At 38.3% G+C, this 144,179-nt stretch overlaps 2 protein-coding genes across 3 annotated transcripts; one reads left to right on the top strand and one right to left on the bottom strand.

The window, feature by feature from the left end:
- Positions 1–32,742: 32,742 nt before the first annotated feature.
- Positions 32,743–50,901, bottom strand: C3H3orf38 (chromosome 3 C3orf38 homolog). The gene is made up of 3 exons (XM_053706036.1): positions 50,682–50,901; positions 47,667–47,872; positions 32,743–34,019 (listed from the first exon to the last, which is right to left on the bottom strand). The coding sequence occupies exons 1-3, from the start codon at positions 50,806–50,808 to the stop codon at positions 33,480–33,482; spliced, it is 873 nt and encodes a 290-aa protein (XP_053562011.1). The 5' UTR covers positions 50,809–50,901; the 3' UTR covers positions 32,743–33,479.
- A 29-nt stretch (positions 50,902–50,930) lies between these two features.
- On the top strand, positions 50,931–136,243 carry NSUN3 (NOP2/Sun RNA methyltransferase 3). Of its 2 annotated transcripts, none has more exons than XM_053706034.1 (6): positions 50,931–50,993; positions 60,169–60,273; positions 63,243–63,586; positions 113,496–113,650; positions 120,840–120,961; positions 135,934–136,243. In XM_053706034.1, exons 1-6 carry the CDS (start codon positions 50,947–50,949, stop codon positions 136,190–136,192), a joined length of 1,032 nt encoding a protein of 343 aa, XP_053562009.1. In that variant the 5' UTR covers positions 50,931–50,946; the 3' UTR covers positions 136,193–136,243. The 2 variants fall into 2 exon arrangements, with proteins under 2 accessions (XP_053562009.1, XP_053562010.1); XM_053706035.1 differs by having other exon boundaries at positions 120,840–120,969.
- Positions 136,244–144,179: the final 7,936 nt, after the last annotated feature.

Genomic DNA, 144,179 nt, shown 5'->3' with positions numbered 1-144,179 from the left:
TTATTGTATATTGAGTGTTCATTTTATGCTTTTAAATATTCTGTATGAACAGGCTATAATATAAATTAACTAATGGTGGTATTGTTATACCAAATTTTGACCACATGATGGCAGTATAGCATAGTCTGCAGGGGTCAAGTCCTACAAAAAAGTGTGGGAACTCACCAAGACTTGCACCCTCCATCACAATTTATATTGTTGTATTTATATATATATATATATATATATATATATATATATATATATATATATATATATATATATATATATATATATATATATATACATACACACACACTGTTATTTATATGTAAATAATCTATACACTTTGGTTAATGAAAGCAAATAATCCAATGAAGGGTTGAATATTTGCCTTTGGGCCTGAGACTCCTCCTCTGTCACAGAATCTCATCCATTTAAGATGCAATAGTCCTATTTCTGCTGAGGGGAGATAACCCCAGAGCAAGCCACACAGAAATGAAAGCACCATGTGTTACACACATTGCGGAGTGATAACACAGCAGGACCGCTATCAGTCTTATATTTAGTACATTGTAGAAAGTGTTACTGCCCATTACTAAAGGATCTCACTATTCCTCTAACCAGACTGTGCTCTAGCTCCTCCTAGCAGCAACAGTGTTTACTGAAGTGTTAATGTTCTCTGTCCAGGGGTGCTTAGTTCCCTCTGCAAAAATAGTGCAGGAACTTCGTTCCCATGCGTTCCTGCTCGACTTGACCCCTGATAGTCTGTGAGTTGTTAGTGTAACAAGTACAGGTATAAAAGAGACAAACCTGTGTGTGAGTAATTATACATGACTAAGGGCCTAATGCAGACCTGAAATGTTGTATTTGTACCTATGCACCCAGTTTACAAGAAATAAAGGTCTTTTTAATATTTTGGAGGCTGGTATTGCATGAATATTGTATTTCTATTGAGACCTAGAAAGTCTTTTTTCTGTGCCCTAAACCTTAAAGTGTGCTGTTTTCCAAATTTGGATTTAAAGATTCTCTATCTTTGGAGGCAGGAGTGAAAAAAGATTTCCCCTTTCGCTTAGATGACACCAATTCCCATGTTTTTTTATTTTTTCATTTGGAGGTCATTGCTCCATCAGGATCTATTATGGAATGTGAAATAAATATATCTGATGGGTCGATACCTAGCAGGTAGCAAAATTGGGAGACTTCAGAGGGCCTTGAGCAGGTTATTATGTATAACTAAGTTGTAGCTGGAATCTCCATCGGTATGGTATCATTTTGTTTTTCAACAATACCATAAGAGGGGATAATGTTTTCCTCCTTTGCATTGTTCTTGTAGAGAGGTCAACATAAAATTGTAGCACCATGCCCTAAATCTCACAGGTTGTTTCTTTCTAGATATGGACATTAGTCCCTTGTTCTCCTGAAACATTTTAAATATAATTACAGGTATGATGTCCCTGGGAGGAGCTGTATCAGGGAGGCCTTGGTCTAAGGGCCCTGTATGCTAAACCTATTGAATATGTGGCTAAACCTAGGAGAGAGGGTGATAGAAAGAACATGTTGAAAATTAGAAAAATGTTTTGGATACAGAAATTAAATTCCTTGACACCAAAGGTTTGGAATAGAGATGTTGATTGGTCTTTGTTTAACTATCTGGTATCCAGTTGTATTGTGCAGTATTTTCATCTTTTAAATTATGCACATATGGGTTTTATTGTATATTGAGTGTTCATTTTATGCTTTTAAATATTCTGTATGAATAGGCTATAATATAAATTAACTAATGGTGGTATAGTTATACCAAATTTTGACCACACAATGGCAGTATAGCATAGTCTGTTAGAGTAACAAGTACAGGTATAAAAGAGACAAACCTGTGTGTGAGTAATTATACATGACTAAGGGCCTAATGCAGACCTGAAACGTATTTGTACCTATGGACCCAGTTTACAAGAAATAAAGGTCTTTTTAATCTTTTGGAGGCTGGAAATTTCATGAATATTGTATTTCTAGAGATAGAGAAAACCAAAAGAGTTAATCCTTCATCACTTCTTCTTCTTCTAAAGAGGACTCTGCATCAGAACCAGGAAGACCTTGACCATCCTTTTGGTTTAATATACATGATTACAAGTGGCGCAGTATTTTGTGTTTCCTTTTGCTATTGCGATAACTTCACTAGAATTAAGCTTTTTGCGTGCACTTTCACATATTCTCTCAAATAAGTCAATGGATGAAAAAAACCTAACTCCCCAGTCTTGCACACCATCACTTATTCTCATAAGCGCTAAACCGACATGAAAATATGAATATTTAATATTCCAATGTTGTTCAATTAAATATTTCTATATATATTTGATTTTTTTAAACAAACAAATATATATATATATATATATATATATATATATATATATATATATGTATCAAAGGGTAAACAGCGCTTATAGATATTCTTAAAAACTGTGCATATTGGAGTCTCAGCAGTATTAGTTGGCAAAGAAAAGAGGAGAAAAGTATATGAATATACACATGTATATAAAAGTCTTTGATAAGATATTGAGATCCTAGTGTAGTGAAGGAGTATTAGATACCCTTACCAAAAGTTACCTCAATCCTATGAGGTAAGTTTGCCGCATTGGAGGATGTATCTGGTGGTTTGATGAATCCTAGATAGTCTGATCTGTATAGTTTAGCTGCCTCTTGGAGTAAAATGGGATGTAGATCCCCTTTGTGCTGGTCTCTTTAGGGAACTTCCTGTATTTCTTGCCTCTTGGAGCTTGGTTTTCTTGTCTTGGTATGAAATTTGGATAAGCACCCCTCTTAGCGCTAATAACGCAAGCTGGAATCAAACAGTCATCCAGCAGACTGTGCTCCGGTGCAGCTCCTACAGCAGTGGAATGTATCAGGATACTGTGTCCCAAAATGGTGGAGGTAACAAATGGTATACTGACAGCAAGTGGTAAGTTAAAATAAACTTACATTAATAAATCAAATAAAAACATTATTCCTTAGTAAATAATTTGTTTCCCAGTAATACATTATGTCAGCGTAAAAATCTAGTCTATCAAAAGAATAGTAGAAATATCTTTCTAGTTTCAGGATGGTGTGCTATTGTGTAATCCACATGGTTAGTGTTGGAGGTGTCTCTGACTTCCACAATCTTGGAATTATTTGTTTGGCGCTGCAAATAGCTAATTGCAGAAGAGCTGCTTGTTGTTTGGAGGGTAACTTAGAAATAACATTGAATAGATATATTAACGGGTCTAGACTAATCTCCCTTTCTAGGATTTTAGATTTGTAGAGTTTATGTCATGCCAGAAGTTTTTTATTTTTGGACATGTCCACTATAAATGGTATGGTGTCCCTTTTTCTGTTCACTTATGCCAGCAACTATCTGAAGCTTGAGGGAAAATGTATTTTAATTGTTGCAGTGTGAGGAACTTGTAGTTTGTTTCTAAGAGTGTGGCTGAGTGGGCCACTTTGCTTATCTTGAGAAATATTGTAGCCCACTCATCTTCGTTAAATGTGTGTGGCAACTCTTTATGCCAGGAGGTTATAGTGTTTGTTTGCATGATCGTGGGTGGATTATTCAAAAGTGAGTAAAGAGTAGATATTGCATGAGGGGGTGGTATCTCAGCACAGCATAATTTCTCAAATGTTGTGGGTTCCCTAACTATTAAGTTTTTGTGCCTGTGGGTATCAAAGAAGTGTCTTAACTGTAGGTATCTAAACCAGTGTGAAAATTGTGGAATATTCCAGGGCGAGCAAAAATTTTTTCAAATTAGTTTATCAGACTCTATCAGGTCGTAAAACGGCAGTAGGCTGTGTAAATTGGTTGGTTGTGTTGGTGATAAGGGGAATCCTACCAGGAATTCTGGGTTGGATAGAATAGTGGTCAATGGAGAGGGAACAGAGGATAAGTAGGGATGTTTGCGGAGCAGACTTATCCATACTTCTAGTGTTTCTCTAATAATTGGGTAATTTTAAATGGAATTTGGGTGGTTAAGTGACTGTTGCCAACAGAAAGCGCCTAATTGGGGTGTTGCTGTGATTGAATGTTCTAATTGTATCCATGATTTATTACTGTCAGTCGTGTTTGTACATCAATCGAGGATTCTATGAGCGAACACTGATGCACAGTATTTTGACATGTCTGGGACGCCTAAGCTTCCTTTCTGCTTAGTAAGTAGTTTTAGCTATTCGTGGTGGGCTTTTTTTTCCAGATGTACGAATTTATCATGTTTTGTAGTCTGGGTACATATGCTTCTGGAAGCGGGATTGGAAGGGTCTGAAATACATAGAGAAACTTGGGGAGTAGTGTCATCTTAACAACATTAATTCTTCCTATCCAGGAAATATTTTTATTTAACCAATCAGAGGTCTCTTTGGTCAGTATAGTTAGAAGTGATTCATAATTAAGTTCTACTAATTGATGAGGGCAGGTGGTTAATTGTATCCCAGGTATTTAAGGGATGTACGTTGGCTCGAATATTGAGTCTGTTGTTTTAGACTTAGGATCTCCCTATCAATAAAGTTAGCTGGGATGATTTCTGATTTGGTTAGATGGTTAGAATAGTTAGACACCCTTCTATAATCTTCAAGAATGGTCTGTGCCGCAGAGAGAGAGATGATCTAAGTGAAGTTAAAGTCAGTAATAAGTTGTCTGCATATAGTGCTAATTTATAATGGGTATTGTCTAATGTAATTCTTTGAACGTCAGGGCTCCCTCGCAAGGCAGTTGCTAACACTTCCATAGTCAAAACAAATAATAATGGTGATAGGGGGCAGCCCTGTCGGGTTCCATTCCTAATTTGGAAAGGGGCAGATAGAATTCCGTTAACTCTTATTCTAGCTGTGGGAGAAGAGTATAGCCCAAAGATTCTATGAGGCCTACTTATCAAGCCGTCAACTTTGTTGCATTTGACGGCACCAATACGCTCTCCTGACATCGCCTAACATTGTGGCCGCGGACCTGAATACGCTCTCCATATTTATTAAAAAAGCAGTCAAAAAGCCACGCACCAAGTACGGGGCGATGAGCAGCGGACTGTTGTTAACTATCAGTCATCGATCTCGCTGCTATTCGGCTTTTTCCCAGCTTTATTTATACCCTGTCACTAAACACTGCCACTATAATAAAATGTTTAACCCCTATCCCGCCGCTCCCGGTCCCTGCCACAACTAAATAAAGTTATCAACCCCTATCCTGCTGCTCCCGGAGCCCACCGCAACTCTAATAAACTTATTAACCCCTATTCCGCCGCTCCCCGACACCACCGCAACTAACTAAATGTATTAACCCCTATAACTCCGCTCCCGGAGCCCACCACAAATAAATAAATGTATTAACCCCTAAACCCCTGGCCTCCCACATCACTACTACTTACAAAACCTATTAACCCCTAAACCGCCAGCCCCTTACATCGCCAAAAACTAAATTAAGCTATTAACCCCTAAACCTAACAACCCGCTAACTTTACATTAAATATTAACTCATCCCTATCTTATAATAAATTTAAACTTACCTTTAGAATTTAAATAAACTATATTAAACTATAAATTAATCTACCCTTACTATTATACTATTTAGCAAAGAGGGATAAGAAGCGCCAACTTAACAACTCTGTGAGCCGTTTAGAGGAATAATCTCACAATTATTCTAAACTTATGTACAGAAAAGGAAAATTTAAACAGCGCTTGACCTGTATCTAAATACTGGTTAGCTAGGGGTATACACCAACAGAGATTTGTTATACAAAAAAATAAATAAAAAGGATCAGGATCGAAGTATAAACAAGCACAATTTAATTTCTTAAAACCATATAACAATTACACATTTAAAAAACCAATAGCGTATTGCAAGAAATAAATAGCGTATTGCAAAAAATAAAAATCGTAGGTTAATGTAAATATAGGAGGACGTCTCCTCCAACCTCTATTTAAAATCTCTGTGTTTCTACCACTTCTGCAAATATTTAGAAACCACCTTTGGACGATTCACTCAAAAATATACAATGCGTATGTCAGATAAAGTTCATCTGTGAAAAGAAGAAAAGTATTTTTATAATGAAAAGTGCGCTTGTATCAATCCACCTTAAATGAAATAGTGTACTTGTATCATTCACCTTAAAATTGTTGCAAATTTAATTTGATACACTTTTGCGAATCTCAATTATACTTGCAGATAGCTTTGCATATAATGTTCCATTAAAGCTTGCATCAATAGTCTAAAAAATAGCTTATAAAATCAGTATCCAAGTTGGTATACAGACTTTCACATTTGCAAGATGTATGGCGGGTTTGACTCTGACAGCCGATATGCAATAACAATTCAATGCGGTACTGGTACAAACAGTGGGTATACTTTACTCACAAAAAAGAATGAATCAAATTCTTTCAGAGATGTGGTATTCTCTTTAAACCCTTGAATAAACGTCAATGTGTTTCACCTGTGTTTTAGGCTTTATCAAGACTTTATCAAGAGCAGTCTTGATATTGAATTGTTATTGCATATCGGCTGTCAGAGTTAAACCCGCCATACATCTTGCAAATGTGAAAGTCTGTATACCAACTTGGATACTGATTTTATAAGCTATTTTTTTAGACTATTGATGCAAGCTTTAATGGAACATTATATGCAAAGCTATCTGAGAGTATAACTGAGATTCGCAAAAGTGTATCAAATGAAATTTGCAACAATTTTAAGGTGAATGATCTTCTTTTCACAGATGAACTTTATCTGACATACGCATTGTATATTTTTGAGTGAATTGTCCAAAGGTGGTTTCTAAATATTTGCAGAAGTGGTAGAAACACAGAGATTTTAAATAGAGGTTGGAGGAGACGTCCTCCTATATTTACATTAACCTACGATTTTTATTTTTTGCAATACGCTATTTACGCTATTTATTTTTTGCAATATGCTATTGGTCTTATAAATGTGTAATTGTTATATGGTCTTAAGAAATTAAATTGTGCTTGTTTATACTTCAATCCTGATCCTTTTTATTTATTTTTTTGTATAACAAATCTCTGTTGGTGTATACCCCGAGTTAACCAGTATTTAGATACAGGTCAAGCGCTGTTTAAATTTTCCTTTCCTAACTATTATACTAAAATTACAATAAACTACATTAAACTAATAATTAACCTACCCTATTATACTACAATTACATTAAAATACAAATTAAATTAACTATATGATATAGTTAAAAACCTAACCCTACTCAAATAATTTAAATCTACATTTAAAAATTTCAAAGTTAAAAAAAACTAAGTTACAAAAAATATAAACACTAAGTTACACAAAATAAAAAATAAATGATTAAATATTTAAACTAATTACACCTAATCTAATAGCCCTATCAAAATAAAAAAGCCCCCCAAAATAAAAAAAAACCCTAGCCTACAATAAACTACCAATGGCTCTTTTACCTGTAAATAAAAATACAAATACCCCCAACAGTAAAACCCACCACCCACACAACCAAATCCCCAAATAAAATTCTATCTAAAAAACCTAAGCTCCCCATTGCCCTGAAAAGGGCATTTGGTTGGGCATTGCCTTTAAAAGGGCATTTAGCTCTTTTTCCTTGCCCAAAGTCCCTAATCTAAAATTAAAACCCACCCAATAAACCCTTAAAAAACCTAACACTAACCCCCGAAGATCCACTTACAGTTTTTGAAGACCCGACATCCATACTCAATGAAGCGGCAGAAGTCCTCATTGAAGCCGAGAGAAGTCTTCATCCAAGCGGGCCGAAGTCTTCATCTAAGCTGACAGAAGTCCTCATCCAGACGGCATCTTCTATCTTCTTCCTTTGGCTATTCCAATCAGCCAATAGAATGTGAGCTCAATCCTTTTGACTGATTGGATCAGCCAATAGGATGAAAGCTCAATCCTATTGGCTGATTGCAACAGCCAATAGGATTTTTTCAACCTTAATTTCGATTGGCTGAATTCTATCAGCCAATCAGAATCTAAGGGATGCCATCCTGGATGACGTCATTTAAAGGAAACGTAATTGCTCAAGAAGACGTCTATTGAAGAGGATGCTCCGCACCGGATGTCTTGAAGATGTCTTGTTTTGTTCATAACTCTGGACAGCACTTTTTTATTGGTGGATGAATTTATCCACCAATCAGCAAGAACAACCCAGGTTGTTCACCAAATATGGGCCGGCATCTAAACTTACATTCTTGCATTTCAAATAAAGATACCAAGAGAATGAAGAAAATAGGAGTAAATTAGAAAGTTGCTTAAAATTTCATGCTCTATCTGAATCACAAAAGAAAAAATTTGGGTTCAGTGTCCCTTTAAATATTTGATAATTTATTTTTTATTTTGTGTAACTTAGTGTTTATTTTTTTTTGTAACTTAGTGTTTGTTATTTTGTGTAACTTAGTTTTTTGTAACTTTGTCATTTTTAATAGTAGATTTAAATTATTTGAGTAGGGTTAGGTGTTTAAATATATAATATAGTTAATTTAATTTGTAGTTTAATGTAATTTTAGTATAATATTTATGGTAGATTAATTATTAAGTTAATATAGTTTAATTGTAATTTTAGTATGATAGTTAGGGTAGGTTAATTAATAGTTTAATATAGTTTAATTTAATAGGGGTTAATAACATTATATAGGTGGCGGTGGTCGGGGTATATGTTAGGGTGTTAGGTGTAAACATAACTTTTATTCTCCCATAAAAATCAAAGGGATATCGGGCAGCAGCGAGCATGAGCTTTCGCTGCTTTCAGATACCCATTGATTCCTATGGCATCTGCGGCCTCCAGGGCAGCGGATTGAAAAGCTGGTATGCTGGGCCGGAATAGTGGCGAGCGTACCTGTTAGATATTTGATAAATGGCAAAAGTAGTCAGATAGTGCCGAATTTGTATTCGGAACATCTGTGACGTAAGCATCGATCTGTGTCGGACTGAGACCGGCGGATCGTATGTTACGTCACAGATTTCAAATTTTGCCGGTCTGTAGGCTTTGATAAATGAGGCGAATCAAGCCACAATTATGCTGCAGAATTCTAGCATATTTGCGGTTGACGGCTTGATAAATAGGCCTCTAAGTGTAAAGCTTTCCGGGAAACCAAATTTTTCCAGCGTCAATTTGAGGAATGTCCAGTCTAATCTCTCAAAAGCTTTTTCAGCGTCTGTTGACAGTAAAATAAAAGGGAGTTTTTGTATTTTAGAATATTGTAACAGATGTAGGACTTTAACTGTGTTGTCTTTTGCTTCTCTCCGCGACACAAAACCCACCTAATCTGGATGTATTAGCAATGGTAAAACATTATTTAATCTGTTAGTTAATACTTTCGAGTAGATCTTTATATCCACATTTAGTAGTGAAATGGGTGTGTAACTGGATGGTAGTGTTGGGTCTTTATTTGGCTTAGGTATCTTAGTAACAATTGCTTCAAGCATAGATGACGGCAAAGTATTGCCTTGATCTATATGGTTAAAGATAGATAAAAGATAGGGGATCAGTGTGTGCTTAAATTTCTTATAGTAGCCACTAGTGAACCCGTCTGGTCTGGGACTCTTGCCCTGCTTCAATGAGTTTATAGCTACTTCAATTTCTTTAGCTGTAAATGGTTGTTGTAATTGGTCAATTTGGTCTTGTAGTAATTTAGGGAGATCTATATGTCATAGATACGGCTTACATTTATGTACATGTTGATCATCATCTCTATCGGGAAATAGGTTGTATAGCTTGGCATAAAAGTTGCAGAATCTGGCTGCAATCCCTATAGAGTCTGCTACTTTATAATTTAAAGGGTCTTCTATCTGTGAGATGTAATTAGCTGTTTGTTTGGTCTATGAAATATTTTTGTGTATGAGCAGCATGCTGAAGAAATTATCTAAGTTTATTTGTGGCAAGGTCTAGGTTTGCTTTAGCTACTTCTTCATTTGGGTGTAGTTTGTGTGTTCTGTCCCAGTGAAGTAGTTAGGTACTCAGATCATTGTAGACTACTCTTTTTTTCTTTGGTTTGCATTGATTTTATTTTAATTAACTCTCCCCTTATGAAACAGTTATATGTCTCCCATAGTACATATGGATCTATTCCTAGTGTGTTATTAATCTGAAATAATTCTTGGAGGAGGAGATCTGTCTGTTTAAATAGAAATTTGTCCTTTAAGAGGGTGTCATCTAACCGTCATTCAAAGGGTCTCAGTGGAGTCAGCGACCAGTCCAATTTACAAAAAACTGCAGAGTGATCCAACCAAACTATAGACAGGATAGTGTGATATGATCTACCAAAATATAGTCTATATGGGTGTACGTCTGAATCGGTGCTGAGAAATAGGTGTAGTTTTTCACATTTGGGTATAGATGTCTCCAAGAATCATGAACACCTAATAGCAACATATCCTCTTGAATAGATTTAAGTGCTCGTTTGGAGATATGCGAGTGACAGGTTGAGTTGTCTAGGGTGGGATTCAATGGAATGTTTAGATCTCCCCTTATAATTAATGGGCCTTTGGAGAAAGATAGGATGGAGTTGGTAATTTTACAAAAAAAGGAGGCCTGTTATATGTTAGGTGCATGCATATTAACTAAAGTTACTAGTCTACCGAACAGAAGTCCGGTAATCACTAAATATCTCTCCTCTCCATCCCTATCTATCTGTTGTATTTGAAATGGTGTAGCTCTGTGTATCAGGATACTAACTCAACAAATCTTTTTAGCGTTATGGCTGCTGTGGTGGTATATAGGGTATGTTGAGGCAAAGAACGAGGGTTCCTTCCCGGATATATTATAGTGTGTCTCTTGTATAAATAGGATATCAATGGATTTATGATAGATATCTTTAAAAGCTAAGCATCTTTTGTGGGGATTGTTAAACCCTTTGACATTTAATGTGAGAAACTGAAGAGGTTTTCCTATTACACCACTATAAGTTTTTATAGGTATTATCACGTGGGTATGGAGTCATAGTGTAATGGTGCTATGCATGGTATTGTGATGTAATACAACCGTACTTATCATGAGATACCTGTCAAAAGGACTGCATAGTGATTGGTGGTGTTCCATAAAGCAATTTCTGTCAACAATATTTAAACAACAAACAACAAGAAAAAAACAAAAACAACAAATTTGAAATATGTCGCAGAAAAAATATGGGGAGAATGGTATAACGCTTCTCTAACTTTGTATTGCATAAACATTAGATAAGGGTTACATACATTTAACCATAATTGCATATCGAGAATGCAAACAGCTTGAATCAACAGATAAATATAAAGAGGTTACCTCTAGGACATCAGAACTGGGTATAATTAGGAAAGACTAGCCAGTCTTTATAGATCTAGTACCTTGCAATAGTATAAAGTGTCCTACGTTTCAGGTAGGTTCCACCGAAGGCACTGCAGGATATTTCCTCAATTTTTTAGCAAGGGTCGTTTGCCACTGCATTCGTTGTGGTCATGGTAGTGCAGACTATCCTGATGGTTGGTCCTCTGGTAAAGGAAGTTCCTTAGGTGGGGGTATGAGGTGCAGTTACAACTCTCTAAGGGCAAGTGTGCAGGGAGTCCACGTCTGGTCGTTTGGGGTTGTTGCTTCCCTTGTTCAGAGAAGAATTGCCTGGTATTTCGGCGCTGGACTGTCATTGGGCAGGGACAGACTGAAATGCTTTAGGATATTTTTTCTCTGTGAAGGGGCATAGTGTGCTAAAGGAACGCGCACCTTGAGTTGCATTAAAAATGAGCAGACATGGAAATCTGTTCTATCTCAGGAGTGCTGTTCTTCCTCAGAATTCTCACATATATATATATACACACAAATATATATATATATATATATATATATATAGTGAACAGGGTTTGTTCTAATAGCGCTTGCAGAAGACGTTCCTCATATGCATTTGATGGGAAGGGTACAAAAAGATACAAATATCCCAAATGAGTAATAGATCAAGGTGACGTCACATCCGGAATTCCGACTTCTCTGTCAGGCGTGTTCGCCAGCTTATCCATGCAGCAAGACTTTTCAGCTGTTCATTCAGCCTTTTCACAGGACAATACATCACCATCCCTCTACAGCCATATTGCGCCTCATATATTAATATAGGTTACACAATGCTGATAACTGGACCCACCCTGTGATTCAACAGGTGAGCGTTTATAAGCATTTATTTGATCAACTTGATCTATTACTCATTTGGGATATTTGTATCTTTTGTACCCTTCCCATCAAATGCATATGAGGAACGTCTTCTGCAAGCACTATTAGAACAAACCCTGTTCACCACTTTCCCTTTTAGTCTCACCAAGGAGGGTTGAGACACCATTAATAGCAGCATACATTAGATGTTTCCATAAAGCATCCGACTTTAAAACAACTTTTCTCCAATTGTGGCGCAACTACCTACGAGAGAGAAAGAGAGAGGAAGAGAGAGGAAGAGAGACCAATAGAGTATACAATTTGCAGCCTAGGAGAGGTAATAGACAAAGGAGACAGGGACGCCAACAATATGGCAACAAAACTGACGAAAAGAAGAACCATCAGAAGAAAGTTACATTTCCGGATACAGAACCAGAATCTAATGAGGAAGATGAACTTTCTGACTTTGTGTCTTTCATGTCAGGAGAACAATCATCAGAGGATTACACAAGTACTGATACATTGATAGTTGCTGCTAAACCTCAGTCTATACCTTCAGCTAGCACTAGCGATAATAGCATAGCACAAATGCCAGTGGTAGAGTATACAGAGCCAGTAGTTAGACAGAAAGTTGTAACGCAGACAAAAGTAAAGATGGGCAATAAGTATAAACAGAGCCAGTTAGAATCACATAACATAAATGTTCAGGGCAATCAGGATTTTCACTTGGTACAACACCAAAAAAGAGGAGGAGGCAGAGGAAGAAACTCAGAAAGAGGAGGGATAATGATTCAACCACCCACAACACATCAGGGCTTTCAGAGAGATCAGTATTCCCGAGTAGGGGATGGAACAAATACAGGGAACAAATGTCATAAATCTATCAAAAATACCATTAACGGCTGCAGAAATATCAGTGTTAAGCTTAGACCTAAATTTTGTGCCAACAACACGGTTTGATATTTTTGAAACCATAATGAATCTAAATAGATTCATCAGAGGGTTAACTATTAAAAAGTTTTACAAACATAATCCCACACCCCTACATGAAATGGTTATTCCAAAAGATACAAGTCCCCAATATGACTATTTTAGCTTCACAGAGGCCAAAGAGTTTTTGTCTCTGCACTCACTGAGATGGAAACATTCACATAATGGATATAAGTCAAAGTCTATATTTTATCCTACACAGGTCAGGGGTCATGTGTAGGATAGAATGCTTTAGAATCCTTTCATAAGAGGGTAGAGGAGTTCTGAGTTCATAAAATATCAAACAAACAAATAATCTGTCACAGGAATAAAAACAGGCTTTAAGCAAGCTACAAAAAAGAGAGGATATAACAATCAAGCAGTCTGATAAAGGTAGCGCCATTGTAGTATTGGATAGCGCCCATTATACATCAGAAGCTGAGAGACAGCTGAATGATTATTTGGTGTACATTAAACTCTCTGGTGATCCAATGACTACATATGGACCCCAATTATATGATCTGCTAGATGATGGCAGATATATGGGTATCTTTGAAGATAACACATTTAATTACCTTTATGTGGAGAAACTAGTAGTACCTAATACCTGCCAAAGGTACACAAAACATTGACACAAGTAAAAGGTCATCCTATAGTTAGTTTCAGGGATTGGATCCCTATTTGAGAATTTGTCAAATTGGTTCGAGTCTTAACTACAACCAATAGTATACAAATTTACCTTCATTTTAAGGGACACCAAACACCTGTTAAGAAAACTGGAAGATATAAGTTGGGACGATAATATGGGATGGTTAACTGTGGATATGGTAGGACTCTATTCTTCTATCCCCCATGACACGGGTATAGCAGCGGTAGAATTTATGTTATGTAGATTGACTAATTATTCTACTGAATTGACTGAATAGATTTTGAGGGCCCTGGAATTTTTGTTGATCAACAATTACTTCGAGTTTGGGGGTACATTTTATTTATAACAATGAGGAACAGCCATGGGAGCGAAATTTGCCCCAGCATAGGCAAATATTTTCATGAGCTGGTAGGAGCTTACCGATGTGTACACAGATTTTGATCCATTCTCAAAGTTTATTTTGGGTTACAAAAGATTTATTGATGATCTTTTATTTATTTGGCAAGGGTCAGAGTAGAACAGTATAACTTTTGTTGACTTTCTAAATGGCAATTCAGTGGGTTTCGAATTTACTTCATCCTTCAATAGGATAAAAATACCATACCTAGATGTAACACTGATAGGTAACCCTGTTACTAGGAAAATAGAAACTACACTATATAGGAAGCCAATTTCAACTAATGCACTCTTACTTGCAGGAAGCTGCCATCCCAAACATACGAGCTATGGCATAGCCAAGAGCCAGTTCCTACTCTTGAGAAGTAATTGTTCTAGTGATGACTGCTTCCTGCATGAGAGTGCGATGCTAAGGTTAATATTTCTTGACAGAGGATACAACCCAGGAACCATCCAAAAAGCACTCAATGAAGTAAAAATACAATTGAGACATACCCAAAAGGGAGGAACGTAAAGATAAACCTACCTTTGTTACCACTTACAGTTCTCAATATTATTCGATCTGTAACGTAAGGAAAAATCTTCCAATTTTGTTGGCAGATGATGACTTTAAAGATGAAGTCAAGAATGGCTGCCATTGTGTGCCACGTAGAAATGTTACCATAGGTAATATGGTCTCACCCTCAATGTTAAAGAATCTGGCTAACTACAAAGGGTCATTTTAAGTGTGGCAGAAGCACCTGTAAGGCATGAGGTTATGTGACGGTTGGAAAAATATTCCAGCCACAAGTAACACAGAAGGTATTTTATCATTATCAGTGTACAAACTGCAAATCAAATTATGTGATTTATGTGAACACGTGCACACTATGTAAAAAACAAAACGTTGGTTGTACCTCTAGGGAGGTCAGAGAGCGGGTACATGCACAGATAAATGACATAGAGCATGGTAGCCATGCCACAGGTGCTTCTAAACACTTTGTTGACATACATAGCCAAGATATGAGTACATTCTCATGGATTGTTATTGATCAGATACGCAAACGTCCCAGGAGTGGTGACAGGTTGTGTCAACTTCGAAAAAAGGAGGCCTACTGGATCTATGTCCTGGAAACTAGACAATCCTTAGGCATGAACATAGAGACAGATATAATCAACTTCTGGTAAAATGTATTCAACAATATAATGGCAAGCCTTTTGTATATTAGAAACATTACATGTATTGTCAGTTGGATCTTAATGTTAATTCTGCAACATAATATTAGTTTCTGTTAATAATCTTTTATTGTAACAAAGTCAATGACATTACTATTATGTATCAATATATGAGTCAAAGAGATAGACAAATCTTTGCATTGATTATGTTTAGGGACACTAATCCAAGCATTATAGCAGTGACATTTTCTATATATACCAGTATAGTAGTATTTCCAATCTAGCATAAGGATATGCATATATATGCACAAATAATATTTATTTTATTTCTATATTGGTCAAATGAAGAAAAGGGGGGGGGTTGTTTTGTATACATATGTGTATACATATATATATATATATATATATATATATATCTTTGGCGTATTAGATGCTAAGTGAACAGAAACATTATTTTATATACATGTGTATGTGTAATAGAGACAGTCTTTTTCTTTAAAAGTAGAAATAGGTAAATGGGGATTTTTTCAATAGCATCATAGATGTATATATACATATAAATATAAATATATATTTTTTCCTTACTATATTTCCTTATAGCTTGTTAGGAAAGGGATCATGTAGAAATTAGTGTCAAGATACAATGCATTACCTGTCACCTGTCCGTTGCATATCGGATTGGCTTTTTTGTGAGTCTGCAGGACCAATAGAATGTAATTAATAGGTATTTAAAGGGACAGTCTACACCAGAATTTTTATTGTTTGAAAAGATAGATAATCCCTTTATTACCCATTCCCTAGTTTTGCATTACCAACACAGTTATATAAATACACTTTTTACCTATGTGATTACCTTGTATCTAAGCCTCTGCAAACTGCCCCCTTATTTCAATTCTTTTGACAGACATCCATTTTAGCCAATCAGAACTTGCTCACTGGACCTCTACGTGCGTGAGCACAGTGTTATCTATATAACAAACGTGAACTAACACACTCTAGTGGTGAAAAACTGTCAAAATGCCCTGAGAAAAGAGGCGGCCTTCAAGGGCTTAGAAATTAGCATATGAACCTCCTAGGTTTAGCTTTCAACTAAGAATACCAAGAGAACAAAGCAAAATTGGTGATAAAAGTAAATTGGAAAATTGTTTAAAATTACATTCTCTATTTGAATCATGAAAGTTTATTTTGGACTAGACTGTCCCTTTAAAGTTTGGGTAGTAACGGATCAATATGGTCTATGATTAAGGCAGGAAGCTGAAACGCGTAAGACTCATGATCCGGCTGTAGTCTTAATTTTCTTTTGCTGTTAGCCTATAAGATGTTGCAATGATGTTTTTATACTGCCACTGATTTTCATTAAATACACTTGGATTTTGAGCCTCTTTGGATTATATAGATATACACACACACACATACATACATACATTCGCCACAATATCCAGGCACTCATGTAACATAAATTTGCTTTATTTCCGGTACAATCCGGTATACCAATCTCCCAACCTTTTAGTCTTTACATTAGACCTTTGTCAAGGGTATAATCTGTCAAAAAATATATACATAAAACAAGAATAAAGGTTACTTACATATTCCAAATGAAACACAGCATGAATACAGAACATCGCGTCACCGGAAGTGACATCATACCTGATCCAGGTCCAGCACTCACATATTACCTACTCACATCCACTGAAATTTAAGTTCCATAACCGGAACATTAACCAATCAACAGGCTTCAAGGACACAAACAAAAAATGTCATCTGTGAAAAACCGCAGATAGCGGAATATCAATGTAAAAACTGAATCTATACGCCGGATCAGTATGGGACAGTCACTAACGATGTAACAAAATAACAATCGTACATCAACTTAAATATACTAACATTATATATCGTAAGAAATGGCACTTAGTTAATATCACTAACCTGATTGCATAGGATCAGGAATGCTTCAATATGTACACTATAAACATTATAGTAACAGGCATAGGATTCACATGTATATCACATAAAGCAGCAGGTACTCATCTTTCAGAGAGATAACAGCACTTGCTTATTTAAACCCCACGGGGCCACAGTTTGCAGCTTATAAATCCACTCCCCTTCTCTATAGAGTAACTGTCTCCTAATGTCATCCCCTCTTGGATGACGTTTAACCTGATCAATAAGCATACATCTCAGGTCTGCTACACCATGGTTTGCCTCCATAAAATGTAATACAACTGGGTGATCACTTTTTCTATTTTTTATTACCCGTCTTATTGTGGATTTATGATTGGCAATCATATCCTTTAGGGGGCACTGTTTTCCCAACATACATCAGCCCACACGGGCACTTAAAGGGTCAGTAGATTCAGACTTTATAACTACTTACTCTATGCTCCACACACACATTAGATTCGGACTGCATTGTCTAATTTAAAAAAATTATCTATTTGAAAATTTTTAATTTCATCTTACTTTTTGCCTTGTGACCGTTAGTGTGCGTCCATTCGCCAACCCCTCCTCATCTCAAACATGGGTGGTATAGACAGAATCTGTACCTCCCACATGCAAATGATGTTACGCCCATTTTACCTCCCATTGAAGCTCGCTCACGCTTTAGTGACAACAAAGCGGCTTTTTTTTTTTCTCATAGCAACAGTGCATGCGTAAATGAAGTATCTATACCTTGATCTGATATAATTTCTAACTCTGCGTTTGCTACAGTAATTACATACCGATTTTAGAGACATTAATTTTGGCTGCATTTTCTTTATTGAAAACAAACCATTTATATTTTATTATTATTATTATTATTATACTTTATTTATTAAGCGCCAACATATTCCGCAGCGCTGTCCATGGATACAATTCATTTAGATAAAACAATACAAGACTTGTAAGATACAGGACAAAATTTACAAACACATACAGGAGGGATTGAGGGCCCTATTCCCGTGGGAACTTACAATCTAGAAAATTAATCTTTTATAAACTCATGATTAAAATCATCTATTATCCTTATATAAATTGTTTGTTGCGCTAATGAAATCTGTGTTTATACGATATATATACAATGATTTAAAATTGTATGTATAATTCAGTGTAAAGATAGACAGCATTATCTATTTCTTTATACCGAATAATGATGAGGATGCAGAGCTTGACTAATTTCTTTCGATCGATGTGTCTTATGAAGAATGAAATGCACAATGGCAAAATTTGGCTCCTCCTCTAATGTATACAGTGTTGAAAGCATCGATAGTTTCTCGTTAATGTAGGATTTTGGGCATGCACATAAATGAGAAAAGAGGAAACCGGAAGTAGATGATGTTATCGTGCGCACGTTCACTAAGCTGGTACATAGCCCAACAGATATCATCACTATAAGTTGATCTCTAATGCTTTAAAAAAAAAAAAAAAAAAAAAAAGTGGCGGTTCCGTAGGCAGACAGTGAACACACAAGGGGTAAAGGTTTGCAGATCAAATATATAGTCTAAAAATACAGTTTAACAATTGATGAAAGAGACTTAGGTTGAAAACATGTTGCACATGTAATTTTGAGCTTAAAATGTCAGAGTATACTGTCCCTTTAATTATATACACCACCATCGCAGACCAACAGGTCAAATGGTGGTTTAAGCGCATCATCTTACCCGTACGTGGGTGTCCACAAGTGTCCCTAATAATCAAGCTTTTACAAGTGACACACCCATCAGATCTATAACAGCCAACTTTGGCTTCCCAGCTTATCTGTATATAGCTTCCAACTGGGTCAGTTTTTACCAGCAGATCCTTGAGGTTCTTGCCCCTTTTAAAGCCTACTAGTGGACGTTCACCTAACACTTTGTTTAGTGTAGGATCAACTGTAGCAGATGCCAGTTCTTATAAATGGCTTTCTTCACTTTTAAAGACTGCAAATTATAATTGGGTTTTTAGCTACATGATCACTGGATATTGCATTATCCAAATAAAATTTTACGCATAATTCCATCAGATTGCGTTTTACATATATCATCTAGCCTTTTGCTTAGGCTTTTCTCTTCCACAGAGTTAGTATTTTAATCAGAAAAATAAATATAGCTTTAAAACATATTCAAACCTATGAAGACAAAGAAGAGCGATTTATAGGTATTTTTGGTAGTTACAAAAAATCTTAGACTTTTCTAAAGGTATTATAATATTGGGAGGAGACTTAGAGAGAACATAATCTTTGATACGTGGCGATATATCCATAGGGAAAAACAAGATTATACCTTTTTCTCCTCCCCCGCCAAAACAGATATGTGGCGACGGGCGCTAAACCCAGTGTCGCCAATTTTTAGTCTAATCGAGCGATCACATATACGGTGCAGCTGACAAGTTACGTGCATATATTTTACCTGTCACCTGCAGTTTTTACTCCCATAAACTAACATAGAACCGGGGTCGCCAGTCGGTATCACAAATTTAGCGCAAGTACTTACGCGCGCAGAATGGAGAAATTTTACTCCGTTTTCACCTCGCCACACATAGGCAGGCGCAACAAGCCTTGCGCTGAGTATAAAAGTATTGTACTCTCCCTGGAAGCACCTAACGCATGCACAATATCAACCTCTAAACCGCCATCCCCCATATCGCAATAACTAAAAGTATTAACCCCCTAATCCGCCAAAACCCCCACATCGCAAGCTACCTAACATATTAACCCCTAAACCGCCATCCCCACATAGCAAACTACCTACTTAGCATATTAACTCCTAAAACCCCATCCCCCACATCACAAACTACCTAATAAATATTTTTTTTTTTTTTTTTTAAATATTTTTATTGAGGTGAAAGATAAAGTAGTACATAGTAACCACATACATAGGCCTCCAGCCAGTGGGGGCGGTTTAGAAAAGTAGACATCACTGTTTATACATAGAGCGTTACAACAATAATAGAAGGCATGCAAACATTTCAGACAATAAGAAACTAATAACCATTAGCAATTCCAAGAAATGTAATGTAATCTAAGTGGTTAATGAACCTGTGAATCAACCTCAGATTTTAAAATTTTTGGTATATAGGACCCTTTTTTAGGTCCTCACATCTGTATCTTCTTATTAAATTCAATAACATATAGGGTCAAATATAAGCCCTTGTTGCTAGAATAATACAAAGATGAGTGAATAGAGTATGGGGGGAGGGATTATTATATAGGGCCCTTTTTGGGTCCTCCAGACTATAAACATATACTTATATCACAGAAAGGTTTATCAACCATAACTATGATGGACTCTTATGTATTTTTTTAGGGGGTCTTCGATGGGATCTGTGTCCCTTAGCTTAATGAATAAGCTCCAAAAAGGGGGGGGCGGAGCCAAGTAATATAGAATATGAGCAAAATAAAATGAACTGATGTCATCAGCCGTATCCGGGCATGACCTAAAATCTGGTATGCAATTCTTGCAACATAGAATTTGCAATTGAAACTGCAGCTGCAGCTCAAGCATCTATTTGGGAGATTGCGCAATATTGCAATCTCTAACATAACTCAGGGGACAGGAGAGTAGCGTTAAACAATTAATTTGTTTTTAAACCGATAATATACTATATCTATAAACTCAGATGAAGGGGGCAATAAAAATAAAAAAAATAAAAAGAACAGTAACATTTTATGGATTCAGAAAGTGTTATGCATACATATTAAACAGTTATATCAAAGGTAAGCAATATTATAGCCAAACTACAGTTAATAAAATTATTTTACATTGATAAGTTGACAAGCCTGTCCTAACTCCATTGGTGATAAATCTAATATGATGAAGCGCAAGTATCTGTCTATTTCTGGACAATGGCACATCCAGCAAGGTACTCATAGCCAATGTCAGCTATGTAGGAGCATGATGTCAACGCTAGGGCAATCAGCTTTGATAAAAAATATATCTCTGCAGTAGTACGTCTGGGATTATGTAGGCCTATGGCCAAGCGTTATACTCCTGTCTCCACAAATATAGGCACGTGTCTATGTACAAAGCTATAGTATACACGCCTAATTTAATAAACTGAACCTAAGGGGAAAACCCCTAGGGGGGGTGGGAAGCGGAGCCAGAGAAAATATAAATAAAAATCAAACAGACAGTACCTTCCCTTAATATGGGGATGTTGTGTTCCCAGCTTCATGCAAGTTTAAGTTTGGATTGGTAAGGGAACATATCACCGTTGAATTACTATGGTAAGGAGACCTATGTAGCATTTATGCAGTATCTCCCCTCAGGGATATTGTCCCCACTGGACCCCGACGGAAAAAGGGTAGTGGATATGACCCGCTCACAACTGTAGAGCGGGAAAGGGTGAGGGGAAATACAGTCGGCATGGACATATTATGGGAGCAGAGGACTCTCTAAACCAGATACCAGGGGATATTATAGTAAAATAAAACCTATAAATCGGCATAAGTATAGTAAACTAATAGGAACAATATTTTTCCCATAAAGGAAAGGCTATGGGTTAGAATGTGCCTGAAACACTCACATTTGAGTATAGTTTAAATAAACACATGTATAAAACAAATCAGGTAGACTATCTTAACTATCTTAGTGCTATCTGTAGTTTACAGACACAGTATGTCCGTGACATAACCTAGTACCAGTAGTATCCCTTTTGAAAATGCTAATTTTATGTGAAATGGATCACCCTAATAAATATTTTAACCCCTAAACTGACAACCCCCACAATGCAAACTACCTAACATTATGACCCCTAAACCACTAAACCCCCCACAATGCAAACTACCTAATACAACTATTAACCACTAAACCACCAACCCCCCACAATGCAAAGTATTTAACTTAATACTAAGCCCCCTAACCTAACACACCCTAAATAAACCCCAATTAAAATACACTTACATAAAATAAAAAAATACTAACTACATTAAAAATGTATTAAAATTTACAAAAAATAAAACAAACTAACATTACATAGAAAAACCCTAACATTACATTAAAAAACAACATTACATTAAAAAACAAATAACATTACAAAAAAAGCTAAGATTACAAAAATAAAAAATCTAACATTACAGAATATAACAAACAAAATGATCCAAAATAAAAAAAGCTAAAAAAAATCTATTCCTAATCTAATACCCCCTTTAAAAAACACCCCAAAATAAAAAAAACTTAATCTAAATATAAAATTACCAATAGCCCTTAAAAGGGCCTTTTGTAGGGCATTGCCCAGAAAAAAACTAAACAAAGTACCCCAAAAAATCAAACCCCTCACCCAACCCCCCCAAAAAAATCCTAACCAAAAAAACACAACTAAATCTACCCATTGCCCCTAAAAGGGCTTTGTATGGGCATTGCCCTTAAAGGGGCATTCAGCTCTTTTACAGCCCACAAAAAAAGCTGAAATCTAAAAAAAAAAACAGCAACACCCCCACATATAAAAAAAAAAGAAATAACACTTACCATTGATGAAGTCAAAGTAATCCATCTTCTTCCCTGATCAAATCAGCCAATAGGATGTAAGCAGCTCTCATCCTATTGGCTGATTTGAATTTTTCAGCCAATATGAATGCAAGGATACACCAATATAAAAGGGGTTCCTTGCATTTAAACTTCAGTGTGCGGCGGACGATCGCATGAAGAGGACCTCCACGTTGCTGATGACTGCCACCGCCCGCTCCGGATCCGAGCCTCCGACGATCGCTCTGCACCTCCGCCAAGAAGATAGAAGATGGACCTGGGATGAAGATGGAGCAGCCTAGATGAATATCTTTCGCCGCCAGGAAGAAGATGGATCGACATTCTTCATTAATGGTGAGTACCTATTTTGGGGTTAGTGTTAGTTTTTTTTTGGGGGGGGTTGTTTTTTTTGTTTGTTTTTTAAGATTAGATTTTTTATTTTTTATGGACTGTAAAAGAGCTGAATGCCCCTTTAAGGGCAATGCCCATAAAAATGCCCTTTTAGGGGCAATGGGTAGATTAGTTTTTTTTTTGTTAGTTTTTTTTATTTTGGGGGGGTTGGGTGGGTGGGTTGTAATGTTAGGGGTGCTTTGTTTTTTTTTCTGGGAAAAATATCTGTTGAACTTAGGGCAATGCCCTACAAAAGGCCCTTTTAAAAGCTACTGGTAATTTATTTTTAGATTAGGGTTTTTTTTTTATTTTGGGGTGTTTTTTTTAAGGGAGTATTAGATTAGGAATAACTTTTTTTATTTTGGATAATTTAGTTTGTTATTTTTTGTAATGTTAGCTTTTTTGTAATTTTAGTTTTTTTTATTTTGTGTACGGTTAGGTTTTTTTATTTTGAGTAAGGGTAGGTAATTTTTTTTGGAGTAGTTATTTTTTTTTAGTATTTTTTTGTAATTGTTGATTATTTTTTAATGTAGTTAGTATCTTTTTCTATTTTATGTAAGTGTATTTTATTTGCGGTTAAGTTAGGGGGTGTTATGTGGCTTAGTTAAGGTTAATACTTAGAATTGTGGTGGTAGGTGGTTTAGGGGTTAATAGTTTAATTAGGTAGTTTGCGTTCTGGGGGGTTGGCGGTTTAGAGTTAAATCGGTTTATATAATAGTTTGTGTTGTTGGATGTTGGCGGTTTAGGAGTTAATATGTTTATTAGGTAGTTTGAGATGTGGGGGGATGGCGGTTTAGGGGTCAATAGGTTTGTATAGTGGTTTGCGTTGTGGGGGATGGCGGATTAGGGTTTAATAACTTTTATTAGTAGTTGCGATGTGGAGGGATGGTGGATTAGGGGTTTTGAATGGCGTTTTGACATGCCAGTTTAATTTTTTTAGCTGGATTAGATTTTTACGTGTAATTTCAATTTTTTTATTTCCAGCCTCAAGATGATATAGTGGCGTAAGTCACTTGTGACGCCAGAAATGTATATTTGCGTACATTTCGAAACCTTGCAAGTTTATCCGACTTACAGCAGTATAGCATCTGCCAGTGCCGTTTATGTGATTCACCCGATGTCCGAGGTGAATTTACGGGCGACGTGGGTTTCAGCAGTTGCGCTGAAACTTACACCGCATATGTAATCTTGCCCACAGTCGGTTGGATTATATCTTTACAAATCAGAAAGGGCTTACTTATATTTCAAACAATTCAATGAAACCAACGACATGGATGGACCACTCAGCTATGCTGTTAAAACTAAATTGGCCTAACACCAGATCCACTGAGTTTCTCTGAAAATTTAATGATTCCCTATTAAATAATGCTGAGCTAAATATTTTTTTAATATTAACTCTACCCCAGATATCAATAACTTCACCCTCTGGGAAACACATAATTTGCTTCTTTTATTCGATTTGTTTCGCTCTCTTGATATTTCTTAAAAAGGCTAACCTAGGTAAACTCAGATGCGGTATTGCACTACTGGTAGCTAGCGGCTGATTGGTTGCACATTTATTCCTCATCATTGGCTCACCTGGTGATAAGCTAGCAGTGGTGCATTTTTGCTCACTTAACAAAGGATACCAGGAGACTGAGGCAGGTTTGGTGATGGAGGTAAATTGGAAAGGTGCTTGTGTGCTTGCGCTATCTGGATCATGAAATAACATTTTTGGGTTTGATGCCCCTTTAATTTTGTAAATATCAGGAAATTGTTAGTACACAATTGATACCCAAGAATCAATTGTTAACTGTTAATGATGTATTTGGAAAAGGGCACAATCTTCTGGAACTATGAAAGTTACAGTGGTATCAGTTAAAAAAAAAAAAAAAAAAAGTAGTATATTTTAAATATTCCTTTTTATACACAAAGAAAACATTCTCTAATCCTATTAAGCTTTAAAGGGACAGTCGACTTTACAATTGTTATTGTTTAAAAAAGATAGATAATGCCTTTACTACCAATTCCTCAGCTTTGCACAACCAACACAGTTATATTAATTTACTTTATAATATTAAACCTCAAAATTTCTGCCTGTTTCTAAGCCACTACAGACAGCCTCTTATTACAAGCTTTTTGATTTGCTTTTCACAACAGGAGACTGCTAGTTCATTTGGGCCATATAGATAACATTGTACCCATGCCCGTGGAGTTGTTTAAGAGTCAGCACAACACAGCACTAATTGTCTAAAATGCAAGTCAATAAATAATAAAGCCATGTGATCAAGGGGTTGTCAGAAGATGATTAGATACAAGGTAATCACAGAGGTAAAAAACATAATTTATGTAAGAACTTACCTGATAAATTAATTTCTTTCATATTGGGAAGAGTCCATGAGCTAGTGACGTATGTGATATACAATCCTACCAGGAGGGGCAAAGTTTCCCAAACTTCAAAATGCCTATAAATACACCCCTCACCACACCCACAATTCAGTTTAACGAATAGCCAAGTAGTGGGGTGATAAAGAAAGGAGTAAAAAGCATCAACAAAGGAATCTGGAAATAATTGTGCTTTATACAAAAAAATCATAACCACCATAAAAAAGGGTGGGCCTCATGGACTCTTGCCAATATGAAAGAAATGAATTTATCAGGTAAGTTCTTACATAAATTATGTTTTCTTTCATGTAATTGGCAAGAGTCCATGAGCTAGTGACGTATGGGATATCAAATACCCAAGATGTGGAACTCCACGCAAGAGTCACTAGAGAGGGAGGGATAAAAATAAAAACAGCCATTTTCCGCTGAAAAAAATTAATCCACAACCCAAAATATAAGTTATTCTCATGAAGAAAAGAAAAACTTAAAACATCAGCAGAAGAATCAAACTGAAACAGCTGCCTGAAGAACTTTTCTACCAAAAACTGCTTCTGAAGAAGCAAATACATCAAAACGGTAGAATTTAGTAAATGTATGCAAAGAAGACCAAGTTGCCGCTTTGCAAATCTGATCAACTGAAGCTTCATTCTTAAAAGCCCATGAAGTGGAGACTGATCTAGTAAAATGAGCTGTATTTCTCTGAGGCGGGGCCTGACCCGACTCTAAATAAGCTTGAAGAATCAAAAGCTTTAACTAAGAAGCCAAGGAAATAGCAGAAGCCTTCTGACCTTTCCTAGAACCAGAGAATATAACAAATAGACTAGAAGTCTTTCTGAAATCTTTAGTAGCTTCAACATAATATTTCAAAGCTCTCACCACATACAAAGAATGTAAGAAGGAAAACCTGTAAAGACAGACGAGAAAGGCGCCTCATGGGACAAGTATCTTCTAAACACCACAATGATGTACAAAGCAGAACGGCACACAGCCGAGGGTACTCACAAAGGCAGCGGTACAGACGTGTACCAGATCAAGCGAGACGGAACATAAAGTCGCCCGTCAGACAAGCGTGGAATCGGATGACCAATCAGCGAAACTCCAGAGGCAGCGTCAGAGCACGAACCGGCAAAAAAGAAGACCAATCAACAAAGGAGAATCTCGGCAATCGGATCACCAAGGCAACCGCCCAGGCAGCAAGCCAAAAAGTTCGTCAGCAGCAAACAAAAGAACAGTCAACCAGGTGTGGAATACTCAGCGGATTTATTGAGTATATAACAGGTAAAAACAAGTGTACAGCAACGAGTTTCTCGATAACAAAGTCGTTTCATCAGGCTGATACTAAACATGGCATACCTGCTCTATTTAAAACACACCTGGGCGAATCACAATGCTCCGGCCCTTCACACACCTCCACCAATGATGAACAGTGTGAAGAATGACGTGAGCTTTAAACAGGTGTCAATTAATGTAATTAATAGGTCTCTATCATGATTGGATGTAGGAAAACAGGGAGTTGCTTCACAGGTGTATTTAGCTCTAGCTTATTAGCCATTAGTTAGCAGGTAGTCATTGAAAAAGTTAAGTCAGTATTTCTATACGAAACATGTCTGACTAAGCCTGTATACACTTATATTTGGATGTCAAATAAAGACATTATTGCTTTTACCGGATTGTGTAGCTGTTCCTTTCTGTCATCAAGTTTGCTGCTCCCTTTGGTTGAAGTCTTCTGGGAGAGTTGGAGAGCGGGTGCCTTCCTGTGCTTGTTGGTCTGTATTCTGGTATTGAGCGTTGGATGGAGCGCTCGTGAGTGGCACCGGTGGATGACATCATCAGCGGAGGACAAGCTAGCAGAGAGCAGAGGGATACAGACGTGCAGCTGAACATACAGCGTGAAGACGGCTGATCAGACTGGTGCGGTCATACTGTGGGTGAGACTGGTGTCCTGAGCACTGCCTGTTTTTGCGGTTTGGTTTTGCATCCACTGCCTCTGCCTGAGAATCCCTGGACCTGGACAGGTATCTGGAAAGTTTCTTGTTTAGATGAGAAGCCATCAGATCTATATCTGGAAGACCCCACATCTGAATAATTTGAGAAAACACATCCGGATGGAGAGACCACTCTCCTGGATGTAAAGTCTGACGGCTGAGATAATCCGCCTCCCAATTGTCTACACCTGGGATATGAACCGCAGAAATTAGACAGGAGCTGGATTTCGCCCAAACAAGTATCCGAGATACTTTTTTCATAGCTTAGGGACTGTGAGTCCCACCCTGATGATTGACATATGCCACCGTTGTAATATTGTCTGTCTGAAAACAAATGAACGGTTCTCTCTTCAACAGAGGCCAAAACTGAAGAGCTCTGAGAATTGCACGGAGTTCTAAAATATTGATTGGTAATATCGCCTCTTGAGATTTCCAAACCCCTTGTGCTGTCAGAGATCCCCAGACAGCTCCCCAACCCGAAAGACTCGCATCTGTTGTGATCACAGTCCAGGTTGGTCGAACAAAAGAGGCCCCTTGAACTAAACGCTGGTGATTTAATCACCACATCAGAGAGTGTCAAACATTGGGATTTAAGGATATTAATTGTGATATCTTTGTATAATCCTGGCACCATTGATTCAGCATACAAAGCTTGAGGGGTCTCATGTGAAAACGAGCAAAAGTAATCGCGTCCGATGCTGCAGTCATGAGGCCTAAAACTTCCATGCCCATAGCCACTGAAGGGAATGACTGAGACTGAAGGTGTCGACATGCTGCAACCAATTTCAAACGTCTTTTGTCTGTTAGAGACAGAGTCATGGACACTGAATCTATCAGGAAACCTAAAAAGGTGACCCTTGTTTTAGGAATCAATAAACTTTTTGGTAAATTGATCCTCCAACCATGTTTTCGAAGAAACAACACTAGTTGATTTGTGTGAGATTCTGCAGAACATAAAGACTGAGCTAGTACCAAGATATCATCCAAATAAGGAAACACCGCAATACCCTGTTCTCTGATTACAGAGAGTAGGGCACCCAGAACCTTTGAAAAGATTCTTGGAGCTGTTGCTAGGCCAAATGGAAGAGCAAGAAATTGGTAATGCTTGTCTAGAAACGAGAATCTCAGGAACTGATAATGTTCTGGATGAATCGGAATGTGAAGGTAAGCATCCTGCAAGTCTATTGTAGACATATGTCCTTGCTGAACAAAAGGCAGAATAGTCCTTATAGTCACCATCTTGAAAGTTGGTACTCTTACATAACGATTCAAAATTTTCAGATCCAGAACTGCTCTGAATGAATTTTCTTTCTTTGGAACAATGAATAGATTTGAATAAAACCCCAGACCTTGTTCCTGAAAAGGAACCAGCATGATTACCCCTGAAACCTCCAGGTCTGAAACACACTTCAGGAAAGCCTGAGCTTTTACTGGATTTACTGGGATGCGTGAGAGAAAAAAAAAATCTTCTCACAGGAGGTCTTACTCTGAATCCTATTCGGTACCCCTGAGAGACAATGCTCTGAATCCATTGATTTTGAGCAGAATTTGCCCAAACATCCTTGAAAAACCTTAATCTGCCCCCTACCAGCTGAGCTGGAATGAGGACCGCACCTTCATGCAGACTTAGGGGCTGACTTTGGTTTCTTAAAAGGCTTGGATTTATTCCAATTTGAGGAAGGCTTCCAATTGGAAACAGTTTCCTTGGGGGAAGGATTAGGTTTTTGTTCCTTATTTTGACGAAAGGAACAAAAACGATTAGAAGCCTTAGATTTACCCTTAGGTTTTTTATCCTGAGGCAAAAAAATTCCCTTCCCACCAGTAACAGTTGAAATAATAGAATCCAACTGAGAACCAAATAAATTATTACCTTGGAAAGAAAGAGATAGTAATCTAGATTTAGATGTCATATCAGCATTCCAAGATTTAAGCCACAAAGCTCTTCTAGCTAAAATAGCTAAAGACATGGATCTAACATCAATTTTGATATATTAAAAATTGCATCACAAATAAAATGATAAGCATGTTGTAATAAACGAACAATGCTATATAAGTCAGAATCCAATTCTTGCTGCGCTAAATTCTCCAACCAAAAAGTTGATGCAGCTGCAACATCAGCCAAAGAAATTGCAGGCCTAAGAAGATGACCTGAATATAAACAGGCTTTCCTTAGATAAGATTCAAGCTTCCTATCTAAAGGATCTTTAAAGTAAGTACTATCTTTCATAGGAATAATGGTTCATTTAGCAAGAGTAGAAATAGCCCCATCAACCTTGGGGATCTTTTCCCAAAACTCTATAGAAATTGCTGGTAAAGGATACAATTTTTTAAACCTTGCAGAAGGATTAAAAGGAGTACCCGGCTTATTCCATTCCTTAGAAATCATATCAGAAACAGCATCAGGAATAGGAAAAACCTCTGGAGTAACCACAGGAGGTTTAAAAACAGAATTTAAATGTTTACTGGTTTTAATATCAAGAGGACTAGCTTCCTCAATATATAAAGTAATTAGCACTTCTTTCAACAAAGAACGCATATACTCCATTTTAAATAAATAAGTACATTTGTCAGTGTCAATATCTGAGGAAGGATCTTCTGAATCAGATAGATCCTCATCAGAGGTGGATAATTCATTATGTTATCGGTCATTTGAAATTTCATCAACTTTATGAGAAGTTTTAAAAGATCTCTTACGCTATTAGAAGGTGGAAATGCAGACAAAGCCTTCTAAATAAAATCAGTAACAAATTCTTTAAAATTCATAGGTATATCATGTACATTAGAAGTTGAAGGAACTGCAACCGGCAATGTACTATTACTAATGGACACACTATCTGCATGTAAAAGTTTATCATGACAACTAATACAAATGACATTAGGAGAAATAATCTCCACAATTTTACAACAAATGCACTTAGCTTTGGTAGAACCGATGTCAGGCAGCAAAGTTCCAACAGATACTTCTGAGGCAGGATCAGATTGAGACATCTTGCAGAATGTAAAAGAAAAAACAACATATAAAGCAAAATTATCAATTTCCTTATATGACAGTTTCAGGAAATGGGAAAAAAATTCAAATAGCATAGCCCTATGACATAAAAAAAGGCAAGAGGCAAACAGCAATGGGGTAAATAAATAATGAAAAGAATTTGGTGGCAAGTATGACGCACAACGTAACTTAAAATTTTTTTTGGCGCCAACCATGTCCGGAAATGACACACTGGCATCACTAACGACGCAACCCTTTGTGAAACCTCTGCCGGAAATGACGAACTTGCGTCAACGGACGTGCCTTTCGCGCCAAAAATTTCTTGCGCCAAGAATGACGCAATAAAGTGTAGCATTTGGCACACCCGCGAGCCTAAGTCAGCCCGCAATTTGAAACAAAGTAGTCAATTGAAAAAAAGACTAAACCCCAGGTAAGAAAAATATTTCTTAATATTAACTTTCCCCAAATATGAAACTGACAATCTGCAAAAGGAAATACATGAACCTGACTCATGGCAAATATAAGTACAATACATATATTTAGAACTTTATATAAATGCATAAAGTGCCAAAACCATAGCGGAGGTGTCTTAAGTAATAAAAACATACTCACCCAAAGACACCCATCCACATATAGCAAATAGCCAAACCAGTACTGAAACAGTTATCAGTAGAGGTAATGGTATATGAGAGTATATTGTCGATCTGAAAAGGGAGGTAGGAGATGAATCTCTACGACCGATAACAGAGAACCTATGAAAAAGACCCCCGTTAGGAAAATCATTGCATTCAATATGTGATACTCTCCACGTCCCTCTGACATTCGCTGTACTCTGAGAGGAATCGGGCTTCAAAATGCTGAGAAGTGCATGTCAACGTAGAAATCTTGGCACAAACTTACTTCACCACCTCCATAGGAGGCACAGTTTGTAAAACTGAATTGTGGGTGTGGTGAAAGGTGTATTTATAGGCATTTTGAGGTTTGGGAAACTTTGCCCCTCCTGGTAGGATTATATATCCCATACGTCACTAGCTCATGGACTCTTGCCAATTACATGAAAGAAAGTATATTAATGTAACAGTGTTGGCTATACAAAACTGGGGAATGGGTAATAAAGAGAATATATATCCTTTAAAACAATACAAATTCTGGTGTAGACTGTCCCTTTAAGGAAGATAAAAGCCCTGACTACTTTTGATCTGATTCTGTGTTTTTAAAACTTTGTTGAATTATACTATATGTATTTATACGCACAATAATTAATATTGTTCCATTCATTAAATTCCAATACACTGGTGATTTATAGTTAAATATATTGGGCTAAATATGAAAAAACAAAACAAAAAAAAACCCACTTATTTAGAAGCTCACAGTTTAGAACTGTTGATGATGTTAGGCTTTGACACCCACTGAAAAGGTGTTGAGAAAGCAAGAAGAGCATACATGCCCCCTTCTCCCGTATGAAAAGACCCATTACACGAACAGGAGCAAGCAAGAATCCGTTGACTTCAGTCTACATTTGATACTTTGGAGCTTGGTTAGGAATCTGAAAATGAGCACAATGTTAATAAAAAATAAGCAAAACTATACATTGTTACAAAAACACTCCCAGATGGGCTATATAAATGGATCATCTACAAAACATTTATACAATGGACAATCTAGTGTACAATGTCCCTTCAAGGCTGACATCCGATGGCATAAAATTACTGATCCCCTGACTCTAATTGCAATGCACAAAGATTAGAATGTACTTTTAATAGAGTAGAGCAGTGGTCTCAAAGTACAGGCCCTATGGCCAAATGTGGCCCTCAAGATAGTTTCATCTGGCCCTCCCTTAATAGGTAAACCATTACTTTTTTTAGGGTTCTGAGATATAACTATTGATATTCTATATAGGCACTCACAAGACAAATATAAAGACAAAGCATCCAGTGTAGACTCCTACCACACACTGCGTTGGGTAAATGCAACTTTTTATGTTGCTATACAGTTCCAAGATGATCATTTCACTTGGTACTTACAAGATAAATATACAACTGTGTATGTCTATTGTGGGCTACAACTCCTACTATTCACTACTTGGATAAATGTCACTTCCATTTCCTAGTATATCTCTTTTCGGAGCACTTACTCAGTTCAAGCGGTCCCCATAGGAGAAGGAACATTTGGCCAGTGGCCCCCAGCTACTTTGAGTTTGATACCCCTGGAGTAGAGGGTCATGATCATGTGACATCTTTCTGGGATTATTGGAATTTTTTTTCTCTAAGTTACATTCTTTAAAGTAACTCTAAAAGAAGGTAGTAAAACCATATACAGTATGATAAAAAAAAATATATATATATAAATAAAACTTTTATTTACTTAAAATATATTCATATGTTTTTAAATCAACATGCTTTCATTTCTAGTTGGGTACAGTAATTTCCTGTGCAGATTGTAGGCACTGCTAACATACATTTAAAATCTTATGATTATATCAGCCAAAGACAAAATATTTCTCATTACGTATAGCCCTCTGACTGACAAAAAATAAGAAAAACTGTTCTTCATTCTGAAAAGTTATTTAAAAACAATATTTCCTTATGGAAAATGCATAACAATTTGTTTTTCTTTTACATTAATATTAAAAAAAAAAGTCAACTGCGCCACTAAAGCACCCATTTATGTGTAAAACACTGTTGGACTCCATTACTTTAAACGTAATATTAACACAAATACCAAAATGTTATCTTATGATATTAATAATAAATAATCTAAAAAGAAAGCTAAACTTTTATCTCCAAATTAACTATATGGCCAATTAACCTACAACTTTAAATTTGACCTCTTCTCTTTACATGGGCAACAAACAGAATTTTTTTTAATGATAAAACATAATGCTTACAACAAAGTTATCATAATTAATCAAGCAACATGTTAACATTCCCAAAATGAGAAAACACAAATCAAGGAGAGCACAAAAGAATAAAATGTGTTTGCCACGCTAATGTTGAAGAGCCGTTACGCATGCAGGCAGAATGTGACACATTACAGTGCAGCATAATAATAGTTCAAAGTGCTGCACGTCATCTCTCAGCAATAAAAGGTTTCCAGTTCACTTGTCTGGTATTGAATTGAAGGCAGCGGAAGTAATTGTGTAGAGTCTATAGCTTTCTGTCCGATAACTTTTAGGTTAACAAATTTGATCTTCCAGTTATCATCAACTGGGTTGCGGATTAGTCCAAAGACCTGTTCAAATATACCCAGGCACAATGAGTCCCTGTGAACTGTTCCAGCAACGGCCACAACCACTAGTCCATGTGGGGAAGTTACACATTTTAACCCTTGGGAATCAAGATTAGGGTTAAACAACAATCTTTCCTCTCGTACAAGAGCCAATAAACGCAGACTAGTCATCTGGGAACCACTGTATTCCTCCATGTTCTGCTCTGATGTACTATAAGCAAATTTAAGTACAGAATTCTCCCAGAAATGCTGAGGTCCCCAATCACCCTTTACGTGTCCCACTGATGGATTCTGTGAGTTTAGAAGCTGATAAAACCACTGGGCAAACTGTTCCCCAAGCAACTTGCAGTTAAGTGTTCCATTGTATGATACATCCTCTTTGTGTACCTGCAAATAATAATAAACCATGATTACAAAAATAAAAATTGTTATGTATAACCTGTTTACACAATATAAGGGAATATAAATGTACCCATGCAAGGCCCAAACTGATGAGCAACATTAAACCTAAAATAGTTATAAAGACAAATCTTTCTAATCATAAACACATTTGATAAATGTTAACCTAAAGTTAACCAAAATTCTGATTTCACAGAGGGATGATATGTTATTGTGACAATAAATGCACACTCCTATCCCTTTGACAAACACATGACAGCTTGAGAGATGCAGGACCGGACATTGGAAAAGGAAATAATTCTACTTTCAAATAACTATGTCTCATATGCCTCTATGTAGTGTGTGTATGGGGGGGGGGGGGACAATACAGGGGCTAGCCACCACCCTGATTTTATTCCTTTGGTTCTTTCAGGTAATCACTGTTGTGAATGGTGATCATCAGAAAGCCACAGAGGAATGTAACCCAGCAATTAAATAAGAGCCTCTCCTCTTTCAAAATGTTAGCTCCCCAGCAAAAGCACTATCATCTTTTTTAAAGCCCAGATAATTCATAAAGTCACCTAATAAACAAGTCATTGCAATTCCTATGTGGCCATCTTCCCCTTTAAAATGAGGGATTTCATGTCCCTCTAAGTTGTGTGGTGAATGAAGTCTAAGCAACTTAAGAGCACCCCACGGAAAATGAGAAATGAGCAAGGGAGCTCCTTGTTGCAAGTTTTGCATAACCAACACAGTTATAATAATACACTTTTTATCGCTGTGATTACCTTGTACCTAAAGCCTCTGCAAACTGCCCCTTTATTTCAGTTCTTTTCACAAAATTGCATTTTAGCCAATCAGTGCTGACTCCTAGGTAACTCCACGTGCATGAGCTCAATTTTATCTATAATATGGCACACATGAACTAACGTCCTCTAGTGGTGAAAAATGTAAAAATGCATTCAGAAAAGAGGCGGCCTTCAAGGTCTAAGAAATTAGCATATGAGCCTCCCCCCAAGGCAGAACATGCTGTGATCGGAGATGGCATCGCAGAAAATGCAGCATGTCTATGATTAAGCGCAAGTGTGCGTGAAACATGTAAGACTGCTGTCTCCTTCCCTGTTTGTTGTGACTTAGGTCACTTCCATGTGTATTTTTTATATTTTGGAAATAAATAAACCGTTTTACTGATGCTCAGTAGCCTTCCATTTCTTCTTTTTAGAAAATGCAGCATGTATGCAAAAAGAACAGGACACATGCAGCAACTGTTAGCGCTTTATCTTTGCAGCGCTGCTCAACATTAGACAGTTCTCTTCAAACAGAGCTGTGCTGTGGCAGCACTTTGTAAGTTTTCCTTAACACAGTGCATCCAGAGCAAAGTGCTGTTTGAAGTGAACAGTCAAATATTCAGTATAGCACTGCAAAGCAGCAATGCATTGATTGTCCACTGGCTCTGAGAGATTTTTTCAAACCCTCCCCTAGCCTTTCCCAGTCTGCAAAGCTGTTTGTTCTGAATGTAAGAAGTTTGTATGAGCACTGCAACTTTTTTTTTTTACTACATTTCTATGTTAGACCAAGAGAAAAGGGAAAAAAAAATGTATTCAAGACATTTTACAATTTCTTTTTTTGTCTGCAGCAAATTTGCAATGCAATTTTCAACTACTGCACTATTTTATAAAACGTTAAAAATGGCCTTATTCTCCAGTTTACCAACACATTACAATTGAACTAGAGTTTTAGTGTAACTGCCTTATTTAATATTGCAGAAACATTTTCACTAAAAAAATCTCATTGCAGAAAGTGAAAAAAAGTTCTGCCACTGGGGAGCCTCCTAGGTTTAGCTTTCAACTAAGAATACCAAGAGAACAAAGCAAAATTGGTGATAAACGTAAATTGGAAAGTTGTTTAAAATCAAATACCCTATCTGAATCATGAAAGTTTATTTTGGATCAGACTGTCCCTTTAAACAGAATATGACAACATTCTATTCCCACATTTAAAAGGCCAAAATAGCTTTAAAAAACAAAATTCTTTATGAAAAGTAACCAACTCTCTATCCTCTTCAAATACCCTACGCCTAGATTTCGAGTTTTGCGGTAAGGTGAAAAAGAAGCGTTAACAGGTCCTAACGCTGCTTTTTTACGCCCGCTGCTATTACGAGTCTTGCAGGTATAGGTGTACCGCACACTTTTTTGGCCTTACTGCAAACAAACTTACGTAAATTTTGTAAAGGCTTTTTTTTATGGGACTTCCTTCGCGCCGGTATTACGAGTTTTGCTGGGAGGCAAAAAGTGAGCGGTACACCCTCTACCACCAAGATTCCTAACGCATTTTAAAGTTAGTAGTTATGAGTTTTACGCTACAAAGCTGTAGCATAAAACTCATAATTAAAGTGCTAAAAAGTACACTAACACTCATAAACTACCTATTAACCCCTAAACCGAGGCCCTCCGCATCGCAAACACTAAAATAAAATTTTTAACCCCTAATCTGCCGCTCCGGACATCGCCGCCATTAGAATAAACATATTGACCCCTAAACCGCTGCACTCCTGCCTCGCAAACACTAGTCAAATATTATTAACCCCTAATCTGCCGCCCCTAACATCGCCACCACCTACATTATACTTATTAACCCCTAATCTGCCGTCCCCAACGTCGCCGCCACTATTATAAATTTATTAACACTTTAAACCGAAGTCTAACCCTAACCTAAATATAATTAAAATAAATCTAAATAAAATTCCTATCATTAAAAGGGACAGTAAAGTCAAAATTAAACTTTTATGATTCGAATAGAGCATGCTATATTAAACAACTTTCCAATTTACTTCTGATATCAAATTTGCTTTGTTTTTTTTATATCTTTTATTGAAGAGTAAAACTAGGTAGGTTCATAAGAGCTCAGGAGTGTGCACGTGTCTTTAGTACTCTAAGGCAGCAGCGTTTTGCAACATTGTATAATAAAGCTACAAAAAAATGTTGCAAAACACTGCTGCCATAGAGTATTAAAGACACATGGACACTCCTGAGCTTTTATGAGCCTACCTATTTTTACTCTTCAATAAAAGATAACAAGAAAACAAAGCAAATTTGATATCAGAAGTAAATTGGAAAGATGTTTAAAATTGCATTCTCTATATTAATCATGAAAGATTAATTTTGACTTTACTGTCCCTTTAACTAAATAATTCATATGTAAATACTTACCTGTAAAATAAACCCTAAGCTAGCTACAATATAACTAATAGTTACGGGACTGTAAGCCAACAGTCTACCCACTTGGTGGACTTCCGGCTGGGGGCGGAGCGAACAGGTAGCGTGCAGGTAGCTACCATCGGCTCTGTTTTCCTATGTAAAGGATTGAAGTCACTCGCCAGCCTACCGTAGTGTGCCTTAGCCCTGGATAACTTTCTGGGCTCGGCATCTGATCGTAAGATCACGGAGTGGAAGTCCCAAGAAGGCAAAAAAGTGCCCTTTTGCTAAGAGCTCCGTGAAAACGAGCTATCTGAGAGTGAACACGCTCTGGCTTTATACTCTGAGCCTGGGTAAAGACGGCTGCTCCATGAGCCAGTTTGTCGTCGAGGATCCCAAAAGAAAAGTTAAAAGGACTGTTAATGGAAACTAATGGTAACTGCTGATGAAGTGGCATTTTGCTGGAGTACAGCGAGAAATAGCCTGGCTGAGAACACAGGTGTTTTGGGAGGATATACTGTGGTGCCAGTAAAGAAAGGGGATGGGGGAAACCCACAGCCCTCCAAAAAATCTTTTTCTTTCTCCGCTGTAGATAACCCCCTACCTGGACGGTAAAAACCTGTGCAGATAAAGGAGTTTGGCTTGGAGCTAAGGAATAAGAAGCGAGTTATTACCTGCATTGAACCGGCTGAGTAAGCGCCTTTTGAGGGGCACTGAATGAAAACCAGCACTTTGTGATCCCCGGTGGAGCCCTTAGTAACGCTGGTGAATGAGTCGTTAAGTGGAGAAAGCGGAGTAAAAGCAGTGGTCTGTCAAAGGTAAAATACTCTGCTGCGGCCCTAAACATAGACAAGTTCGTTGTAAATCAGGAGATACGATAATAGGTATCCGGTCTGGACAGCTGGGAGGAGGGAAACGGCAAGCTCCGGTGGGTCCAAGCATTTCTATACAGTGACCCGATTCAGTAGTTACAGTCCTTGTCCTGACTGGTGGTCTTAGACTATTAATCTGCTACACCGGTGATCCATGAACACAGGCGGTTGGAGTTTGTAAGTACGGAATATGGACTATCTTTCTGATACAAGCAGAGCAGTAGCGTGAGTGGTTCATAAAAAGACAATAAGCAAAAGTTTACAATTTGATTATGGTTTATTTGTTATGTGTTTGTTTGTATCTGACCTGGATATCTATAAAATAACTCCTGGGAAGATAAACTTGATAGCAGATTCTCGTAGGTTGGACTGAATCTGAATATCCAGGCTGTTGTTCTATACAGACAATATATGATGTATCTGTTTTTTTTTCTTTTTTCTAATAGGTGGGGGCTATAAATTCTTTTGCTGGATTATTGTTCGTAAACTTTGGCATTGTGGAAGTTGGGTCAAGGTAAAAGATTTATCGCTTAGAAGTAGAAAATTTGGAGTCAATAATGTGATCAATGCCTTTCAATTAATTTAGCGAGACTTAAGCCCCTACTGCTTAGAGACAGGATATCTCTGAGAATCGTTGTGGTCTATAACAATTTAAAGAAATAACTTAAAGGGACAGTCTACACCAGAATTTTTATTGTTTTAAAAGATAGATAATCCCTTTATTACCCATTCCCCAGTTTTGCATAACTAACACAGTTATAATAATACACTTTTAACCTCTGTGATGATCTTGTATCTAAGCCTCTGCAAACTGCCCCTTTTTTCAGTTCTTTTGACAGACTTGCAGTCTAGCCAATCAGTGCCTGCTCCCAGATAACTTCACGTGCACGAGCACAGTGTTATCTATATGAAATTCGTGAACTAACACCCTCTAGTGGTGAAAAACTGTTAAAATGCAACCTGAAAAGAGGTGGGCTTCAAGGTCTAAGAAATTAGCATATGAACCTCCTAGGTTAAGCTTTCAACTAAGAATACCAAGAGAACAAAGCAAAATTGGTGATAAAAGTAAATTGGAAAATTGTTTAAAATTACATTCTCTATCTGAATCATGAAAGATTATTTTGGCCTAGACTGTCCCTTTAAGAAGATAGAAGGGGAGGTAAATCCCCAGGAAACTAACTTGATTTGTTAGGACCATTACGATATCAGGGGACTCTATTAACAAACCCTGGTAATTTAGAGCTCTAAATAATCGCTCTTTCTAGTTGTTAAAATCTTGGTTAGGAGTGTATAGTGGCCAAATCTTTGAGAGAGGGGATAGATAAGAGGAGTGAAGGTCTTTAAAGATCAAAAAGGGAAAGGAAGTGTCTAAATAACCAAAATCCTACTCATATTAAACAGATAAACACCCTATATGACATTAAGATTTAGGTATATTGGGATTCCTTAAAGTTAAGTTTAATCTCATTATACAATCAAGGAATACGCGACATAAGGGGGGGGTAGAGATATATTTAGGGTTCTCTTAATAGAAATTGGTCAAAGGTGAGACTTAGGGAAGTTCTAGGTAAGAACCACAGTCTTAGGTTTTCTCTCACATAAAATACACAAGGTCTAACTAATAGACCCTTCTCTTTTTGCAAGCTCACGTAAAATACTCACTCAGGGGTGTGTGTTTTTTTTCTCTCCACTTAGATTCTAGTGGCCCGCGGGCTACCTAGTCGTACAATAGTTTATACACTAGTATACACATAATATCAAAGTTCTTCACCTAAAATGGCTCCTAAACAAAAAGACAAGAGGCAATACCAAAAATTTAGATATGACACTTGACACGTCACAAGAACTTGGTGCTACTAATTTCCCTGTTAATGATATGACAGAATTCACTGCGGAAGTGGCAAAAATGATGGCACCTCATCTAGATTTAGTTAAATTTGAAATTAAAGCTGAGATCTCTAATTTAAAGGAAGAAATTAGACAGTTTACAGGCAGATTGGTGGAGGTGGAGACTAGGGTGTCTGACGTAGAGGACAGAGTAAATAGTCATGGTTTAGATATATCTGCTCAGGGTAAGGCCATTTCCCAGTTGCAAGCGCGAATAGAAGACCTCGAAGATAAGTCAAGGCGCAACAATTTACGGGTTATTGGCCTCCCTGAAACAGTGGAATTCCAAGACTTGTTACATTTTGTCTCTGTCACTCTACCTCAGGCCCTTTTGATTCCCCCTCCTCCCTCACCCTTCCTGACTGAGAGAGCACACAGATTAGGTCCGCTAAAAGAGAACAACACTATGTCTAAACCTAGAGCTATTATTTTCAAATTTTTTAACTATCAGGAAAAGATTTTGTATTTGAATCACTATAGGAAAATGAAGTCTGTACATATTGATAACCATAAAATTTTGATCTTCCAAGATTTTGATGCGAAGACGGTGGCCAAAAGGAAAATAATGTCTCCTTTTTTCTCAAAATTTCTGGAAGCAGAATGTAGTGTTAGACTTGTGTACCCAGCCAAACTTTTGGTTGCTAAAGAAGGCGTCTCCTATACATTAAATAACAGCAATGAAGCGAGAGCGTTGTGTAAGGAGATGGGAATCTCATGATTACATATTATAGAGTAGGTGGGTACACTGGGTTTTAATTATTGTTTGGTTCAAGAAGAAAGAACTATGATGGTCATGTCAAGGGTTTTGGTTAAGACTGTATACTTACAGATTTATAAAAAAAAAGTGTTCTATATTGCTTAAAGGGAAGATGTTTTAATTTTTGTGAATTTAAAATTATTATTTTTTTTTTTTTTTTTTTGTTCTCTCTCCCAATCGCTATTTTATGACAATAGAAAGGGATTGCCCCGGTTGTTATTATGGATAAGTTATGTCAGCCGCCTTTAATTTGACCTCCTGGAATGTAGGGGGCATAACTTCCCCAATAAAAAGAAAAGCAATAATTAAACATTTAGGAAATCTGAAACCAGACATTGCTTTCTTACATGAGATACATTTGAAGGCAACTGAAATACCGAAACTACGGACCAACTGGGTGGGTGAAGTTATTGCTGCCGCCTATAATGCTCGCAAGAGAGGAGTCCCAATTCTCTTTAATAAAAATTTAGAGTATAAAATTGAGTCCTCTACCATAGACCAGGAAGGCCGGTTTCTAATTATAGAATTAATATACAATAAGGTACGATATGCGTTATGTAATATATATTGACGCAATAATATGGATAAAGAGTTCTGGAATAAGATGGTATATTTACATAAATTTACAGGTCAGAATCTAATTATTGCCGGAGACTTTAATTTAGTAGCAGATCCCACAAGAAAGTAACAGCCTGTACACGTGATAGGAAAAGCCGAATTTTGCAGAAATTTTGTTCTCAGGTGGGCGTGACAGATATTTGGCGATTACAGAATCCGGATTTGAGACTCTATACGTGTATGTCAAAAGGTCAGCAAGCATTGTCCAGAATAGATTTTTTCTTGATTGCAGAGCCCTTGATTGGTTTAGAATGGGAGGCGGATATAGGGGACATATTGATTTGAGATCATGCAGTGATCACACTAACGCTTAACCCGGTTCGTTTAAAATGTTTCTATGAATCAAACTATTTTTTTTCCAAAATATTTAGTGAATAATGCTCAATTTAATAACTGGTTGATTAACCAATGGCGAGAATATGAAAATCAAAATAGGGAGTATAAAAATAGGCCTGAAGTGTTTTGGGAAGCAGCCAAAGCTGTACTAAGAGGCCGGATAAAGGCATATATGTGTAAACTTAAAAGAAGAACAAGACAACAGGAAGCCCAGCTGTCTAATCAAGTTAAGAATGCATATAGCGCATACTTGAGGGAACGCTCGAGTGAAAAATGGAGGATATTTACAAATGCTAAAGCCACACGAGACGTGTTTCATTAAACAAAAGTCTAGAATAGAAATACAAAGACAAAAAGCTCTCTATGGTGGTTTTCTCCGGCAGATCTGCTAAATTTATGGCTAGGTTGACTAAGAGCACTAACAGAAACAACATAACCGCTATCAGAAATAAATCCGAGAGATTTACTACTAACGCTGATATCACTAAAGTTTTTTTTTTTTTATTACTTTTCGGAATTATATGGAGCAGAAGAGCATGAGGCAGAAAAAAGAGAAACCTTTTGGGACAAAAATAAAGTGCCGAAAATTTCTAGTGATATTCTTTCTGAGGTTAATACCCCTTTTAGATTAGAGGAGATTTTAGAGGCAATTATGTCTGCTAAGATTAATAAGGCAGCAGGCCCAGACTGTCTTCCTACCAAATTTTATAGGATTCTTCAACAGCAAATTGCTCCTGTGCTGGTAAATCTATTCAATTTCTATTTTATTAAACATAATAAATGTTCCCCATATTTTGCAGCTGCAGTAATCTCTTTAATTCCGAAGAAAAATAAAGATCATGATTTGCCTGGTTCAAATATATAGGCCTATATCCGTTTTAAATACGGACTATAAGTTGTTAACATCAATTTTAGCAAAAAGATTGCAGCCATATTTAGGCTTAATAATTTATGAGAACCAATCTGGTTTTATGGCAGGGAGGAATCCCGCCAACAATATGCGGAATATTATGACATTAATAGACTTTTTTTGGAATAAATTCAGAACAACTAGACATAGAGACATGATAGACTTAGCCCTTTTAACTGTTGACGCGGAGAAGGCGTTTGATCGCATCTCCTGGAATCATTTATTTTTTTCTTTAGAACAATTTGGATTAAAAGGTCACCTGCATGAATTAATTAATTATTATATATTCTGCTCCTACCTCGGTGTTACTTATCAATGGAGAGCTTTCACAGCGCATAGTATTACATAGGGGCACCCGTCAAGGTTGTCCCTTATCTCCATTGTTGTTCAACATCTCAGTGGAACCATTAGCAATTTTGCTTCGTCGACAGCTAGATGGGATACAGATTGGAGAACAAAAACTGGTACTATTAATGTACGCAGATAATATACTTCTTTGTTTAGGTAATATAAACAAGAATCTACCCATATTTCTAGATGCGATCAACATTTTTGTTTTGATTTCGGGCTTTAAGATCAATTTGTCCAAATCTGAGCTTTTATAGATAAATAAAAAAGATCAGATTATAAAACATCCATTCAGAGAAACTACGCAGTTAACTTATTTGGGGGTTAAATTAAGTCCGAACCCTGAGGAATGGTATAATTTGGATTATAATAAATGTTTTGCAGAGTGTAAGGGAAAAATGGAAGACTGGATAAAGTTGCCTATTTCCCTAACAGCTAGGGTCACGCTCATAAAGTCTATTCTATTTCCAAAATTATTCTACCTTATACAGAATATTCCATTACCTATTCACAAAAAGGATATAAGGAATTATAATAAGGCATGTTCTAAACTACTCTGGAAAGGCGCAAAAGCGAGGATCTCTGGATCCCATCTGATGAATAATATAGAAGCTGCTGGCTTAGCTCTCCCTAATATACAGTTTTATAGTTTGGCGGCTCGAGTCAAGGTGGCAGTGGATTGGCTATTAGGGCTAGATCAAATATCTCCAGTAGCTTGGGAAACTACTCTGGTAGTACCTTATCGTCTAGAGGCTTTTTTACATTGTCCAATCACTGCTCTCCCATCAAAGATATTTGCGCTTGTAACTTTTAGAAATATAATTCTAGCGTGGCAAAAGGTTTGTGTGTTGGTGGGTTGCTCCCCTCATGTTTCTAAATATCTGTCCATCACAGGTAATCCTTCCTTTATTCCAGGAATGACAGATGAAGTTTTTAGAACTTGGCTCTATAAAGGATTGGTATATATTACCCAATTATTAAATATAGATCTAGTTCCATTAACTTTTAGAGAAATTAGCAGTCAATTTGGATTATCGAATAAGGAGTTATATGCCTATTTACAAGTAAGACACTATGTGCAAGAACTAAAAAAAGAGTTACGGCGTAGAATGGTCACTTTGAGAGATACAATCCAGGATAAATAACTTTCAAGGTGGTGTGTATTCTATCGCTCCCTTCTATTCTCTCCTCAATCAAGGGCCTTCTGCAGATCAAGTTGGACACATAGTGACAAAATGGAGTAAAGTATTCCCTGCGATAAATAACGAAGTTATAGAGTCTGCGTTTAAGGTGACTCAAAAAAGCTGGGTTTCGACATCATGGAGAGAAGCACAGATTAAAGTGGCTTTAATGGTGTATTTAACCCCAGCAAAACTTACTAGATGGTATAAGACAAGTATTATATGCTCCAGATGTAGTTCGCCTGCCGTGGATATGCTACACTGTTTTTGGGCTTGTCCAAAAATAGCCCTGGATGAAAATAACTCTCAAAGTAGAATATGATATACAGCCGCTAGAATTTTTTTTTTTTTGGTCAAACCTCAAGTAGAAGTGCCAAATTTGAAATTAATTAACTTGATTATATTACTTGGTCGTAGTTTAATATTAAGAGCCTGGTAGGCTAAATCAGCACCGAGTTTGAAAGAACTTAAGAATGCGCTGACCACGCAATACACACTGGAACAATATAGTTTACAAAACCCAACCGATACACAGATAGCAATTTTTCTTAAAAAAATGGAAAATGTTTATTTTATCTTTCCCAGTGAAGACGCAAAAGATTCTTGTTAGATCTTTCAAAAATACTGCATACGTTCAACTTCAAGTATTTGCGGGGTATCTACCCAATACATGGATTGACGGGAGTGTAGAATAGTGACGGGAATATGAGTAGTGGCATAGGCGGAAAAAAAGAAAAAAAAAAAAAGGGCTATCAGACTATGAGGGATTAGTAATAATGTAAGAAGGGAACGGGGAGAAGCGAACAGAGGAAGAGGGAGACTCCCCCCTTTTTTTTGTTGTTGTTATTTTTAGGTTAGGGCTTTGGGCAGCAATAGAGCTATATGCCATTTTAAGGGCAATGCCCACCCAAATGCCCTTTTCAGGGCAATGGGGAGCTTAGGTTTTTTTAGTTAGGTTTCTATTTGGGGGGTTGGTTGTGTGGGTGGTGGGTTTTACTGTTGGAGGGGTTGTGTGTATTTTTTTCAGGTAAAAGAGCTGATTTCTTTGGGGCAATGCCCCGCAAAAGGCCCTTTTAAAGGGACAGTCTAGGCCAAAATAAACTTTCATGATTCAGATAGAGCATGTAATTTTAAAAAAAATTTCAATTTACTTTTATCACCAATTTTGCTTTGTTCTCTTGGTATTCTTAGTTGAAAGCTTAACATAGGAGGTTCATATGCTAATTTCTTAGACCTTGAAGCCCACCTCTTTCAGATTGCATTTTAACAGTTTTTCACCACTAGAGGGTGTTAGTTCACATATTTCATATAAATAACACTGTGCTCGTGCACGTGAAGTAATCTGGGAGCAGGCACTGATTGGCTAGACTGCAAGTCTGTCAAAAGAACTGAAAAAGGGGCAGTTTGCAGAGGCTTAGATACAAGATAATCACAGAGGTTAAAAGTATATTATTATAACTGTGTTGGTTATGCAAAACTGGGAAATGGGTAATAAAGGGATTATATATCTTTTAAAACAATACAAATTCTGGTGTAGACTGTCCCTTTAAGGGCTATTGGTAGTTTAGGTTAGGCATGGGGTTTTTTTTATTTTGGGGGGGGGGGGGGCTTTTTTATTTTGAAAGGGCTCTTAAATTAGGTGTAATTAGTTTAAAGATCTGTAATTTGTTTTTTATTTTCTGTAATTTAGTGGGGTTTTTTTTGTAATTTAGCTAATTGTATTTAATTTAGGTAAGTTATTTAATTGTAGTGTAGTGTTAGGTGTCAGTTTAACTTAGGTTAGGTTTTATTTTACAGGTAAATTTTCATTTATTTTAGCTAGGTAGTTATTAAATAGTTAATAACTATTTAGTAACTATTCTACCTAGTTAAAATAAATACAAACTTGCCTGTAAAATAAAAATAAACCCTAAGCTAGCTACAATGTAACTATTAGTTATATTGTAGCTAGCTTATGGTTTATTTTACAGGTAAGTATTTAGTTTTAAATAGGAATAATTTAGTTAATGATAGTAATTTTTATTTAGATTTATTTTAATTATATTTAAGTTAGGGGGTGTTAGGGTTATACTTAGGTTTAGGGGTTAATACATTTAGAATAGTGGAGGCGACGTTGGGGGCGGAAGATTAGGGGTTAATAAATATAATGTAGGTGTCGGCGATGTTGGGGGCAGCAGATTAGGGGTTAATAAGTATAATGCAGGTGGCGGCGATTGTCGGGGGCGGCAGATTAGGGGCTAATAAGTGTAAGATTAGGGGTGTTTAGACTTGGGGTTCATGTTAGGGTGTTAGGTGTAAACATATATTTAGTTTCCCCAAAGGAATCAATGGAGCTGCGTTACTGAGTTTTACGCTGCTTTTTTGCAGGTGTTAGACTTTTTCACAGCCGGCTCTCCCCATTGATGTCTATGGGGAAATCTTGCACGAGCACGTACAACCAGCTTAAGCAGCGCTGGTATTGGAGTGCGGTATGGAGCACAAGTTTGATGCTCACTTCTTGCCTGTTAACGCCGGGTTTGTAAAAACCCGTAATACCAGCGCTGCAGGGAAGTGAGCAGTGAGAATAAACTGCAAGTAAACACTGCACCCCTCATAACGCAAGACTCGTAATCTAGCCGCTAATTAGCAAGAGTTAAGCATTGGTTGGAGGTTTTCTTGGCCAGTAAAGCCATCTGGGCAGGAAGCGTTAATACATTTCAGCTGCTGTATTGTCTTGATTAACACCTTGTTTGAGAATGGAACATTTGCATGATAAATATTTGAGTACAATATAATTTTAATAAACATTAAATTCTGCATTTAATATAGTATAATATTGTTTAACTTAGTTATAAGTGCAACAAAACATTTCTAACAAATCTTACTTTGTTGACAAAGTAAATTGCCACGGTTTGTTTCCCTTCACTCCTATTATGAAATGTACTTAGCTCTCATGGTATTTCCTTGTTGAAGAGAATGCTTTAGGGCACTAGATTACAGCAGTATTTTTTACAATGTATAACAATATTGTTAAAGGGAAATGTAACCCACGTGTTTTTCTTTCATGGTTCAGATAGAGCAAGTAATTTTAAGCAACTTTCTCATTTAATCCTATAATCACATTTTCTTCGTTCTCTTGGTATCTTTATTTGAAAAGCAGAAATGTAAGCTTAGGATGCGGCCCATTTTTGGGTAAGCACCTGGTTAGCGTTTGCCGATTGGTGGATAAATGTAGCAAGCGCTATCCAGGGATCTAAATCAAAAATGGGCTGGCGTCTAAGCTGATTCCTGCTTTTTCAATTAAAGATAGCAAGAGAATGAATACAAATTAATAATAGGAGTAAATTAGAAAGTTGCTTAAAATGTCATGCTGTAGCTGAATCATGAAAGAAAAAAAAATTGGGTTTAATTTCCCTTTAACAATCTTGTTATACATTGTAAAAATATAGTTGTAATCTAGTGCCCTACTGCTTCAATATTTTAGTATCCCTTTAAATATTAAAAGATATGAGTTAAAGGAAAATTGTGAAACAGGTCTACAAAGCAGTCAATTTCCCACAAATGTACTGCTAACCTTTGGTCTAGGTAAAGATCTTTGTTCATCTGCTGTGTCCTTCCAGTGTTGAACTGCTCGTTGGATAAGCTGATTCTTTTCACTTGACGGGGGCACAGCTATGTTCTGCATAGCAAGATACTTAAAAATTATTTCACGATGAACTTTTCTTCTTTTCAGTAGCACAGAGGCACTCTCACTGTATGTCAATATTGCCTGTATTGCTTCTAAAAGAAAATGATAACAGAAAAGCATTTATATCTTTCTGAACATAAGCCCAATAATTTTACGATCTAACAAACAAGGGATGAGTAAGTAAAATAATTTTTAAGACCAGGAAAAAAGTGCAGAGGATCAATAATGTTACTAATGCACAGTCAAGGCAGGAAAAACATTACTACAGGTTACCAGTCAGTAAGGATAAAAAGATACCAGTCTGTTCCGTGCTAAAACTGTGTGATTATAACACGTCCCCAGAGACAGAACTTTTTTTCACTTTCTACGATGAGATTTTTTTAGTGAAACATTTTCTGCAGGTCATTTTTAAATAAAATAAAATTGTAAATTTGTCAGTTACACTAAAGCACCAGATCAATTGCAATGTGTTGGTTAACTGGAGAATAAAGCAATATTTAAAGTTGTATAATCTAGTGCAGTAGTTGTTGAAAATTGCATTGCAAATTAGCTGCAGACAAAAAAAGTAATTGTAAAATGTCTCTTGAATGAATTTGTTTCCTTTTCTTTTAGTCTAACATAGAAATATAGTAATAAAAAGGTGCATTGTTCATATGGACATCTTACATTCAGAGAAAAACAGCTTTGCAGACTGTGAAAAGCTAGGGAACTAGCTTGCAAAAATCTCAGAGTCAGACAACACTGCTGCTTTGCAGCACTACTGCATATTTGATTGTTGTCTTCAAACAGCACTTTGCTCTGGATGCACTGTTAAGGAAAACTCATACAATGCAGCCAGAGAACAGCTCTGTTTAAAAAGAACAGCCTAATGTGGAGCAGCACTGAAAAATTAAAGTGCTAACAGTTCCTAATCTTTCTGCAGACATGCTGCATTTTCTGCGATGACATCTCAGATCACTCGATGTTCTGCCTTGGGGAACACGTCTAGTACAATTTCTAGTCCTGTGTTCTAGTTCTGGTCATGAAACAACAGAATATATAGAAAAGAGGATGAAGAGTATTTTAATCAGGATCTCTTTAATGGAACAGAACATTTCTACTGGCTAGCATTGATCCGCATATTTACATACACTGTAGCAACCAAGTTCTGAGCTATCAGTGGTGATTGGTAAGTACACTCCATGGATTCTGCATAGATCATTATTACCAGCAAGATCTTGGACACCACGTGTACACAGGTAGTGCCAATAAAATGTCAAAAAGCAGCCCATTTTAACAGACTATGCAAAGTGTTAAAAAGGGATACTAAATACTAAACCCAAATTTTTTCTTTCATGATTCATATAGAAAGTTGCTTAAAATTGCATGCTCTAATTTACTCCTATTATCAATGTTTCTTCGTTCTCTTGCTATCTTTATTTAAAAAGCAGGAATGTGATGCATAGGAGCACCTTTTTGGTTGAGAACCTGGGTTATGCTTGCTTATTGGTGGGTAAATGTAAGCCTCCAATAAGCAAGAGAACGAAAAAAAAGTGATAATAGGAGTAAATTAGAAAGTTGCTTAAAATGTTATGCTCTATCTGAATCATGAAAGGAAAAAAAATTGGTTCAGTGTCGCTTTAAGCACACTACTGACTTCCAGTCCCACACTATAGAGCATTATTACTGTGTACTTCTGTATGACGCTTTCCTATTTTAAGCTACATTTGCAGTCTAAAACTTGGTTCTTTCTACTAACCATGGGAAAGCAGAAACCTAATAGACAAACTTTTTGCAAGCTACTGCTCTTTACAAGGTATAGGACTTCACAACAAAAATGCTGTAAGTAAACTCCCTTCAACCCCTGCTTATTTCCATTCTTATATTATTTGAGCCCTTGCGGTGTCAAAGGTATATATAAAATAACAGATGTACGTGCTACATGCATTTCCAAAAACAGGATCAGAAGTACAATTTTAGATGCTGTGGCTCCTCAGAATGATCACATCCTGCCCTAGATTTTAAAAGATTTCAAAACATCTTAGTCGCATTTTATCTCATGATTTTATTTTCCAAAACAGTATAAGTGACAGGTAAACTTCTACTGTATATCATTTTGTTAATGGCCATTAGATGGCAGTGTTTACACAAAGAATAAAAAAAAACATGTATAGGGTTATGGATACTTTTTCAAATGAAGGGCCAAACTTTTATTTCCAGGGCTGTTAACTTATTATTTATTTTTTATTTCCAGGGCTGTTAAACAAATGTGTATAATTTATATTAATGTGTATTGCCAAACCACAAACGAGCAATTATATAGCAAGATATTTGCCAAAATACACAGATTGAGAAATGTATACTTACGTCATATACAAAAGTAACATTTTGTGTGGTGTTTATGAAAACATGAGTTGGAGACAAAAATAGTAGTGATCCCAAAGTCCGGGTAGCTACATCTTTGGCTAGGGCAGACACTTCCTGTTCCCGGGCACCACAACCCTAGATAGTGCCGCCATCCCCAGCGCAGCCACATCCTTGGCTGACAACCCCTCTCTGCGCAACCACACACTTGGTGACAACAACAACCCTGCGCTTGTGCATCCACGTTGCCACACACTAGGCTCGCTGCCTGTGTGCTTGTACTCAGCCCCCCCCCCCCCCCCCCCCCCCCGCCTGCTGTTTGCACACAGACCCCACCACCATCTCCAATATCTAACAGTATGTGATTCACCCTAACCTTAATTTGCCTACAAACGTCCTCCTTCATTACAACCGCACATCCATACACTACCATTTCTCTATGCACACAAACAGCTGCCTATTAATGCGTGCTGGCATCTATCCTTGTAACTTCTGCTGTCTACTCTCTGTGCTGTACGTTTTTATTGTAAAGAGCACCATTACAGATCTAGCGCTTACCCTTCCTGTTATCCACATGGATCATGCGGTTTGTTACGGTCTCTGTCAGAGAGAACAAATCTGCGTCTTCCAGCATCTCAACTATTTTCATGCAACCTAGTTTTTCCTTGTTACTCAGCCCCGCCATGGCTGTCAGTTTCACTAATCAGATACCGCTGTAAAAACAAGTGCAATGAATAAAGCTGTACGAAAAAAATGATACTGTAAATTACTTCCTTATTCCGGCCCGGGGGCGGGACTTCCTGTACAGTATCCAAGGACCCATATGCCAATCAACCTTCAGCATGTCTATTCGGAATCGGTTGTAAAGCGGTGAGATTGAATGTGATATTTATTAATTGCTACTTGTGTCACTGCTATTTCCTAAATAAGCTACTCAATCAGCAAAATCATTCGCTGCAATGTTGTGCAGGACTGCACATTTATTATGGCTCTTCAAATCTTTCATAGTGTACATTCATTGTTATATCCCATAGAACTATTATACTGTCACATTGGCAGAACTGTCAACTCACACTGTGAGACTATGCGACACACTATTTTAGGTTTGTTCTCCAGATCACACTATGGATCAGAAAACTCACACTTTATGAATTGAAAAATAGAATTGTGCAAACTTTTCCTATGTGAACCTATTATGTATAACTCTTGTGTCATGTTAAAGGAACACTGAACCAAATTTTTTTCTTTCGTGATTCAGATAGAGCATGCAATTTTAAGCAACTTTCTCATTTACTCCTATTATCAATTTTTCTTCATTCTCTTGCTATCTTCATTTGAAAAGCAAGAATGTAAGTTTAGAAACCGGCCCATTTTTGGTTCACAATCTGGGTTTTCCTTGCTGATTGGACAGCACCAATAAAAAGTGCTGTCCATGGTACTGAACTAAAAACTGTCTGGCTCCTTAGCTTAGATGCCTTCTTTTTCAAATAAAGAAAGCAAGAGAATGAAGAAAAATTTATAATAGGAGTAAATTAGAAAGTTGCTTAAAGTTTCTAGCTCTATCTGAATCATGAAAGAAAAAAAATTGGGTTCAGTGTCCCTTTAAAGCAATCGAATGTTTTTCAAATAGTTAAGTTACCTTATAGAAATTATATTTTATAACACATTTGCAGATTTGCTATATTATGCCAGTCAGTTATCTTTTGAAAAGGTAGAAATCAAATGTTTATGAAAAACAATCCAACAAATCATCATTATCTTTCAAACCAGCTAAATACAACTTCATGCAATAATGAAAAAGTGTCTAACTTCAGGTGGGTACTAATAATTTAGAACAAATAATGGAAATAAGAATCAGATAAGAAAATAAAGAATTTGTACACTATGGTAGATAGCTTTGTATTGCAGTATTTTCTATGATATCATAAAATCTGCAAATTTGCCTCCTTCCATTTATGTTTGAATATAAATGGAAGGGATAGGTCAAAATTGAAATGTGCATGAATGTGTTTCAATTTTAAACAGAAACATTTTTGCAATATACTTCTATTAGCAAAAATGCTTTTAATGAAAGTTATTACTGTATCAGCGGCATATGTAAATATGGTACTAGATCCTAAGCATTCAAACACCAAGCCTGCTTAGAAAGCTGGCAGCAGGCCTGGACTTAGCATGGGGCATAACAAGCATTTGCCCAGTGGGCAGGGGCCCATTGCAAACTGAGGCTGATCGTCTGAGCCCTGCCCAGTTGCCAGCATTATTATATGAGAATGATGCAGCACCAGCCATGCCTTGCCTCTCTCTGCCTTGTGTCTGTGAGCCAGGTCAGGGCTAGTTCCACCTTAAGGTCCATTTCTGTACCAACTTATTTGTACAAGAAGACTGCACAAGTGCATGTTATCAGCCATAGACAAACCAAGGGGATAAATAACAGTGACAGGGATGGTGCCTGTTTATGTCTGTGGGCTTGTGTTTGTGTGTGCATTGGGTGTCTGTGTGTGTTTGTTATTTCTCTCTGATATTGCTGTGTGATGACCAGTGCTCAGGTGCCTGCTGTGAATATACAGGCTGATTAGTAATAAGTGGCCATTCTTTATTTAAATTTGAACTTCAATAAATTCTGTTTTTTTTGGGGGGGGGGGTTAAAATTATATTTTACTTTTTGACTTTTGAATGATAACCAATTGAAAAATACAGTGACAGAAGGGTGTTTAGAAGGATGATACAACTGTTAAATGTTTTTGTAAATAAAACTAGTACATTATACTTGTCATTTTTGGGGTATGAGTAATTAACAGATGGGTTGGGGGAAATGTGCTGCTCTGCCTTAAAATGCCCAGGCTCTATTTTTAGGGCTGTGCAATTAATCGCAATATGAGGCTTCGCAATATCTAAATCATATGAGGCTGCAATTTTTTATCAAAACAAACAACGACAAAAAAGTCTGAAATGGCTTCCTTAACATGACATGTCAGTCACACAAAAACTCCAGTCCAGCCCAACATCAGCACTGATCACTTCTCCAGGGGGACGAACCAAGAAGCGAGATATCTGTGTCACAGCACATAACACAGTCCTAAGGTGTGCCCAGACATAACAGGTGGCAAAGAGAACAAGCCACTGTTTTGAACAGTTAAATGCCATTTTTAATGCAAAATGTATTACTGAAAAATATTTTTATAAAACATTGCAATAAAAACCGCAATTGCAATATTTCATAAAAAAAATTGTGATACTTGTTTTCTCCCATATCGCACAGCCCTAGCTGACAGTGGTATTGTGTCAGTGAAGACATAACGGGACACTGAACCCAAATTTTTTCTTTCATGATTCAGATAGAGCATGACATTTTAAGCAACTTTCTAATTTACTCCTATTGTAATTTTTTCTTCATTCTCTTGATATCTTTATTTGAAAAAACAGGAATGTAAGCATAGGAGCTGTCCATTTTTTGTGTAGCACCTGGGTAGCAAGCGCTACCCAGGTGCTGAATAAAAAATGGGCCGACTCTTATGTTTACATTCCTGTTTTTTTTTCAAATACAGATAGCAAGAGAACAAAGAAAAAATTATACTAGGAGTAAATTAGAACGTTGCTTAAAATTGCCTGCTCTAGCTGAATTATGAAAGAAAAAATGTAATGTTTTGTTTCCCTTTAATTTGTGTCATACAAGCAATTGCTGACTGACTCTCTGAGAAGATGTGGGGTTCGAATGCTGGTGCACAGGGCACACAACATATGTACGTATACCGCTGAAAAATAGTGATAACTTTAGCTAGAAGTATTTTTGCTTTTAATGGAAGAATATTGTACTGTATAAATGCTTCTATTTAAACTTTAAATGCACCCATGCACATTTAAATGTTGACCTTTCTATTCCTTTAAACATTTAAACACACACACACACATATATGTGTGTATATGTATATATACATATATATATATATATATATATATATATATATATATATATATATATATATATATATATACATACAGGGCTCAAAATTTCAGGTCATATGTTACTCGCCACTTCTGATCCTACCCACTACCTGCCCGTAGCACACCTATTACTCCACCCCTCTTTGCATATGTTTTGCATTGTGAAACACATTATTGTGCAGTAATTTTTAATGGTTTTTAAACTTTTTTTTTATTTTATACCATAGCAAATTAAATAATGCTACATACGGTAATACATTAACAAAATGAAGTGCATAGCAGTTAGCAACATGAACTTGGTGGTTCTGGGTAGGACAACAGCTGGATAAAAATAGGAAGTTGTTGAAGTTAGAGAGTGGAGAGAGTGCTGACAGTTTTAGCAGACCTGGAGATTTTCTTGTAATAATTATTATCTCTTAACTAACTTTCTCCCCTCCCTCCTGTTTTCAATCTCTCTTGTTAATCTCCCCCTTATCTCTCAAGCCATATTTTCTCTTTAAACTCTTTCTTTCCCCTCTCTCATATCTCTTTACTCTTCCCCCCCCCCCCCGCACTATCTCATAAAAGCTCCACTTTTACTTTTTCTCTCCAATCTTTCTCTCTCTCTGCCCCCGTTTACCCTCTCAAAAATAAGCACTAGGGGCGCGATCCGATATACGGCGTAGTTTTCGGCGCAAGCGAGGGAACCCGCGCAGCCCGTAGTTTAACCTCGCACATCAGGGTATTACATATACCCCGCCGGCAGTTGCTAAAGTGCCATAAGTCGGATAAACTAGCGATGTCCAGAAATGAGCGTAACTACAAATTTCTGGAGTCGCCAGTGACTTACGGCACTTTAGAAACTGCCTGCGCCTAAAAAACTAACTAAAATATTAAATCTCCCGTAACTGTCTAACACGCCTCCCAAAAATCAGCCAGATACGTATACCCCTAAATCCTCAATCCCCCCTCTCACTCCTAATAATAAATGCATTAACCCCTAGACCAACAACCCCCCACAATGCAATAAGCCTATTTATTAACCCCTAAACCGCCATAGCCCACACCGCAATAAACCTATCCTAGTATTAACCCCTAAACCACCACTCCCGGAGCCCACCGCCACCTACATTATATGTATTAACCCCTAAACCGCCGCTCCCGGACCCCGGTGCCACCTACATTAAATATATTAACCCCTAATCTGACCCCCTACACCGCCGCCACCTACATTAAATTTATTAACCCCTAAACCTAAGTCTAACCCTAACACCCCCTAACTTAATTATTATTTAAATAAATCTAAATAATATTAATATTATTAACGAAATTATTCCTATTTAAAACTAAATACTTACCTATAAAATAAACCCTAAGATAGCTACAATATAATTAATAATTACATTGTAGCTATTTTAGGATTTATTTTAATTTTACAGGCAACTTTGTATTTATTTTAACTAGGTACAATAGCTATTAAATAGTTAATAACTATTTAATAGCTACCTAGTTAAAATAATTACAAAATTACCTGTAAAATAAATCCTAACCTAAGTTACAAATTAATTAAATAAATTAACTACAATTATCTAAAATAAAATACAATTAAACTAAACTATAGTACAAAAAAACAAACACTAAATTACAAAAAATAAAAAAATATTACAAGAAGTTTAAACTAATTACACCTAATCTAAGCCCCCTAATAAAATAAAAAAGCACCCCAAAATAATAAAATGCCCTACCCTAAATTAAATTACAAATAGCTTTTAAAAGGGCCTTTTGCGGGGCATTGCCCCAAAGTAATCAGCTCTTTTACCTGTAAAAAAAAGAACAATCCCCCCCCAACATTACAACCCACCACCCACACACCCCTACTCTAAAACCCACCCGATCCCCCCTTAAAAAAACCTAACACTACCCCATTGAAGATCACCCTACCTTGAGCCGTCTTCACCCAGCCAGGCCGAAGTCTTCATCCGATAAGGGCACAAGTGGTCCTCCAGCCGGGCAGAAGTCTTCATCCGATCGGGGCAGAAGAGGTCCTCCATCCGGCAGAAATCTTCATCCAAGCGGCATCTTTTATCTTCATCCTTCCGGCGAGGAGCGGTTCCATCTTGAAGACATCCGACGCGGAGCATCCTTCCTGCACGACGACTACCCAACGAATGGCTGGTCCTTTAAATTACGTCATCCAAGATGGCGTCCCTCAAATTCCGATTGGCTGATAGGATTCTATCAGCCAATTGGAAATAAGGTAGGAAAAATCTGATTGGTTGATTTAATCAGCCAATCGGATTGAAGTTCTATCTGATTGGATCAGCCAATAGAATGCAAGGTCAATTCCATTGGCTGATCCAATCAGCCAATCGGATTAGAACTTCAATCCGATTGGCTGATTAAATCAACCAATCTGATATTTCCTACCTTAATTCCGATGGGCTGATAGAATCCTATCAGCCAAATCGGAATTCGAGGGACGCCATCTTGGATGACGTCATTTAAAGGACCAGCCATTCATCGGGTAGTTGTCGTGATGCCGGATGGAGGACCTCTTCTGCCCCGATCGGATGAAGACTTCTGCCCGGCTGGAGGACCACTTGTGCCCGCATCGGATAAAGACTTCGGCCCAGCTGGGTTAAGACGGCTCAAGGTAGGGTGATCTTCAATGGGGTAGTGTTAGGTTTTTTTAAGGGGGGATCGGGTGGGTTTTAGAGTAGGGGTGTGTGGGTGGTGGGTTGTAATGTTGGGGGGGAATTGTTCTTTTTTTATAGGTAAAAGAGCTGATTACTTTGGGGCAATGCCCCGCAAAAGGCCCTTTTAAGGGCTATTTGTAATTTAGTTTAGGGTAGGGCATTTTATTATTTTGGGGGGCTTTTTTATTTTATTAGGGGGCTTAGATTAGGTGTAATTAGTTTAAACTTCTTGTAATATTTTTTTATTTTTTGTAATTTAGTGTGTTTTTTTTGTACTATAGTTTATTTAATTGTATTTTATTTTAGATAATTGTAGTTAATTTATTAAATTAATTTATTGATAGTGTAGTGTTAGGTGTATTTGTAACTTAGGTTAGGATTTATTTTACAGGTAATTTTGTAATTATTTTAACTAGGTAGCTATTAAAGTGAAGTTCAATTTTACCTCACTGCTCATCACCCCTTTAAACAGTAACCTCTCAATAGCACAGTCGCTAAGTTAGATTTAAAAAAAAATGTATGAATTACGTGAAAATTGAATATAAATAATACCGATGTTTCTGACTGATACTCCTCCCCCGGTCCACTTCCTTATTTGTCTGCAATGACGTATCTAGCGTAAGAAGAAGCTGAAATAGTCTCTTCAAAGCTCGTGCACAACAAGGGCTTCGATATGCGCATGCGTATTATATCTTCATTTCCGCATGCGTTTAAAATTTCAGTCCGTCGCTTATTTCTTTCAGGAGCATTGTTATATTGTATTTGTATCAGATTCCGCAATCCTGGCTAATACGCATGCGCTAAGCGTGAACGAGCATTGCGATTAGGACGACACGCAGTAATACGCATGCGCAATAGTGGGTGATGACGATGGTTGAAAAGGGGCAAGACGCCACGGGGGAAGTAAAGTAATTGGTCATGAATGTGGGAAAAACTGTCAATCAAAAACGGATAAATGTCGGGCGGACAATTGCAGCAATACCGACGGTAAATATAGATTAAAAATTCAAACGACAAGCTTAGTTTTATGAAAAATGATGAATGAACATGATAATATTTTCGAAAGTAAATGTGTAAAATGTTAACTAGAGAGGCGGACTTGAACTTCACTTTAAATATTTATTAACTATTTAATAGCTATTGTACCTAGTTAAAATAAATACAAAGTTGCCTGTAAAATAAAAATAAATCCTAAAATAGCTACAATGTAACTATTAATTATATTGTAGCTATCTTAGGGTTTATTTTATAGGTAAGTATTTAGTTTTAAATAGGAATAATTTAGTTAATAATATTAATATTATTTAGATTTATTTAAATAATAATTAAGTTAGGGGGGTGTTAGGGTTAGACTTAGGTTTAGGGGTAATACATATAATGTAGGTGGTGGTAGGCTCCGGGAGCGGCGGTTTAGGGGTTAATACACTTTATTAGGTATTGCGGTGGGGGATTGCGGTTGACAGGTAGATAGGCATTGCGCATGCGTTAGGTGTTATTTTTTTTTTGCAGGCATTTTAGGGAGTTACGGTGCTCCCATACTCCCAAGGCCTGCTACGGCTGCATTTTATGGCGAGGTGAAAATGGAGTAAGATTTCTCCATTTTCGCCACGTAAGGCCTTGCGCTGGATATTGGATACCGATTTACGACACGGTCCCATGTTAGCCTATGGGAGTAAGAATTGCGGGCGACGCTGCATATCGGATGGGGCCCTAAATGTGTTCCTACAGCCCTAGAGGAATAACATATCTTTGCCCTTTCTAGGATATATAACATCCCTTCAGGTAATATTTTTAGCACATAGCACATATTTTAGCACAGAATGTGTGTTTGTCAGTGTTGCAATAGGAATTTACATTTTGCAAATGTGCTAACTTTGCTACTTACAACACACCACTGGACTTCAGACCGTGAGTGAATGTTGATTCAGCATTCACTCACTAACTTTCACTCACCACTATTAAATTTTTACTCGCCAAGGGCTAGTAAAGAGTGGACATTTTGAGATATATATATATATATATATATATATATATATAATATATATATATATATATATATATATATATAATATAATATATATATATATATATATATATATATATATATATATATATATATATATATATATATATATATATATATATATATAGCTTAAAAATAATTAAATGAAAATTGTTAAAATTTACAGGGACATAAAACACATTTTTATTATTTCATGAATCAGAGCATACAATTTTAAACACCTTTACAGTTTACTTATATTAGCAAGTTTGCTTCATTCTCTTGGTATCCTTTGTTGAAGGAGCAGCAATGCTCTACTGGGAGTTAGCTAAACATATCGGATAACCCAATGGAAAGAGGCATATGTGTGTAGCCACCAATCATCAGTTAGCTCCCAGTAGTGCATTGCTGCTCTTTAGTCTTCCTATGTATGATTTTCAACAAAGCATACAAAGAGTACAACGTAAATTAGATAATAGAAGTAATTGGAAACACATGTAAGATTGCATATTCTATCTAAATCGTGAAAGAAAAATCTTTTTGTCTTAAACTAACAGGAAGTGGGTGACACAGAGGTAGAACTTTGTTTCTCTTTCTGCAATGAGCCTTTTTTAGTGAACATTTTTCTGCAGGTCATCTTGAAATGAAATAAAAATTTTAATTAAGCAGTTACAATAAACCTTTGACGGTCATCAATCAATGCACTGCTGCTTTGCAGTGCTGCTCTGTATTTGACTGTTCTCTTCAAACAGCACTTCACTCTGGCTGCACTGTGTTAAAGGGACACTGAACCCAAATTTTTTTTCTTTCATGATTTAGATAAAGCATGCAATTTGAAGGAACTTTCTAATTTACTTCTATTATCAATTTTTCTTTGTTCTCTTGCTATCTTAATTTGAAAAAGAAGGCATCTAAGCTAAGAAACCAGCAACTTTTAGGTTAAGTACCATAGACAGCACTTGCTTACTGGTGCTGTCCAATCAACAAGGACAACCTAGGTTGTTCACCAATAATGGGCCTGCATCTAAACTTACATTCTTGCTTTTCAAATAAACATACCAAGAGAATGAAGGAAATTTGATAATAGGAGTAAATTAGAAAGTTGCTTAAAATTGCATGCTCTATCTGAATCACAAAAGAAAAAATTTGAGTTCAGTGTCCCTTTAAGGAATACTTACCCAGTGCAGCCAGAGCACAACGCTGTTTAAAGAGAACAGTCTGATGTGGAGCAGCGCTGCAAAGGGAAAGCGCTAACAGTTCCTGCAGACATGCTGCATTTTCTACGATGACATCTCAGATCCCAGCATGTTCTGCCATGGGTGTCGGTGATTATGTATAATTGATTCTTGGGAGTCTACAGCTTTCTGGCTGACAGAGACAACTCCTACAGGAAAAAAAACAAATCATTGTGATCTTTTGTATGCAGAATTCTGCACATGGGGAGACTTCAGAAGCAGCTTTGTCAGTTTGTTCTGGAGCACTTTGAAAAAACATATTCAAAAGACCTGGGCGACTCCTGGAACAAAGCCAGGTGAGATTAAGGTTTAATAGTTTAATCGGAAATGAACAATTGTATTGTTTTATAATTATTATTTATTCTATTATGTGTAGAAATCAAACTATTTTACTGAAAATTCTGTAATGGTATTATGGTTAAAGATACATAGAAGTGATGTAGTCACTTCCAGCCCTTTTAAAGGGTCACAAAACCCAAAAATTGGGTTTTGTGTCCCTTTAACAATGTTCATTCAGATTTTAAAGAGACATTAAACTTAAAATTATATCCCCCAAAAATGAAAATAGAACAGCATTGCCATAGGCATTATTTATTTTGCTTTCTTTTGCTGCTTAATTCCTCTGTACATTAGGCATGCTCCACACCCTCTAGAGAGGCTGGAACTGACTTACTGCTGACCTGGTAACGAAATGCACATTGATTGCTTAGAACAGCTCATAGACCTATTTAAATCTAGCCCTAATGAGCCACAATCAAAGGAGATAAGAATGTACTCACTAGGGATTTTTAAGTGGCTTATTCCTGGACTGCTCTTGTGCTAGCAAAATTACAGTTTTCTAATGCCTTTAAACTATTTATTTTGTATGTACATCTGTTTTAGTGCAACAATTAAATACAGTATATTTGCATAATCAAATATTACATAATAAAAAGACAATGCAATAGCAGTGTTTTTTTGTTTTTTTTACACATTTCAAAATGTCTTTTAATTTGTCAGCACCCTGTATCATGTTACAACTATCAGCCAATTAGAGACTGATAGATATACCCTGTGAACTCATGCACATGCTGAGGATCCATTGTCTCAGACAGTGTGCATATAAAAAAACTGCACAATGGAAATAAATTGAAAAAAATTGCATGTTCTATCTGAATCATGAAAGTTTAAATCAGGAATTTAAGCTTAAGAGCCGGCTCATTTTTGGTTCAGCACCATGGGTAGCGCTTGCTGATTAGTGGCTACATTTAGCCACCGGGAACCGCTGAACACTAACAAGGATTGTGCCTAAACAATGCAGAAATATTGCAGCAATAGTGACAACTAAACGCAATATCTACCTTGAAAACGCTGTTTCCACAAAAGCAGTCTGCAGAGAATGTAACAAAGCAAACATCCATGGAAGAGCTGCAATTTGTAAAGCTTTAATCGCAGACACCATTGCTAAAATGCGAAAAAGATGGTGTCATGATTATAAAACCTGGACAGCTCAAAACTGGAAACGAGTGATATGGTCCAATGAGTCATCATTTACATTATTACCAACAGCATGTCAGGTTTATATATGGATTCCCCCAAAGGCAGGGTACAACTCGGACTGCCTGGTTCTAACTGTCAAACATGGGGGTGGATCTGTTATGATTTAGGTGGCCATATCTTCGTATTCGTTTGACCCCATTATTACCCTAAATGGTCGAGGTTACTGCCAGCAAGTACTTGGGCATTCTAGGTGATGGTCCATATATTTCCCAATAATTATACCATTTTTCAAAATGATAATGTGCCCATACACATAGCCAGGACAGTTAAGTCTTGATTTGAGGAGCATCAAGATGAACTTCAACATCTGCCCTGGCCAGTTCCATCACCTGACTTGAATATCATTGAACTACTGTGGGCAGTTTTGCAGAGAGCAGAGTGAGAAGCAGATTCCCTTCTCCAATATCTTTAAAGAAACTAGCAGATGTTTTGATAGACAAATTGTACAACATTCCACTGGAGACTATTCCAAAGTTGTATGAATCTAGTCCAAGAAGGTTGGAAGCTATAGCAAAGGCAAATGGTGGCCCAGCACCATATTAATGAAGAAATATTGACTATTTCCCAGGTGTTCAAATTTTTTTGTCCAACCTCTGTATCTGTCCATTTGCTTCATATGAGATAAAAAAAAAAAAAACTTCAAAACAATAAATATGTTGCTATCATTATTATCATAGCAACTTTTTTTACTCTAGTAGCAAATCCTGATTGGTTCCTCCTAATAACATAGACAGTGGCTGGAGTATAGCTAGTCAAAACAATTGCAGCAAGCAATATGTTAATGCAATCCAAATATTTTCAAACTTAACTAGTATGTTAGTTTATTACAAGACTACAGAAAGATCAATTTAATGTACATTCAAAGAACACTCTCTTTCTTAACGTACATCAAACCCAAAAACATTTCTTTCATGATTCATACAGAGGATACATTTGTAAAAAAAACAAAAAACTTTTGAATTATTTTGTTTGTTTCATTCTCTTTATATTATTTCTTGAAAAAGCAACAGGGCACTGCTGAGAGCTAGCGGAATACATCAGTAAGCCAATCACAAGAGTTATATATGTGAAGCCACCAATCAGCACGTTGCTACCAGCTCCTGAGCCTACGTAGGTATGTTTTTCAACAAAGGATACCTAGATAAATAAGATTACATAAAAGTAAAAATTAGAAGATTATTTAACCCTTTGAGTGCTAAGCACTTTCCCACCTGGGTGCTAAGCACATTTGAGGTTTTTTTAATTTATTTTATTTTTTTTACTTTTTTTCTTTTCATTTCAGGGGGGTCTGTAGCTGAGTTACAGGCTTCTAAGCAGCATGCCCCCTTTCCCTATATTGTTAATTCTCTTTTTTTACATAAAGTTGCTCGGTGACGTCATCACGTCATTACGCGTGACGTTACCACGCAAAACGGGAAGCCCCGGCGATGCCTGTCAGTCTACAGGCACGATCACCGGGGTAGGAGCGGGTGGGAGCCCCCAGATCTCCCTCAAGGTGGGAGAGTGCAAGCGACGGCTCTGAGCCGTCGTTAGCACCTGAGTGAGAAACTCTGCGACGGCTCAGAGCCGTCGTTAGCACTCAAGGGGTTAAAATTGTATGCTCTAGCTGAATCATGAAAGAAAATGTTGGGTTTTATGTCCCTTTAATCACAATTCTGTCTTTTGATTATGATTACCCCAATGTGCATGTTAAAATCAAAGTTTTTCTTTTTTTTTTTATCTCTAGGGAGGTATTGACACACCCTGGATCCTGGCAATATGCTGTGTTACTGAATAATTTTACATCTCCCTTGGAGGTGGAGAAGAACCTACAAAATAAGGGATATCACTTACTGTTTCATGAAACCATATCAGACTGTCCAAGTACATTAAAGTGTTATATTAAAAGAAAACCTGGAAAGTTTCCCTCTCAGCGGCATCAGGATGACAAGCTGAAAGACTATTATATGCTGAATGCCTCCTCTCTTTTACCTGTGCTAGCCCTGCAAGTAAAAGATGGCGAGAGTGTGTTAGATATGTGTGCTGCTCCAGGTGGTAAATCCATAGCGCTTCTACAGTGTGCCTCACCAGGTAATCGCTCACAGATTTAATAATAGTGCTATGTCTATTCTCACTAACTGGTAGTAAATGAAGCTTTTAATTAACAAGGCATAAGGTTTTCATAAAGGGATGTGGGAATGATCTCTACAGGGATATAAAAAGTGTATGTTTATGTATGTGTGTATATATATATATATATATATATATATATATTCTGGGGTTATTTTGCCCAGCAGAAATATACAAATAAACTGATCTATAGATTCATTTAAATGTTTACCATTTAACCCCTTTAGGACCAAGGTTTTTCACAGTTTTTTTTTTACTTACTATTGGTTTTACCTTAATTGTCTGCTCTCTTGTTAAAGTGATGGTAATGTTGCACCATATTCAAAGCGGCATTTGTCACATCTTTTTAAATAAACATGAGTTGTTTTTTTAATATAAATAAAGTTACTAATACTACAAGCTTTAAATCTGAGTGCCCCGTATTCTGCCCGGCATCCAGTTTAAATCCTGGCCGTTAGGCGACCAGGAGTTTAGCAAAACCGCCCCCCTCTATTTACAGCGCATGTTCAAGTAACTTACTGCATCAGGAGGGAACCTGGGTGCTTACATGGAGAGCTGATGGGACAGATTTCTACATTATATAGCGCATTGATGAGTAAGTCTGTGGAGGGCAAAGTTTATAAAACAAACAAAAAAAAATTGGGGATTTTATTGATTATAGGATATGCTACCTACAGAAACTATCAAAGTGGCACACTTTACCATCACTTTAAGTAAACCCATACTAATACAAGACAAACAGAGATTTCTAGTGATACCCTATATGGGTATTTAATAGATAGGAATTTAATACTGAAAATGGGGAAAATTAAAAAAAAATATATATATATTATTATTATTATGTCTTCCTGGTTTTAGGAACACCCCATATGTCTTATGTTTCCAAGTAATTTATAGCAAATATAGGCCAAATACTACAAAGATGGAATCATTGGTTTAATGCTAATGTTTCCTATACTTGGACTGTAAGTTAAATAGCAGTCACCCAATTAATAACTTCTACACAAAAGTATATAGTGATCGTTGGTAAGTTATATGCATGTGTGGATTTCATAGAGCATGTGCTATAAATTGTGAATTGTTGTGGAGGTCCCCATCTGATTGACTGAAATACCCACTGCAACTTAATGTGATAGTAAAGACAGAAAATTTCAAGCCATACATTGCAGCCAGACAGACAGACCGCGTGTGCAGTTCTACCACATGGGTCCTCTCAATTCCAATGCAGAGCCTTCTGGGTTAACTGAGGCCAGGAATACACATCTCATAATATGTTAGGATGCTTAGAAGCAAATCTGAAAGTGGGCTGAAAGAAGAGCTTTTTCCAGTTATTACATTTTTATTAAAATAAATATATATATATATATTACACATTTCCCACACAAAATATGTGTGTAAATTGTTACTTACATACACATTTTTTTTACTATCACTTGAAAGGGGCTTGGGTGTGGCCAGGAGAGCCCTGCTGGACTTATAAAAAAAGGTATAAATTCAAAGGGCCACTAAATGCTTTAGAATCAACAATAGCATAATAAAAAAATAGACAATGCAATGGCACTTGCTCTGAATTTTAAATGAGCAGTAGATTTTTTTTCTCTGACAAATTTCAAAATGTATTTAATTTGCAGCACTCTGTATTATGTGACAGCCATCAGCCAATCACAAAAGACATATATTTATACACTTTGAACTCAATAGTAGCTGATACCTCAGAAAGTGTACATATAAAAAGACTGCACATTTTGATAATGGAAGTAAATTAGAAAATCTATTAAAACTGCCTAATCAATGTCTCTTTAAAAATGTAAAAGACAAATTTCTTATTATAAACTTACGCCTAGATTTAGAGTTTGGCGGTAGCCGTCAAAACCAGCGTTAGAGGCTCCTAACTCTGGTTTTTACCGCCCGCTGGTATTTGGAGTCAGTCATTAAAGGGTCTAACGCTCACTTTGCAGCCGCGACTTTTCCATACCGCAGATCCCCCTACGCCAATTGCGTATCCTATCTTTTCAATGGGATCTTTCTAACGCCGGTATTTAGAGTCTTGGCTGAAGTGAGCTTTAGAACTCTAACGACAAAACTCCAGCCGCAGAAAAAAACCAGGAGTTAAGAGCTTTCTGGGCTAACGCCGGTTCATAAAGCTCTTAACTACTGTGCTCTAAAGTACACTAACACCCATAAACTACCTATGTACCCCTAAACTGAGGCCCCCCCACATCGCCGCCACTCGATTACATTTTTTTAACCCCTAATCTGTCGACCGCACACCGCCGCCAGCTACGTTATACTTATGTACCCCTAATCTGCTGCCCCTAACACCGCCGACCCCTATATTATATTTATTAACCCCTAATCCGCCTCACTCCTGCCTCAATAACCATATAATAAATAGTATTAACCCCTAATCTGCCCTCCCTAACCTCACCGACACCTAACTTTAAGTATTAACCCCTAATCTGCCGACCGGACCTCACCGCTACTATAATAAATGTATTAACCCCTAAAGCTAAGTCTAACCCTAACACCCCCCTAAGTTAAATATAATTTAAATCTAACGAAATAAATTAACTCTTATTAAATAAATTATTCCTATTTAAAGCTAAATACTTACCTGTAAAATAAACCCTAATATAGCTACAATATAAATTATAATTATATTGTAGCTATTTTAGGATTAATATTTATTTTACAGGTAACTTTGTATTTATTTTAACCAGGTACAATAGCTATTAAATAGTTATTTACTATTTAATAGCTACCTAGTTAAAATAATTACAAAATTACCTGTAAAATAAATCTTAACCTAAGTTACAATTAAACCTAACACTACACTATCAATAAATTAATTAAATAAAATACCTACAATTAAATACAATTAAATAAACTAACTAAAGTACAAAAAATAATAAAAGAACTAAGTTACAAAAAAATAAAAAAATATTTACAAACATTAGAAAAATATTACAACAATTTTAAACTAATTACACCTACTCTAAGCCCCCTAATAAAATAACAAAACCCCCCAAAATAAAAAAATGCCCTACCCTATTCTAAATTTAAAATAGAAAAGCTCTTTTACCTTACCAGCCCTTAAAAGGGCCCTTTGCGGGGCATGCCCCAAAGAATTCAGCTCTTTTGCCTGTAAAAAAAAAAATACAATACCCCCCCCCAACATTACAACCCACCACCCGCATACCCCTAATCTAACCCAAACCCCCCTTAAATAAACCTAACACTAAGCCCCTGAAGATCTCCCTACCTTGTCTTCACCACACCGGGTCCCGATCGGTCCAGAAGAGCCTCCGAAATCTTCATCCAAGCCCAAGCGGCGGCTAAAGAATTCCATCTTCGGGCAGAAGTCTTCATCCTATCCGGGCAGAAGAGTCGATCCGGACCGGCAAACATCTTCATCCAAGCCGCATCTTCTATGTTCTTCCATCCGATGACAACCGGCTCCATCTTGAAGACCTCCAGCGCGGATCCATCCTCTTCTTCTGACGACTAGACGACGAATGAAGGTTCCTTTAAGGGACGTCATCCAAGATGGCGTCCCTCGAATTCCGATTGGCTGATAGGATTCTATCAGCCAATCGGAATTAAGGTAAGAAAATTCTGATTGGCTGATGGAATCAGCCAATCAGAATCAAGTTCAATCCGATTGGCTGATCCGATCAGCCAATCAGATTGAGCTCGCATTCTATTGGTTGATCGGAACAGCCAATAGAATGCAAGCTCAATCTGATTGGCTGATTGGATCAGCCAAACGGATTGAACTTGAATCTGATTGGCTGATTCCATCCGCCAATCAGAATTTTCCTACCTTAATTCCGATTGGCTGATAGAATCCTATCAGCCAATCGGAATTCGAGGGACGCCATCTTGGATGACATCCCTTAAAGGAACCTTCATTCGTTGTCTAGTCGTCGGAAGAAGAGGATGGATCCGCGCTGGAGGTCCTGAAGATGGAGCCGGTCGTCATATGATGGAAGAACATAGAAGATGCCTCCTGGATGAAGATGTTTGCCGGTCCGGATGTCCTCTTCTGCCCGCTTGGATCAAGACTTCAGCCGGAGGATGGATGTCTTCAGCCCCCCGCTTGGGCTTGGATCAAGACATCGGAGCCTGGACGGATCACTGATACCCGGTGTGGTGAAGATAAGGTAGGAAGATCTTCAGGGGCTTAGTGTTAGGTTTATTTAAGGGGGGTTTGGGTTAGATTAGGGATATGTGGGTGGTGGGTTGTATTTTATTTAATTAATTTATTGATAGTGTAGTGTTAGGTTTAATTGTAGATAATTGTAGGTATTTTATTTAATCAATTTATTGATAGTGTAGTGTTAGGTTTAATTGTAGATAATTGTAGGTATTTTATTTAATTAATTTATTGCTAGTGTAGTGTTAGGTTTAATTGTAACTTAGGTTAGCATTTATTTTACAGGTAATTTTGTAATTATTTTAACTAGGTAGCTATTAAATAGTTATTAACTATTTAATAGCTATTGTACCTGGTTAAAATAAATACACAGTTGCCTGTAAAAAAAATATAAATCCTAAAATAGCTACAATATAATTAGAATTTATATTGTAGCTATATTAGGGTTTATTTTACAGGTAAGTATTTAGCTTTAAATAGGAATAATTTATTTAATAAGAGTTAATTTATTTCGTTAGAATAAAATTATATTTATCTTAGGGGGGTGTTAGGGTTATGGTTAGACTTAGATTTAGGGGTTAATACATTTATTAGAGAAGCGGCGAGGTCCGGTCGGCAGATTAGGGGTCAACAATTGAAGTTAGGTGCCTGCGATGTTAGGGAGGGCAGATTAGGGGTTAATACTATTTATTATACGGTTATTGAGGCGGGAGTGAGGCGGATTAGGGGTTAATAACTTTATTATAGTAGCGGTGAGGTCCGGTCGGCAGATTAGGGGTTAATAATTGTAGGTAGCTGGCGGCGACGTTGTGGGGGGCAGATTAGGGGTTAATAAATATAATATAGGGGTCGGCGGTGTTAGGGGCAGCAGATTAGGGGTACATAGCTATAATGTAGGTTGCGGCGGTGTACGGAGCGGCAGATTAGGGGTTAAAAATAATATGCAGGGGTCAGCGATAGCGGGGGCGGCAGATTAGGGGTTAATAAGTGTAAGGTTAGGGGTGTTTAGACTCGGGGTACATGTTAGGGTGTTAGGTGCAGACTTAGGAAGTGTTTCCCCATAGGAAACAATGGGGCTGCGTTAAGAGCTGAACGCTGCTTTTTTTTTGCAGGTGTTAGGTTTTTTTTCAGCTCAAACTGTCCCATTGTTTCCTATGGGGGAATCGTGCACAAGCACGTTTTTGAAGCTGGCCGCGTCCGTAAGCACCGCTGGTATTGAGAGTTGCAGTGGCGGTAAATTATGCTCTACGCTCCCTTTTTGGAGCCTAACGCACTGAAAACCCAGCCATTCTGTGAACTCTAAATACCAGCGGTATTTAAAAGGTGCGGCCAAAAAAAAGCATGCGTAGCTAACGCACCCCTTCTAACACAAAACTCCAAATCTAGGCCTTAGATTATTTATTTAAAGGGCACTTTAATTAAACATGATGAGGAATATTTAAATTCACTATCCCTTTAAATGGCCATAAAACTGTGTTTATATTTCAATACCCTGTAGTATATGTGAGCAATTAAACACTACATTACAAAGTGTCTGCATATATAATAAATATAATAGTCATTGTGCTGTAGTCCTGAGACATGCCTTTTAAAGGGACAGTCTGCTCCAGAATTGTTATTGTTTAAAAAGATAGATAATCCCTTTATTACTCATTCCTCAGTTTTTCATAACCAACACGGTTATATTAATATACTCTTTAACTCTGTGATTTACTTGTATCTAAGCCTCTGCAGACTGCCCCCTTACCCTTATTTTAGTTCTTTGACAGACATGCATTTTTGCCAATCAGTGCTGACTGCTAGGTAACTCAACGTGCATGAGCACAATGTTATCTATATATCACACATGAACTAACGCCCTCTAGCTGTGAAAAACTGTCAAAATGCTCTGAGATAAGAGGTGGCCTTCAAGGGCTTAAAAATTAACATATAAACCTACCTAGGTTTAGCTTTCAACAAAGAATACCAAGAGAACAAAGAAAATTTGATGATAAAAGTAAATAGGCAATTTGTTTAAAATTGCATGCCCTATCTGAATTATGAAAGTTTAATTTGAACTAGACTGTCCCTTTAAAAGGACATTAAAGTCAAAATTAAAATTTTATGATTCAGACAGAGCATGTAATCTCTCTTGGCATTCTTTATTGAAAAGCATACCTAGGTAGTCTCAGGCACTGCAATGAAAAACTGCAAGCTAGCTGATGATTAGTGACGATGCAGATATGCCTCTTGACATTTGCGAACCAGATGCTTGGTCCCAGTAGTGCACTGCTGCTGTGGAGCTGACTATAGGTTTAACCTATTTTCAGGGGTTAAACTGCTCTAACATATTAAAGCATTTTCTTTTTGCCCTTTTATATAAATTGTATCTTCACTGCTGCGACCAATTAGAGATAGATATAATGAGCTTCATTGATCAAGCAATAACTGGGGTTGTGAAACCTGTAGTATATATTTCAGTCTCTGCTTGAATTAGAAAAGCCACTGCTGTTAGAGTTAAATTAAAGATAAAGGGGGCAAAATGTTTTGCAAAGTTTTTTTTTTTTTATTACACATAATTCAATATTTTGAGTCAGATTACATTTGCTCGCAAGCGATAAGGGGTTTATCGCAGGATTTTGTGCTCGTTCGGTTTACCGCTGGTATTACGAGTTGAAAGTAAATGTGATCGCTTGAGCGCAATCACAATTTATGCTAGAATGTTTACTGTGACTTCAGAGCTCTGGTTAACTGTTTTGCAAAACAAAAAAGTAGCTCAAGACACATCAAAAATACATTACTAAGTATTGTTCCACTCATAATAATAATCTAGTAAAATAATTCACATAAAATATTACAAACAGGGGGCGGAGCCTACAGCTGAAACAGCAGGTCGTGTCTTGGAGAAGCTCCTGGATCCATTTTGGTTTAACAAAGCTAATTTATTGTTTTTCACAGCGGGAAACATTGTAAGACAAATACTACTATACCTAAGATATGCCAAGCAACCTACCGAAGTGCCTAGAGGCAAAATTCAAGATCATCTACCTAGCCTATGCTGTTTAACTAGGCCACGTGGCGTTTACTTGTGGTGACTGGCGGTCCGTGAAGCCAAGGCTGCCGCACATCCCCCCTGGAGACTGGATTACTGTGTAGTATAAACTACAACAATGCATTTGAGCCTAACCTAAAATGTCTGCTACTAAGAGGATCATGGCCACAGTTGATACATGGGAAGTGGAGATACAAAACATCCTGCAGCGCCATTTTGCTGAGCTAGGAAGACAACTGAACCACGTCTTAGTTCTAGCAGAAACAATACCCTCTACCCATGAATAAAAGGCTGCAGAAGTTGATGGGGAGAGGACAGCTCCCTGCGATGCACCCCTCAGCTAGCTCAGACCGTATCTAAGCCAGTATGTGATTCCGGATCAATGCAACCGATCAACACTATCTCTGGTATATTCAGCAGCACTGCCAAGTTTGCAGAAATAGGCCGTAGGAGGTCAGAGACACCTAGTGAACAGATCAACTCGACCGGATCAACAGCCTATACCACCTACCCTCCGGAAATCCCGGACAATAGGCAACTGACATCCCAGGTTCGCCTAAGTGTGAAGGTGAGGAGCAGTTCATTAATCAATTCGAAGTCCTTATGGACCCTGCGTGAACACACATATATTGGTCTAAACCCAGACCTTCAGCCGTCTACCACTTCAGCAGTCTACTGATCCCATTCGTATACAGTTTCAATGTGCCTTCATAATTTACCAAGTGGGAGCTTGCAGTATTGGAAAACTGGAATAGGATGAGCATTCTACGTACCCAGAAACCAGCAGGATGCACGGTATAGCAACCGGTCAATTACTGATACAAACTGCGATAAATGCTTGCTGCCTTTTAGATTAACCCTTTCCCACCATGTTTGAAGTTTCTCTCACTGAGCACAAACTACTCCCCCCATAATACCCCTTTATATAGCCTAAACATGCCCTAATGACGGTGTCTGAGCCTTATGTAGAAGGGACTTTGCTATCAAGGACTATCACATGTACCATATATAACTACCTTCATTTGAACTGCTCAATTTTTCTTAGTATATTCAAATTCCATAGTGGTTCAAGATTCAGTGTTTATAAATGTCTATTTTCAAATCTAATTTTGCAAAAAAGTTGGGCTGATAGATACTCGCATTACTCCTATCGCCCTAGAGCTTCCTATCTCTCCAATTAGCTCTTATAGCATGGCTAGTTTTGTTTTGTATCTCAGTGATTTTATTATTACTTTCTTGAGTCTATAACTATTACAGTTGCATGAGAATTTTATAATTGCAATGACTCTAGATCATAAGGGCATATATTGTATAGTTGCTATAATGTTAAGATCTCCCTCCTCACACCATTTTGCCATGCCGCCAGCGGCCGAGGTGGCATGGCAGCTGTGCACTTACAACTGAGGGCTCTCCCAAGCTTGCCAAGTGCTTATTATAGATCTAAGCTGAAATCTAAGCCATGTAAGATTATGGAACACACATACTTACAATAGGCAGAAAGTCAACCTTTTACACCTACTGTAAACGGCTATACCTACTTACCTAATACTGTTAAATACTATAAAGTGAGAAATAACACTGTTAATAAAGATGATGAATACACGCCCAATACTGCTGGACTGTCACCTCTGCTGCCATGATTGCCTATAGCGAGCAAACTTAGCACATTATGTAAAGCTAAGAATTCAAAGTTACAAAAAACATGAAAGTGTCCCAACAGTAGATAGTGGGAAACGGCAAACATGATTATAATCCTAAAGTGTCTGTTAGCTTGATGAATTCTAACTAAGTATTGAAGGTCTGAAGTTATCCAAAGCTTTCCTTCTAGGTGACGTGTGTTATAGAAACCTATTAGAATGAGTCTTGATAAAGGCCTATTATAAGGCCGAAATGCGTTGACAGTTTATTGTAAGCCAATTCCTGAATATTCTAATTGTTCCTAGCAGTCTTGCACTATTGTTTTCTTTGTATTTTCACTTTTAGGTTTCTATAACACACGTCACCTAGAAGGAAAGCTTTAGAATAACTCCAGACCTTCATTACTTAGTTAGAATTCATCAAGCTCACAGCCACTTTAGAATTATAATCATGTTTGCTGTTTCTCACTACCTACTGTTGGGACACTGTCACGTTTTTTGTTAACTTTTAATTCTGGCTCATTTTTATTTTTTAAATATTTTCGGATTGTGGAACACTCTTTTGGATTGTCGGACATAAAAATTTTTTCATTTTTGTTTATCATTCCTGTTTTCACTTTTTTATAGTTTTTCACCACCAAAGGATTTTTATTTCTACTTTTTTACTGAGGATTCATTTATATTTTTTTCCATCACAAGAATTGACAGTTTGTTCACATGTATTTTACTTAGGCTTAACATCCTATCGCCTAGATTTAGAGTTCTGCGTTAGCCGTCCAAACCAGCGTTAGGGGGTCCTAACGCTGGTTTTGGCCGCCCGCTGGTATTTAGAGTCAATCAGGAAAGGGTCTAACGCTCACTTTTCCAGCCGTGACTTTTCCATAGCGCAGATCCCCTTATGTCAATTGCGTATCCTATCTTTTCAATGGGATCTTTCTAACGCTGGTATTTAGAGTCTTGGCTGAAGTGAGCGTTAGAACTCTAACGACAAAACTCCAGCCGCAGAAAAAAGTCATACGACAAAACTCCAGCCGCAGAAAAAAGTCAGGAGTTAAGAGCTTTATGGGCTAACGCCGGTTTATAAAGCTCTTAACTACTGTGCTCTAAAGTACACTAACACCCATAAACTACCTATGTACCCCTAAACCGAGGTCCCCCCACATCGCCGCCACTATAATAATTTTTTTTAACCCCTAATCTGCCGAACGCACACCGCCGCAACCTACATTATCCCTATGTACCCCTAATCTGCTGCCCCTAACATCGCCGACCCCTATATTATATTTATTACCCCCTAATCTGCCCCCCCCCAACGTCGCAGCTACCTACCTACACTTCTTAACCCCTAATCTGCCGACTGGACCTCGCCGCCACTATAATAAATGTATTAACCCCTAAACCGCCTCACTCCCGCCTCAAAAACCCTATAATAAATAGTATTAACCCCTAATATGCCCTCCCTAACATCGCCGACACCTAACTTCAAGTATTAACCCCTAATCTGCCGACCGGACCTCGCCGCTACTATAATAAATGTATTAACCCCTAAAGCTAAGTCTAACCCTAACACCCCCCTAAGTTAAATATAATTTTTATCTAACGAAATAAATTAATCCTATTTAAAGCTAAATACTTACCTGTAAAATAAACCCTAATATAGCTACAATATAACGAATAATTATATTGTAGCTATTTTAGGATTTATATTTATTTTACAGGCAACTTTGTATTTATTTTAACTAGGTACAATAGCTATTAAATAGTTAATAACTATTTAATAGCTACCTAGTTAAAATAATTACAAAATTACCTATAAAATAAATCCTAACCTAAGTTACAATTAAACCTAACACTATACTATCAATAAATTAATTAACTAAACTATCTACAATTAAATCAACTAAACTAAATTACAAAAATAAAAAAAGATTACAAGAATTTTAAACTAATTACACCTACTCTAAGCCCCCTAAAAAAATAACAAAGCCCCCCAAAATAAAAAAATGCCCTACCCTATTCTAAAATAAAAAGTTAACAGCTTTTACCTTGCCAGCCCTTAAAAGGGCCTTTTGCGGGGCATGCCCCAAAGAAAACAGCTCTTTTGCATTTAAATAAACATACAATACCCCCCCCCAACATTACAACCCACCACCCACATACCCCTAATCTAACCCAAACACCCCTTAAAAAACCTAACACTAAGCCCCTGAAGATCTCCCTACCTTATCTTCACCACGCCGGGTATCACAGATCCGTCCAGAAGAGGGTCCGAAGTCTTCATCTTATCCGGCAAGAAGAGGTCCAAAAGAGGGTCCGAAGTCTTCATCCTATCCGGCAAGAAGAGGACATCCGTACCGGTAGACATGTTCATCCAGGCCGTGTCTTCTATATTCATCCATCCGGCGCGGAGCGGGACCATCTTGAAGCAGCCGACGCGGATCCATCCTCTTCCGGCGACTCCCGACGAATGAAGGTTCCTTTAAGTGACATCATCCAAGATGGCGTCCCTCAAATTCCGATTGGCTGATAGGATTCTATCATCCAATCGGAATTAAGGTAGGAAAAATCTGATTGGCTGATTGAATCAGCCAATCAGATTCAAGTTCAATCCGATTGGCTGATCCAATCAGATTGAGATCGCATTCTATTGGCTGATCGGAACAGCCAATAGAATGCGATCTCAATCTGATTTGCTGATTGGATCAGCCAATCGGATTGAACTTGAATCTGATTGGCTGATTCAATCAGCCAATCATATTTTTCCTACCTTAGTTCCGATTGGCTGATAGAATCCTATCAGCCAATCGGAATTCGAGGGACGCCATCTTGGATGACGTCACTTAAAGGAACCTTCATTCGTCGGGAGTCGCCGGAAGAAGAGGATGGATCCGCGTCGGCTGCTTCAAGATGGTCCCGCTCTGCGCCGGATGGATGAAGATAGAAGACGCCGCCTGGATGAACATGTCTACCGGTCCGGATGTCCTCTTCTTGCCGGATAGCATGAAGACTTCAGACCCTCTTCTGGACCTCTTCTTGCCGGATAGGATGAAGACTTCGGACCCTCTTCTGGACGGATCGGTGATAAACGGCATGGTAAAGATAAGGTAGGGAGATCTTCAGGGGCTTAGTGTTAGGTTTTTTAAGGGGTGTTTGGGTTAGATTAGGGGTATGTGGGTGGTGGGTTGTAATGTTGGGGGGGGTATTGTATGTTTATTTAAATGCAAAAGAGCTGTTTTCTTTGGGGCATGCCCCGCAAAAGGCCCTTTTAAGGGCTGGTAAGGTAAAAGAGCTTTTAACTTTTATTTTAGAATAGGGTAGGGCATTTTTTTATTTTAGGGGCTTTGTTATTTTTTTAGGGGGCTTAGAGTAGGTGTAATTAGTTTAAAATTCTTGTAATCTTTTTTTATTTTTTTGTAATTTAGTGTTTGTTTATTTTTGTAATTTAGTTTAGTTGATTTAATTGTAGATAATTGTAGATAGTTTAGTTAATTAATTTATTGATAGTGTAGTGTTAGGTTTAATTGTAACTTAGGTTAGGATTTATTTTACAGGTAATTTTGTAATTATTTTAACTAGGTAGCTATTAAATAGTTATTAACTATTTAATAGCTATTGTACCTAGTTAAAATAAATACAAAGTTGCCTGTAAAATAAATCCTAAAATAGCTACAATATAATTATTCGTTATATTGTAGCTATATTAGGGTTTATTTTACAGGTAAGTATTTAGCTTTAAATAGGATTAATTTATTTAATAAGAGTTAATTTATTTCGTTAGATAAAAAATTATATTTAACTTAGGGGGGTGTTAGTGTTAGGGTTAGACTTAGCTTTAGGGGTTAATACATTTATTATAGTAGCGGCGAGGTCCGGTCGGCAGATTATGGGTTAATACTTGAAGTTAGGTGTCGGCAATGTTAGGGAGGGCAGATTAGGGGTTAATACTATTTATTATAGGGTTTTTGATGCGGGAGTGAGGTGGTTTAGGGGTTAATACATTTATTATATTGGCGGCGAGGTCCGGTCGGCAGATTAGGGGTTAAGAAGTGTAGGTAGGTAGCAGCGACGTGGGGGGGGGACAGATTAGGGTTTAATAAATATAATATAGGGGTCGGCGATGTTAGGGGCAGCAGATTAGGGGTACATAGCTATAATGTAGGTTGCGGCGGTGTACGGAGCGGCAGATTAGGGGTTAATAAGTGTAAGGTTAGGGGTGTTTAGACTCGGGGTTCATGTTAGGGTGTTAGGTGCAGACTCAGGAAGTGTTTCCCCATAGGAAACAATGGGGCTGCGTTAGGAGCTGAACGCTGCTTTTTTGCAGGTGTTAGGTTTTTTTTCTGCTCAAACTGCCCCATTGTTTCCTATGGAGATATCGTGCACGAGCACATTTTTTAAGATGGCCGCGTCCGTAAGCAACGCTGGTATTTAGAGTTGCAGTGGCGGAAAATTATGCTCTACGCTCCCTTTTTGGAACCTAACGCAGCCCTTCAGAGAACTCTAAATACCAGCGTTATTTAAAAAGTGTGGGGGAAAAAAGACACGTGTAGCTAACGCACCCCTTCTAATGCAAAACTCTAAATCTAGGTGATACGTTTTATTTGTTTTTATCTGTATCCGTTGTGATTTACATGAGCTCATAGGCCAACATGGATCCATGTTATTTTGTTAATACAATTTAATTGTGTTTGTTTATGTAAATATATTCTTTTAGAATTTTTTAATTAGATTAAATAAATTTTGGGAAGAATTAATGCTGTATCTCCACAACACATTTTTTTCCTCTACACATACATATTTTATTGCGAGATCCTATAACTTAACTCTCACCACTATTTTAGAATTTCAGTGTAACCCACCTCGGCCTTAGTTTAGGCGCTCCTTGTATTATCTTATCTTTTCCATATACCTTTATGAGGTTGTGCTAGGTGCCCCTCTCACAAGGAGTTAGAGGTTTTCTCATCAAGCGCTATACAATATCTGTGCCACATTACGTAAAGCGGCTTGTAATTAGCACCATTTATCCCTATAATTTATATAGGCTCCTACACCCAATCTGACCATAGACCAAAACCTACTTATGAACATCCCTTTATATTTTGCATACAGAGAGTCCAAGAGTGGCCCTATAGATTTTACACCAATCATATTAAATACACCTTCCTGCTGTATTTAATGCTGCTCCCAGCACCATTAAAGTAGGTTCTCTCTCCCTCCTCCCTATGTATTTTTGTTGTATTTTACTGTATTCTGCTTGCTCTGTTTTTATTTCACACCTACCCCTATCCACCTAACCAGCCTGCCCACCTTCCTGCTGTATTTAATGCTGCTCCCAGCACCATTGAAGTAAGTTCTCTCTCCCTCCTCCCTATGTATTTTTGTTGTATTTTACTGTATTCTGCTTGCTCTGTTTTTATTTCACACCTACCCCATCCAGGTAACCAGCCTGCCCATCTTCCCGCTGTATTTAATGCTGCTCCCTGTGCGACCGCGTAGCGGGCGCACCAAAGGCAAGCCCATCAGCACCCATCCGCGCCCCAACCGCACCCAACGCCACAAACCTTGGCTCCAGAAACTGCCGCCACTACGATGCCAGCACCCTCCGCGCTCAACACCGGTAGATAGTCCGACTGCCACCATGCATCCCCGACCAACACCTTCGGACCTTTAACCTGCCGCAATTGCTCCTTTCCCTCCCTCTGGACCACAACCCAACCAACTAACCCACTCAAAAACAGCCGCAATTACCTCAACTGCATCCTCCTCAACACCCGCTCCATCCACAATCATGCCCTCAAAATCTGGAACCTGCTAGACTCCACCTCCCCAGATGTCGCCTTCTTCACCGAGACCTGGCTAAACCCCACATCAGCGCCGGACATCGCCACTGCAATACCCGAAGGCTACAAGATCTGCCACAAAGACTGCAGCAACCGACCTGGAGGAGGCATCGCCATCATCCACAAACACACCATCCAAGTCGCAACCAGCTCCGACGACCACTCATCAGGCCTAGAACACCTACATTTCAAGATCCAGGTCAACCCCAACACCACCCTCCACGACGCCTTCTGCAACTCCATCACCGACCACATCGCACCCCATGCCCTCGCCTCAACGGACTACATCCTCCTCGGTGACCTCAACTTCCATCTTGATAACCCAACGATCACAACATCTCCACCCTCCTGGAAAACCTCGGAACCATCGGACAGAAGCAACTCATAAACTACCCAACCCACGCAGCCAGCCACACCCTCGACCCGATCTCCTCAGGCAACCACATCTCAGTCAATAACATCACCAAACTCCTCTGGACTGGCCACCACTGCATAAACTTCTTCAACAAACCCACCACTCACCTCCAACAATACCACCCACCCTGCAGAAACTGAAACAACATCACCCAAGACCAACTACACCGCACCCTAAACAAATCCTCCCTCTCCACAGACGCCAACTCCTCCGCCCGCAACCTCCACCAACAAGGCCAGCTGGTTCACCCCGGCCCTTCAGGACACCAAACGCCATTGCAGACGATTGGAAAGAACCTGGAGATCCAGCAAGACCCTTCTGGAAAAAGCTGCCTTTAAGGAAGCAATCACCACCCACCACTACCTCATAAAAAACACCAAAAAAACAGCCATCCAAGACAGAATCAACTCCAATACACACAACAGCAGGGAGTTGTTCTCAGTCATCTAAACCCAACAGCGACACCACCAACATCCCACCCTCCCAGGACCTCTGCAATACTCTCGCTGCACACTTCCACCACAAGATCCTCAACATCTATGACAGTTTCTCACCTCATAACTCAACCTCCACCACCCACTCCCCTACACCCAATGACACCCCTCCCAAATTCGCCCCCCCACACACACGGACTAATTGGAGCTCGCGCACCACAGAGGACACCCTCAGAATCATGAAATCCATCCACTCCGGCACACCCTTGGACCCATGCCCCCATCACATATTCAACAAAGCAAGTGACACCATCGCCCCTGAACTCCGCCGCACCATCAACTGCTCTATCAAAACCGGCACCTTCCCGGATGTCTGAAAGCACGCAGAACTGAAACCCCTGCTAAAGAAACCCTTGGCAGATCCCACAGACCCGAATAACTACTGCCCCATCTCTCTACTCCCCTTCCCAGCCAAAGTCATAGAGAAGTCCATCAACTCGCAACTTATTGACCACATTGAGGCCAACCACACCCTGGACCATTCCCAATCCGGTTTCAGAAGCAGCCACAGCCTCCTCGCCGCCACAGACGACATCTGCGCCATGCTCGACCGAGGAGAAACCGCCGCCCTCATCCTCCTAGACCTCTCAGCATCCTTTGACACTGTCGACCACAACACCCTCCACACCCGCCTACACGACGCTGGCATCCGCAGCAAAGCCCTGAAATGGATCATCTCCTTCCTCACGGGCAGGACCCAGAAAGTCAGACTCCCGCCCTTCTCCTCCAAACCCACACCAGTCAACTGTGGTGTACCGCAAGGCTCTTTGCTGAGCTCCTCCCTCTTCAACATCTACATGGCCCCTCTCGCAGCCATCATCCGACGCCACAACCTCAACATCGTCTCCTACGCCGACGACACCCAGTTAATCATCTCACTCACCCGAGATCCCACCACCACCAAAAAGAATGTCCACGAAGGCCTGACAGCAGTCGCCGCCTGGATGAATGACAACCAGCTCAAACTGAACACAGACAAAACCGAAGTCCTCCTCCTCGGACCCAATAAATCTGCATGGGATGACTCCTGGTGGCCCACAGCCCTCGGTCACCCTCCAGCCCCAACCGACCACGCACAAAATCTAGGCTTCATCCTGGACTCCTCACTCTCCATGAACCGACAAATCAATGCCATCACCTCAACATGCTTCCACATCCTCCATCTGCTATGAAAAATCTTCAAGTGGATCCCTCCCGAAACCAGGAAAACAGTCACCCACGCCCTTGTCAGCAGCCGGTTGGACTACGGCAACGCACTCTACGCCGGCTCCACCATCAAACTCCAAAAGAGACTCCAACGTATCCAGAACGCCTCAGCCAGACTCATCCTCGACATCCCTCTCCAATGCCACATCACCGAACACCTAAGGAACCTTCACTGGCTCCAAATCAACAAGAGAATCACCTTCAAGCTCCTTATCCACGCATTCAAGGCCCTACACAACATCGGACCCGAATACATCAACCACCGCGTAATTTCTCACACCCCCGCCAGACAACTCCGATCGGCCGACCAAGCACTCGCAGTCATCCCCCGCATCAGCAAATCCACAGCGGGTGGAAGATCCTTCTCCCACATAGCAGCAAAGACATGGAACACCCTCCCACTGCACCTCAAACAATCCACCTCCCTTACAAAGTTCAGAAAGGACCTCAAAACCTGACTCTTCGACTGAACGCCCATCCCCTCCCCCCCTCCTCCTATCTGCTTTCCCTTAGCGCCTTGAGACCCTTACGAGTAATTTGTTTGCGCTCTATAAGTACCCAATAGATAGATAGGTTCACTGCATGTGACCCATAAGCGGTCACTTATGTGTCAAAGTTACCTTCTATTAGTTTGTGGTTTTAATTTTGTGTGTGTGTGTTTCAGAAGGTTTGGATTATACATAGCATAGTATTTCTAGAATGGTTATTGCAAATATTTTTCTTTGCTCCACTCTTTTTATGTTGTTAGAAACAGGTTTATGTTGTACCTTTCATTAATGTGGAGGATGTAAACTGTATAATATCATTATGTAACTGCATTATGTAACTGTTATGCTATGTAATTAAATTAAACCTCAATAAATAAAAAAAATAAAAAATATTACAAACAAAAGTTGTAAAGATTTAAAGATGTGAGGTGTCAAATGGCTTTAGCATTGAGATATATACATACACATCTCTAATGATGTATATGTATTGTATGTGTGTATATATGCATTGGAGCCCTTTGCAGTTAAGTAGATGAAACCATGTAAAAACATAATTATGCAATATTCATATCTAATAAAGTGTTATACTGTGTATTTACTTAGATTTTTGTCTCAAAGTCTATTAAAATATTTGTCATATAAATTAGTTAAATGTTAGAGAGATTTTGTCTGAAACCTGTGACCATGTGCCATAGGTGTCTGTCAGGGTACCTGTGAAATAACAATAAATAAACTACAGAAGAAAGATAAATGATGACCGAGGAATACTGCAACTGCGATTGTTGTTTTTTTTTTTTTTTTATACATGTTTACTGTTTTTGACAATGCGTAGGTTTCTGTCACTAAATAATGCTTGAATGAAATACCTTTGTCTTGTTGTAAGATTTATCTTTTGGAAAAATAAATAAAAACTATTTTACAAAAAAAAAAATAAACTACAGAAGTATTACATAATCTAATATTTCATTTTTGGCTAATATCTAATTTGATATGAATTGGTCTCACTATAGCCCCTGTCCCCAAGACAAGTCGAGAACAAATGATTTAGACTTTTGTATAGATAAGACCAAAGGGCCACTCCAGATTAAATATTAGCATTATTGAGTCCTCAAATGTGTATGTTTCCTGCCCAAGATGGGTAATAAAATTAATGAGCCCATGTGGAGATATACAGTCGCTGGGTCTGGGACTGAACTCTTTGAGGCCTAACTATATGCAAAAGAAACAGGTTTTTTTTATCAGGGAGAACCACTTTGCATGCAAGAGTTGATTATTCCCTGCTAAGTTAGACACACAGGATCTCCTATTCACCAGACATAGTGAAAGCTTAGATTTTAAATAGCAGAATGTATACTTAAAAAGTCATATAAATGATTTGTCTATAATTTTCGAATCTATTTAAAATACTTAAATATCATATATAATAACCTGGGAGATGTGTCTAACACATAAGATACCTTTAAATCTAAAGTGAATATATAACTGTATATTTTAAGTGTTTAACCAACTTACTTCAGAATAACAACATTATTTCTTTCATTTCAAACCGAGGAGAAAACAGTAAATTGTCCCAGAAATTATATATAAATTGCATTTTTCATGCACTCAAAATGATACTGTCAAGAGATGTATTGAATGTGAAATGTGCTGTATTTGTATTAATATGGGTTAATAACCAATTGCAACTTTAAAGGGACAGTCAACACCAGAATGTTTGTTTTTTAAAAGATAGATAATCCCTTTATTACCAATTCCCCAGTTTTGCATAACCAACACAGTTATAATTATACATGTTTTACCTCTGTAATTACCTTGTATTTAAGTCTTAGCAGACTGCCCCCTTATTTCAGTTCTTTTGACAGGCTTGCATTTTAGCCAATCAGAGCTGTCTCCATGGTAAATGCACGTGCATGAGCTCAATGTTATCTATATGAAACAGGTGAACTAATGCATTCTAGTGGTGAAAAACTATCAAAATGCATTTAGATTAGAGGGTGCCAAATTAACGTATGAAATATTACGTGAATACGCCTTTTGGCCGCACGTGTTGAAGGCTGTTCAAACGTACTGTCAAGGTTGTTTTATCTGTTCACAATTCCAACCCACTGCGCCAAAGCATAGAGCACCATTGCAGAAAAGGGGGATAGTAATGCCATGGTCAGATATACAAATTGATTTTATTGGTCCAGTAACTAGGTCATCAAGAGGTAACAAATACATGTTGACAGTAACATGCCTATTCACTAAATGGGTAGAGTGCATCAGTGCACCTAACAATAGTGCTGAAACATGCGCAGCATTGCTCATCAACCAATTTTCCAGATTTGGTTTACCCCAGCGAATTGAATCCGATCGGGGAACCCACTCCACTAGCGAAGTGATGACCAAGATGTGGAAAATACTAGGGGTCAAAAGAAAGCTCCATATTGCATATAGAGCTGCCTCAAGTGGTGGTGTAGAGCGTTACAACCAGTCCATTGTGAAAATCCTCAAAAAGTTTGTGAGTGAAACAGGTAAAGACTGGGATGTGAAATTACCTCTAGTCCTAATGGCATTAAGAGCAACTCCAAGTAGTGCTACTAAGATGTCACCTTTTGAATTGATGACTGGTAGAAGAATGGTTCTACCTCAACATCTATTGTACCGTACATCAGACCAGAACTTGATAAATGCTGCCAATACACATTAATATGTGGAGAACTTAAGGAAGCACCTGCAATATGCCTTTGCATTTGCTCAAAGAAACACAGAAAAGTCTGCAACTGCCGCTAAAACTTATTATGAACTCAAAATGTCCAAAAAGGAATATGAAATAAATGATAAAGTTTATCTTTATAACTTTGGAAGAGATCAGGTGCCAATCAGATTCAAGTTCAATCCGATTGGCTGATCCAATCAGATTGAGCTCGCATTCTATTGGCTGTTCCGATCAGCCAATAGAATGTGAGCTCAATCTGATTGGCTGATTGGATCAGCCAATCAGATTTTTCCTACCTTAATTCCGATTGGCTGATAGAATCCTTTCAGCCAATCAGAATTCGAGGGACGCCATCTTGGATGACGTCATTTAAAGGAACCTTCATTCGGCGAGTAGGCATCGGTGAGAAGAGGATGGATCCGCGTTGGCTGGAAGAAGATGGCTCCGCTCCGGATGGATGAAGATAGAAGATGCCGCTTGGATGAAGATGTCTGCCGGTCCGGATGTCCTCTTTTGGTCCATCGGTGCCCGGCTGGGTGAACACGACTCAAGGTAGAGAGATCTTCAGGGGGGTAGTGTTAGGTTTATTTAAGGGGGGTTTGGGTTAGAGTAGGGGTATGTGGGTGGTGGGTTTTAATGTTGGGGGGGTTGTATTTTTTTTTACAGGCAAAAGAGCTGATTACTTAGGGGCATGCCCCACAAAAAGCCCTTTTAAGGGCTGGTAAAAGAGCTGGTTACTTTTTAATTTAGAATAGGGTAGGGACCTTTTATTATTTTGGGGGGCGTTTTTATTTTATTAGGGGGCTTAGAGTAGGTGTAATTAGCCTAATATTCTTGTAATCTTTTTTTATTTTTTGCAATTCAGTGTTTTTTTTTTTTTGTAATTTAGTTTAGTTTATTTAATTGTATGTAATTGTAGGTAATTTATTTAATTAATTTATTGATAGTGTAGTGTTAGGTTTAATTGTAACTTAGGTTAGGATTTATTTTACAGGTAATTTTGTAATTATTTTAACTAGGTAGCTATTAAATAGTTAATAACTATTTAATAGCTATTGTACCTAGTTAAAATAAATACAAAGTTGCCTGTAAAATAAATATAAATCCTAAAATAGCTACAATTTAATTATTTGTTATATTTTAGCTATATTAGGGTTTATTTTACAGGTAAGTATTTAGTTTTAAATAGGAATACTTTAGTTAATAAGATTTAATTTATTTCATTAGATTAAAATTATATTTAAGTTAGGGGGTGTTAGGGGTTAATAACTTTATTAGAGTAGCGGCGAGGTCCGGTCGGCAGATTAGGGGTTAATACTTGAAGTTAGGTGGCGGCGATGTTAGGGAGGGCAGATTAGGGGTTAATACTATTTATTATAGTGTTTGCGAGGCGGGAGTGCAGCGGTTTAGGGGTTAATACATTTATTATAGTGGCGGCGAGGTCCGGTCAGCAGATTAGGGGTTAATAAGTGTAGTTAGGTAGCGGCGACATTGGGGGGGGCAGATTAGGGGTTAATAAATATAATGTAGGTGTCTCCGATGTTAGGGGCAGCAGATTAGGGGTTCATAGGGATAATGTAGGTGGCAGCGGTGTGCGGTCGGCAGATTAGGGCTTAAAAATATTTATTATAGTGGTGGCGATGTGGGGGGACCTCGGTTTAGGGGTACATAAGTAGTTTATGGGTGTTAGTGTACTTTAGAGCACAGTAGTTAAGAGCTTTATAAACCGGCGTTAGCCCATAACGCTCCTAACTACTGAATTTTTTCTGCGGCTGCAGTCTTGTCGGTAGAGGCTCTACCGCTCACTTCAGCCAAGACTCTAAATACCGGCGTTAGGAAGATCCCATTGAAAAGATAGGATACGCAATTGGCGTAATGGGATCTGCGGTATGGAAAAGTCGCGGCTTAAAAGTGAGCGTTAGACCCTTTCCTGCCTGACTCTAAATACCAGCGGGCGGCCAAAAGCAGCGTTAGGACCCCTTAACGCTGCTTTTGACAGCTAACACAGAACTCTAAATCTAGGCGTAAGTAAATATTGTAGTTTAAAGCTGCCTAGCTAGCGAGCATGAGGGCTCAAAAATAGTGTATTCTCTTCATAGAAGACTGTCTATGATGCATGCTGTCAAAACACTCACCAAGTACCACTGACTTTAAGCCAATTCAGATACATGGGTCCTACATCTATTTAAAATTGGAAGGGGTAATTATGTCAGGGTACTTGTAAAATAACATTAAATAAACTACAGAAGTATTACATAATCTAATATTTAATTTTTGGCTAATATCTAATTTGATATGAATTGAATATGAATGAATCTCACTATAGCCCCTGCCCCCTCATGCTTAAGACTAGTCGAGAACAAAGGATTTAGACTTTTGTATAGATAAGACCAAAGGGCCACTTCAAAGTAAATATTAGCATTATGGAGCCCTCAGGTGTGTATGTTTCCTGCCCAAGATAGGTAATACAATTAATGAGCCCATGTGGAGATATACAGTAGCTGGGTCTGGGACTGAACTCTTTGAGCCCTAACTATATGTAAAAGAAACAGGTTTTATGTTGAATCACTTTGCATGCATTGATTATCCCCTGCTATGTTAGACACACAGGATCTCCTGTTTACCAGACGTGGGGAAAGCTTAGATTTTAAATAGCAGAATGTACACTTAAAAAGTCATATAAATGATTTGTCTATAATTTTCATAATTTTCAAATCTATTTAAAATACTCAAATAACATATATATAAATACAATAATATATATATATATATATATGTTATATATATATATATATATATATATATATATATATATATATATATATATATATATATATATATATATATGAACCTGGGAGATGTGTCTAACTCATAAGATACCTTTAAATCTAAAGTGAATATATAACTGTATTTTTGAAGTGTTTAACCAACTTACTTCAGAATAACAACATTTCTTTCATTTCAGACCGAGGAGAAAAACATAATTTATGTAAGAACTTACCTGATAAATTCATTTCTTTCATATTAACAAGAGTCCATGAGCTAGTGACGTATGGGATATACATTCCTACCAGGAGGGGCAAAGTTTCCCAAACCTCAAAATGCCTATAAATACACCCCTCACCACACCCACAAATCAGTTTAACGAATAGCCAAGAAGTGGGGTGATAAGAAAAAAAGTGCGAAGCATATAAAATAAGGAATTGGAATAATTGTGCTTTATACAAAAAAATCATAACCACCACAAAAAAGGGTGGGCCTCATGGACTCTTGTTAATATGAAAGAAATGAATTTATCAGGTAAGTTCTTACATAAATTATGTTTTCTTTCATGTAATTAACAAGAGTCCATGAGCTAGTGACGTATGGGATAATGACTACCCAAGATGTGGATCTTTCCACACAAGAGTCACTAGAGAGGGAGGGATAAAATAAAGACAGCCAATTCCTGCTGAAAATAATCCACACCCAAATAAAAGTTTAACAAAAAACATAAGCAGAAGATTCAAACTGAAACCGCTGCCTGAAGAACTTTTCTACCAAAAACTGCTTCAGAAGAAGAAAATACATCAAAATGGTAGAATTTAGTAAAAGTATGCAAAGAGGACCAAGTTGCTGCTTTGCAGATCTGGTCAACCGAAGCTTCATTCCTAAACGCCCAGGAAGTAGAAACTGACCTAGTAGAATGAGCTGTAATTCTTTGAGGCGGAATTTTACCCGACTCAACATAGGCAAGATGAATTAAAGATTTCAACCAAGATGCCAAAGAAATGGCAGAAGCTTTCTGGCCTTTCCTAGAACCGGAAAAGATAACAAATAGACTAGAAGTCTTACGGAAAGATTTCGTAGCTTCAACATAATATTTCAAAGCTCTAACAACATCCAAAGAATGCAATGATTTCTCCTTAGAATTCTTAGGATTAGGACATAATGAAGGAACCACAATTTCTCTACTAATGTTGTTGGAATTCACAACTTTAGGTAAAAATTCAAAAGAAGTTCGCAACACCGCCTTATCCTGATGAAAAATCAGAAAAGGAGACTCACACGAAAGAGCAGATAATTCAGAAACTCTTCTAGCAGAAGAGATGGCCAAAAGGAACAAAACTTTCCAAGAAAGTAATTTAATGTCCAATGAATGCATAGGTTCAAACGGAGGAGCTTGAAGAGCTCCCAAAACCAAATTCAAACTCCATGGAGGAGAAATTGACTTAATGACAGGTTTTATACGAACCAAAGCTTGTACAAAACAATGAATATCAGGAAGAATAGCAATCTTTCTGTGAAAAAGAACAGAAAGAGCAGAGATTTGTCCTTTCAAAGAACTTGCGGACAAACCCTTATCCAAACCATCCTGAAGAAATTGTAAAATTCTCGGTATTCTAAAAGAATGCCAAGAAAAATGATGAGAAAGACACCATGAAATATAAGTCTTCCAGACTCTATAATATATCTCTCTAGATACAGATTTACGAGCCTGTAACATAGTATTAATCACGGAGTCAGAGAAACCTCTATGACCAAGAATCAAGCGTTCAATCTCCATACCTTTAAATTTAAGGATTTCAGATCCGGATGGAAAAAAGGACCTTGTGACAGAAGGTCTGGTCTTAACGGAAGAGTCCAAGGCTGGCAAGATGCCATCCGGACAAGATCCGCATACCAAAACCTGTGAGGCCATGCCGGAGCTATTAGCAGAACAAACGAGCATTCCCTCAGAATCTTGGAGATTACTCTTGGAAGAAGAACTAGAGGCGGAAAGATATAGGCAGGATGATACTTCCAAGGAAGTGATAATGCATCCACTGCCTCCGCCTGAGGATCCCGGGATCTGGACAGATACCTGGGAAGTTTCTTGTTTAGATGAGAGGCCATCAGATCTATCTCTGGGAGCCCCCACATTTGAACAATCTGAAGAAATACCTCTGGGTGAAGAGACCATTCGCCCGGATGCAACGTTTGGCGACTGAGATAATCCGCTTCCCAATTGTCTACACCTGGGATATGAACCGCAGAGATTAGACAGGAGCTGGATTCCGCCCAAACCAAAATTCGAGATACTTCTTTCATAGCCAGAGGACTGTGAGTCCCTCCTTGATGATTGATGTATGCCACAGTTGTGACATTGTCTGTCTGAAAACAAATGAACGATTCTCTCTTCAGAAGAGGCCAAAACTGAAGAGCTCTGAAAACTGCACGGAGTTCCAAGATATTGATCGGTAATCTCACCTCCTGAGATTCCCAAACTCCTTGTGCCGTCAGAGATCCCCACACAGCTCCCCAACCTGTGAGACTTGCATCTGTTGAAATTATAGTCCAGGTCGGAAGAACAAAAGAAGCCCCCTGAATTAAACGATGGTGATCTGTCCACCACGTTAGAGAGTGCCGAACAATCGGTTTTAAAGATATTAATTGATATATCTTCGTGTAATCCCTGCACCATTGGTTCAGCATACAGAGCTGAAGAGGTCGCATGTGAAAACGAGCAAAGGGGATCGCGTCCGATGCAGCAGTCATAAGACCTAGAATTTCCATGCATAAGGCTACCGAAGGGAATGATTGAGACTGAAGGTTTCGACAGGCTGTAATCAATTTTAGACGTCTCTTGTCTGTTAAAGACAAAGTCATGGACACTGAATCTATCTGGAAACCCAGAAAGGTTACCCTTGTTTGAGGAATCAAAGAACTTTTTGGTAAATTGATCCTCCAACCATGATCTTGAAGAAACAACACAAGTCGATTCGTATGAGACTCTGCTAAATGTAAAGACGGAGCAAGTACCAAGATATCGTCCAAATAAGGAAATACCACAATACCCTGTTCTCTGATTACAGACAGAAGGGCACCGAGAATCTTTGTAAAAATTCTTGGAGCTGTAGCAAGGCCAAACGGTAGAGCCACAAATTGGTAATGCTTGTCTAGAAAAGAGAATCTCAGGAACTGATAATGATCTGGATGAATCGGAATATGCAGATATGCATCCTGTAAATCTATTGTGGACATATAATTTCCTTGCTGAACAAAAGGCAATATAGTCCTTACAGTTACCATCTTGAACGTTGGTATCCTTACATAACGATTCAATAATTTTAGATCCAGAACTGGTCTGAAGGAATTCACCTTCTTTGGTACAATGAAGAGATTTGAATAAAACCCCATCCCCTGTTCCGGAACTGGAACTGGCATAATTACTCCAGCCAACTCTAGATCTGAAACACAATTCAGAAATGCTTGAGCTTTCACTGGATTTACTGGGACATGGGAAAGAAAAAATCTCTTTGCAGGAGGTCTCATCTTGAAACCAATTCTGTACCCTTCTGAAACAATGTTCTGAATCCAAAGATTGTGAACAGAACTGATCCAAATTTCTTTGAAAAAACGTAACCTGCCCCCTACCAGCTGAACTGGAATGAGGGCCGTACCTTCATGTGAACTTAGAAGCAGGCTTTGCCTTTCTAGCAGGCTTGGATTTATTCCAGACTGGAGATGGTTTCCAAACTGAAACTGCTCCTGAGGACGAAGGATCAGGCTTTTGTTCTTTGTTGAAACGAAAGGAACGAAAACGATTGTTAGCCCTGTTTTTACCTTTAGACTTTTTATCCTGTGGTAAAAAAGTTCCTTTCCCACCAGTAACAGTTGAAATAATAGAATCCAACTGAGAACCAAATAATTTGTTTCCCTGGAAAGAAATGGAAAGTAGAGTTGATTTAGAAGCCATATCAGCATTCCAAGTCTTAAGCCATAAAGCTCTTCTGGCTAAGATAGCCAGAGACATAAATCTAACATCAACTCTAATAATATCAAAAATGGCATCACAGATGAAATTATTAGCATGCTGGAGAAGAATAATAATATCATGAGAATCACGATTTGTTACTTGTTGCGCTAGAGTTTCCAACCAAAAAGTTGAAGCTGCAGCAACATCAGCCAATGATATAGCAGGTCTAAGAAGATTACCTGAACATAGATAAGCTTTTCTTAGAAAAGATTCAATTTTTCTATCTAAAGGATCCTTAAACGAGGTACCATCTGATGTAGGAATGGTAGTACGTTTAGCAAGGGTAGAAATAGCCCCATCAACTTTAGGGATTTTGTCCCAAAATTCTAATCTGTCAGGCGGAACAGGATATAATTGCTTAAAACGTTTAGAAGGAGTAAATGAATTACCCAATCTATCCCATTCCTTAGCAATTACTGCAGAAATAGCATTAGGAACAGGAAAGACTTCTGGAATAACCGCAGGAGCTTTAAAAACCTTATCCAAACGTATAGAATTAGTATCAAGAGGACTAGAATCCTCTATTTCTAAAGCAATTAGTACTTCTTTAAGTAAAGAGCGAATAAATTCCATCTTAAATAAATATGAAGATTTATCAGCATCAATCTCTGAGACAGAATCCTCTGAACCAGAAGAGTCCAAAGAATCAGAATGATGGTGTTCATTTAAAAATTCATCTGTAGAGAGAGAAGATTTAAAAGACTTTTTACGTTTACTAGAAGGAGAAATAACAGACAAAGCCTTCTTTATGGATTCAGAAACAAAATCTCTTATGTTATCAGGAACATTCTGCACCTTAGATGTTGAGGGAACTGCAACAGACAATGGTACATCACTAAAGGAAATATTATCTGCATTAACAAGTTTGTCATGACATTTAATACAAACAACAGCTGGAGGAATAGCTACCAAAAGTTTACAGCAGATACACTTAGCTTTGGTAGATCCAGCAGGCAGAGGTTTTCCTGTAGTATCTTCTGGCTCAGATGCAACGTGAGACATCTTGCAATATGTAAGAGAAAAAACAACATATAAAGCAAAATAGATCAAATTCCTTATAAGACAGTTTCAGGAATGGGAAAAAATGCCAAACATCAAGCTTCTAGCAACCAGAAGCAAATGAAAAATGATTCTGAAATAATGTGGAGACAAAAGCGACGCCCATATTTTTTGGCGCCAAATAAGACGCCCACATTATTTGGCGCCTAAATGCTTTTGGCGCCAAAAATGACGCCACATCCGGAACGCCGACATTTTTGGCGCAAAATAACGTCAAAAAAATGACGCAACTTCCGGCGACACGTATGACGCCGGAAACGGAAATGAATTTTTGCGCCAAAAAAATCCGCGCCAAGAATGACGCAATAAAATGAAGCATTTTCAGCCCCCGCGAGCCTAACAGCCCACAGGGAAAAAGTCAAATTTTTGAGGTAAGAAAAATATGATAATTAAAGCATAATCCCAAATATGAAACTGACTGTCTGGAAATAAGGAAAGTTGAACATTCTGAGTCAAGGCAAATAAATGTTTGAATACATATATTTAGAACTTTATAAATAAAGTGCCCAACCATAGCTTAGAGTGTCACAGAAAATAAGACTTACTTACCCCAGGACACTCATCTACATGTTTGTAGAAAGCCAAACCAGTACTGAAACGAGAATCAGTAGAGGAAATGGTAAATATAAGAGTATATCGTCGATCTGAAAAGGGAGGTAAGAGATGAATCTCTACGACCGATAACAGAGAACCTTATGAAATAGACCCCGTAGAAGGAGATCACTGCATTCAATAGGCAATACTCTCCTCACATCCCTCTGACATTCACTGCACGCTGAGAGGAAAACCGGGCTCCAACTTGCTGCGGAGCGCATATCAACGTAGAATCTAGCACAAACTTACTTCACCACCTCCCTTGGAGGCAAAGTTTGTAAAACTGATTTGTGGGTGTGGTGAGGGGTGTATTTATAGGCATTTTGAGGTTTGGGAAACTTTGCCCCTCCTGGTAGGAATGTATATCCCATACGTCACTAGCTCATGGACTCTTGTTAATTACATGAAAGAAACAGTAAATTATCCCAGAAATTATATATAAATTGTGTTTTTCATGCACTCAAAATGATACTGTCAAGAGATGTATTGAATGTGAAATTTGCTGTATTTGTACTAATATGGGATAATAACCAATTGCAACATTAAAGGCATTTTCTAAAATATTATAGGACCAGACAGGTTTATTAATATCAAGAAATAGTGTATTTCATAAACATTTTCTTTTAGATATTTAAAGGGACACTGAACCCAAATTTTTTCTTTCGTGATTAAGATAGAGCATTAAATTTTAAGAAACTTCTAATATACGCCTATTATCAAATTTTCTTCATTTTCTTGGTATCTTTATTTGAAATGCAAGAATGTAAGTTTAGATGCCGGCCCATTTTTGATAAACAACCTGGGTTGTCTTTGCTGATTGGTGGATAAATTCATCCACCAATAAAAAAGTGCTTTCCATATATCTGAACCAAAAAAATCTTAAATACCTTCTTTTTCAAATAAAGATAGCAAGAGAATGAAGAAAAATTGATAATAGGAGTAAATTAGAACGTTGCTTAAAAATACATGCTCTATCTGAATCACAAAAGAAAAAAATTGGGTTCAGTATCCCTTTAAACTGCAGCAATATTTGATGGTAAAACTGCATTTCTGGTTGTCTGCTGCCACCTATAGTTCAAAAATTGTATCACAACCAAAAGGTATTTAGAATCAAAACTGATATGTACAGATCCAAGGGTGAATCAGGGACAAGCATCGGTAAGGGCCTATCCAATTCTTGTGGGAATGATTAAAGAAAAGGAAGAGGGATTCTTTATTTTGAATAAAGACCCACACACAAAGTAGACAAGGGGCAGACAGACTCAAAGAGTCATAACTTTTGGAGAGAAAAATACACAGGTTTTGGTACCAAGTATATTCTCTGCCATTTTGGGACACTTTCTTGAACAAAGGAAGATAACATTTTGAGGCCTGTACTTTTGCAAATAGTGGATAAATCCTTCTTAGATGACCCAAAAGAAATTCTGGAAGCGGAACACTCATTTGGTTATTTTGTAACGTATAAAGGGTGGTTTCATACTTTTTGATTTAAATCAAAGGTATTTTGTTGCTACAGTTAGATTGCAGCTGATAATTTAAAGAACACAATTGATATTTTAAGTTTATATCCATAGTCCTGTGTAGCTTTAACTAGTCACATTGATGCTAAGTAATCTTATTGGCTAGATAAAGGTCTTTTGTGTTTCATATCTCTAAGTCAGGCTTATTATTGTGGAATCTCATATAAATTGGCTGTTTGCATTAATAATATATACAATTTCTGATATTTTTAATTGAAGTTATATAGAATCATTTGTGGGCTAAATAACTTAATTATACTTGTCTGAAAGTTATCTTAAATCTATTGAGGCCCAGTAAGATTTGTGTGAAGTATCTTGGTATATTGTTTATCTAAACACTGTGAAGTTAGCAGTCCATATTCTGGTATTTTATTGTGGTATTTTAATGTGATTCATTGTGAGTAAGGTTAATTTTAAAGGTATATTTTTTTATGATCTGTTGTATAGAATATTGTAATGGAATAAGTGCATAGTTGATTCAAAGCTAGTCTCTACTTAAAGAGACAGTCTACACAAGAATTTTTATTGTTTTAAAGATAGATAATCCCTTTATTACCCATTCACCAGTTTTGCATAACCAACACAGTAATATTAATATACTTTTAACCTCTGTGATTATCTTTTATCTAAGCCTCTGCAAACTGCCCCTTTATTTCAGTTCTTTTGACAGACTTGCAGTTTAGCCAATCAGTGCCTGCTCCCAGATAACTTCACTTGCACGAGCACAGTGTTATCTATATAAAACACATGAACTAACACCCTCTAGTGGTGAAAAACTGTTAAAATACATTCTGAAAAGAGGTGGCCTTCAAGGTCTAAGAAATTAGCATATGAACCTCCTAGGTTAAGCTTTCAACTAAGAATACCAAGAGAACAAAGCAAAATTGGTGATAAAAGTTAATTGGAAAATTGTTTAAAATTACATGCCCTATCTGAATCATGAAAGTTTATTTTGGCCTAGACTGTCCCTTTAATATATTTAAATGTTTTTATAAATTTAACTAATCTCAAGAATTTAGGAATAAATATTAATTTCAATTGTTTCGTATATACATTTTTATTGGAGGTTATTTTAAAGAGTAATATAAATAAATTGTATTTATAACCTGGTATATACTGACAATGGCATGGCATGCACCAGCTAAAATCTACACATTGTCATCTAGAAAAACAAAATCTTAATTGGAAGATATTTGTCATGTCAGATAAAATTAAGTAAATACTCTGCAAGCAATAACTAACTAACGGCTAGATTACGAGTTTTGCGTTATGAGTAAAAAACCAGCGTTAAGCCTCATAACGCTGCTTTTTTACTTCCGCTGCTATTACGAGTCTTGCAGATTTAGGGGCACTGCACACTTTTTTGGCCTTACTGCAAATCAACTGACGCAAATTGCGTATAGCCTTTTTTCTATGGGACTTCCATAGCGCCGGTATTACGAGCTTGTCCTGGGAGGCCAAAAAGTGAGCGGTACACCCTATCCCGTCAAGAGTCGTACCGCATTTTAAAGTCAGTAGTTATGAGTTTTACACTACAACGCTGTAGCAGAAAACTCATAACTATAGTGCTAAAAAGTACACTAACACCCATAAACTACCTATTAACCCCTAAACCGAGGCCCTCCCGGATCGCAAAAATTAACCCCTAATCTGCCGCTCCGACATCGCCGCCACTAGAATAAACATATTAACCCCTAAACCGCCCTACTCCTGCCTCGCAAACACTAGTTAAATATTATTAACCCCTAATCTGCCACCCCTAACATCGCCGCCACCTACCTATATTTATTAACCCCTATTCTGCCGCCCCCAACGTCGCTGCCTCTATACTAAATTTATTAACCCCTAAACCGCCGTACTCCCGCCTTGCAAACATTAGTTAAATATTATTAACCCCTAATCTGCTGTCCCTAACATCGCCGCCACCTATCTACATTTATTAACCCCTAATCTGCCGCCCCCAACATTACTGCCATTATACTAAATTTATTAACCCCTAAATCTAAGTTTATCCCTAACACCCTCTAACTTAAATATAATTCAAATAAATCTAAAGAAAACCTACTGTTAATAACTAAATAATTCCTATTTAAAACTAAATACTTACCTATAAAATAAACCCTAAGATAGCTACAATATAACTAATAGTTACATTGTATCTAGCTTAGGTTTTATTTTTATTTTACAGGCAAGTTTGTATTTATTTCACTAGGTAGAATAGTTACTAAATAGTTATTAACTATTTACTAACTACCTAGCTAAAATAAATACAAATTTACCTGTAAAATAAAACCTAACTTAAGTTACACTAACACCTAACCTAACCCTACAATTAAATAAATTCCCTAATTTAAATACAATTAAATAAAAATTTAATACAATTACCTAAATTACAAAAAAAACACCCACTAAATTACAGAAAATAAAAAACAAATTACAAGATATTTAAACTAATTATACCTAATCTAATAGCACTATCAAAATAAAAAAGCCCCCCCCCCCCCAAAAAAAAAAACCCTAGCCTAAACTAAACTACAAATAGCCCTTAAAAGGGCCTTTTGCGGGGCATTGCCCCAAAGAAATCAGCTCTTTTACCTGTAAAAAAAAATACAAACAACCCCCCCAACAGTAAAACCCACCACCCACACAACCAATTCCCCAAATAAAACTCTAACTAAAAAAACCTAAGCTCCCCATTGCCCTGAAAAGGGCATTTGGATGGGCATTGCCCTTAAAAGGGCATTTAGTTCTATTGCGGCCCAAAGCCCTAACCTAGAAATAAAACCAATAAGCCGGGAGAAGTCCTCAACGAAGCCAGGAGAAGTCTTCATCCAAGCCGTTAGAAGTGGTCCTCCAGACGAGCAGAAGTCTTCATCCAGACGGCACCTTCTATCTTCATCCATCGGGCGCGGAGCAGCTCCATCTTCAAGACATCCAGCGAGAAACATCCTCTTCGATCGACGTCTTCTTCCAGAATGAATATCTCTTTAAGTGACGTCATCCAAGATGGCATCCCTTAGATTCCGATTGGCTGATAGAATTCTTTCAGCCAATCGGAATTAAGGTTGAAAAAATCCTATTGGCTGATGCAATCAGGCAATAGGATTGAACTTCAATCTTATTGACTGATCCAATCAGCCAATAGGATTGAGCTGGCATTCTATTGGCTGATTGGAACAGCCAATAGAATGCCATCTCAATCCTATTGGCTGATTGCACCAGCCAATAGGATTTTTTCAACCTTAATGCCGATTGGTTGATAGAATTCTATCAGCCAATCGGAATCTAAGGGATGCCATCTTGGATGACGTCACTTAAAGAGATATTCATTCTGGAAGAAGACGTCGATTGAAGAGGATGCTCCACACCGGATGGCTTAGGTTTTTTTAGTAAGAGTTTTATTTGGGGGGTTGGTTGTGTGGGTGGTGGGTTTTACTGTTGGAGGGTTGTTTGTATTTTTACAGGTAAAAAAAGGCAAAAGGCCCATTTAAGGGCTATTGGTAGTTTAGTTTAGGCTAGGGTTTTTTTTTATTTTGGGGGGGCTTTTTTATTTTGATAGGGCTATGAGATTAGGTGTAATTAGTTTAAATATCTTGTAATTTGTTTTTTATTTTCTGTAATTTAGTGTTTGTTTGTTTTTGTAATTTAGGTAATTGTATTTAATGTATTTAATTGTATTTAATTTAGGGAATTTATTTAATTGTAGGGTTAGGTTAGGTCTTATTTTACAGGTAAATTTGTATTTATTTTAGTTAAGTAGTTAGTAAATAGTTAATTACTATTTAGTAACTATTCTACCTAGTTAAACTAAATACAAACTTGCCTGTAAAATAAAAATAAAACCTAAGCTAGATACAATGTAACTATTAGTTATATTGTAGCTAGCTTAGGGTTTATTTTATAGGTAAGTATTTAGTTTTAAATAGGAATTATTTAGTTATTAAAAGTAGGTTTTCTTTAGATTTATTTGAATTATATTTGTTAGAGGGTGTTAGGGTTAGACTTAGATTTAGGGGTTAATAAATTTAGTATAGTGGCGGCGACATTGGGGGCGGCAGATTAGGGGTTAATAAATGTAGGTAGGTGACGGCGATGTTAGGGGCGGCAGATTAGGGGTTAATAATATTTAACTAGTGTTTGCGAGGCGGGAGTGTGGCGGTTTAGGGGTTAATATGTTAATTATAGTGGCAGAGATGTCCGGAGCGGCAGATTAGGGGCAAATAAGTATAATGCAGGGTCCGGCGATGTCGGGGGCGGCAGATTAGGGGTTAATAAGTGTAAGGTTAAGGGTGTTTAGACTCGGGGTTCATTTTAGGGTGTTAGGTGTAAAAATAAATTTTGTTTCCCCATAGGAATCAATGGGGCTGCGTTACTGAGCTTTACGTTGCTTTATTGCAGGTGTTAGACTTTTCTATGATGTCTATGGGGAAAGCGTGCACGAGCACGTACAACCAGCTCACCTCTGACTTAAGCAGCGCTGGTATTGGAGTGCGGTGTGGAGCACAATTTTGCTCTACGCTCAGTTCTTGCCTTTTAACGCCGGGTTTGTAAAAACCTGTAATACCAGCGCTGTAGGAAAGTGAGCGGTGACAATAACGTGCAAGTTAAACCTCACCCCTCATGACGCAAAACTCGTAATTTAGCCGTAACTAAATAAATAACCAAATGAATACATAAATAATAATAATAAAATAAAACATAATCTTTAAATAACAAGTGACTGAGAGTTTGACATTTTGCCTTTCTTTTCCGCAGCTGCAGAATGCCAAGATGTGTATGAAACTAAACAGTAATATTGGAATGCAAAATGTATATACTATAAACATACCAATAAGCAAAGAACATGCACTGCAATATATCAGCAATATTTCTTACCTTCTTACACACACACTGCGTCACCACCTTCCACCACTTCCCAGACTCCTCTCCCAGGCAACCACCAAGCACGGAGCATAGAGTTAGAGAATGGTGCTCGTGACCCAATAACCATGGACCTGTGGTCTGAAGAACACTGAGCTACTATGTCTCTCCTCATCACCTGTGTGCATGCTGTGCACTCTGTTCAGTTCCTTCCCGGATTTCAGCTTGCAGTTCTTCTGACTAGTTCTTGAATCCTTCCCGCCCATTGAGTTGAGCTGCTCTAGTGCAGCTGCTCCGCCTTTCCCCAGCTGAATGTTCCTCCAGTGCTGAGCTCACCCTACCATAGTCCAGTATGACGCTAATTGGCTCCCCCCCTAAGAGGCAGCTATGAGAGCTACCTCAATTGGGGGCTTGTTGGCACTGGCGCTCGCGGCTCGTAGGCAGCATATTAGTCATGTTGCGCTATGGAGAGAGGCCGACCTGCTCACTGCCTCTCTCCATAGCTTAACATAGGGGAATTTTTATTTAGAAGGATTGATTAATGTTTCCCCCTCCCCCCATATGACAGGTGAGACACTGCCTCTCCCAACTGCACGTCCTTGTCTCCTACCCCCTGCGACCCCTGTCCAAACTCATTTCATGTAGTTAATATTCTATATTTTTTTTAAGTAAAACCTAGACTAAACACTAAGGGGGCAATTTATCATTATCTGTCCGTCATGATACTCTGTAGCATATCATGTCCAACATTTTTCATTTTTGCTCTATTCTTGTTGCGCTGGTATTACAAGTTAAAAAATAAGTGTATTTTGCACTAGCGGTAACCCAAATCGTGCTTAATGTCAAAAATTGAAATCATCATCATGGTTTCACATTCCCCCATAGAAGTCAATAGAGCAAAAAAGGTAGAAAAAAAACAAACACTCTTTCTTGCAAATACCATGACATTTTCACAATAGCGCTAACCCGACATGAAATTATGAATTTCCAATGTTCTTTACATAACGGAATATGTTCTAATTATTCATAAATAAATATTTCTACATATTAAAAAAAAATTAAAAAAAATATATATATATATTTAAAAATACATAGAACATTTTTCTGATATGTACAAAACATTGGAATGTAAAATATTTACAGTAAATAAACAATTAAACATATCTATATACATACAAATAAATCTTTAGCAATGTATCTGTATGTATCTCTATGCTAAAGCACTTTAGCGGCTTTTTTTTCTAACACCCGAGATCTCATATCTTTGAGCCCTTATAACTTTTTTTTAATAATTTTATTAGATGATGTTAGTATGAGTGTAACTGTAATTTGTTAACCACACCTCTGAGATTGCGGTAAGAATAAATCTCTCAACTTGTAATATTAGTGAAAAAACGTTTGCGCCTCACTTTTAATCTAGCCCTAAATATTTAGGGCTTGATCACAAGTGGAGCACTAATTAAAACTCCTGCTTGAGCATTAATTGCGCTAAAAGTAAGCTTTTTGTGCGCATCTGGTTGCGCTCATATTATGATTTGAAAGTAAACTGTTTTTGCTCTTGCGTTAACCCGACGTGCGCAAAAAGCCGAACTTAGAATATTGTGTGCTCGTTCTTGTATTCCCCCATAGATTGTGCAAACCCGATCATATATTGTCATGTGTGCTAACCCGACATGAAAATATGAATATTTCACATAACAATCTTCTGCTTATAGCAGAATATGTTCTGTTTATTCAGAAATAAATATTTCTACATATATCCAATGGTATTTTTGTACAATATATATATATATATATATATAATTATTATATATGATTATGATTATATATATAGGTATAGATATATACAGATATATATATATATCTTTTTATAAATACAAAGAACATATTCTGCTATGTACAGATCATTGGAATGTGAAATATTTACAGTAAATACATAGTTAAAAAATGAATATTGCATAAATATGTTTTTCTCTTGTTAAGTGTATCCAGTCCACGGATCATCCATTACTTGTGGGATATTCTCCTTCCCAACAGGAAGTTGCAAGAGGGTCACCCACAGCAGAGCTGCTATATAGCTCCTCCCCTCACTGCCATATCCAGTCATTCTCTTGCAACTCTCAACAAAGATGGACGTAGTAAGAGGAGAGTGGTGTATTATAGTTAGTTTTTTAACTTCAATCAAAAGTTTTTTATTTTTAAATGGTACCGGAGTGTACTGTTTCATCTCAGGCACCATTAGAAGAAGAATCTGCCTGTGATTTCTATGATCTTAGCAGAATTAACTAAGATCCACTGCCGTTCTCACATATTCTGAGGAGTGAGGCAACTTCAGAGGGGGAATGGTGTGCAGGTTTTCCTGCAATAAGGTATGTGCAGTTAACATATTTCTAGGGATGGAATTTGCTAGAAAAATGCTGCTGATACCGGATTAATGTAAGTTAAGCCTTAAATGCAGTGATAGCGACTGGTATCAGGCTTATTAACAGAGATACATACTCTTATAAAAGTGTAATATAAAACGTTTGCTGGCATGTTAATCGTTTTTATATATGTTTGGTGACAAAACTTATTGGGGCCTAGTTTTTTTCCACATGGCTGGCTTGATTTTTGCCTAGAAACAGTTTCCTGAGGCTTTCCACTGTTGTAATATGAGTGGGATGGGCCTATTTTAGCGCTTTTCTGCGTAGCTAGAATTACAGACTGAGACACTCAGCTTCCTTCTGCATGATACAGGACATCTCTGAAGGGCTCAAAAGGCTTCAAAAGTCGTGTTTGAGGAGGGTAACAACCACAGTAGACTGTGGCAGCTCTTGTGACTATGTTTAAAAACGTTTTCGTCATTTATTATTCCGTTTTTGGTATTAAGGGGTTAATCATCCATTTGCAAGTGGGTGCAATGCTCTGCTGACTTGTTACATACACTGTAAAAATTTCGTTAGTGTAACTGCCTTTTTTCACTGTTATTTCAAATTTTGTCAAAATTTGTTTCTCTTAAAGGCACAGTAACATTTTTTATATTGCTTGTTAACTTGCTTTAAAGTGTTTTCCAAGCTTGCTAGTCTCATTGCTAGTCTGTACAAACATGTCTGAAACAGAGGATACTTGTTCATTATGTTTAAAAGCCATGGTGGAGCCCCATAGGAGAATGTGTACTAAATGTATTGATTTCACCTTAAACAGTAAAGATCAGTCTATCTATAAAAGAATTGTCACCAGAGGGGTCTGTCGAGGGGGAAGTTATGCCGACTAACTCTCCCCACGTGTCGGACCCTTCGCCTCCCGCTCAAGGGACGCACGCTAATATGGCGCCAAGTGCATCAGGGACGCCCATAGCGATTACTTTGCAGGACATGGCTGCAATCATGAATAATACCCTGTCAGAGGTATTATCCAGATTGCCTGAATTGAGAGGCAAGCGCGATAGCTCTGGGGTTAGACGAGATACAGAGCGCGTAGATGCTGTAAGAGCCATGTCTGATACTGCGTCACAATATGCAGAACCTGAGGACGGAGAGCTTCAGTCTGTGGGTGACGTCGCTGAATCAGGGAGACCTGATTCAGAGATATCTAATTTTAAATTTAAGCTTGAGAACCTCCGTGTATTGCTTGGGGAGGTATTAGCTGCTCTGAATGACTGTGACACAATTGCAGTACCAGAGAAATTGTGTAGGCTGGATAAATACTATGCAGTGCCGGTGAGTACTGATGTTTTTCCAATACCTAAAAGGCTTACAGAAATTATTAGTAAGGAGTGGGATAGACCCGGTGTGCCCTTTTCCCCACCTCCTATATTTAGAAAAATGTTTCCAATAGATGCCACTACACAGGACTTATGGCAGACAGTCCCTAAGGTGGAGGGAGCAGTTTCTACTTTAGCAAAGCGTACCACTATCCCGGTTGAGGATAGTTGTGCTTTTTCAGATCCAATGGATAAAAAATTAGAGGGTTACCTTAAGAAAATGTTTATTCAACAAGGTTTAATTTTACTGCCCCTTGCATGCATTGCTCCTGTCACTGCTGCGGCGGTGTTCTGGTTTGAGGCCCTGGAAGAGGCCATCCATACAGCTCCATTGACTGAAATTATTGACAAGCTTAGAACTCTTAAGCTAGCTAACTCATTTGTTTCTGATGCCATTGTTCATTTGACTAAACTAACGGCTAAGAATTCCGGATTCGCCATCCAGGCGTGTAGGGCGCTATGGCTCAAATCCTGGTCAGCTGATGTGACTTCAAAATCTAAATTACTCAACATTCCTTTCAAGGGGCAGACCTTATTCGGGCCTGGTTTGAAAGAAATTATTGCTGACATTACTGGAGGTAAGGGTCATACCCTTCCTCAGGACAGGGCCAAATCAAGGGCCAAACAGTCTAATTTTCGTGCCTTTCGAAATTTCAAGGCAGGTGCAGCATCAACTTCCTCTGCTTCAAAACATGAGGGAAATTTTGCTCAATCCAAGTAGGCCTGGAAATCTAACCAGTCCTGGAACAAGGGCAAGCAGACCAGAAAGCCTGCTGCTGCCCCCAAGAGAGCATGAAGGAACGGCCCCCTATCCGGCAACGGATCTAGTAGGGGGTAGACTCTCTCTCTTCGCCCAGGCGTGGGCAAGAGATGTTCAGGATCCCTGGGCGTTGGAGATCATATCTCAGGGATATCTTCTGGACTTCAAAGCTTCCCCTCCACAAGGGAGATTTCACCTTTCAAGATTATCTGCAAACCAGATAAAGAAAGAGGCATTCCTAAGCTGCGTACAAGACCTCCTTGTAATGGGAGTGATCCATCCAGTTCCACGGACGGAACAAGGACAGGGGTTTTATTCAAATCTGTTTGTGGTTCCCAAAAAAGAGGGAACCTTCAGTTCAATTTTGGATCTAAAGATCCTAAACAAATTCCTCAGAGTTCCGTCACTCAAGATGGAAACTATTCGAACCATTTTACCCATGATCCAAGAGGGTCAGTACATGACCACAGTGGACTTAAAGGATGCCTACCTTCACATTCCGATTCACAAGAATCATCATCGGTTCCTGAGGTTTGCCTTTCTAGACAGGCATTACCAATTTGTAGCTCTTCCATTCGGGTTGGCTACAGCCCCAAGAATTTTTACAAAGGTTCTGGGCTCACTTCTGGCGGTCCTAAGGCCGCGAGGCATAGCGGTGGCTCCTTACGTAGACGACATCCTGATGCTTTCAAATTGTCAAATCTCATACAGAGATAGTTCTGGCATTCCTGAGGTCGCATGGGTGGAAAGTGAACGAAGAAAAGAGTTCTCTATCTCCTCTCACAAGGGTTTCCTTCCTAGGGACTCTAATAGATTCTATAGAAATGAAAATTTACCTGACGGAGTCCAGGTTATCAAAACTTCTAAATGCTTGCCGTGTTCTTCACTTCATTCCGCGCCCCACGGTGGCTCAGTGCATGGAAGTAATCGGCTTAATGGTAGCGGCGATGGACATAGTGCCATTTGCGCGCCTGCATCTCAGACCGCTGCAATTATGCATGCTCAGTCAGTGGAATGGGGATTACACAGATTTGTCCCCTCTACTAAATCTGGATGAGGAAACCAGAGATTCTCTTCTCTGGTGGTTATCTCGGGTTCATCTGTCCAAGGGTATGACCTTTCGCAGACCAGATTGGACAATTGTAACAACAGATGCCAGCCTTCTAGGCTGGGGTGCAGTCTGGAACTCCCTGAAGGCTCAGGGTTCATGGACTCAGGAGGAGAAACTCCTCCCAATAAATATTCTGGAGTTAAGAGCTATATTCAATGCTCTTCTAGCTTGGCCTCAGTTAGCAACACTGAGGTTCATCAGATTTCAGTCGGACAACATCACGACTGTGGCTTACATCAACCATCAAGGGGGAACCAGGAGTCCCCTAGCGATGTTAGAAGTCTCCAAGATAATTCGCTGGGCAGAGACTCACTCTTGCCACCTGTCAGCGATCCATATCTCAGGTGTAGAGAACTGGGAGGCGGATTTTCTAAGTCATCAGACTTTTCATCCGGGGGAGTGGGAACTCCATTTCGGAGGTGTTTGCTCAATTGGTTCTCCTTTGGGGCAAACCAGAATTGGATCTCATGGCGTCTCGCCAGAACGCCAAGCTTCCTTGTTACGCATCCAGGTCCAGGGACCCAGAAGCGGCACTGATGGATGCTCTAGCAGCGCCTTGGTTCTTCAACCTGGCTTATGTGTTTCCACCGTTTCCTCTGCTCCCTCGTCTGCTTGCCAAAATCAAACAGGAGATATTGATAGCGCCTGCGTGGCCACGCAGGACCTGGTATGCAGACCTAGTGGACATGTCATCCTTTCCACCATGGACTCTGCCTCTGAGACAAGACCTTCTAATACAAGGTCCTTTCAATCATCCGAATCTACTTTCTCTGAGACTGACTGCATGGAGATTGAACGCTTGATCCTATCAAAGCGTGGCTTCTCTGAGTCAGTAATTGATACCTTAATACAGGCACGAAAGCCTGTCACCAGGAAAATTTACCACAAGATATGGAGTAAATATCTTCATTGGTGTGAATCCAAGAATTACTCATGGAGTAGGGTTAGGATTCCTAGGATATTGTCCTTCCTCCAAGAGGGTTTGGACAAAGGATTATCAGCTAGTTCTTTAAAGGGACAGATTTCTGCTCTGTCTATTCTTTTACACAAACGTCTGGCAGAAGTTCCAGACGTTCAGGCTTTTTGTCAGGCTTTAGTTAGAATTAAGCCTGTGTTTAAACCTGTTGCTCCTCCATGGAGCTTAAACTTGGTTCTTAAAGTTCTTCAAGGGGTTCCGTTTGAACCCCTTCATTCTATTGATATCAAACTTCTATCATGGAAAGTTCTTTTTTTGATGGCTATTTCCTCGGCTCGAAGAGTCTCTGAGTTATCTGCCTTACATTGTGATTCTCCTTATCTGATTTTTCATTCAGATAAATTTGTTCTGCGTACAAAACCTGGTTTTTTACCTAAGGTGGTTTCTAACAAGAATATCAATCAAGAGATTGTTGTTCCATCATTATGTCCTAATCCTTCTTCAAAGAAGGAACGTCTTTTGCATAATCTAGACGTAGTCCGTGCCTTGAAGTTTTACTTACAGGCTACTAAAGATTTTCGCCAAACATCTAACCTGTTTGTCATTTACTCTGGACAGAGGAGAGGTCAAAAGGCCTCGGCAACCTCTCTTTCTTTTTGGCTTCGGAGTATAATCCGTTTAGCCTATGAGACTGCTGGACAGCAGCCTCCTGAAAGGATTACAGCTCATTCCACTAGAGCTGTGGCTTCCACCTGGGCCTTTAAAAATGAGGCCTCTGTTGAACGGATTTGCAAGGCTGCGACTTGGTCTTAGCTTCATACTTTTTCCAAATTTGATACTTTTGCTTCTTCGGAGGCTGTTTTTGGGAGAAAGGTTCTACAGACAGTGGTTCCTTCTGTTTAAGTTCCTGCCTTGTCCCTCCCATCATCCGTGTACTTTAGCTTTGGTATTGGTATCCCACAAGTAATGGATGATCCGTGGACTGGATACACTTAACAAGAGAAAACATAATTTATGCTTACCTGATAAATTTATTTCTCTTATAGTGTATCCAGTCCACGGCCCGCCCTGTCCTTTTAAGGCAGGTCTAAATTTAATTAAATTTCAGTCACCACTGCACCCTATGGTTTCTCCTTTCTCGGCTTGTTTCGTTCGAATGACTGGATATGGCAGTGAGGGGAGGAGCTATATAGCAGCTCTGCTGTGGGTGATTCTCTTGCAACTTCCTGTTGGGAAGGAGAATATCCCACAAGTAATGGATGATCTGTGGACTGGATACACTACAAGAGAAATAAATTTATCAGGTAAGCATAAATTATGTTTTTCATGTTTTCATCTACTTAACTGCAATGTACACACACACACACACACACACATATATATATATATATATATATATTTATATATAGGTCTATACATGTATACATATGTATTTCTTTTGTTTATATGTGTAAATTTATATATGCACATATAAATACATATGTACACCTATATAGACACACATATATATATATATATATATATATATATATATATATATATATATATATATATATATACAGTATATATATACATCTGTGAGGCCTTATAACTTTTGTGTGCTATATTCTTTTAATAATTGTATTAGGTAGTGTTATTATAAGTGTAGCTATACTTTGCAATGTATTTTTGATGTGTTTTGTGACACTTTTTAGTTTCGCGAAGCAGTTAACCAAAGCTCTAAAGTCGCAGCAATCTTTCTAGCGTAAATCGTGGTTGCACTCAAGCAATCGCGTTTACTTTCAACTTGTAATACCAGCAGTAAGCCCAACGAGCGCAAACACCCCGCGATAAACCCCTTTTCACTTGCACGCAAATGTTTGTATTGTAATCTGGCCTTTTAGTCTCTAATTAAATAGCCCCCCTTGAGCATCTATAGAAAAAATACTGGTTTCCATTGGGGTGGTTGATCACTGCTTTTAATTGGGAAGTGACCTCTAATTTGAAAGAGGGGCTACTCCTCTTTCATATGTGGGATTACTTGTCTATAAATGTCAAACAGTGGAGTTGAAATGGCCTTTATTAGGGCTCCCTCCCCAAAAGCCAAAATTGCCTGCCGTTTAAATAGGTGATTGCCATATTTCGCTGTTTTTGTCAATCACCTGCACCTCACATTTGTAAATACAGATTCTGCAAGTTCCTTTGTGTGGTGTGAAAGGTGAACTATGGGCCCTAGAAGAGGTCCTCCACCTTCTACACCTCTAACAATATGGAAGTGCCTATGCCTCAAGGCATTTTCTTATTATGTCGGATGTCACAACACTGTGCAGAATGAGAAAGTGTCCACTGGAGACATTAGCTGACTAGGCCATTGAAGACTGCAGGGCTCTAAATAGGTAGATCAGTAGTGAAAGAACAACACCTAGGATACAGGGCCCTCCTTCCATTTATTTCTGTTTTATTACTACATTTTGTTTATTTTTAATGTATTTGTATTAACAGTAATACCCTCTTCCAAAATGCTACAGAAAATAAAACCACTTTCTCTTGTAAGGTGTATCCAGTCCATGGATTCATCCATTACTTGTGGGATATTCTCCTTCCCAACAGGAAGCTGCAAGAGGATCACCCACAGCTGAGCTGTCTATATAGCTCCTCCCCTAACTGCCACCTCCAGTCATTCTCTTGCAGCTCTCGACAAGGGAAGTAGCTAGAGAGATGTGGTGAATTAGTGTAGTTTATCTTCAATCAAAAGTTTGTTATTTTTAAACGGTGCCGGCGTTGTACTGTTTTTTTTTACCTCAGGCAGAAATTAGAAGAAGAATTTGCCTGAGGTTTTTGATGATCTTAGCAGGTTGTAACTAAGGTCCACTGCTGTTCTCACACATAACTGAAGAGTATGGGGAAACTTCAGCTGGAGAACGGCCTGCAGAATTAACTGCCCTGAGGTATGTTCAGTATATTATTTCTAGAGGATGATAAGAACTAGAAAATGCTGACAGTGCCTGATATAGTTAAGGTAAGCCTGATTGCAGTGATTTAATAAACGACTGGCATCATGCTTGCAGTAAAGGGTCATTTTCATATTACTTTCTATTATGGCTTAGTATGTAAAACGTTTGCATATATATAAAGAACCTTTTTTTACTGAGGGGATAAATCTTTATTTGGGGCCTAGTATTCCACATGGCTGTTATTTTACTCCTAGGAATAGTTTTTTAAGGCCCTCTGACTTTGAATACATGGTGGGAGGGGCCTATTTTCACGCTCTAATTGCGCAGTTGTTTTTACATTCTGAGACATCCAGCTTCCCTGACGGAGTCCCCTGACATATTGGATCTCTGTAAAGGGTTTTTGTGCCTACAAAAGTCGTTTTATGGGAAGGTAGGAGCCACAGTAGAGCTGTGGCAGTTTGCTTGTGACTGTTATAACGGTTTTTACCGTTTTTTTGCTTCGTTTTTGAACCTGAGGGGTTAATCATCCATTTGTAAGTGGGTGCAATGCTATTTTAGTCTATTATATACACTGAAAACATTTCATAGAGTTAACTGCTTTTTTCACTGTTTTGCAGTTTTTGTGTTTGTTTTTTCCCCTTAAAGGCACAGTACCGTTTTTTATATTCTGCTTTTTCACATTAATTAGTGTTTTCAAAGCTTGCTGGTCTCATTACTAGTCTCTTAAACATGTCTGACATAGAGGAAACTCCTTGTTCATTATGTTTAGAAGCCATTGTGGAACCCCCTCTTAGAATGTGTACCAAATGCACTGATCTTACTATAAGTTATAAAGATCATATTCTGGCTTTAAAAGATTTATCACCAGAGGAAATTGACAATGGGGAAGTTAATGCTGACTAACTCTCCCCACATGTCAGAGCCTTTAACTCCCGCTCAAGGGGCGCCAAGTGCATCTAGCGCGCCCATTGCGTATAATTTACAAGACATGGCGGCAGTTATGAATCATACTCTTACAGAAGTATTGTCCAAACTGCCAGGGTTACAAGGAAAGCGAGACAGCTCTGGGGCTAGAACAAATACAGAGCTCTCTGACGCTTTAGTAGCTATGTCTGATATACCCTCACAATGTGCAGAAGCCGAAGAAGGAGAGCTTCTATCTGTGGGTGATTTTTCTGACTCAGGGAAGACACTTCAACCTGATTCTGATATGTCTACATTTAAATTTAAGCTTGAATACCTCCGCATGTTGCTCAAGGAGGTTTTAGCAACTCTGGATGACTGTGACGCCATTGTAGTCCCAGAGAAAGTGTGTAAATTGGATAAATACTACGCAGTGCCTGTTTACACTGATGTTTTTCCAATACCTAAGAGGTTTTCAGAAATTATTACTAAGGAATCGGATAGACCAGGTGTACCGTTCTCTCCCCCTCCTGATTTTAAAAAGATGTTTCCCATAGATGCCGCTACACAGGACTTGTGGCAAACGGTCCCTAAGGTGGAGGGAGCAGTCTCTACTCTAGCGAAGCGTACAACTATCCCTGTCGAGGACAGTTGTGCTTTTCTAGATTCAATGGACAAAAAATTAGAGGGTTACCTTAAGAAAATTTTTATTCAACACGGTTTTATTCTCCAGCCCCTTGCATGCATTGCCCCTGTCACTGCTGCTGCGGCCTTCTGGTTTGAGTCTCTAGAAGAGGCTCTACAGGTAGAAACCCCATTGGATTATATCCTTGACAAGCTTAAAGCTCTTAAGCTAGCCAATTCATTTGTTTCTGACGCCGTTGTTTATTTAACCAAACTAACGGCTAAGAACTCAGGTTTTGCTATTCAGGCACGTAGGCTTAAATCCTGGTCAGCTGATGTTACTTCAAAGTCTAAGCTTCTCAACATTCCCTTCAAGGGGCAGACCCTATTCGGGCCTGGGCTGAAGGAGATAATTTCTGATATTACTGGAGGAAAAGGTCACGCCCTTCCTCAGGATAGGTCCAACAAATTAAGGACCAAACAGTCTTATTTTCGTGCCTTTCAAAAATTCAAGAGTGGCGCAGCTTCAACTTCCTCTAATACAAAACAAGAGGGAAATTTTGCCCAGTCCAAGCCGGTCTGGAGACCTAACCAGGCTTGGAACAAAGGAAAGCAGGCCAAAAAACCTGCTGCTGCCTCTAAGACAGCATGAAAGATCAGCCCCCGATCCGGTAACGGATCTAGTAGGGGGCAGATTTTCTCTCTTCGCCCAGGCTTGGGCAAGAGATGTCCAGGATCCCTGGGCGTTGGAAATCGTGTCCCAGGGATATATTCTGGACTCCAAAGCTTCTTCCTCAAAAGGAAGATTTCATCTCTCACAATTATCTGCAAACCAGATAAAGAGAGAAGCATTCTTACATTGTGTTCAAGACCTCCTAGTTATGGGAGTGATCCACCCATTTCCAAAGGAGGAACAGGGGCAAGGCTTCTATTCAAATCTGTTTGTGGTTCCCAAGAAAGAGGGAACCTTCAGACCAATCTTAGATCTCAAGATCCTAAACAAATTTCTCAGGGTCCCATCCTTCAAGATAGAGACTATTCGAACCATCCTACCTATGATCCAGGAGGGTCAATATATGACTACCGTGGACTTAAAGGATGCTTATCTGCACATTCCGATACACAGAGATCATCATCGGTTTCTCAGGTTCGCCTTCCTAGACAGGCATTACCAGTTTGTGGCTCTTCCCTTTGGGTTAGCTATGGCACCAAGAATCTTTACGAAGGTTCTGGGGTCACTCCTAGCGGTCCTAAGGCCGCGGGGTATAGCAGTAGCCCCTTACCTAGATGACATTCTAATACAGGCGTCGAATTTTCAAATCGCCAGGTCCCATACAGACATTGTTCTGGCATTCCTGAGGTCACATGGGTGGAAAGTGAACGAAGAAAAGAGTTCTCTATCCCCTCTCACAAGAATTTCCTTCCTAGGAACTCTGATAGATTCTGTAGAAATGAAGATTTACCTGATAGAGGCCAGGTTGTCAAAACTTCTAAATTCCTGCCGTGTTCTTTATTCTACTTCTCGCCCTTCAGTGGCTCAGTGTATGGAAGTTATCGGCTTAATGGTAGCGGCAATGGACATAGTGCCGTTTGCCCGCCTACATCTCAGACCGCTGCAACTCTGCATGCTCAGTCAGTGGAATGGGGATTACACAGATTTGTCCCCTCTACTAAATCTGGATCAAGAGACCAGGGATTCTTTTCTCTGGTGGCTATCTCGGGTCCATCTGTCCAAGGGTATGACCTTCCGCAGGCCAGATTGGATAATAGTAACGACAGATGCCAGCCTTCTGGGCTGGGGTGCAGTCTGGAACTCCCTGAAAGCTCAGGGCTTGTGGACTCAGGAGGAGACACTCCTTCCTATAAACATTCTGGAACTAAGAGCGATATTCAATGCTCTTCAGGCTTGGCCTCAGCTAGCTGCGGTCAGGTTCATCAGATTTCAGTCGGACAATATCACGACTGTAGCCTACATCAACCATCAAGGGGGAACAAGGAGTTCCCTAGCAATGTTGGAGGTTTCAAAAATAATTCTATGTGCAGAGGTTCACTCTTGCCATCTATCAGCTATCCATATCCCAGGTGTAGAGAACTGGGAGGCAGATTTTCTAAGTCGACAGACTTTTCATCCGGGGGAGTGGGAACTCCATCCAGAGGTTTTTGCACAGATGATTCAACTTTGGGGCAAACCAGAACTGGATCTCATGTGGTCTCGTCAGAACGCCAAGCTTCCTTGTTATGGATCCAGGTCCAGGGATCCCAAGGCAGCGCTGATAGATGCTCTAGCAGCGCCTTGGTCTTTCAACCTGGCTTATGTGTTTCCACCATTTCCTCTGCTCCCTCGTCTGATTGCCAAGATGAAGCAGGAGAGAGCTTCGGTTATTTTGATAGCTCCTGCGTGGCCACGCAGGACTTGGTATGCAGATCTGGTGGACATGTCATCCCTTCCACCATGGACTCTACCGCTGAGGCAGGACCTTCTACTTCAGGGTCCTTTCAACCATCCAAATCTAATTTCTCTGCGTCTGACTGCTTGGAGATTGAACGCTTGATTTTATCAAAACGTGGTTTCTCCGAGTCGGTCATTGATACCTTACTTCAGGCTCGAAAGCTGTCACCAGGAAAATCTATCATAAGATATGGTGTAAATATCTTCATTGGTTTGAATCCAAGGGATACTCATGGAGTAAAGTCAGGATTCCCAGGATATTATCTTTTCTCCAAGAAGTATTGGAGAAGGGATGTCAGCTAGTTCCTTAAAGGGACAGATTTCTGCTCTGTCTATTCTTTTGCACAAGCGTCTGGCGGATGTTCCAGACGTTCAGGCGTTTTGTCACGCTTTAGTTAGAATCAAGCCTGTGTTTAAACCTGTTGCTCCGCCTTGGAGTTTAAATTTAGTTCTTAAAGTTCTTCAAGGGGTTCCGTTTGAACCTCTGCATTCCATAGATATCAAGCTTTTATCTTGGAAAGTTCTGTTTCTGGTAGCTATCTCTTCGGCTCGAAGAGTTTCAGAGTTATCTGCCTTGCAGTGTGATTCCCCTTATCTGATCTTCCATGCAGATAAGGTAGTTTTGCGTACCCAACCTGGGTTTCTTCCTAAGGTGGTATCTAATAAGAATATCAATCAGGAGATTGTTGTTCCGTCACTGTGTCCTAATCCTTCTTCAAAGAAAGAACGTCTTTTACACAATCTTGACGTGGTTCGTGCTTTAAAGTTTTATTTACAAGCTACTAAAGACTTTCGTCAAACATCTTCATTGTTTGTTGTCTACTCTGGACAGAGGAAAGGCCAAAAAGCTTCAGCAACTTCTCTTTCTGAAAGAATGAGCTGAAAGAATTACAGCTCATTCCACTAGAGCGGAGGCTTCCACATGGGCTTTTAAAAATGATGCTTCTGTTGAACAGATTTGTAAGGCGGCGACTTGGTCTTCGCTTCATACTTTTTCTAAATTCTACAAATTTGATACTTTTTCTTCTTCAGAGGCTATTTTTGGACGAAAGGTCTTACAGGCAGTGGTGCCTTCCGTTTAAGGACCTGCCATGTCCCTCCCTTCATCCGTGTCCTATAGCTTTGGTATTGGTATCCCACAAGTAATGGATGAATCCGTGGACTGGATACACCTTACAAGAGAAAACAAAATTTATGCTTACCAGATAAATTTATTTCTCTTGTGGTGTATCCAGTCCACGGCCCGCCCTGTCATAAGGCAGGTGTTTTTTATTTTTAAACTACAGTCACCACTGCACCCTATAGTTTCTCCTTTCTCTTGCTTGTCTTCGGTCGAATGACTGGAGGTGGCAGTTAGGGGAGGAGCTATATAGACAGCTCTGCTGTGGGTGATCCTCTTGCAGCTTCCTGTTGGGAAGGAGAATATCCCACAAGTAATGGATGAATCCGTGGACTGGATACACCACAAGAGAAATAAATTTATCAGGTAAGCATAAATTTTGTTTTCTAAAAGTTATTGAAAATGATGATAACAACAGAAAAATGTAATACAAGTATTTGTTCCAAAGGAATCGCTAGAAAAATAACCTCTCTCTCGTGAAAGCAAATATTTTCTGTCACAATTAGTTTTCTTGCATAATTGTGTTTCCTTTCATAAAGGTCATCTTCATTGCAATGAGCCGGATATTCACCGATCAAGATGGCTGAAACAAACACTGGCATCCTTTGTACCAACCACACAGATCCACAGCATTTCCACCTCTGAGCTTGATGGAAGGTTAATAGGAAAGTTCTATTCCAAATCCTATGACAAGGTTTGTATACTTTTGCCGACTGCACATGCACACAATAGGTAATTATTCAGCCCATCTGCACTTCCACTGATAACCTGAATTGCCATTATTTTCCACTAGAGCAGAGTATTCTGGGTAAGCAAAAGAAAATGAGCGCAACCATGCTCCACCCTTTTTACCTCAAATATCCATTTTTTTAATTATGTTATGCTTAAAAGCTGCATAATACAGCACTGACTAGCATGATGGATATACTCATTTGCCTATCAAATCAGTACAAATGCAATTTAATATTAAAGGGAAACTGAACCCAAATTTTTTCTTTCATGATTCAGATACAGCATGCAATTTTAAGCAACTTTCTAATTTACTCCTATTGTCAATTTTTCTTTGTTCTCTTGCTATCTTTTTTTTTGAAAAAGAAGGCATCTAAGTGAAGGAGCCAGCAAATTTTTGGTTCAGACCATGGACAGCACTTGTTTATTGGTGCTGTCTAATCAGCAAGGACAACCCAGGCTGTTCACCAAAAATGGGCCTGCATCTAAACTTACATTCTTTCTTTTCAAATAAACATAACAAGAGAATAAAGAAAATTTGATAATAGGAGTAAATTAGAAAGTTGCTTAAAATTGCATGCTCTGTCTGAATCACGAAAGAAAATCACGAAAATTTGGGTTCAGTGTCCTTTTAAATAGATGTTATTTTTAATGTGATTTAATAAATAAAAAGTTACATGTACTATTATATTATTTATATAATGAAGCTTACTATGGGCTAGATTACTGTTGTGCGCAAACGATAAGGGGGTTATTACTCAGCTTGCTTCCTCGCCTGCAAAATTTGAAGACAGTAACCGACAGCAAGGATATACTGTTCCGATCAGCCAATAGAATGCAAGCTCAATCTGATTGGCTGATTGGATCAGCCAATCGGATTGAACTTGATTCTGATTGGCTGATTCCATCAGCCAATCAGAATATTCCTACCTTAATTCCGATTGGCTGATAGAATCCTATCAGCCAATCGGAATTCGAGGGACGCCATCTTGGATGACGTCATTTAAAGGAACCGTCATTCGTCGTTCAGTCGTCGGCCAGGATGGATGTTCCGCGGTGGAGGTCTTCAGGATGCTGCCGCTTCGCTCCGGATGGATGCCGCTTGGATGAAGACTTCAATCGGATGGAAGACCTCTTCTGGCCCGCTTGGATGAAGACTTCAGCCGGATCATGGACCTCTTCAGCCCCCCGCTTGGGCTTGGATCAGGACATCGGAGGAGCTCTTCTGGACCGATCGGTGAAGCTGGTATGGTGAAGACAAGGTAGGATGATCTTCAGGGGCTTAGTGTTAGGTTTATTTAAGGGGGGTTTGGGTTAGATTAGGGGTATGTGGGTGGTGGGTTGTAATGTTGGGGGGGGTATTGTATGTTTTTTTTTACAGACAAAAGAGCTGAATTTCTTGGGTCATGCCCCGCAAAGGGCCCTGTTCAGGGCTGGTAAGGTAAAAGAGCTTTGAACTTTAGTAATTTAGATTAGGGTAGGGCTTTTTTATTATTTTGGGGGGCTTTGTTATTTTATTAGGGGGCTTAGAGTAGGTGTAATTAGTTTAAAATTGTTGTAATATTTTTCTTATGTTTGTAAATAATTTTTTATTTTTTGTAACTTAGTTCTTTTTTATTTTTTGTACTTTAGCTAGTTTATTTAATTGTATTTCTTTGTAGCAATTGTATTTAATTAATTTATTGATAGTGTAGTGTTGGGTTAATTGTAGGTAATTGTAGGTAGTTTATTTAATTAATTTATTGATAGTCTAGTTTTAGGTTTATTTGTAACTTAGGTTAGGATTTCTTTTACAGGTAAATTTGTAATTATTTTAACTATTTTAGCTATTAAATAGTTCTTAACTATTTAATAGCTATTGTACCTGGTTAAAATAAATACAAAGTTACCTGTAAAATAAATATAAATCCTAAAATAGCTATAATATAATTATAATTTATATTGTAGCTATATTTGGATTTATTTTACAGGTAAGTATTTAGCTTTAAATTGGAATAATTTATTTCATAAGAGTTAATTAATTTCGTTAGATTTAAATTATATTTAATTTAGGGGGGTTTTAGTATTAGGGTTAGACTTAGCTTTAGGGGTTAATACATTTATTAGAATAGCGGCGAGATTCGGTCGGCAGATTAGGGGTTAATAATTGAAGTTAGGTGTCGGCGATGTTAGGGAGGGCAGATTAGGGGTTAATACTATTTATGATAGGGTTAGTGAGGCGGATTAGGGGTTAATAACTTTATTATAGTAGCGGTCCGGTCGGCAGATTAGGGGTTAATAAGTGTAGGCAGGTGGAGGCGACGTTGTGGGGGGCAGATTAGGGGTTAATAAATATAATATAGGGGTCGGCGGTGTTAGGGGCAGCAGATTAGGGGTACATAGGGATAATGTAAGTAGCGGCGGTTTACGGAGCGGAAGATTAGGGGTTAATAATAATATGCAGGGGTCAGCGATAGCGGGGGCGGCAGATTAGGGGTTAATAAGTGTAAGGTTAGGGGTGTTTAGACTCGGGGTACATGTTAGAGTGTTAAGTGCAGACGTAGGAAGGGTTACCGCATAGCAAACAATGGGGCTGCGTTAGGAGCTGAACGCGGCTTTTTTGCAGGTGTTTGGTTTTTTTTCAGCTCAAACAGCCCCATTGTTTCCTATGGGGGAATCGTGCACGAGCACGTTTTTGAGGCTGGCCGCGTCCGTAAGCAACTCTGGTATCGAGAGTTGAAGCTGCGTTAAAAATGCTCTACGCTCCTTTTTTGGAGCCTAACGCAGCCTTTATGTGGACTCTCGATACCAGAGTTATTTTTATGGTGCGGCCAGAAAAAAGCCGGCGTTAGTTTTTCGGGTCGTTACTGACAAAACTCCAAATCTAGGCCTAAGTTCTCAAAGTGATACAAATGGTGTTGTTCCGGTCTGTGATTTAACCGAGGACTGCTATATGCAACATTGTTTCTTTTCCTCTCCTTATTGCAAATTGCAAATGTCAATTGGATATAAATAAGAGAACTGTTGCAGTTTGGCTGTTTGGAAGCTATGTGAGCGTGTTTTAACACTAAGTGCTCACTTAAATTTTGCTCTTGGTTCACGGATTTAAAGGGACATAAGGCTCTTTACTTTGAATGTTGCTGTAACTGTTGTCATTTATTGTATGTTATCACATGCTTTTTGCACTTGTGAGGGGTTAGGGGAGTCTGTTTAACGACTGACATTAAGATTGAATAAACGCTTTTTCTTGAATGAGGATTTAAGTGTGCAACCTTGTCATTCTTTGACACCCACGTATATTTGTGGTTGTCTTCTCTCTTTTCTCTTTTGCAAATTTAAGTATATGACTGTCTGCACCTAGAATAAATCCTGGGATAAGTGTGCACACAATCGTTGTTATGTATAGATATATATTGTACCAAAATACCATAAGATATATATAGAAATATGCATTTATGAATAAATAGAACATATTCGTCTATGTGAACATTGGAATGTGAAATATTAATATTTCATGTCAAGTTATCGCACTTGAGAAAATGTGATCAGGTTTGTAAGGATGTTAAGTTTTTCCCACTATTCACACTCCATTGAAATTCATGGGGGGAATACGTTAACTGGGACACAATATTTGGACTTTGGCTTTCTCTTGTTAAGTGTAGTCAGTCCACGGGTCATCCATTACTTATGGAATATATCTCTTCCTAACAGGAAGCTGCAAGAGGATCACCCAAGCAGAGCTACTATATAGCTCCTCCCCTCACATGTCATATTCAGTCATTCTCTTGTAGCCTAACTAAAGATAGGTCGCTGTGAGAGGTCTGTGGTGTTTTTTAACTTAGTTTATTTCTACAATCAAAAGTTTGTTATTTTAAATGGCACCGGAGTGTGCTGTTTGTTCTCAGGCAGCATTAGAAGAAGAATCTGCCTGCGTTTTCTATGATCTTAGCAGACGTAACTAAGATCCACTGGCTGTTCTCATCTGAGGAGTGAGGTAACTTCAGAAAAGGGGAATAGCATGCAGGGCCCCCCTGCAAATGAGGTATGTGCAGTAAATTATTTTTCTGAGGAATGGAATTGACTGAGAAAATACTGCTGATACCAATGTAAAGTAAGTTCAGCCTTAAATGCAGTGATAGCGACTGGTATTAGGCTGATGAGTGTGTGTACACTGAATGTATTTTTCTAAGGAATGGAATTGACTCTGAAAATACTGTTAATACTGAAATAATGTATGAGCCTTAACTGCAGTAAAAGCGACTTGTAGCAGGCTTATTAATAACAATTCATAACTTTTCAAATGTATGTTTAAAACGTTTACTGGCATGTTAATCGTTTTTTGTGAGGTACTTGGTGATAAAACTTATTGGGGCATTATTTTTACCACATGGCCATCTTTGTTTTCTGCATAGAAACAGTTATCTGAGCTTCCCCACTGTTGTAATATGAGTGGGAGGGGCCTATTTTAGCGCTTTTTTTGCGCAGTAAAAATTCAGTCACAATCTGTCTACTTCATCCTCCATGATCCAGATCGTCTCTAGAGAGCTCAGGGGTCTTCAAAATTCATTTTGAGGGAGGTAATCAGTCACAGCAGACCTGTGACAGTGTGTTTTGACTGTGATAAAAACGTTAATTATTAAATTGTTATCCGTTTTTGGGTATTAAGGGGTTAATCATCCATTTGCTGGTGGGTGCAATCCTTTGCTAACTTAATACATTTACTGTGAAAAATTGGTTGCTATAACTATTATGGTTCATTGTTATTTCAACTGTGACAGCTTTTTGTGCTTCTTAAAGGCACAGTAGCGTTTTTTATATTGCTTGTAAATTTATTTAGACAGGGATTATGGACTCAGGAGGAGAAACTCCTCCCAATAAATATTCTGGAATTAAGAGCAATATTCAATGCTCTCCTAGCTTGGCCTCAGTTAGCAACTCTGAGGTTCATCAGATTTCAGTCGGACAACATCACGACTGTGGCTTACATCAATCATCAAGGGGGAACCAGAAGTTCCCTAGCGATGTTGGAAGTCTCAAAGATAATTCGCTGGGCAGAGTCTCACTCTTGCCACCTGTCAGCGATTTACATCCCAGGCGTGGAGAACTGGGAGGCGGATTTTCTAAGTCGCCAGACTTTTCATCCGGGGGAGTGGGAACTTCATCCGGAGGTCTTTGCTCAACTGATTCATCGTTGGGGCAAACCAGATCTGGATCTCATGGCGTCTCGTCAGAACGCCAAGCTTCCTTGTTACGGATCCAGGTCCAGGGACCCGGGAGCGGTGCTGATAGATGCTCTGACAGCCCCTTGGGTCTTCAACATGGCTTATGTGTTTCCACCATTCCCGATGCTTCCTCGTTTGATTGCCAAGATCAAACAGGAGAGAGCTTCGGTGATTCTGATAGCGCCTGCGTGGCCACGCAGGACCTGGTATGCAGACCTAGTGGACATGTCGTCCTGTCCACCGTGGTCTCTGCCTCTGAGACAGGACCTTCTAATTCAGGGTCCTTTCAACCATCCAAATCTAATTTCTCTGAGGCTGACTGCATGGAGATTGAACGCTTGATTCTATCAAAGCGTGGCTTCTCGGAGTCGGTTATTGATACCTTAATACAGGCTAGGAAGCCTGTTACCAGAAAAATTTACCATAAGATATGGCGTAAATATTTATATTGGTGCGAATCCAAGAGTTACTCATGGAGTAAGGTTAGGATTCCTAGGATATTGTCCTTTCTACAAGAGGGTTTAGAAAAGGGCTTATCTGCTAGTTCGTTAAAGGGACAGATTTCTGCTCTGTCTATTCTTCTACACAAACGTCTGGCTGAAGTTCCAGACGTTCAGGCTTTTTTTGTCAGGCTTTAGCTAGGATTAAGCCTGTGTTTAAGACTGTTGCTCCGCCGTGGAGCTTAAACTTAGTTCTTAACGTTCTTCAAGGCGTTCCATTTGAACCCCTTCATTCCATTGATATCAAGCTGTTATCCTGGAAGGTTCTGTTTTTGATGGCTATTTCCTCGGCTCGAAGAGTCTCTGAGTTATCTGCCTTACATTGTGATTCTCCTTATCTGATTTTTCATTCAGACAAGGTAGTTCTGCGTACCAAACCTGGGTTCTTACCTAAGGTAGTTACTAACAGGAATATCAATCAAGAGATTGTTGTTCCATCACTGTGTCCTAACCCTTCTTCAAAGAAGGAACGACTTTTGCATAATCTGGACGTAGTCCGTGCCCTGAAGTTCTATTTGCAGGCAACTAAAGATTTTCGTCAAACTTCTTCCCTGTTTGTCGTTTACTCTGGACAGAGAAGAGGTCAAAAGGCTTCGACTACCTCTCTCTCTTTTTGGCTTCGTAGCATAGTACGTTTAGCCTATGAGACTGCTGGACAGCAGCCTCCTGAAAGGATTACAGCTCATTCTACTAGAGCTGTGGCTTCCACCTGGGCCTTTAAAAATGAGGCCTCTGTTGAACAGATTTGCAAGGCTGCGACTTGGTCTTCGCTTCACACCTTTTCAAAATTTTACAAATTTGACACTTTTGCTTCTTCGGAGGCTATTTTTGGGAGAATGGTACTTCAGGCAGTGGTTCCTTCTGTTTAATGTTCCTGCCTTGTCCCTCCCTTCATCCATGTACTTTAGCTTTGGTATTGGTATTCCATAAGTAATGGATGACCCGTGGACTGACTACACTTAACAAGAGAAAACATAATTTATGCTTACCTGATAAATTTATTTCTCTTGTGTAGTCAGTCCACGGCCCGCCCTGTCTTTAAGGCAGATCTAAATTTTAATTAAACTCCAGTCACCACTGCACCCTATGGTTTCTCCTTTCTCGTCTGCTTTGGTCGAATGACTGAATATGACATGTGAGGGGGAGGAGCTATATAGCAGCTCTGCTTGGGTGATCCTCTTGCAGCTTCCTGTTAGGAAGAGATATATTCCATAAGTAATGGATGACCCGTGGACTGACTACACTACAAGAGAAATAAATTTATCAGGTAAGCATAAATTATGTTTTTTGCGCTTGAGTGAAAACTTTTTACTTTCAACTTGTAATACGTGTACAAAAAGCCAAAGTCTAGCAGAGTGGTAACGATAAATAGCGCACCACTCGTAATTAGCTCTATATATTTTTGTAACTATATCTAAAAAATAGGACTTATACTTTTTGTTTTAATTCTAAGGTTTTAGTAGATGCTCCTTGTTCCAATGATAGAAGTTGGCTTTTTACATCAGATTCGAAGCAGAGCACTGCACGAATATCCCAGCGGAAGATGCTTCCTTTGTTGCAAATAGAATTACTCAGGTATTACGGTAATTATTGAATAAGTAAAAACACTTTTTATTTTACACACATTTTTGGTCCTCTTTCTTCTTTTAATGTAATATTACTTCAAAAAAATGAAATACAAGTCTAGATGTTCTCTTTATTGGGAACAAGATTACTGTTTTTCATAGTGGGATAAATCACTAAGTGAAATTTTTAATCACAAGATTTGTAGAGATACATTTGCTAGACCAGTTCACTAGAAACATTCTTCCTATGGTTTTTGCTTGCTTCTGTCCTTCAGATAAGTTTGGATATGGAATGCTTACTGGAAAAAAAAGTACTTTCTGAGCTGGATAATATCCCTTTCTAGACTAAAGAGCATATATACTGTGCCTGCCAAATAAAGGAAAAGAACACCAATCAGTAGGAAGTGGTATCATTTTACTAGAACTGAGTTAGATGAGTCAAGAATCTTACCATCAAATAAAGTGATATGCATTCCATATTAATATAGACATATTATTGGGCAATTTACTGTCTTTTGAAGGATTTAAAGGAAACTAGTAGGCAGAGCAAGGGGGGCAGGCTTAAGAGGCTAGGGAGCTTTGTGAAAATATGTGTGCAAATTTCACATATAGAAAATAACATACTGAAATTCCATACCTAAATAAACCTTTCTAAATGAGTAACATCCCAGCATTGTCAAAAAATAAAAATTCTTATATTCTAAGTACATTAAAATCATACTGTTATTATGCTCAAATAGTGTCCTGCTGTAGAGTCCGATCCGTCCTTCCAGAAAGCAGTTGTCTGTCAGTCTCTGCATTTTAACCAATAAAAGTTCACTTCCTCATTAGCCGTATCACACTGGAGAATTCACTCAGCATACTGGGCATTAGCTATTTTATTACGTTGCTAATATGGGCGGTATTCTTGTCAATTTATTTGTCAAGATTGTGTCTCATTGGGCATTAGATTTCCTAATTGAGTGACAGCTCTTTGCCGTCTAATAGCATCTGATAGTGCTGTTACAGTGCAACTGAGAACAATGACAATTTATGATTTTTTTAAATTAAAACTGTGCTGCATAGATCGGGGTTTTTTAGCCAAAAAAAAAATTATTTCAGAAGATAAAGGTTTTCTATTCTCCAGCATTACCCTATTACTTATCACATATATATGGTCACTAAGGCAATAATAAGTATTTGCATTCCCCCCTTCCCCTTACCTCCCCTCTCTGCAATCTAGAAATGCTGACAAGCTACAGAAATCTTATAGGTAATAAATTAGCTGCACACACAGACTCACCGGGAGATGAAAGTTTCATTCTCTGCTCTGTAAATAACTGTGCAGAGTGTATAGGGTTAAATGCACAGAGCAGAGAGTGAAACTTTTATCTGCCTGTGAGTCTGTGTGCAGCTAATTTATTACCTATATGATCTGTGTAGCTTGGCATTTCTAGGCTGGGGAGGGAAGGGGAGTAGGGGATCTGCAAATACATAGCACAGCTACATAACCAAGTGATGAGCTATGCAAGTAACCGCCCCTTAGCCCAGCCCCTCCTGCAGACATGATCATACACAGTGATGCCAAGCCTGGAACTACGTGAGCATTACTGTTACGTAGCCGATGTATGGCTAAAACTGCTGATATGTGCGTACGATTGCACTTATTGGATTATTGTCGCTTAATTCTGGGGGGCTTGGGTTAGGTATTTATCTTAACAGGTAAATTAAAATGGAACCGTATATTACATTTAATTGATGTCTATGGCAAAGTAGTATTACATTAAACCCGCAGTATGATAGAAAAAAAAATACAAGTTTTCTTTCCTTTTAAGAGTATAGATTTACCCCTCAGGAAAAACACTGAGTATAGATGTACTTCTTAAGAAAAACATTGAGTATAGTTACACCCCTCAAGAAAAACACAGAGTATACATGTACCCCTTTAGAAAACACTGAGTATACATACACCCCTCCAGAAAAACATTGAGTATAGATGAACCACTTAAGAAAAACACTGAGTATAGATATACCCCTCAAGAAAAACACTGAGTATAGATATACCCCTCAAGAAAAACATTGAGTATAGTTACACCCCTCAAGAAAAACACGGAGTATACATGTACCCCTTAAGAAAACACTGAGTATAGATGCACCCCTCAAGAAAAACACTGAGTATACATACACCCCTCCAGAAAAACATTGAGTATAGTTACACCCCTCAAGAAAAACACAGAGTATACATGTACCCCTTAAGAAAACACTGAGTATACGTACACCCCTCCAGAAAAACATTGAGTATAGATGAACCACTTAAGAAAAACACTGAGTATAGATATACCCCTCAAGAAAAACACTGAGTATAGATACACCCCTCAAGAAAAACACTGAGTATAGATGTACCCCTTAAGAAAACACTGAGTATAGATGCACCCCTCAAGAAAACATTGAGTATAGATGCACCCCTCAAGAAAACACTGAGTATAGATGCACCCCTCAAGAAAAACATTGAGTATAGATGAACCACTCAAAAAAATACTGAGTATAGCTGTACAATTATAGATGTACTCCTTAAGAAAAACACTGAGTATACATGTACCCTTCAAGAAAAACACTGAGTATGTATGCATCCCTAAAGAAAAACACTGCGTATAGATGCACCCCTCAAAAAACACTGTGTATAGCTGGACCCCTCAAAAAACACTGAGTATAGTTACACCCCTCAAGAAAAACACTGAGTATAGATGCAGCCCTCAAGAAAAACACTGAGTATAGATGCACCCCTCAAGAAAAACACTGAGTATAGATGCACCCCTCAAGAAAAACACTGAGTATAGATGCAGCCCTCAAGAAAAACACTGAGTATACATACACCCCTCAAGAAAAACTGAGTATAGCTGTACCATTCAAGAAAAAAAAGTTTATGCCTACCTGATAAATTAATTTATTTCATGGTGGTGAGAGTCCATGATCCATTCCTCCTAGGAATAACTCTTCCCTGCCACTAGGAGGAGGAAATGATTCCCAAACCCCAAGAGCTCTATTAAACCCCTCCCACCTTACTGGAATCTAGTCTGATGTATAGACAAGCAAAAAAGGTAGGGAAATAATTAAGAGCCATAAAATAGAATCACAGAAAAAAGATGTGCAAAAAGAAATAAACAATAACAGGGTGGGGTCTCATGGACTCTCGCCACTATGAAAGAAATTAATTTATCAGGTAAGCATAACTTGCTTTCTTTCATACAGACAGTGAGAGTCCACGATCCATTATTCCTGGGAACTAATACACAAGCTGTGGAGTCCAGGAGTAATGAGAAATAAGGGCAGTATATAAAGAACATACTTTTTCACAGAGAAACTAAATTCACAGCCTAAAAAAAGAACCCAAAGAAAAAACTGGATAGAACTTTATTTTTTTGCAATTAAAAATAACCAACAGGCAAAACAACAAATTTAACCTGAGATAACTGCCTGAAGAACTTTCCTACCAAAGTCTGCTTCAGAAGAAGCAAAAACAAAAAAATGGTAGAATTTAGTAAAAGTATGCAAAGAAGACCAGGTAGCGACCTTACAAATTTGGTAAACTGATGCCTCATTCTTAAAAGCCCAAGAAATGGCATCTGATCTGGTAGAATGAGCAGTAATCCATTTAGGTGGAAGACAACCTGTCTCCAATTAAGCCTTATGGATCAAAAGTTTCAACCAAGAAGCCAAAGAAATGCCAGAAGCTTTATTCCCTTTCCTGGAACCCAAAAAGTGAACAAACAAACTAGGAGTTTGTCTGAAATCCTTAGTTGCATCTGCATAATATTGCAATGTCCTTACAACATCCAAGTTATAAATAAGCCTCTCTGAAGAATTCTTGGGATTAGGACATAAAGAAGGGACAACAATTTCCCGACTTATATTATCTGTAGACGCCACCTTAGCCAAAAAGTCAAATTTGTTCCTCAAAACTGCCTTATCCTGATGAAAAATAAGATGAGGATCACATGAAAGAGCAGATAACTCAGAGACTCTTATAGTAGAAGAGAGAGCAAAATGAAACAAAACCTTCTAAGAAAGAAGCTGAATACCCATCTTATTCATAGGTTTAAATGGAGGAGCCTGCAAAACCAAATTTAGATTCCAAGAAGGAGATATTTGATTACAGGCTTAAAGGAACAGGAAACCCAAACTTTTTTTTTTTTTTAATGATTTGGATAGAACATACAGTTTTAAACAACTTTCCAATTTACTTCTATTATCAATTTTGCTTCATTCTTTTGTTATCCTTTGCTGAAGGAACAGTATTGCACTACTGGGCAGCTAGCTGAACACATCTAGTCAGCCAATAACATGAGACAAATGTGTGCAGGCACCAATCAGCTGCTAGCTCCTACTAGTGTAGGATATGTGCATATTCTTTTTCAACAAGGGATACCAAGAGAACAAAGCACATTTGAAAATAGAAGTGAATTTAAAAGTGTCTTAACATTACATGCTCTGGCCCCAAGTTATCAAGGTCTGTCGGACCTGATCCGACAGTGCGGATCAGGTCCGACAGACCTCGCTGAATACGGCGAGCAATACGTATTGCACCATCAGCTGCTGGTGCAACGCCGCCCCCTGCACACTCGCGGCCAATGGGCCGCCAGCAGGGGGGTGTAAATCAACTCGATCGTACTCGAGTAGGCAGACAGGTTATGGAGCAGCGGTCTTTGTGACCGCTGTTTCATAACTGCTGTTTCTGGCGAGCCTGCAGGCTCGCCAGAAACACGGGACATCAAGCTCCATTCGGGGCTTGATAAATATGCCCCTCTATCTGAATCATGCACGTTTTATTTTAACTTTCCTATGCCTTTAATTTTGTCCAAACCTTAAACAAAAACATGAATGTCAGGAGCGTTAGCAATCAGGGAATGCATCTCATGTGTCTATTCAGGCAATTGACTATGTCCCACCACATAAAAGAGGAGGGGACAGGGTACATAAATTGGATTACAAAGAGGCTCAATGGATTTATCTGTTGAATATTAGATCCCCCTAAGGTATCAACAAAGAAAGCGATGTAAACCTTTTTATTTAAAGACGTATCAGAATTTAATAAATATACAACATCACAAATAGTCTTGTGCTAAAATACAACCTAAGAGTAAGAAGAGTCTAAAACGTAAAATTTAAAATATAAAATGTGAGAGGTAAAAACATTAAAGGATAAGACATGATTTGAACATTAACTCTTGTAAATAGATGTAATGATATATCTGCTACATCCTATCCCTCTTATTACTCCCTTATCCAGCTAAATATGTAAGTTTCAGTACGCTTACTCAAGTGATAACAAGTTAATTTTTTGAGCAAGCTGTTAGGTATTTAAATTGCATTAAAGTGCGGTTCATTTCCAAAAAGACATGAAGGGGTTAACTTTTGATTTTACAATTAGAATATGTTATTTCCTTTAAATAGAGGTCTCAGCAGTGGCAAAACTCAGCAGTGATCAAGTGTGGTGGAGCCACACGAAACATGTCTGCAGTTGACGTTCTGTGACCCTGGAATGTCAGCTTTGAGCTACGGCTCTTTATGTTTTTAAGTGTCTCCAATAAATCTTTTGTTTTATATTCCTACGTGACCCCTGCTGTATAATTTCATATTTACCCTTACTTTTGGAGTGGATTGGTCTGAAGCCCGGAAGTCTTTGTCAGCATTAGCAATCTTCTTGTGGACCAAAACTAAAAGAGCATAAATGTCACCCCTTAAAGAACTGGCAGATAAAGCTTTATCTAAATCATCCTACAAGAATTGCAAAATCCAAGGAATTCTAAAAGAATGCCAGGACAAAACATGATTCATACACCAAGAAATAAAGGCCCTCCACACCCTCTGATAAATCTTCCTGGTCACAGGCTTATGGGCCTGTATCAAAGTCTCAGTAACAGAATCAGAAAAACCTCTCTGCGTAAGAACTGACCATGCAATATCCATGTCATCCTTTTTAGAGACTTGAGATCTGGATGGTAAAACAGACCTTGATACAGAAGGTCTGGGCGCATAGGAAGTGGCCAAGGTGGGAAACTGGACATCTGAAGCAGAACTGCATACCAATCTCTGTAAGACCAAGCTAGAGCAAACAGAATTACTGATGCCTCCTCTTGCCTGATTTTGACAATCACTCTGGGTAGTAGAACCAGAGGAGGAAAAACATAGGCTAGTCGAAATGAACGAAGAGCATCCACAAACTCTGCTTGAGGATCCCTGGAAGTCAAAACACTTCCTTCATCACTACTGTAATATTGTTTGTCTGAACTCAGAGCTAAGAACTCCCTTTTCAACAGAGGCCAACACTAAAGGGCTCTGAAAATTCCAGGTCTAGAACAAAGAGCTCTTGTCTAAGGAACCAGCAAACTCTTTGAAAAAATTATTTTCCAACCATGTTGTTGACAAAACAACAACAGTCTGTTGGTGTGAGATGCAGCTAAATGTAAAGATGGAGTCTTAACCAGAATATCATCCAGGTAAGGAAACACTGCAATACCCTGAGTTGTGATCACAGACAGATTTGAGAATATTCTGGTAGCTGTAGCCAGACCAAATGGTAGAGCAACAAACTGAAAGTGCTTGTCTAGAAAGGCAAACCTTAGAAACTGATAATGTTCCCTGTGAATAGGAACATGAAGGTAAGCATCCTTTAAATATATTGTGGACGTAAACTGAACTTGTTGAACAAAAGGCAGAATAGCCTTTCTTTTGAAATTAGGAACAGGAACTATCAATCCCATAGATTCTAGATCTGAAACCGACTGGAAAAATTTGAACCTTCATTGTTTTTTTGGATCATTGGACAGAATAAACCTTCCCCTTGGAGGCCATGTCCTGAAACGTATTCATTAACCCTGCAAGAATATATTTAAAACTCAGGGACCCTGAACAGACTGAAACAAAGCTTCATCAAAAAGATGCAACTTGTCCCTTACCAAAGCCTCTGGAACAGGGACCGTATCTTCACACAGACTTATATGAGGGAGTAGATTTTTTGGACTGCTTAGACCTTTTTCAATTTGAACTTGTTTTCCAGACAGAACCATAGAAACCCTGCTTCTGAGAGGAGGGATCAGATTTATGTGCCCTGTTCTAATAAAAGGGACAAAATATATTATAAGCTTTAGTTTTACCTTACCTCCAGTCACAGTAGAGATAATAGAGTCCAAACCAAAACCAAACAACATCTTTCCCTGGAGAGATAAAAGCCTGGATTTAAAAACCATATCAGCAGACCAAGACTTCAACCATAAAGCCCTTCTAAAGGCATACTTTTAGAATTAATCTTAATGATGTCAAAAACAGCATCACAAATGAAAGCATTAGCACAATTTAGCAACTCCTAAAGGTTTACAAAATCTTCACTAGCAGAGTCTTCAGAAAACTGCCCAGAAAGACTATTTACCCAAATGGGAAAGAAGCAGGAGCCACATCAGCAATAGAAACTGCTGGTCTAAAAAGATAACCTTGTTCAGAAGGATTTTAACTTCCTATCTAAAGAGTCTTTAAAGGAATAATAGTATGTTTAGCCCATCCACTTTAGGAACAGGTTTCCCAAAGTTAATTGTTAGAAGCCGGTAAAGGATACATTTACTTAAACCTTGCAAAAGGATTAAAAAGATGCCTGACTTAGACCATTCCCTGGAGACTATCTTAGAAACAGCATTAGGGATTAGAAAAACCTTGAGATTTAACCATAGGTTTAAAAATTATGTGTAAATGATTTACAGGCTTATCCTTATCTACTGTGTACCCAGTCCAGTCTGAGAGTCTAGTCCCCTTCCGTGTTTTGTATATGTCTAGGGTGATTACATAAGTCTGTGAACCTTGACTTATTCCCAGTTTGTTTGATTGAGAGCTTGCATTTGTATGCTTGTATTAGGGGCCTAGGTTTTGGGAGAGACCTTGACGTGGTACCTGGGCTTGTCCCATTTGTCAAGATGTGGTAACTAACTCTTCCTGTTTTGCTTTTAATGTTAGCTGAAAGCTTGTAAGCGAGTGCTGGACTTTTTCTGTGTGTTGTATTAATTTATTTTGTAATTTTCCCTATGAACCCGGCACTCAGACTTCTCTGGGGTTAACTGCCTATGACTCTGGAGACAGCACAGCTTCCTGAGAGTGCTATTGAGAACCCAGGGCTGAGCATGTTGCAGTGTCATGGGATGTGTACCCAGTCCAGTCTGAGAGTGCAGTCCCCTTCCGTGTTTTGTATATATATATATATATATATATATATATATGTATGTTGTTGGTTGGTGTGTGCACTCTCACCATCTATATACAACTGCCAGGGTGCTATCTATAAAGTGGATAATTTCAAGATCAAATAAGCACTCGCTGGGCTTCAGTCATCAGTGACAACATGCTTTATTCTGTGACGTTTCGGGATAACACACAGTCCCTTCCTCAGACAAACAACAAATAAAAATGGCAGCCTAATAAAGGCTAGTGAAACCCTCCCCAATTGTTGAACCAATGAGACAAATGAAGGTGTGAGGACAGAAGATACCAGACTTCTGATAGGTCTGTGATAATGTAAAAGTACGCCTAATAGGCTAAGGGTAAAAGTGATTATAGTGATAAAATAATGTGAGATAGAATAAACATAATAAACATACAGATAAAATTTAAATTATGTATATGTATTTATTATAATTTTTGGGCTTATAATAGGAGATATTGATCTTCGGCATCTGCACGCCTTTTAGGGATGTTGTTTAGGTGTACACTGATGTTCATTTGATGTGGCCATTTGGACACTGTGCTTGCCGCGATCACATTTGACGATATTGCACTGAAGCTGTCATCGGGTGTAGTTGTGTTTTTATTTGCATTTATGTTCGCTTATTTGTATACGCTGTTGCGGCTTAGTTATGATAGAATGAGTTTTAGACTGATGGGTTCTGACATTTATATCCCAAGTTATATATAACAGCTCATGTTTGGCTATCTGTACTAGGAGGGAAAATTGGATTGGTGGACTAGTGGTATGTGGTTCTTTATTGCCGTTTGATTGGACGTGTCTACGGGCTGGCTTAGTGAGAATCTCATTGGCTGGTTTGCGGTGACATCCTGCCTATCTGAGACTTGGGGCGCGTTCTCTCTACACACACTAGGATTGGTCCCGATGGGGGTGTGTCACTACAGTGGTTTGTATTGGTTGTGAATACCGCTGTTAGATTAGGTTTTGTTTACATATGGTAATATTGGATTTGATCACACTAAAATGTCACGATCGGTTTATCTTGATAATCGCACATCATTTATGACTTGGGACTGCTATTTCTATATACTTTTCATATATTTTTATTTGTATTTTTGCGATGGGGCAATGATGTTAGTTTAAGACACTGACAATATAGCGCTATAGGTTATAGCCACACAAAGGGGGCTGGACCATCAACCGGCTTTAGGCTGGCTCTTTTGGATTCGTTACCGCATTATGGATTATGTATACACGGATCTGATTGGTCAATAAGGCTTTCTTTACATAAGGTTATGTTCCATGTTGATATTTTTACTTTTAGTTCTTTGCATTACCCAGTGACATTGGGTGGACCCAGAATGTGGAGTTTATTTTAAATTTTATCTGTATGTTTATTATGTTTATTCTATCTCACATTATCACATTATTTTATCACTATAATCACTTTTACCCTTAGCCTATTAGGCAAGCTTTTACAGTATCACAGACCTATCAGAAGTCTGGTATCTTCTTTCCTCACACCTTCATTTGTCTCATCGGTTCAACAATTGGGGGAGGGTTTCACTAGCCTTTATTAGGCTGCCATTTTTATTTGTTGTTTGTCTGAGGAAGGGACTGTGTGTTGTCCCGAAACGTCACAGAATAAAGCATGTTGTCACTGATGACTGAAGCCCAGCGAGTGCTTATTTGATCTTGAAATTATATATATATATATATATATATATATATATATATATATATATATATATATATGAGATAAATATATATTTAAATAACACAAGAGGGTTAGTAGGCACCCTATTACTGGAGGAAACCAGTAGAAAGCCATACCAGTGCTTAAACATAAAAGCTGAGGATCTGGAATAGGAGTATAACGACAACCCAAGAGGAGGAGGCAAAGGACAGGTGCCCGCAACACATGCGGAAGGCTTGTGATTTATTCCCAACAGGTAAAAAATATGTCACTACTCCAAATACATCCCTCCAACAAACACTGCACTCTGAGGGGAATGTGCCTCAAATCATTCTGCTGACCCCTCTCATTGAAGAATAACCTTCCCATCTACATTCTTCACCTTCCCAAAGCGGCAGAAGTAGTGGACCGTCGACTCGCACCACCTGTATGAAAGAAAACTGAGTATAGATGTACCCCTCAAGAAAAACACGTATAGATGTACCCAGGGCTGGCTCAAGACATTGTGCTGCCTGGGTCCGAGATCAAAATGACGCCCCCCACCCCCACACACACACACACACACACTTCTACCTATCTAACTCCATCCATAACACTGCAATTAAATTTGAATGCCATTTTAATTAAAACTTGAATGCCACAATGACTATACTATGCACACACAAACACACACATATATATATATATATATATATATATATATATATATATATATATATATAAATAATAGTTTAATGACCTTTATCTCCACATTATCATAAATACACAGCTTTGCAGTTTGACTACCTTTTATTTGATTAACTGTTCACATATACATTTTATGTACCTGCCTCCACCCAAACAGCATAACACTGTCACAGCAGAGACCAGACATCACCCTTTACTAGTCCCTGCCCTCAGGCTGCATATTCTGTCACATGCTAGCCTGGCTGTCAGACAAAATAACAGGAGAAACTTCAGACCAGCATGTCACATGATTCAGAGCAGCAGCAAACATTTCTAGTAGTGTTTGCTACTGATCTGAATCATGTGACATGCCGGTCTGAAGTTCCTCCTGTTATTTTGTTATATTCATTGATTCATGACATCAGCAAATGCAAAATCATTTTGAAAACTGGTGCTTAGGGGAAAATTTACCTACCTTCCATTTCCCAGTCTTCCTATCTCCACTGGGCTAATGGGCTTGGACCTCAGTTCCCTGCACACCCAGCCTAGAGGGGAATAAACGTGCTGCCTGCTGCTGCTTCTGCTTGCTTCCCTCCCGAGTCAGCTGCCCTGCCCCATAGAAAAGTTTAGGCAGCTGAGTGATCACACTTTGTTATTGGGCGGGACTCAGGAGGGAAGCAGCAGCACTGAGCAGAAAATCTGTATGGGAAGTGACTGTGTGTGTCGCTCCTGACCCGCTGCTGTCAGTCCCACCCACTAACCCGGAGTGACCCCACAGAGATAGTCAGATCTCATAGTGTTTCATTGACCAAGGTAGGTTAGGAGCGGCTGTGCCGCTGTCAATATTAAACGGATTCCCCAGAGAGCTGAGAAGACGGTCACAGGAGCGGCAGACAGGAGCTGCAGTCTGACTATAAATGTGATAGTCACTGACTGAAGTGCCGCCCCCTGTCAAGTGCCGCCTGGGTCCATGGGACCCTGTTGGTCCCATTGTTAAGCCGGCCCTGGATGTACCCCTGTCAACAACTCTTCAGGGGGTACATATACATTTTTTGGTGTTTAACTACAGTCTTTGTATTAATGTGGTTTTTATAATATAGCATCCTCGAAATTTGTGTGACTATAGTAATTAGATTTAAAGGGACCATGTATAAATGCAGCAAAAAAGTGTTTATTGTATGTAAAGCTGATATGGGAACACCCTTTAACCACTTTAATGCACATGATGAGCTATTCTCGTCATGCACACTGCAGCCTGTGGGCGCATGACGATCCCTTTTTGTCATGCACGGTGATCACTGATCAAACGCTGTTTTTTTGTCAATCCGCTGCAGGCCGGGGATCGTTAGTGGCTTAGTGGTGGCATGCTGATGACATCACAATGAACACGTGGTGAATTCACAGAGGGGGCAGAACCAGGAACTATAGTGTAGCTGCAAAGGAGCTGGATGGAGGGAGGTTCTTCAATCTCAGCTCCCTTAGCAGCTACAAACCTCATATGAAAGAGAATCATTTTGTGTATGTGCAATATAAAAATATGGTATGACTAGTTTATTTTTTGTTAGACAAGTCCCTCTCTTTTAAATATGTCTGTATAATCAGTTGATCACTGTGGTAACAGTAAACACCTTGCAAGAAAAAAGTGTTTTATTTCTGTATTGCACAATGGTGTCTCTCTAATCTATTTTATAACCCCCAAAAGCCTTAAATGAGCCTACCCTTGATGACAATTTAGTAAGGTGATCACAGTAACAGCAGTGGTCACTTGGACATTTTCATATTATTTACTAAAATCTAAGCAAACATTATACTTTTTTTTTACAGTTTTTGCCGCAGCTATCTAACATGCTCTTAATTAATATGTAATAATGGTATATTGGGAATCTGCTGGGCATGCTGAAAAAAACAATGTATAATTTGTGTGGGTGACATGTGACTTAAAATAGGGTTTTAATCTAAGTAGCAAAAAAAGCTCAGAATTGGCTTAGCATTGTGATGAAAAAAGGCTTAGCAGGGAAGGGTTAAAAGTGACTGGACTCTCTGTCACCGCCACATGTCTTTAGTGTAGCCATTACTGCAGTGTTAAAATTTTTAATTAAAAGTGGATGTTTCTACAGGAAAAGCAGCTATTTCACATGATAAAATAAAAACAAATTCGTTATTTGTAAACAATTTAATACACCCCAGCAGGTAAAATAGATAATTGGAAGCACATTAAAGGAGAGACAATTTTACAGTATTCTGTCCCTTTAAGTACATAGGGTGGTGAGGTGTTAAAGGGATAGTAAACACCTTGATATTTTTATAATTAAATAAAGAGATAGAACCCTTTTAAATCCAGCAACAGACCATATATTTTATAGATAGAAACCACATAACCAAAGTAGTGTAAGTAAAGAGACCCTAGCACAGTATAACATGCCACATAATTTTTATATTGTAAAATTTTTTTTTTCATAAACAACATAATAATATCCCCCCAAAATCAGGAATCTAATTTGTTCATGTATTAAACAACCCGGGTTGTGATGACGACTCATTCAGATCCATTAATAACAATTCCGGTAAATTAATGTCCCATAATTATTCTGTGATACATGAAATGTATATTTTTGTAATCCAAATAGAAGGAAAAAACGTTAATGCAAGTGTCCCACTATGCCAGTAGATCACTCAGGTAATAGCCTTTGATGTGTCAGTTCGTAACCAACTTGCAGGCAAATACTTTTATCACTTCAGTGTCATATATTAATGTGATTGACAGTTTGCCTTCATGTTACCTTGTTTCAGCATAGCTTCAGTGCTTCGTTATTACCTTTAGCGTGAATGGCCATAGTGTGATGATTTATTACCTGCTCGTTCCTTCACATAATATTGGGTTTTACCAAACCGGAACAGATGTCGAGTCACCGGATAATTCCACTTCTCCAAACAAAGGCTCTTAAAGTGCTATGCACGCCTTCGTTGTAGCAATAGGAGATACAGGATTCGTGGCGTGGGGAGATTTCTCAGCGGTGCTCAGCTGATTGCACCGCTGTGTTCAAACAAGCAGCTACGCGCGTTTCACCCGTGCTTACTCCTTGATATTTTTATTTATGTTTAGTTATGCATAATGAAACAACCTTGCAATATACTTTTTTGTAATTTAGCTCTAAAATAGATTTGTCAAATTCTCAGAGCTGGTACCCTGTTTACTTCTCAAGGCTAACCATGTTACATACATGTAACTAATTGGCTTTAACTGATAACAACTGCATAATATTTCACTATATACTGACATTTTGTTTGTGGCTAGCCTTTTTGTCTGCATACTCAATTCCAGATTGACTCCTCCAAATAAGTTAAATGGTGGTGGGTTTCGCTAATAAAAAGTAATTGCAGTAAAAAGAATGTTAAGTTGCTTTAAAAATGTTTAGAACAAGCTGATATGTCATTCTATAGCAAGACAACAGAAATGTGTTGTAATCACAAGGTGATTACTGTCCCTTTTAAAGTAGGAGTGTCTGGGGCAGTTTGGTTTGTGGTGGTTAGATTTGAGGCATCAATTGTAAATCAGGGGATAACACTAATGTAGGAAAAACAATGGTGTCTATGTAATGATAATTTAACCAATACCTTGGATTGTCTACTTTAAAAACAGATTTTTTTGTGTTGTGAGGGCCACTTAAAAGGACAAAATTAAACTTTAATGATTCAGAAAGAGCATGTAATTTTAAACAACTTTCTAATTTACTTCCATTAAGAAAATGTGCACAGTCTTTTTATATTTACATTTTTGAGTCACCATCACCAACTCCTACTGAGCATGTGCAAGAATTAATAGAATATACATATTTGCATTTGTGATTGGCTGAAGGCTGTCACAGGATACAGCAGGAGTGGAAATAGATATAAATTTGAAATTTGTCAGAAAAACTACTACTCATCTGAAGTTTAGACTGTGCTATTGCATTATCTTTTTACCATGCATTTGTTGATTATGCATATATACTGTATTTACTGGTCCTTTAATTTTGATGTGTACAACAAATGCTTTGATAGAACCTTGTTTGTTGCTTTGTAGCAACCCTATTACTAGCTATAATAGCTCTGTTATGATCTTGCCCTTATTTTATCAGAGGCAGTTATTATAATTGCAGAACCATTCATTTCTGACTCACCCTTTATCGCCTTTATACACATATTAGTTGTTTGAACCATTTCCTGTAAACAATATCACATTATGGAATAAGTGCTTATTACTTTTGTCTGTTTTGTTTTTCAGACTTACTGTTGTTGAATTTCCTTAAAACCTAAAGCGGAGTTAGTTGAGCCATAGTGAAACTAAACTCATTTAAATAGCAGCCTATTTAGAATTAGCTACTACTTGATCTGAGCTCTCTTTAAAATATTCTCTTTTTTGTTTAATTATATACAGGTCTGCAGTTGAAGCGCTGCGCTCTGGAGGATCATTGGTGTATTCTACATGCACTCTTTCAAAGGCAGAAAATAGTGACGTGATTTCCAACATCTTGAATTCTTACAATGATATTATACCAGTGGACTTACGTTACATGACCAGATTATTATCAAATGAATTCTTATTTGCACCAGATGTGCCACATGGAATTTTGGTAATTCCAGATAAAAGAAAGTCATGGGGTCCTATGTTTGTAGCGAAATTAATGAAAATATAGTTAATATATTTGTTTTTACGGTTTATCATTTCTATTAAAAACAAAACATAATCTCCTTTTTTCTCTGTAATTTATTCTCTTTCAGACCAGTAGTGGCTGCTCATACCAGTTAGTAATAGCTACTACATATTTTGTATCTGCCATCTTGGATTAGTAGTATATCATACAAATTAACATAGTTATAGCTTGGGGCTTGATTAATTTCCTCGAAATACAGGAGGCAGTCCTACAATGTAGGAACTACAGATGTTGCTTATATTTAATAACAAAAAAAACATAGTTAATGCTAAAAAGTAAGCTGCCAATAAAGCATTAACAAGCCTCTAAAAACATAATTTATGTAAGAACTTACCTGATAAATGAATTTCTTTCATGCTGGCAAGAGTCCACGAGTTGTTACGTATGAGATATACATTCCCACCAGGAGGAGGCAAAGTTTCCCAAACCTCAAAGCCTATAAATACCCCACCCACCAAAAAATATAGGGGCGCCCTTGGGCAAAAGTAGATTAGTTGATAATAATATTATAACAATCTATGATACAATGAATCCAAAACACAAAAACCAGAATGCAATTATCAGGTTACTGGATATAATAAAAATGTTCAAGTCCCGTATGTTTGAGGGGGAGGGTGTGATAAATATAACCCAATAAGAAACAGTTGTCCCAGGTCCAGGCAGCTTTCTGTGGTAGGATCCAAGGCCAAGATCCAAAGTCAGCAATCTGTAGTGGACATAAAGGTACAGAAGCGCTACATGGCCTAGCACTATATATACTCTTGTAAGATGGTATATGAGAAATTTGCACTCACTTTTGGTGAAGCACCCCTCTTGGTGCAAATAGAGCAGGCTGGAATCTAACAGTCACCCAGCAGATTGAGCTCCGGTGTGGCTCGAACTTCAGTGACTCAGGATATGATATCCCAGCATAAGGAACACCAAATATCAGGTGTATGGCAGGAAAAGATGGTATACAGGCAAGAAGTAAGTAGATAACAGAATGCCTAGAGGAATCATGAGTAGAACACCAAGAAATATGTTTTCCAAACTTGTAAAAAATTGTCCTCGATACAGGTTTCCATGCCTGAATCATGGTGTTAATCACTGAGTCAGAAAAACCTCTGTGACTAAGAACTAAGTGTTCAATCTCCACGCCATTAAGTTCAGAGCTTATAGATCTGGATGAAAGAAAGGACCTAGAGACAGAAAATCTAGTCTTAGAGGAATATGCCATGGCGGGCAACTGGACATCCTAGGTAGATCTGCATACCAAATCCTGAGAGGCAAATGCAGGAGCTATCACAATTACAGATGACAGTTTTATTATGATTTTTGAAATCACTCTGGGCAGCAGAACTAGAGGAAATACAAAAGCATAGTGGAATGACCAAGGGACTGCTAAAGCATCCATCATCTCTGCCTAAGGATCCCTGGATCATAGCCAGGTACCTGGAAAGTTTCTTGTTCAAATAGAAGTCACCAGGTCTATATCTGGAAAACAAATCTAATATTTGAACAAATTGAAAGAATACATCCTGATGGAGAGACCACTCCCCAGGATGTAGAGATAAGGTTCATTCTTCAATAGAGGCTAAGCCTGAAGAGCCTTGGAAAGAGCATGGAGTTCCAAGATATAGATCGAGAGCCTTGGTTCCTGAACATTCCTGACTCTTAGTGCAGTCAGAAACCCCCAGACTTCTCCCCAACCTGTAAGACTTGCATCTGTGGAGATCACAGACCAGGTAGGACGAGCAAGTAAGCCCCTTGAAGAATAGAGTGATGGTTAAACCACCAAGTCAGAGAAAGTTGTGTGTATGGATCCAATATCAGTTGTGATATTTGAGTATAGTCCTTGCACCATTGGCACAACATGCAAAGTTGAAGAGGCCTTATATCAAAACGAGCTAAAGGAATTGTGTCCAATGCTGCAATCATTAGGCCTAAAACCTCCATGCACATAGCCACTGAAGGATATGATAGAGACTGAAGGTTTAGACAAGCCGAAACCCATTTCATTTGTCTCTTTTTTGTCAGGGAAAGAGTCATGGACACTAAGTCTATTTGGAAACCCAAATAGGTGACCTTTGTCCGTGGAGTAAAAAAAACTCTTTGTAAGATTGATCCTCCAACCATGATTTTGAAGAAACAACAATACTTGAGTTGTGTGAGATTCTGCTAAATGAAAAGATTGAGCTAGAACCAAGATAATGTCCAATTAAGGAAACACCACAATACTCTGCTCTCTGATTTACAGATAGAAGGGCACTGAGAACCTTTGAAAATATTTTTGGTGCTGTTGCTAGGCCAAAAGGAAGAGCAACTAATCGATAATGCTTTTCTAGAAAAAAGAATCTCACAACCTGAAAATGATCTGGATGAATGTGGATGTGAAGATAAGCATCCTGGAATACTATTATGGTCATATAGTGACCTTGCAGAACAAAAGGCAGAATAGTCCTTATAGTTTCCATTTTGAAGATTGGAATACTCACAAATCTGTTTAGAGTTTTCAGATCCAAAATTTGACCTGAGAAAATTCTCTTTCTTTGGTACAATGAAGAGATTTGAGTAAAAACCCTTTCCTCGTTCCTGAAGAGGAACTGGATCAATTACTCCTATGAGTTCTAGATGTGAGACACATGTTAGAAAAGCCTGAGCTTTTAAAGGATGTTTTGAGTAAGATAAAACAAACCCATTGGGGGTTTGATTTTGAAAAGAATTCAATATCCCTGATAGATTATATTCTGAATCCATGGGTTTTGGACAGAGGTTGACCAAATTTCCTGAAAAAGAACTGGGTTGGTGGCCGCACCTTCATGCTGTCTTTTGGACAGGATTAGGTTTATTGAATTGCTTTGTATTATTCCAAATGGAAGATGATCTCCAGTTAGAGCTAGGGGCTTTCATAGAGGGGAAAGGCTTCAGATCCTTATTTAGAAAGGAACAAAAACGATGGGAGCCTTTCCCTTTAGACTTATGGTCGTGGAGCAGAAAAACTGACTTACCTCCAGTAATGGAGGAAATAATCAAATCTTATTGAGAACCAAATAGATTATTTCCCTGAAAAGAAAGAGTAGCCATCTAATTTTAGATACCATATCAGCATTCCAATATTTAAGCCATAAAGCTCTTCTAGAAAGAATAGCTAGGGACATATTCTTAATATTGATCTTAATGATATCAAATATTGCATCGCAAATAAAGAGATTTGCCTCTTGTAATAAATGAAGAATATTACAACATTTAGGATCTGTAAAAATTGCTGAGCAAGATTAGAGAGCCAAAAAGTATAGGTGGCAGCTACAACGGCAATGGATATGGCTGGCCAAAGGACATAACCAGTATGTAAATAAACCCTTCTCAGAAAAGATTCAACCTTCCTATCTGAAGGGTCTTTGAAAGAAGTACTATCTTCTAGAGGAATCATAGTACGTTTAGCTAGAGAAAAAATGGCGCCATCTACTTTAGGGATAGATAAAGCACAGTTCAAATCAGCACACCAAGGCAATCGCCAGTAAATATCCAGGTATCCAAGTTTCCAAGGAGTAGGTGCTCAAACCCTCAGGGACCCCCCTCCAAGGTCCAATAATAATAATAAAAGGCATTAAAGAAGGTAGCACTCTTGTAGAAAGGAAAACACCTTTATTAGAGCAATGTTTTGGGTTTAACACAAATTTATATACATGGCAATTAATGAGGGACCAATCCACAGGACTCCCGGGGGCGTGTGCTAAAAATGACATCACACATAAACCATTGATCAAAATTACTTAAAGGTACAAATTTACTTATTAACCCATAACTGACCATAGTGAATAGTGGGCCCTCAAAGCTTAACACAAAATTAAGTTAAAAACAGAAATATACAGATAGGATAGCATACACTAATAGGGTACCTATATAATAAAAATATCAATGTACATACATTATTTGCAAGGGACATCTTTATATCAGGGGCATTAAATCAAATTCTCTATTAAGGCCCCTGGGTGACATGGTGTCTAATGTCCAAATCTCGATATAATAAATCCTTCATCCTGTCCCCCCTCTTGGCTTTTTTTCTCGCATGGTCAATGACCATGAATCTTAATTGATTGGCCTGGTGGCCTTTTTCCAGAAAATGGGAGGGGACAGAAGATGGGATGTTTTCTAATTAATATTAGATTTATGTTGAAAGAAGCGGTCCTTGACCTTTTGGGTGGTCCCGCCTATATATAATAGGCCACAAGGGCATTTGAGCGCATATACTACATACGTTGAATTGCTTGTAAAGTACCCTGGGATTTTAAATTTCTTGCCTGTGTAGGGGTGTGATAGTTCCCCTCCCTTGATGACGCTATTACATTGGGCGCATCCAAGGCACGAATATGTCCCATGTTTTGGGGTACCAAAGAACTTTTTGTACCCTCCCTTAATGGTTGCTGCCTGATGAGCATGTACTAGTCTTTTGCGCATAGTGTTACCTTTACAGTATGCTGCCCTTGGGAACTGGTCAAACTCCTAAATCTCAGGACAAGCTTCTTTTAACAGAAACCAATTCTTTTTTATGATGTTGGGGATAGTTTCCCATAGCTTCAAATTAGCAGCAGGTAAACGATACAATTGTTTAAACCTTGAAGGCCGGTTAAAAGAAGTACTTGGTTTAGACCATTTTTTAGAAATAGGGGAATATTTATCAAGCTCCGTATGGAGATTGATGCCCCGTGTTTCAGGCTCGCCGGAAACAGAAGTTACAAACAGACCGCTGCTCTATAACCTGCCTGCCTGCTCTGAGGCGGCGGACAGATATCGATCTGGTTGATTGACACCCCCTGCTAGCGGCCAATTGGCCGCAAATCTGCAGGGCGCGGCATTGCTAAATCCCGACAGCGTATGCTGTCGGCATTTATCGATGTGCAGCGGACATGATCCGCAATATCAGATCATGTCCGCTCGCACCATATTAAATAGGCCTCAGAATGTTAGAAACAGCGTTAGGGACAGGAAAAATCTCAGGGAGATTAACTATAGTCTTGAAAAAAGGAATTTAACCTGTTACAGGGAATAAAATCAGAAGGTTTAGTTTCTTCAATTCCTAAAGTAACTAATACTTCTTTTAAAAGAGAACGAATATGCTCAATTTTAAATAAAAAGAAGATTTGCCTTGTACAGTATCGGATGAGGGAGCCTCAGTATCAGAGTAATCCTCATCATGAGAAGATACGTCAGTATTAGTCTGATCAGTACATATTTAACCAGATGAAGGTAAAACAGGGGCTGACCTTTAATGCTTATTTAAAGGTGGAATTTCAGTTAGGGCCTTCTCAATTGAAGCAACAATACATTTCTTCATTGCTCGGGGTATGCCATATGAATCTGAATATCTGAAATTGAAACAGTAGGAGCATTTGAAACTATAGAGACATTGTTAGAACATGATAAAAAGTCTATACATGAGTCACATAAATTTGCTGAAGATACCACGTCAGACGTTTTACAAAAGACACACTTTTTTGGTAGAAAGGTATTTTTCAGACTCAAGTCCTATGGCAACTTCAGGGACAGAAGCAAAATGTTCCATTATGGCAAATAACAGAATATGAAAAATGAAGCAAAAAAGACAATGGGGATATTTATCAAGCTGTCAACCGCAAATACGATGGAATTCTGCAGCGTAATTGTGGCGAGCTTGATTTGACCTAGTTAGCAAAGCCTACAGAACGGCAAAATTTGAAATCTGTGACGTAACATACGATCCCCAGGTCTCAATCCGACACAGATCGATGCTTACGTCATTACAGATGTTCAGAATACACATTCGGCACTATTTGACACTTTTTAAAAATTATCAAATAGTTAACAGGTACGCTTGTGGCTATTCTGGCCCAGCGTACCTGGTTTTCAATCCGCCACCCTGGAGGCCGCGGATGCCATAGGAATCAATGGGTATCTGAAAGCAGCTAAAGCTTACAGTATGTTTGATGCTGCCAGATATCCCATTGATTTATATGGTAGAAAACAAGTTACATTTACACCTAGCACCCTAACATAAACCCGAGTCTAAACACCCCTAATCTGCCGCCCCGATATCACCGCAACATAAATAAAATTATTAACCCCTATTCCGCCGCTCCCAGACCCCGCTGCCACCTAAATAAACGTAATAACCCCTAAACCTCTGGCCTCCCACATCACTACCATTAACTAAACCTATTAACCTCTAAACCGCCAGCCCCCACATCGCCATAAACTAAATTAAGCTATTAACCACTAAACCTAGCAACCCGCTAACTTTACATTAAAATTACAACATCCCTATCTTATAATAAATTAAAACTTACCTTTAGAATTAAAATAAACTATATTAAACTATTAATTAACCTACCCTAACTATTATACTACAATTACATTAAACTATCAATTAAATTAACTACATTACATATTAAAAAACCCTAACCCTACTCAAATTATTTAAATATACTATTTAATCTTATTAAAAATTACTAAATTACAAAAAAAAAAAAAACGCTAAGTTACAAAAAAAAAACACAGTATCAAAAATAAAAACGAATTACACCTAATCTAATAGCCCTATCAAAATAAAAAGCCCCCCCCCCAAAAAAAATAAAAAACCCTAGCCTACAATAACCTACCAATGGCCCTTAAAAGGGCATTTTGCAGGGCATTGCCCCAAAGAAATTGGCTCTTTTACCTGTAAAAAAAAATTCAAACACCCCACTAAAGTAAAACCCACCGCCCACCCAACCAACCCCCCAAATAAACAGCCTATCTAAAAAACCTAAGCTCCCCATTGCCCTGAAAAGGGCATTTGTATATATGTAATATGAGATGAAATAAGTATGAAATCTCTCAAATAGTAAGTTTGAGCATGCTCATTCATCACACTACAAAGATGTCCTGCTGAGGTGTGAAGCTAAAATCAGATTGTCACTGACCCCTATTTCTACTCTGAAATCATCTATATATTTGTGTGCTGTAAATCTTGGATCAAGCGTGAGGAATCCCTTTCCTGATTACAATGCATCCAGGTGAGAACAAAGAAATGAAGCATTTGGTCAGTTAATGAAAACTGTTTTTAAAACCCAGGAAAGTAATAATTAACATTTACTTGATGATAAAATGTTAGACCACCAACCTCTGTTGTAGATGAAGTTCTGCACTATTTCCTGATAAGTCGCCTATAAAATTAGGATACCCAAAAATGATAATTTTATGGATAAGTGGTCCATATTAATCAGTTGTGAGCGTGCCAGCCTAGATCCCAACTACAAGTCATAGAGGGAGAATGAAATGTCATATCCCCAAATGCACTAAAGAAATGCTGTAGTTTAAAGATGCCTAGTTGATGAGCATGAAGGGTCAAAAATAACGGACTCCCTTCATAGAAGACTGTCTATGATGCGTACGGTCAATACACTCACCAAGTACCGCTGACTTTAAGCCAATTCAAATACATGTGTCCTACATCTAAATTGGAAGAGTGGATTATGTCAGGGCATCTGTAAATGTCAGTGGAAAAAAATATATATATATATATATATATATATATATATATATATATACATAAATATATATATATATATATATATATATGTAATATAAGATAAAATAAGTATGAAATCTCTCAAATAGTAAGTTTGAGCATGCTCATTCATCACACTCTATGCATTCCATATCTGAGAACAAAAGAATTGCTTCCAAAGATGTCCTACTGAGGTGTGAAGCTAAAATCACTATCAGATTGTCGCTGACCCCTATTTCTACTCTGCAACCATCTATATATTTGTGTGTTGTAAATCTTGGATCAAGTGTGAGGATTCCCTTTCCTGATTACAATGCATCCAGGTGAGAACAAAGAAATGAAGCATTTGGTCAGTTAATGAAAACTGGTTTTAAAACTCAGGAAAGTAATAATTAACATTTACTTGATCATCAAATGTTAGACCACCAACCTCTGTTGTAGACAAGTTCTGCACTATTTCCTGAT

This window comes from Bombina bombina, chromosome 3, assembly GCF_027579735.1.
Source record: "Bombina bombina isolate aBomBom1 chromosome 3, aBomBom1.pri, whole genome shotgun sequence".
Lineage (NCBI taxonomy): Eukaryota > Metazoa > Chordata > Amphibia > Anura > Bombinatoridae > Bombina > Bombina bombina.
This window is presented reverse-complemented; position numbering and strand designations above follow the sequence as displayed.

Excerpts from the sequence above, each read along its gene's own strand:
- C3H3orf38 (XM_053706036.1), bottom strand. The coding sequence starts at position 50,808 with ATGGCGGGGCTGAGTAACAAGGAAAAACTAGGTTGCATGAAAATAGTT. Across the intron at positions 47,873-50,681 it reads CCATGTGGATAACAGGAAGG|AAGCAATACAGGCAATATTG; the intron begins GTAAGCGCTAGA and ends ATTTTCTTTTAG. Across the intron at positions 34,020-47,666 it reads GATCTTTACCTAGACCAAAG|GTACACAAAGAGGATGTATC; the intron begins GTTAGCAGTACA and ends TATTATTTGCAG.
- NSUN3 (XM_053706034.1), top strand. The coding sequence starts at position 50,947 with ATGCCAATCAACCTTCAGCATGTCTATTCGGAATCGGTTGTAAAGCG. Across the intron at positions 60,274-63,242 it reads GACTCCTGGAACAAAGCCAG|GGAGGTATTGACACACCCTG; the intron begins GTGAGATTAAGG and ends TTTTATCTCTAG. Across the intron at positions 63,587-113,495 it reads TCTACAGTGTGCCTCACCAG|GTCATCTTCATTGCAATGAG; the intron begins GTAATCGCTCAC and ends CCTTTCATAAAG.